At 38.0% G+C, this 144,179-nt stretch overlaps 3 protein-coding genes across 3 annotated transcripts; all 3 read right to left on the bottom strand.

Annotated features, from left to right (window-relative positions):
- Positions 1-40,999: 40,999 nt before the first annotated feature.
- On the bottom strand, positions 41,000-41,841 carry LOC150075856 (diphthine--ammonia ligase). Its single transcript, XM_090387606.1, has one exon. It carries the CDS (start codon positions 41,819-41,821, stop codon positions 41,081-41,083), a length of 741 nt encoding a protein of 246 aa, XP_090243732.1. The 5' UTR covers positions 41,822-41,841; the 3' UTR covers positions 41,000-41,080.
- Positions 41,842-53,587: 11,746 nt separating this feature from the next.
- Positions 53,588-54,533, bottom strand: LOC150075855 (zinc finger MYM-type protein 1-like). Its single transcript, XM_090387907.1, has 3 exons — positions 54,389-54,533; positions 54,042-54,289; positions 53,588-53,656 (listed from the first exon to the last, which is right to left on the bottom strand). Exons 1-3 carry the CDS (start codon positions 54,531-54,533, stop codon positions 53,588-53,590), a joined length of 462 nt encoding a protein of 153 aa, XP_090244033.1.
- A 27,508-nt stretch (positions 54,534-82,041) lies between these two features.
- On the bottom strand, positions 82,042-143,708 carry LOC150075854 (mitogen-activated protein kinase kinase kinase 12-like). The gene is made up of 9 exons (XM_090387906.1): positions 143,683-143,708; positions 143,266-143,546; positions 133,339-133,522; positions 126,717-126,905; positions 123,190-123,348; positions 117,116-117,274; positions 103,931-104,039; positions 92,313-92,533; positions 82,042-82,054 (listed from the first exon to the last, which is right to left on the bottom strand). Exons 1-9 carry the CDS (start codon positions 143,706-143,708, stop codon positions 82,042-82,044), a joined length of 1,341 nt encoding a protein of 446 aa, XP_090244032.1.
- Between the last annotated feature and the right edge of the window lie 471 nt (positions 143,709-144,179).

The following is a 144,179-nucleotide window of genomic DNA, read 5'->3' as shown; positions in this document are numbered from 1 at the left end:
CGAGATGGCCGTAGACGTCCACGTTCATCCACCATCTGTACCATCTCCGCGATAGAGTCTGCGCGGGTAGCACAGTGGTATCGTCACCGTCCTCCCCACACCGGGTGGAAAAGGCCTGGGTTCGAATCCCGTCGATGACGCGAGGAACTTTAATGGGCTTTTTTCACTCCGTGGCTGAGTTAGTTGGTCTCAGGCGTAGATAGCAAGGTTTTTCTCCCCAGTAACTGGGGTTTTTTCGTCCAGCAAAACAGGCAAATCAACCATAGAACATACGCAATTTACAGACACAAAATACGGGTTAATGTATTTAATTACGGGCAACCCTAAAATAATAATAATAATAATAATCACCGCGATAGAGTGGTCCGTGCATCAGGTACTACTATCATCCCTCTATCAAAGTCGGTTAACTGACGTCGTTTATCCATATTGAGATCGAATTACCGTCTACGCGAAGGCAATGTATCTATATACCTGCCAAGAGGTAGGTTTGTCCACTATAGAGAGAGGGGTGACAGCGTTGCGTTGCTCAGGGACTAGGTGTCCCATGAATTCTGTCCTTTCAGTGTAATATTATCTAATTGAACTTTCATTCGCGTGAATGATGTCTTGTGAATTTAGTTGCTTTGGTGCAGAGTAGTTCACCCAGAGTTTCTTACTCAAGGAATCACATACCTAAATGCTAAGGACCAAGATATAAGAAACCTGGCGAAATACATGCCAATCACCTGTCTTCCAGCGATGTACATGATCCTGACCAGCTGTATAACGAAAAAGATATCAGACCACTTGTGTGAACCAGAACATCATGGCTGAACAGCAGAAGGGATGCAAATGGATGAATAAAGGATGCAAGGAGCAATTAACCATGGATAACATAGTTATAAAGCAAGCCTACAAGAAGCACCGTGTGGTGCTTCTGCTAGGGATTACTGCAAGGCCTTCGACTTCGTGCTTCATAGCTGGCTAACAGAGACGCTGATGATCGCCAATCCGGTAGTGACAAACTTCTTAGAAGAAATCATGGCGAAATGGAGTCATTATCAAGGTCGAGAATATCACAAATAGACCCGACTCCATCAAGGGAGGAATCTTTTAGGAAGACAACTTGAGCCCACTGTGGTTCTGTCTAGCACTCAACCCACTATCCACTGCGCTCAGCAACGGCAAGTATGGATATACAGTACCCTCAAAGGAGGAATGAGAAACCTGTAGACCTCTTTCACCTGATGTATATGGATGATATCAAGCTCTACGCGGCAGCCGAGAAGCAATTGGAGTTGCTTCACGATATCATTGCTGTTCAACAATGATATCAGAATGGAATTTGGTCCACACAAATGCAATACCCACGGATTTCATCAGGGGGATATTAATCAGCTGAAACTACCAGCTACAGACTGGTAAAGAGGTCGAAACTATAATAGGGGAAGAGACCTACAAATACATACTTGGGGATGTGCGGGATCAGCAGTTAGAGCACAAGGAGATCAAGGCCTGCCTTACCGAAAAATCACATTAGTGACTCATGAGCCTGTTCAAAGCAAAGCTGAATGGGGAGCACAGTTAAAGCCATAAACGCCTCAGTGCTAACATACTCCTTCAGGATCATAGATTGGACTAACACCGAGCTTGATGAAATCATGATAAAATCAAGGACAATGATGACCAAGAGCCGTTAACACCAACCGAATTCGGCTATGGAGCGACTGATTTTTTTTTTTTTTTTTTTTTTTTTTTGTTAGTTGTTGGTGCATCAGCTTCTAAGGCCATATTGCACCTCCCAAAGTTTTTGCATTTTACTGTGATCCAAGCCCGAGGCGGTAATCGAACCCGCGACCTTTGGGTTGCCAGGCAGGCACTTTACCTACCTGGCTAGTCCGGTCGGCCGGACTAGCTCCCCTCTTCCTCCATCTTCCTCGGAAAGATGGAGGAAGAGGCCCAATAAACCTAATCGAGCAACAGAAGACAGCCATAGCTAACCTGAAGGAATACTTCCAGAAAACACAGTAGCACTCTACCAGGCCATAAGGAAGATAGACAAGCGGCATACCCACTCAACCTAAGAAAGGAGACCCCTCCTACCCAGACGGAACAAACGAAGCTAGAAAGATGGGCAAAGAAGATACTGCATGGTAGACACTACTGTGACCTCCATCAAGACCACATAGAGAAAATGGCTTCCAATGCATGGTCATGGTTCACGAATGGGACGCTCTTCCCTGAGACTGAAGGATTCATGCTTGCCATCTATGATCAAGTAATCAACCTTAGAAACTATAGAATATACATCGCCAAGGAGCCCGGAGTGACAACACACGTGAACGATGCCACCTGGCCTCAAAAACGCACGCTCCAACATAGCGTGATCACCCATCACCAGCGTAGGGTGCTGGGTAGCCAGGATAATACATCAGATGCTAGCGAGGTACCCGTCAAAGAAAGTGTACCATACTACAACACACATGCTGTACTGGGACCGCGTCATAATAATGGACAAGACAATTCCGCAGAACAGACTGGACAACTCGTTGACAAGAATGAAACAGAAACAACTGAAGAAACAAGAAACAGAAACAACTCGTTGACATGAATAAAAAGGCTACCTGTCTGATCGACATAGCGGTCCCTGGCACTGGCAACCTGCAGAAAACCCACATGAAAAATATCAGGAAGTAAACAGACCTAAGACAGGAGATCAAAGATATGTAGCGTATACAAGTAACGACCATCCTGATTATCGTGTCAACCATAGGTATGGTGCCAAAGACTCTATACAAGAGCTTAGCAGCAATAGACCTCTGTGAACACCTGTAAATAACTCCAGAAAGTCGCAATCCTGAAAATCTGTAGGACAGTCAGAGAGTTCCTCGATCAACAGTAACACTGGACATTATAACCACCCTGTGCACTTAATACCAGTGCCCTTTACGGGGTGGAATCCCCCATCAGGTAGAAATAATATAATAATAGATATTTTAAAATTAAAGAAAGAACAGTTTTCATAACTTAAATCTGCTCCTTATAACGGCCACGTTATAATGAAATGTCTCGATTTGGACTTCGGAAGATCTATCCGGTGATTTAAAATAAAATATATAAAAATGTACATAAATCTATAAAAACCAGGTGGCGTGCTGATGGTTACTTCTGTGATCAGAATAATGAAGCTTTTAATTTTCTGTTTTCTATGTATAAATATAGTGCAAATGCATCAGGAATACATAGCTATATCTGAATAAATCAGATTATTAATAAAACGGCATCGTTTTAAGTTATATCTCATATTGTGAATACCTTCACAACGAGTTGCCATGATATTGCACTACTTCGAATAAGTAACGCTTCACCTAAGGAGAAGACTAATGTTACTTATTCTCAGATGGATACCACCACCCAGACGGCACCGTTTCAGGGCTATTTGGCCCTTCTTCGGTGGGTGGGTAGGTACCCGAGTGATGCAATGATGGCAAAACAGTTATGAAGTATAACTCCACAATATGAGAGATGCCTGATGGTGTATCATGTATTGTGAATACCTTCACATGTATTGTGAAGGTATTCACAATATGAGATATAACTTAAAACGATGCCGTTTTATTAATAATCTGATTTATTCAGATATAGCTATGTATTCCTGATGCATTTGCACTATATTTATACATAGTCTAGACTCCTTCATAGCTTGAGGCTTATGCCCTAAACGCTTGAGTCTTTTCTGTTTTCTTTAAATTTTAATATAAAATTATTATCGTATTATTTCCTTATTATTCACAAGTGAAGTGGATGCAGGTCACATTCCAACTGAAACAAGTAATTGATTATTCATGAAATTTTAAAAATTCTTTTAGGATATTGGATTTTAATTACATATGCATATATTCTATATACCACCCATATTGTAGTTGTTAATTATACCACTGATAATAAAAATAAATTGGTAAAAATTTAGTAAAAAATTTAGCTTTGGTAAAAATAAATAAATTTTTAAATAAATAAATATTTATATTATAAATACCATACAGATTTATATATGAAATAACGCCTTTTGCTTCTTTTTTTAGCTTAATTTCAGCGATTTCATTTTTAATATGAGCATATCTCGGGTATAATGACATTTACTTAACTGCCACTAGATGGCGCTACTGGATTAGTCCATTATTTCTATAATGCAGCGTGTTTGTGATAAATGCAAACATTTCGTGCCATAATTTCAAAAGCATTAGAATGTTGTAAAATGTTTGAAGATGCATTTGGTTTGCGCAATTAATAAAAATTGTCCTTTTTTTTTTTCTTTAATTGCCCTTTTTTTTTTTCTTTAAGGATCGAACGTTCCATGTCAGTTTTACAATTATTTTTATACACAGGAAATAATCTTTAACGAAAGTTAATTATTATAAGTCATAATACTTATACAATAAATTATAATTAAAAAAGACAGCAAAAGAAATATCTTAGAGCCCTCGTGGGTAGGACAGTTGGTAGGGTCGCCGTCCTCCCCACACCGGATGGAAAAGACCTGAGCTGTAATCCTTTTGATGACGTGAGGAATTTATTTTTATGAGCCTTTTTCGCAACTTGACTGAGTTAGTCGGTCTCAGGCTTGGGTTTCATGGTTCCCCCCCTCCCCCGGAAACTCAGGTTTTTCATCCAGTTAACAGAAACCCACCAGAGAACACACGCAATTTTTACAGACAATATAGACGGAGCAATATGGCCTTAGTTGATAACGACCCAACAAAAACAATCTTAGATTCATTAAATAATCCCAAATTATTAATAAGAAGTGTTAAACACATAATGGATAATTTTAATTTATTCTATATTGCATTATGGGTGTACAAGACTTGTTGCTGCTATCATTACTTGTTTTGTGGAAATTTTGGTGTATAGGTTACTCAGGCCATACAGCGCCATTTCAGATGGTAAGTTATATGAAAAAAAAAATAATAATAAATAACAGTTAGTAGTGGCAAGCGAGCAAAAGAAGCAAGCTTATAAACATTAGGTAAAATAAAAAGTAAAATAAATTTTGTTTTTGTTTTTCGCATATCTATCCTGCAACCATCCTTTTTCAGTTTACCACGTATAAGTGGACTCCACGCATAGTGCGCCCCTGATTTATTGAAAAAAAAAACCAAAAAAACCTGATTTTTTAATGTAGCTTGTGTATAATTGAGCATTACTGACAGGCTTGCTGTAGTGGGGCATTTCAGTATTGGATATGATCTTAGACATATTTTGTAGCAAATACGTAAGAGCTTGTAAGAGGATTCCCCCATTTCTGGACAAAGCCACTCAAAAATACTTGTAGTGAGGAGCAAATATATATAAAAAAAAAAATATATATATATATATACACACACATTACTCATAATGTCCAATGTACTTTAGCTGCATTGGACATTATGAAGACATTTGACTCTGTCTTCCACCCAGCGGTTGTTGAAGCATTGCAAAGGCACCATTTACCAGAGCACTATTCTAGCTAGCACTACTATGAGGTTCCTTGGGAAAAGTTGCTGCCTTCGTCCTACTAGAGGAGTACGGCAGGGAAACCCACTGTCTCTGCTTTTATTCAACCTAATTGTTGATATGCTCCTAAAAAGCTTACCAAACCATGTGATTCCCTTATTAGTGTCTAAGATAAACGCAGTAGCATTTGCTGATGCCCTCGTTCTAGCGGCCAACACTACAACGTGTTTGCAATGTCTGCTTGAGAGAGTAAATTGCTTTCTGTTGAAGAGAGGTCTCTTAATCAATTTAGAAAAATCGTGGACGATATCTCTGGTCCCTTCGGGGCGGAGAAGAAGGTAAAGGTACAGCCTGGTAGGTTTCTTTTTGGTGAGAATGTGTTAACTTCACTTAAAGTATTAGATAGATGGGAATGCATTGGGGTTGAATTTTCCACAACTGGGAAAATGTCTTTGGGGCTGACCTTGCTCTGTTGCTTGCAAGGCTAACTAAAGCCCCCCCCCCTCTTAAGTCGCAGCAAAGACTCTTTATTTTAAAGCACTATTTGATACCCGGATTTTATCGTCTTGTACTGGAAACAGTCACAGCTGGTCGGTGTAATTCTTTAGATCTTCAGATCAGGTTGCCGATTAAAAGATTGTTAAGATTACCCAAGGATCTTATCACTCCCTATATGTATGCTGATGTCTCTGCTGGAGTATTGGGAATTCCCTCCCTTAGGTAGGCTGTCCCAGTCCTAAAGCAGCGACGTCCAGAGAAGCTTCAATATTCCTCCTCCCCTTTGGTTAGGGCCATTGTTTCTTCTTCCCCTCTGAAGAAGGAAAGTAATAATACCAGACGACTGAGTCTGCGCGTGTAGCACAGCGGTATTGTCACCGTCCTCCCGGGTTCGAATCCCGTCGATGACGCGAGGAACTTTAATGGGCCTTTTTCACATTCCTGAGAGAGTTAGTCAGGAATGAGACTGAGTTAGTCGGTCTCAGGAATGGACAGCAAGGTTTCCCCCCCCCAGAATCTGGGTTTTTCGTCCAGCAAAACAAACAAATCTACCATAGAACACACGCAATTAATAGACATCAGACACAGAGCACAGCAGATGAATTTAATTATTTGGGTGGCCTGAAAATAATAGCTTGGTTTTTTTGCCAGACGACTGCAGGTCGATGGGCGTTCCTTGATAGACTCCAAGAGTAAGATGAAAGTTAGGTGGCAAACCCTTCTTCACAAGACCTTTGATGGTTATTCTCTGGAGGAGTCAACCAAAGTTCCTGCCTAGCATCAGTGGGTTGGAGATGGGATTGGCTCTTGGTTGGTCATTTCTATATTGACTTGGTCAAGACCCATGTAAATGCCCTCCCTACCCTCTCCAGGGCATCTAGAGGGCGGTCTTCGGATCGACCGTGTATGGCAGGGCGTGATGCTGTAGAAACTCTTTACCACATGGCCCTCCGATGTCATAGTTCCAATGGCATCAGGATTAAAAGGCATGATGATGTGGAGAACAAGAAAAAATAAATGCCCTGGTCACGATAATATTGAGGCCGAGGTCATCAAGAAAGGAGCTATAAATCTTCCGAACCACCTATTCAACAAATGCCTTGCCAAAGGGATTATCCCTGATTCTTGGAAACAGGCGGTGCTTCGACTCATACTAAAAGGTCCAGACAAAGATCCTACTCTCCCCAAATTTTACCACCCCATTGCTCTTCTCCCAGTCTTGGGCAAGGTAATGGAGCGGCTGCTTCAATCCAGATTGTCTACCTACTACCAGACAGCCAACTTAGACTCTCCAAAGCAGTATGGCTTTAAACAAGGATGCTCCACTGAAGATGCTATGAACAATCTTCTCAACACAGCAAACTCAACCACAGAAAAATATCTACTGGCTATCTCCATTGACTTTGCTGGTGCCTTCGATTCCATCTGGGTCCAGCATTTTCAGGAGATTACGTCAACTCAATATTCCACTCAACCTCTACCACTGTCTCCAGAACTACCTCTTCAATTGCTTTGTAATTGTTCAAATAAATTTTCAGAAAACTTCCCGACCAGTTGTTAGAGGTTGTCTACAGGGCTCAGTTCTTGGACCCTACTTTTGGAACTTAATACTAGATGAATTTCTTCTTATGGATCTAGTCCCTGTGGACTGCATGGCCTATGCAGATGACCTCATCCTCCTTATCAAACCTGATTCTAGAACTCAGTTTGAGCAAATTGCCTCCCCTGCCTTAACGATCGTCCAAAATTGGGCAAACAACCACAAGTTAGTCATCTCTGGAGAAAAAAATGAAGACTATCGTCCACAAAGGATCCTTGGACATAAGAAAACTGCCCCAAATTAAAATCTCTGGGCAGATGGTGCAACTCAAAATGGAACTCAAATATCTAGGAATAACCTTTGACTTCTGGTTAACATTCTTACCTCATCTTAATTACCCATCCAACAAAATACGTCGTTATACCGCCATGATCGTAAGAATTAGCAGGGCAGACGGGTTTGAAGAGGAGAACTCTCATTCTACTTTACAAAACCATCTTCTTACCAGCTGTGTGCTATGGTGCAGACATATGGTTCCCTCGTGCCATCATTGCACATAATAAAGCAAAGCTATATACAATTCAACTCAATATCCTACTCACTGTGACAGCAGCTTGCTGCACAGTCAGTAATCCTACCCTGCAGGTCGTAGCAGGTACTCTTCCTCTGGACCTGCAGGTTATTCGTCTCGGCTTTGCATACCGTATAAAGAGAGGAATTCTCACCACCATTCTGTATATAACACTCGATCTAGCTAATGATCCAAAAAACGAAATGAAAGAGATTTCCTCTAAGCTCTTTCACCATTGGCAACGATCTTGGCAGCAAACAGCCAAAGGTGAAACAACTAAAAGATTTCTTCCACAAGTTATGATTACTGCACCAAAACTTACCCCGTCTTCACGTCTCGTTCTTCCTCACTGGTCATGGATCGTTTCGGGCCAAGCTGCATGCCCTGGGTTTCACCGATTCTACTCTCTGCCCTTGCAGTGACAAGGAAGACTGGATTTACCTCATGTATAATTGCCCTCTTTATGATTTACCCAGAAGTCTCCTAATTACCAAAACTGGAAATATACCCCACAGGCAGGAACATCTCTAAATAATTGACGAAACCAACTACAAAGCCTTCACTACTTTTGCCCAGACTGTATTTGAAATGCATCAAATCCACCTACGGCAAACTGTTCAGCGCTCCCCATCATAAGATGACCCAAATGGACCCAAAACTCAATTCACAGAACATCCGAATGGAATCAAAGAAAACACCAACAGGATATTGATCTTTATCCTGACATATCAGGAATCTCTCGACGTTCACAAAGGAAATTCTCTTACAAAGCCACCAACCGAAAAGGACTTTTCTACAATACACACAAGAACTCTAAGCAATCCTTGAGCTTCATGAATCCCTGTGCCTCCTCTCATCCCCTAACTTGAGAAGATGATCCCCTGCCCAGTGTAGGACATTGGTTCAAGTTGCCCATGGCCAAAGATTTAATTTCTGACACTGGGCCCTTGCCCAGTGTGGAACCTACTCACTTGCTGGCACCTCTTCTCTTCAAACTGTAGGACAATATCTGATTTTCCTACTTGAGTAGGAACTCACATAAATACTCCTCCGGAAGTGGGACTGGCATTTGACTTGTCAAATGCAGGGTCATGCCATTAGGCAACCTGACTTTATGGGTCAATTGACCTCACAATCTTTTCTCCTTTTCCGGAGGTAGGGGAGATGTAGAGTTAGGTGGGCTCTCCCCAAAGGGGGGAGCCCAAAGAAGGTAAGCAGAGGGAGGGGGAGAGGTGGTATGGGCTCCCCCAAAGGGCGAACCAACCCTGCCTCGCCCTCTTTTTTCTGCTTACCTTCTGTCTTCTCGTCAGTCTCTCGCCCCTTCTCCTATTTCAAAAATTTTATTTATTTTTCTTTTTGGGCCCTGCCTGGGAAGCTCAGGCTAACCCTGGGGTTGACAAGGCCAACGTTCTCTTCCTACTTACCTGGTCCGGCTCCCAGTGCCAGTAACTAGCGGTCTGTGGTGCACAACAGACTCTAAGTTAAGCGACCAGACGAACAACATAACCCACACTAAGCAAACATGAACATTCACTAATATATGCTATCTTGCCTTGACAGTACTGTCTTACTTCACAAGAGATCCAAATGCGGAGTTATACGAAAGCACCGGTGCCGCTTATCAAAAAACACTATGTGGTGAACTTGGCGGTCTGCGCAGGTAGCACAGTGGTATCGTCACCATCATCCCCACACCAGGTGGAAAGGCCTCGGTTCGAATCCCGTCGATGACGCGAAGAACTTTAATTGGATTTTTTCACTCCGTGGCTGAGTTAGTCGGTTTCAGGCGTAGATAGCAAGGTTTCACCCCCAGAAACTGGGTTTTTTTCCTATAGCAAAACAAGCAAATCGACCAGAGAACAACGCAATTTACAGTCATAATACATATATGGGTAAATGAAAGAGATTACGGGTGGTTCTAATATAATAATTTCAATTGTGGTGAACTTGGCAGATAAGTTTAAGCGTTTTACGGCGAATGTAGTAAGACTGACAAGATCTGATTGGGGTTTAAAGTCAAAACCCCTGGCTTTATACTATAAGGCGGTATTTCTGCCTATTTTGTTCTATGCGGCCGGAGTGTGGTTTTTGAGGGTTACCAATATTAAAGTTAGAGCCAAGCTGCTGTCATTGCAACGAGCGATACTATTAGCCACACATTGTTGTTGTCGTACTACCTCGACGAATGCTCTACAAGTAATCTCGGGGATGATTCCACTAGAATTTATAAATAGCATACACAGGTATGCTCTATCATCTCAAGAAAGGAGTAGCTGCCAAAATTATGGACATTGAGAGTAATTCTGTTATGGAACTGAAGAAAGAAAGGTTAAATCTTTGGGAAAAGTTTAATGAGGTTTGGCAGGCCAAATGGCTGGAAAGTGAGACTGGAAAATCTACAAAGAAATTTATTGGAAATGCTATGTTTGCACAAGACAAGAAGAGAATGGCATGGTTCTATCATTCAATGACTACCTCCTTCATTATAACTGGTCATGGGTCCCTAATTGAAAACCTTTTCAACTTTGGATTGGTGGCCAGTCCCTTCTGCTTCTGTGGAGAAAGAGGAGATTGGCGGCACATGCTGTCCAGCCTATCATGAAGAAAGGGCTGATTTAATTAGTTCCTTCCTGAGGGTCAATGAAGACAATGCTTTTGTTTTTGTTGAGAATGCCGAAAACTTTGAAGCTCTGCAGAGATTTTCTGATAGAGTGTTTAAGAAAGAGATTGACTTTTGTGGGTACCTGTCGTTTGTTTGTGCCTGACACACAAACTGCCTTAGATGACCTAAACTGTAGCAACGTTTACTGGTTATTGTGGCCGAGTATATGTATTGTCACGGCCTTTTACCAGCCTTTACTCGCTGAGTTGAATGATTTAATTTCCATTAATCCATTTTATATTTGCTGAATTATATGGTGGTACTAATTTTCTCAATTTTAAAGTATTTATTGTCAGTTCTAACTGTATATAGTTATATATTGACCAGTGATAACATCTTGGCTTGGCTGTTGTGCTGGCTCTAGTTGGGGATGTTCCTGCTAAAGACATACTTTCTTTTGCTCTGTGCTAATTTCTTTGTCTATAAGCATAGACAGAGTATTTCTGAATATTTTAATTATGCCTTCAAGCGGGAACTTTAGGAACTACAGAAATTCAATTCTGAGAGTTATATTACTCCTTTAACAAAGTCCCAACTCTGCTAAGTCTGCCACAGGTTCTAAATTCTATGTGCAATTAGAAATGATTCCAGAGCCTTCAACTACTCATCTGAGGTAGAAAATTGATGACAGTCATGCTGTGCAGTTAGAAATAATGATTCCAGGGCCTTCAACTACCTGTCTGAAGCTAGAAAATTGACGATAGTCATATTGTTGATATTTCAGGCCTCGATAGGCGCTTGTATGTACAAGCTTCTATGAAAGCGTGGGAATACGTTCTAGGTAAAAACCTTGAAAGTGAATACAAGTTTGATAAAACACTAATCTCAGACCTTTTATATCAAAAATTGATTGGTTTTGTTTCTGTTTTTAGCAGGGATCTCGAGAGCCGACAAACTTGTTGAATTTAAATAGGTTTTTATTAATCCTGGTGCATATTATTATTATTTTTGATTCTGCAGCCTGTAGAAATAATTGCATCCATTGGTATTGCACTATCTCCAATGGATGCATCCACTTGTGCACTTGATAGTAAAATCAGGCCCAGGTCCACGGCTTAGTGACAGGCGCCAGGAAGCGACTGCTCAGGAGGCAGTCGCTCCCTGGTAGCGTAGAGGCCTGAAACAACAAGCTAAACAAATACAGAACATAATCAGGCCTTTTGACAGAATACTGTTTTCACCACAGATTTGCAAGGTGGAGTATGACTTACGTCTTAGGGACCACCCAAACCAAGAAATTTATACACACATACAGTTTTATTTACATATTTCTGCATTGTATTATGTGAGTTTTGTCACACAAAGGGGGTAAAAAACTGTAATATGTGATGTTAATTAAACAAATTAATAATGTAAATATAAATTTTAAAAAGTATGCTAAATATCTAATTTGTTATTTAGGTATTCTGATTAAGGTATTCATATCTATATAAATTTTTATGTATCTGAATAGCATAATGCAAATGTGAACTTGTTAATCCCCAATATGTATGTCAGTTCCTATGTATATCTCAACGTATTTAATATCTTTAATATTTCCTATATCTTGAGAATGTATAAAATTGCATGTTTAAATAAATAATGAAATGTAGTGAGAACTTAGTTGTCTCAGGTGGGCACTGTGCTGAGGGTGGTGACGTATTCTCGGATTGTGAAAATAAAGATCAACCTTTGTTTTATGTGAATTGTAAAAGAAGGTGGAGAGCCTTTGATCATTCAGTGCGAGATGTAAATTATAGGAAGGCATTAGATTTATCAAGGGCACAGGAGTATGATGAATAATTTTAATATATAGAATAATGCTAGAGATATACTTGCTCTTGTCTGAAAATATTGCAACTGAATGGTCAAAGGTCTCACTCTGTTATGGATAAATTAAGGGTGGTTGCTCAGGAGGAGAAATTTGATATTTTGTGCCTAGAGGAGCCTTACTCAATGATGATATCAGATCATCATAGGGTTGTGGGGTTTCCTGTGGAGAGCTGGATGATACATAACGAGCAAAATAAGCCAAAATCTGCAATTATAGTTTTAAACAATAGTTTAAATGTTACCATTGTGTCAAGCTTAAGCACACAGACTGCTACTTGTATACTCGTTTCTATTCTGTCATTTTCTTTTTATATAGTTTCTGTTTATTGTTCTCCCTATGAAGATATTGATGTATCTTTGGAATATTTGGAGTCCTTAATGTCATTCATAGGATCTGAAAATATTATAACCATGGACACCAGTGCTAGGTGTAACTTATTGCATTCTGGCACTAATGACGCTGGGGGGGGGGGGGTTAACTCTTGAGAATTTTATACTTGCACAAGATTTAGTAGTGCTTAATTCAGGTGGTGAATTACATACTTTTGACAATACTTATGGATAATCAAATATAGATGTGACCTTGACTTCATTTATATTAGCACGAAATGTGTAATCTTGGAAAGTAGTTTCAGATTAAATAACAAGTGATCATAGATCAATTGTCTTTAAATTAATGTTAAACATGGACAAGAATATTGTTTCAGTTTTTGTTAGAAAATGTTAGATTCAGTTATAAATCTATTAATTGGATTAAGTTTTTGGATTCTATTAATACTGACTTTAATGTAAAAATTATGAATGGCCTGAATTGGGAAGAATATATTTTTTACATCCAAAATGTTTTGTACAGAGCTCTTTTTTACGTTGCTAAAAAAAGAAGGAAGTTATCAAAAATAGTACCATGGTGGAATGGGCCACCTTGAGAAGGGATGTTTTTAATGCAAGGAAGCAATATCAGAGACACAGAACTTGGGGAACAAATTAATCTATATATTACAGGGAAGTGTATAGAAATAAAAAGAATTTGTATAATAAAGCAATAAGTAAATTAAATTCATGGAAAGACTTAGTTCAAGGGATTGGGAATACTAAAACCTGGGCCGTCTATAAACTGGTAACGAACAAATTGCAATTCAGTCCCTTACTGCATACGATAAAGCAGGGGGGAGATGAAACAAAAGACTATTACTCAACTGTTGAGCTGATAACTGAGTTGTTCCCCCAGGATGAAATAGGTGCCGATAATGCAGAACAGAGAAATAAGGTACTTGAATAGTACATACGAAGGTCCTCATGTTCAGGATTTATTTAATGAGCAGGAATTGAAACGAGTTTGCCAAAATATTTATAGCAACCAAACTCCTGGTTTAGACTTAAATCGAAAATAACATTTATTAAAATGTTAGACGTCTTTCCACATTTATTGGTAAATGCTTTTAATAAATGTTACCTGGAAGGTGTCTTTTCAGGATTCTGGAGAATGGCATTGATTAAGCCAGGTAAAGACGTCACTGATCCTAGAGGATATAGGCATATCTCTCTGCTCCCTAACCTCGCTAAGTTATACGAGTGGTTGTTCTGCTTAGGTTAACAGATTGGTTAAACAAAAGGGGAGTTCAGCTGAAATGTCAATATGGGTTTGTGAAAGAACACTCGGCTGAGGATACTCTCCAAGATCTGGTTGATTATATTACACAGTCTGTTAGCGAGTATGTTCTCGTGCTATTCGTTGAGCTGATAACTGAGAGCATACTCTGCTCCCTTAGGAAGATCCAGTGCCCAGATCTTTTGTTTAAGGCCATAGCTAGCTATTTAAACGGAAGGAAAGTTATTGTCAGGTCACAGCATCGTTTTTTTTAAGAATGTTACTCGTGGGTGTCCTCAGGGCTGCTCCATGTTTTGGAATTAGTGTTAAATATGTGGCTAGGGTTTCCTAACCATAAAGGACCTTACTGTTAATGTTAACCTACCATACGTGTAGTATAGCTCATGTTCACCGATAATGCCATGAAGAATAGCATGAATTATAAACTTTCGAAAATATTACTAATGTATAGTGCCACCTACTTTTATCGTAAAAATTCGCACTATACACGAGTACCTACGGTACGTCTCCTAATGGGTTTTCCGAGATGTTATTAGCATTTAGTTTACCCAGTCCATTTAAAAGCTTCAATTAGATTTCCTTACAGGTAGCAAATTTTCATGCATTGCAATCTACAGAACTAGTTTTTCATGTCTACTGCCCTTCTCTGCACTCGTTCCAAGAATCCCACATCCTTCTTAATGTGAGGCTATCAGCGATGTATGCAGTACCCAAATTGTGGCTATCCATTGCCTTATAAAACAGGACAATAAGCACCTTGATCCTGCTGGCAAAATTCCTGTATAATCACTCACGTAGTGGAGAACGAAACAGACCTGAGGTAATGTCATGTAGCCAGACATGAGGTTCTCTGAACAGTGCCAACAGACTGTTAGGACAACTTATGGGGGCTTTGTCAATAATATATGGGGAATTTTGGTAGTAGGGAAAAGGTGATCATCCCTTTGTATAAGGCAATGGTCAGGATACGCCTTGAGTATTGCGTACAGGTTTGGATGCCTCATTTTAGGAAGGATGTAGAGTTGCTTGAGCAAGTACAGAGGACTACAAGATTGGTGAGAGGAACGAAGGGGTCCTCTTACCAAGAAAGGCTTAAGTTCTGCAAATTGCAGCATCTGAAAACTAGGCACCTGCAACATGATCTGATTAAGGTATTTAAGCTTTGAATGGATTGAGCAAGCTCAACGCCGATTGGGATTCTTCCTCTTACTCAAATTGAGAAAGGATAGTTGTAGAACAGATGTTTTTTTTTTTTTTTTTTTTATGTGAACCCCAAACACGAGAGGTATTAGAACCTATAGTACTTAGTACCGTGCATGGGTTGGAGGTTGAGAAGACGAAAGAAGATATTTGTTGACATTGGACTTGAACTTCTGTAGATTGTAATTTTCAGGAAATACGTATGAAGGAAGGTTGTTCCAGAAAACGGCAGTTGAATGAATAAATGAGGAAGATGAAAAGTTGGTTCTGTGGGTTTGAAGTTGGACAGTAAATGGATGTTGGCTGGTGGCGGCACGTGTTCGGACTGTTTTGAAAGAGAGAGCGGGAATTATAGAAGCCAATTCAGAAGAACAGTGCCCATGGAAATATCTGTAGAAGAGGCATGCAGCAGAAACAGTACGTCTATGAGAAAGCGAGTGGAGAGACTCTGTTAGAGATGAATCATTAATTAACCTAACTGCCCTCTTCTGAATGGAATCAAGAAGCCTGAGAGAGGTTTTGGGGGCACCACCCCAAATGTGGGAACAATATTCCATGGCAGGGCGGATTTGCGATTTATACAGAGTGAGCAGCTGTTTGGAAGAAAAGTAACGCCGAGAGCGAAAGAGAAAACCAAGTTTTTTAGATGCAGAGGAAGCAATATTTGTAATGTGCTTGTGCCAAGAGAGATTAGAAGTCAGGGTAATCCCCAAAAGAGATATATCCTTTTGCCTAGAAATTGGAGTGTCACTAAAGATAAGCATAGGAGCAGAAGAATCCTTTTTGCGAGATATAAGACAAGACTGAGTTTTAGAAGGGTTGAAATCAACTAAGTTGTCTTTGCCCCACTGGAGAATTACCTGAAGATCGGCATTTAAGGAATTGGTAGCAGATTTTCGAGAAGTTGAAGCTGATTGAGCAGGGCAAGGTTTCTCAAAATGGAAAGTTGAATGCAATGTGCTATCATCGGCAAAACTATGGATAGGATTTCCAGTCAATGGAAGAAGGTCATTGATATACAAGAGGAAAAGAGTGGGGGAAAGAACTGAACCTTGGGGGACACCGGCATTAGTGGAGAAGTTAGAAGACAGAGAGCCATCTACCATCACCCTCAGTGAGCGATCAGAGAGAAAACTGGATAACCAATTACTAAAAACAGTTGGCAAACCATAAGATGGAAGCTTGTTTAGAAGACCTTTATGCCAAACACGATCGAAAGCCTTTGAGATGTCAAGAGCAACTGCTTGTGTTTCACCGAACCTTTCCATTGAAGTAGTCCATAAGCCAGAATATCACCAGTGGATCGACACCGACGGAATCCATACTGGCGATCGTTGATCAGACGGAAGGTTTCTAGGTAGTTTAAGAGTTGGCGGTTAATTGATTTCTCCATTACTTTAGAAAGAGTAGAAGTAATTGCAATGGGACGATAATTGGATGGGAGGGATTTGTCACCCTTTTTAGGAACTGGCTGGATATGAGCAAATTTCCAAGCAGAAGGAAAAACACCTTTGGAATAAGAAAGTGAAAAAAGGCGGCAAAGAATAGGAGTAAGTTCAGGAGCACAGATTTTGAGAACAAGTGGAGAAATACCATCAGGACCTGGAGCTTTCTTAGCATCAAGATTCATCAAAATCCTTCTGATATCCTTTTGACGGAAGACCACAGGAGGCATTGAATGGACCGTGTTGGGAATGGTGGGAGGTGTTTTACCAAGTTCATTAATACATGAGCTGGAAGAAAAATGGGATGCTAGCAGGTCAGCTTTATCCTTGGCTGAAGTGACAACAGAACCATCTGGTTTGGACAGAGGTGGGAGCAGAGATGGGCAAAAGTTGCGGCCAATAGCTTTGGCAAGAGACCAGAATGCTCGGCTACCATTAGGGCAAGAAGCAAGTTTTCTACTCTTAGCCTGTTCAAACTCTAGTTTGGACTGATTAATAACTGCTTTACAATTGTTGCGAGCTTTGGTGTAGGCAGAAAATGAAACTGAAGAATTAGAAACAAGCCAATTACGATAGGCAACATTCTTCTCTTGAACAGCCTTAGCACATTTATTGGAAAACCAAGGTTTAGATAAAGGACGAGATTTTAAAGTGGAGTGTGGGATAAAGGATTCCATTCCTGCAAGAATAATTTCACTGACACGATCTGAGCAAACGTTGACATCAGGAGTTTTGAAACAGTAATCCGACCAAGGAAAAGAAGTCTCGCAGGTCATCCCATTTTGCATTCTTGTAATGCCAAACAACACGAGGTTGGGAATAGCCATGAGATAAAGGTTCCATTGGAGAAGAGACAATCACCAAGTTGTGATCTGAAGTGCCTAAAGGACCTCTCACTTCGACCGTGTACTTAGAAGGGTTGTTTGTGAGAAAAAGATCAAGCGTATTGGCTGTATGATTCGGATTGTCCGGTATTCTTGTAGGTAAATGAACAATCTGTGCTAGGTCATTAGTAATTGCAAAAGCCTCAGCATCTCGACCTGCTGGGTCGGTGTGACTAGAAAACGGAAGCCAGCTGGAGTTGTGAACATTAAAATCACCAAGGAAAATTACCTCACTGTTAGGAAAGTTGGACTGGAGAAAGTCAAGTTGCAACGAGAGGAAGTCAAAGAGCTCCAAGTGATTAGTGGAGTTGGGAGAACGGTAGAGACAACAGATGAATTTGACACAATGAGGTAGAGAGATTTTAAGCCAGAGAAGATCAAAGAGAGGAGATTCCAAATTGCCAAGTCTCTGACAGGGAATATCAGAACGGACATATGCACAAGTACCACCTTTGAGGCGAAAGGAATCATACAGCGAATAATTTGGGCATCTGAGATGAACAGTAGTTGAATCAACCGATAACTGAGATTCTGTCAGAAAAAGTACATGGGGTTTGGCAGACTGCAAGTGGAAATGGACATCGTTGAGATTAGAATTGAGACCACGTATATTTGTGAAATGAATTAGGAAATCCTTGGGAGGTTTAGATCTTTTCGCAGATAAGCTTGTTCTATTAGTTTGACAATTCATGGTGTATTCAATAGTAAGAAAAAGTGGGTGGGACATGCTGTATGAAGTAATGAAATTTTTGGATATGGCGTACATGTGGGAAGAATATACCCAGATCCTTGACATAACGTGGCCTCGACAATGCTCCCCGCATACACACTACTCGGACTCCCTCCAGTCACTATCTGGCAGAGTAGAGGTAGCAAGATTATACACTAGCTGATCCGGAAGCCTCCTAGAGAGTTACCAATAGGTTCGGTCCGGTGTACTAACTAGCGGCCGGCCTGCGAAAACCGTTTTAGAGCTGTACCCTCGAAATGTAAGGAATATTGGATCTCGCCACAACGTTCATCATAACCTCAAAAGTCATCAATCATACTGCATGATGGAAGAGATAGGGAAGGGTTGACCGGAACTTAGCTCTAGAGACTAAACATGGGTTCCACCACTTCAAGCCTCCAATAAGCAAAGTGGTGGTATTTCACCGGTTGATGAGAGTCATCTACCACCTAGTACTGCCTGGTAACATAGAGGGGCGGCATTCCTCCATGTGGTGTGGGCGCCACACCTCGACCCCTGCTTACGTTGGTTCACACCTGGGTGGTCACCCACCATGTGCTTGTGCATGGAGGTTATACCCAGGATTACTAACAGTCCCACCATCGTGAAGGTGCAAGCAGAGGATTTGGTTGTCACAGACCGTCCGGACTTCGCCGAAATTGGGTCCACTTGACTTGAGTGTCACCCGAATATCAGTTCCATCAGCGTTTTAGACTCCCAGGTAGCAAGTACAGCTTGTCTGGCATATCTGAGAGAATGTCTGTGACAACCTCAAGGACCATAAAGGCAGAAGTTTGCCTTTAGCCAGTGGGTGGTTGATTACTGGAACAAAATTCCATCTGCTGTGAAAGTTGATAGCTTAAATAAATTCAAGGAAGAACTAGAGAAACTGCTGGAGGGAACAGATAGGTGAAATGGGAAGTGTTTTTGTTTTCTGATGCTTCTTGCATGATATGCTTCTGTAATGCCAATATCAGGGTTACCCCCTTCTTGCTCTGTTCAACCAAATAAAGTTCTCTTAAATGCTAGTAGTGTGTCTTTATAAAATGTAATACTAGTAAAGATGTTATCATCCTTGCATTCAATCTGTTCAAATGGATGAATATTTCCACTAGATAAGCTAGCCTCACAAACCACAGCACATTTAGATATTCTTAAAAAAATTGTTTTCTTCTGAATAAAAGAAACTCATTTCGTCTTTTGGTTAGATGCAAAACAATACGATTGCCCCTAGATAGCCCTTTTACTTCTGTATGTAATACTAAACATTTATGTGCAGTATCCATGGCACCAGAAAGATGATTAAAGAGACGGGTTTTAGTGGTCTTGATTTAATGTAATTGACCATCAATACATTTTGCTCTAACACTGATTTCAACTCATTATCTGGTGTGCTTCCAACCAGGGCCTCTGTACAAAAAAAAAAAAAAAAAAAAAAAAAATCAATAAGTAAACATCACATTCAGGTTTTCTGTCCCTACAAATGAAATAAAACCTATAATCGATCCTATCATTGATGAAGCACCATTGATAGACACCCATGCATTACTTCCATGAGTCACTTTTTCTAAGTAGACAGTCTAAGTATAAAAAATATCGTTATCTCTGGTAGTGACAACATTGAGTTATAATTTGTTCCATAAATAAAACAGGCTATTACATTGAAAGGACAATTCAGTGGATATCTGGTTCCTGTGCAATGTGATGCTGTCACCCCTTTTGCTAGTGGACAAATTCACCACTTGGCAGGTATATAGGTACACTGCACCCATGTAGATGGTAATTCAATGTCAGTATGGATAAATGTTGTCAGTTAATAGATTTTGAAAGAGGGGCAATAGTGGGTGTGCAAAGCATGGGTCACTCTATTGCAATGGTGGTACAGAAATTGCACTATCCCCATTTGACAGTATCAAGAGTATCAGGAATACACCATTTCCAGAATAACATCTCATTGTGGACAGTGCTGTGGGTGGAGAAAGGTGGTGGATGAACGTGGCTATCAACATGTATCATTGTTTCAGCCATAGAGAGAGCGACAGTGGCACAAATCACTGCCAACTTCAACAAGGGAGGCGCCAGAAACATCTCTAAGACCATCAGGCAATCATTAGCCACAATAAGTTATGGGAGCCACTGACCCACCAGTCCCATTGCTAACACCATGATACAGGATTCTGCCTCAACCGGGTGAAAGAACATCAGCACTGGATCTTGGATGATTGGAGTCTGGTCCGATGAGTCCTGTTTCCAGTTATTGAGTGGATGAGAGGGTGTGTATATGGCAGAAACTGTGCAAAGCTTTGCACCCACCATGTCAACAATGGATGTTCAGGAAGGTGGACAGTCAGTAATGGTCTGGGGCATGTTCAACTGGCACATATTGGGACCTCTGGTATGTCTAGACATCTCTGAACAGTCCAGGTTGTCCATCCATGCAGACTCTCTGCATCTCTTCATGGTCATGCACCCAAAAGGCAATAGACTTTTTCAGCAGGACAATGTGCCTCCCCAGAGCCTTGGTGACTAGAACATGGTTCTAAGAGCATTCTGCAGATTTTACCACCATGGAGTGACCTCCTCATTCACTGGACTTGAACCATGTGGAGCATCTTTGGGATGCTGTGGAAAGGTCTGTTCAAGCTTTGACTTCTCCACCCAAGAATGCAATGGAATTATGGACAGTGGTGCAGCACACATGGATACCTGTGGAATTCTTTTGTGAACTAGTGGACTCAATACCTGGCTGTGTGACTGCACTTATCTGGACTAATGGCACACCTACCCATTACTAGGTAGGTATCCCATGATTTGTCAACTCAGTGTACTAAGGTCCAGGTTGAAATGATCCTGCCATGCCATATTCTATATGTAGAAAGTTGCTCTACTGAAAACATCAGATCCTCTTTTACCTTTTGGTTAGCATGTGGCTGGCCTGCATAAAATATCACTGGTTGGTCCGATCTTGATACACAAGAAGTCTTCGTGGAAACACTGGATGAAGACTGCTATGTCAGATCTCTTCATTTTTCACTGAAAGATCTCTCATCTACATATTGTTTACAGGGAACATGTCTGCTTTCTACCCCTTATATGAAGACTGCTTTGTAGAGGAAGATGTACATGACACAATGAGATGTTTGAAATGCAAAGCTATCTCAACATTTATGGTTTGAAATTAATTTTTGGACACTGGTGTAGTTCACTGAGGAAGGAAGACTTATTACATAATTCTCTTTTAAACAGAAAAATGGGATTGTACAGTGGAAATTCTCTTTTCAATTGCGGCATTTTTTCCCCTTTTCAAATAAATGGAACTGTGCAATAGGAATTTGTCCCACATGAGCAACTGAGAATTCGTTTCAATAAAGATGTATCCAATATCTACTAAAGTTGTTCAGAAATGTGCCAAGGAAAGCATGCAAGAGATATACCATTTGGATTCCTCAGCAAGAACTCCATTACTATTGCTGACAATGTTTGCTTTCATTGCTGTAGCATCTTATAACTTAAGTTTTTCTCCCTCACAAGCCCTATTATCTTATTATTACCTTGTAAGTGGGTGGGGTTTTCTCTTGATACCATGGTATGGGATTTTATTTTACCTCCCCCATTATGTTACTAGCCCTGTTTTGCTGGTCTCTTCCCTCTTTAGGGGGAGACAGAAGAATCTTTTGCTTATACCATTGGCTGGGCCAACGATTCAGGATTGTTGACACCCACAAACTTGCACTATTCCCTATGGGGGCAGAATTTAGTCCACTACATGTATAGTGTTGACCCACCTCATGGAATGGATGGGTACCAAGAAGCAGCCTTCCCGGTAGCCACTTAGACTAAAAGCAACTTAACAGTGCACAAACATGTTCCTACACATTTCTTTTACAGAGTTATATATCATCATCAGCTACAATCAAGGCAGAATTCTAAACATTTATCAGGGGTACATCTTTAAAAGTTGCAGCTGCAAAAAGCAGAGAATACAAAGAAAACGTACAATCTGGAAAGTGTTTATCACATACATACTAAAAAAAAAAAAAAACTTAAGTGCAATAATTGAATATTTAAATTGTGGAATCTAGGATTAAGTACTTTTTAAAAGGAACAGTTTCCTTGAGCAGAAACAGGAAGCTCTTTCATGTTTATTTAGATACATAATGAAAGATCCATGTTTTCTAAAAATTACACTGGGTCAGATATTTTAATAACCTTTATTTAAATTGAACATATACAAAGTTAATAATAAAAAAAAAAAAGTACATTATGCTTATTTCCATTTTAAAGACACTACTTTACAGTACCTAAGACCTTCACACATTTGGTTTTAGAGCACCTTTTAACATTCAAAATTACATATCAATTCGTGTTTATTTTTACAAGTGCACTTAGGAACTCTCCAAGTATTCAGGCTCGTACACATCCATTTAACAGATAACTTACAGAATCTTATAAAACCAAAAAATTGGCGCACAAGTTGCATTAATAGGCATGAAAAGATTTTAAACCATAATGTCCTTTTCTTTAAAACCTTTTTCAAAACATGATTAATATAAGAGATCATATAATTTTTTTTAATCAACAGGGCATTTCAAAATTATGTATACACACTTTAATTTATATTTAATGAACAATATGCACCAATTTAATTTTCTTAACTCATTTTGTAGCTTAAAAATAGACAATTTTTTTTACAATAATTTCATTTTGTTTTTATTTTATTATCATACAGCTGTGTGCAATTATCTTTACAATGAATTTCATGATCAATAGATATGTTGTTGAGGGGATGCTTTTGAATATCCTCCAAGGTTTCCAGATCTCACCCCTTTTGCTGGGGGATATTTAAAATCTGGTTTACAGTCACAAACCACAAACATTTGAGGAATTGTATATGAAATTCAACAAGCAGAAAACATTTCACCTTATTTGTACATTTCAATATGTAGATCTGTTGAAGATAGATGCACATCATGCATTATAGAGGACATTAGCATTAATAAAGGCACATGATGCAAGAAAGCAAGCTTATATAGCAACAGCCAAATTAAAAAACCCTTCTCATTTTGCCCATCCACTTGCTTCAAATGTTTGTAGTTCTTCCTTGAATCTATTTAAGCTATCAACTTCTATGACAGATGGAAGTTTGTTCCATCAAGCTGGCTAAAGGCAAACTTCCACACATCTATCCTACAACTGTCTTTCCTCAATTTATGCCCTCATGCGATTCTGAGCAAGAGGAAGAATCCCATCAGCATTGAGTATGCTCAAATCATTCAAGGATTTATACACCTTGATCAGATCACTTCACAGGTGCCTAGTCTCCAGATGCTGGAATTGAGCATGCTCAATGCTGATGGGATTCTTTCCATTCACTAATCTTGTTGCCTTTCTCTGTACTCTTTCCAGCAGCTCTACATCCTTCTTAAAATGAGGCCTCCAGACCAGTATACAAGATCAAGGCGTGGCCTGACCATTGCCTTATACAAGTGGATAATCACCTTATCCCTGCTAGAAAAATTCCTGTATATCAGTGACAACACACCATAACTACTCTTGCAGACTGTCTGCACTGCTCATAAAACTTCATATCTGCCTGCACAATTACCCCCAGGTCCTTTTCATTCTCTACCACTGTCAGTGTAGTACCACACAGTTGATACATTACTTTGGGTTACATTTGTCAATGTTAAACTTCAGTTGCCACCAGTGGCAGATTCAGAGTAGAGTATCATATCCTCACTGTCATTTTTCTGAGATTATACACCAATTGTTTAAATTCCCTTTGGCTACAAAATTTTTGCCATTGTTAACATAGGATTTTACCTATTTTGCATTGTTGCTCAGCTATTTTCAACTGACTACAGTTGGCAATACTGATGTGATCGCCACTCTAGTTAAGAGGCATCACGCAGCTTGGTTGTGTGTAATGTTCACTTCAAAGTAATTGAGACTTTAGCTGTGTGCCCGTGTCCGTTAGTCACATTATGTTTGAGTGTCACTTTTGTGCATAAACAAGGAACAAAATGGCACCACCATCACAAATGGTGCCCCTCCCAGCCCATCTGCTCAACTTTTCTAGATCCTGTTGCAGCAGCATAGTGTCATTAACAACCCTGCAGACCTTTGTATCATCTGCAAACTTGGACATTAAGCCTGATATACCATCATCAATATCATTTATAAATACAGAAAACAACAATGGACCTAACACTGAACCTTCGACTGCACTAATAACATTAGTCCATTGATTATCAATCTGTCTTCTCCCACTCAACCGTCCATTTGCAGCCATTTGCCTCCAATGCCGCACTGCTTCAATTTGTGCAGCAGTCTTCCACGTTCAAGAGTATCAAAAGCCTTCCTAAGATCCAAATATATTATATCAAAATTATTCTTTGCATCCAGTTCCTTTGTGACCACATCATAGTAACCAATCAAATTGGTCAGACTAGACTTCTCCTTAACAAACCCATGCTGTGTTTGAGCTACAACTGAAGTCTTGTCTAGATGATCCTGCAGTGCTTCTTTAACCAGTGCCTCTACTAATTTCCCTAGAACAGAAGTTAAACAGGTCTGTAATTAGTTGTGCTGCCTTTTGATCCTCTTTTGTGAATTGGGATCACATTTGCACATCTCCAGTCCAAGGGTACCTTGCCTGAATCAAAGGAAGCTCTCATAATTGTGGCTAAGGCTACTACCATGGCTGCCTGATTTAATATAACTGGATAGATCCCATCCAACCCAGGTGCCTTATGTTTATCTTCAACGATTTTTCCTCCACTTTGCTCTGAGTTATTACAAAATCATCTAGCTCACTACCAGTTTAATTCACCTCTGGCATTCCCATCCTCAATAACTGTTCATGTGTGAAAGTAGATGCAAAATAATCAGTTTGTTAGCTACCTGAGCAGGATCATCAACACCTGCATTATTTCCCAGACAGAGTTACAGCAACAAAATGCCAGGACCATTATATACCCCCTCTACTTTATGCAGCTGAAATCTGCACATCAGAAGCACCAATGATCAGAAAACCCATTTGGGCAGCTGAATATTGGCTCCACAAATGGGTAACCTACAAGCACAGGTTACCACCCCACATTCGTACAACTGAAATGGCCCAGGCCCTGGGAATTCTCAGGCTGCCCTCTCACTGATGGGAAAAAAAAAAAAAAAAAAAGACAATCACAGTAAAGATGTTGACTGGTCTGATCACATCATTCTGGGATCTGTGGCTGGAGGATTCCACCTGCCCAGCTCAGAGCCACCCCAACTATTTGGGCTCTTCATTCATGCTTCCACCTATGAGATTGTTTCCTACCATACCAGATGCACGGATGAATTCAGGACATCAGCGCCGACCTTAAATTTGCCATCAACTGACAATATACACATGGGATACTCGGCCCAACACTCCACAGACCACAAATTGTCAGCTGCATCTGCCAATTGCCTTAACTAATACAGGGAATGACAACCACAGGGGGCATAGCACCACCGTCTCTTGACAAAGCATTGCAACCCATCACAACCATCCAAAGCGAAGTGAAACTGCCCCAGTTGGAGACCCTTGTGAATTAATTAGTGAGCATAATGAGAAACAAGCGTGACAGTGCTCTTGCTGCTCTCTCTCCCCCACAAACTGTGAGGACAATAGTCACTACTGTAAGTTGTATATGTCAGTTCGTTAATGTAATCTTGTTTTTGAATGTCTTATGGTATTTAATGTTTTTGTAACAACCTTATCTGTAAAGCACTGGCCTTTTGGCCATGAAGGGAAAGTTGCAATACTTTCTTGTAACCAGTTATAATCAAATGTTGCAATAAAGATTCTCTCAACAGTTGAACCATCAATATCAAGTGGACCAATCTGATTCATCCCCTTCCTTCTAGAGTTCACATAAGTAAAGAACTCTGCTGTCTTTCTTTGCATGCTTTGCCAAAGATTTCTCATAATCTGCCTTTCCCTGCCTAACCTCCTTTGTAATTTGGTTACAGACTAGCTTATATCTATCATAGGCTTCCGTGTCACCCGTTAATTTATATGTATCCCATGCATTTTTCTTCTGTCACATTAGTTCATCTGACATCCATTTAGGCCTAAACCTTGAACAATATTTCTTAGTTGGTATGAAAAGCCTAATAGCTTCCAAGATTAATTCTTTGAATGCTTTTAATTCTTTTCCATTTTGAATTTGCTGTTGGTAACAGTTGGTCCCACCATATAGAATTTAAATACTGTCTCAGACTGCCGTAGTCACCTTTACGAAAGCAAAACCCTTCCCTTTACCCCCGATGGTAGTTACCTCTTTGAGTAAATCCACTTCAGCACACTGATCACTGCCACCTAGTGGTTCCTTTATCTGCAGATTCTTAATGCATGAAGAATCACTACTGATAATCAGATCAAGAGAATTACTCTCTCTAGTTGCCTCCCAAACATGCTGCTGTAGAAAACAATCATCCAATAAATCCACAAAAGCTTTGCTAGTGTTGAGTGACCAACCACAATCCAGTCAATATCTGGGAACATATACTGTCAATATGGAGGTTTAATTTGTGTATCCAACTGTTTAAGAGAAATTTAGTTTAGTCATTCGCATCCTTCAATAAAGTGAAAGCTCACATGTACAATGGGAAATACTGTTGCCTCTTCAGCAATATGCATTGACAAATTGTTTCAGTTATCAACAACTGATGGTCAAAAATAAATCTTATTACCAACTAAGTTCACCTATACCTCTGAACGTAGCAAAAAACACTTTTTGCTATATTCAAAATCAAACTTTTTTTTTCCAGAAAAAAAAAAAAAGAAAGAAAAGAAAATGCTTTATTGTTCTAATGTTATATTGATGTTCTGGGTAAGTTTTACGATGTAGACAAACTGCAAAGATGTGAACATGATAAAGCATGTGCCCAAAGTGGCCTTAAATGCAAAGTATATCCCCAAAGGAACCTTAAATGTGTACTTGGGTTTTCAATAAAATTGCTTTTTGTAAATTATATCAGTGCTAACAATATTTTCTGTGGTACTAGCAAGTTTAATTTGAAATAATGGTCAAAAGAGTTTTTGTTTACAAAGTTTTTTTTTTTTTTTGTTGGTAGTTGTTGGCGCATAGGCTTCTGTGACCATAATGCACCTCCCAAGGTTTTTGCAGTACCCTGATCCAAGCCCGAGGCGGGAATCGAACCCGTGACCTTTGGGTTGCCAGGCAGGCACTTTACCCACCCGGCTTGTTTACAAAGTAGTTAAGGAGTTACCTTTTGATGTTCCAACACCTTTTCCTGTTCTAATCCCCACTTCCTGCGATCACTTTTAGTGGCCTCATGTCCTTAAACTACTTAAGTGGTTTTGAAGTTAATTTAAAACTTTTCAAATAAATTGTAGAAAATAATATCATTGTCTTTAAGCCGACACTAAAAAAAAAAAAAAAAAAAGTGGTTTTATGGGTTGAATAGTCACTACTAATGAAAAATCAAAATAGGCATATTTCAGACATCTGTGAAATAACATGTTGTTAGCTTTTAGTATACATATATGTTTGATACTAAATGAGTCTTTTATAAACATCAGAATGGATAAGCAGTACAAACACGCTTTAGCTATCTCTGGTAGTTTGATCAAAAGTTAGCATGTGAAGCTAGTTTCCTTAATACCATTGACAGGATGTGGCAGCTTTCTTACAAGTTAAAGATATCTAGGGAGAGTTATCAATCCCAAATACTATACATGTAATCTGAATAGAAGTTGAAAATTACTAGTCTAAACAGTTCTAGAGCTCTCATTGGCTGAAATTTGCCATTCCTAACAATACAATTGGTGTAGCCACTGAAGTTTGAATCAGTAGTTGCAATTAAAGTAAAATTTTGGTTGTAGTTTCAAATGCTCTCTTCACGTATCTATTACTGCTGTTAATATTACTCCAGTCTTTCTTTAATTTAGCATGTTTGTGGGGCAATATGTCTGAATCTGAGTGTGACACTAATTAGATTTCAGCCAGCAATATAGACCTTTGGGAAATTGCCAAATAACACTATATGAATTTCAGTAGTGATTTTTGGAATCTGATTGTGGTGGTATGGATGTAGAGTTTAGAGAACTCACTGATCAAGTGGAGTTAAATTTCAGTAGTTCATACTGGGATACACCGATATGTTTCTCACCAACCAGTGATGTCTGTGGGTACGATGGCAATGCATCCTCCAGCACTGATCATGAGATCCTGGCACCTTCACCTGACATTGTTGATGCTGTATTTGAAGAACAGTCAGATGAGTCTCTGGGGAATGCAAGTATTAGATCGCAGGAATCTAATGATAGTGCCTTTTCAACATCAGGTGCCTTGACTGTACCCATCAATTGGAGTCTGGGCCGGATTTAGGTATTGCAGGGCCCCTAAGCACAATTTTTTTGGTGCCCTCCCCTGCAAAAAAGTTTAATTTTTTTTTAAAACCAGAAAGGCAACTGGTTTCTGTCCATGAAGATGCTCCAAAACATTCAGGAGATGAATGTTGACTTCAAGAAGCTCATAGAGGACAAATCCTACAAAAGATGTATCGTCAGGGAACAGCTGGTCCCTGACAATACATCTGGTCTTCAGCTGAGTGACTGCATTGTACTCTTTTGTGCTATGTGTTATCTTTACTGTGAGATTAAAAAAAAAAAGTAATTTCTTTTCTGATCCTGAATTTTTATCCTGTTTTGGTACTGTATTAGGTTAAACCCCTAGCATTTTTGCTGTTATGGTATTGCATCAGGCATCCATGTAAAACAATTCACTGATTGCAATAAAGATATTTATAGTAATAATCAGTTATATATAATCATTAAATCCAGTGGGGATAACATCTCTCACGATAAGGTTAAGTCAACATGGTATGAAAGATGATGATAGTGATCAAATACTGTTTGTCTTTGAGCAGGATAAAAAGAACCATACAATTCACTATGGCACTTGGGAGAGCTGTACAAAATATTACAAGTGCCAACAGCATTTGATGCAGGTCACTGTCAAGATTTGCAATGCTATGAGTACTGTAATATCTCAAACATCAGCCAGATCCTTGACAAGAATTTAAAGTTCAGTAAATGTACCAACAAACTATGTATGACATGCTCATGCAATGGCTAATGAGGCAACAGAAATGAAATTTAGATTATGTTCTGTTTTGCAAAGTAGAAAATGCAATATACTTATTAACATGTAAAATATGCAAGGCACAATACATATGACAAATGCAAAATCCAATACATAAGAATGAATGGACACAGATCAGACAGAAACAACCCCAGAAAAACTGAATTGGATGTGGAGCTTATGCACTTCAACAGGCACAGATTTAATAATTCAAGCGTCAGATTTTAGCCATTATTGAATCATAGGATAAAACAGCCAACGCAACCAGTATCACTTATCAAAAAACCTAACAATGACTGGGCAAAAAGTGACTCAGAAAAAGCCAACACTTGCTGAACACATGGCAAAAGTTTTCCAACCATATCCCTCTGAATCTATAGCAGAAGAGGAAGAAATCCATCATTATCTTGAAGCTTCTTATCAACTGTCTCCACCTGTAAAAGCCTACTTACCAGCTGAAGTAAGGAGTATCATACAAAGAGAACTGAATTCTAAAAAAGCTCCTGGGTATAATTTGATTACTGGTAAAATATTTAAGGAACTACCTCCAAAAGGACTAATGCTTCTAATGCACATATACAATGTGCATTAGAAGCATTAATGCCATAATACAAGTGGCTATTTCCCAGCAGCATGGAAAGTTGCCCAGATAATGATACTAAAGCCTGGGAAACCCCCCAATGAAGTAACATCATACTGGCCCATCAGTCTACTACTAATATTATCAAAAATAATAGAAAAGCAAATACTGAAATGGCTGAAACCAACCCTAAACCCTAGTTGGTTTATTCCACCACATCAATTCAGACAGCAACATGACACTACTGAACAACTGCATAGAGATCAATTTTATCAACAATTGTCTCGAAACAAAATATTGCTCGGCTGTGTTCCTAGATATCAGTCAAGCATTTGACAAAGTTTGGCATGCTAGATTACTATACAAACTGAAGCAGGTACTACCTCACCAATTATTAAATCATACCTCATGGAAAGATATTACCAAATGAAACTGAAAGAAGAACAAACCCAATTATACCCAATACTCTCTGGAGTGCCACAGGAGAGTGTCTTTGGGCCAGTATTGTATACCCTGTACACCACTGATCTCCCAGTTAACAATAACACCCCAGTAGCAACATTTGCTGATGACACAGCAGAACTTGTAACCGATGAAAATCCAATAATTACAACAAGGGTTACAAGAACAGCTTAACCAGACAAGCTTGGCAAAAAAAAAAAAAAAAAAGGCACGTGAAAACCAATGAGACTAAATCTACTCATGTTACATTCACAACGATACAGGAAACATGCCCACCAGTGAAATTAAATGGCCACACCATACCGCAAGCAGACAATGCTAAGTACCTCGGCATCCATCTAGACTGATGCTTAAATTGGAGAAAGCACATTTGGACAAAGAGGAAACAACTTGGGCTAAAAGCTAGCAAGTTGTATTGGCTACTTGGGAACAATTCCAAGTTAACATTGGCAAACAAGCTACTTATATATAAAGTCATACTGAAACCCATGTGGACCTATAGCATCCAGCTTTGGGGTACCACCAACACCTCAAACAGAGATACTAGAGTGCTTTCAACCAAGGATGCTGAGATTCATTACCAATTCACCCTGGTATGTCACCAATAAAATGATACATAGAGACCTGAACATACAATGGTAAAAGAAGAAATATGCAATCACAGTGAGAAATACCAACAATGACTAGAAGTGCATCCAAATTACCTGGCGATGAACCTTTTGGATAACAGCAAAGTTCCCAGAAGACTAAAACGCCAATGTCCGCTGGACTTAGTGTAGTGCTTAATGTTTTAATTAAACTAATCTATTAAATGTGAATGCAGTCACCAGTGATTAAGTAAACTCAATAGAAATGTCGTTGCTGGATGTCTCCTTCATTCAAGACAATCCTACTAACATTTGTCATACATCAGATTTACTTAATGTTCATTAACTGGAACATATTGTCAATGAGGATTATAGTAAAAAAAAATTGAATCAGCCAAGCACAGAAATATTAGAAGAAATTGATGTTAATGCATAAATCCCATTCCATAAGGGCTGAACAACTGGTTCCAAAGTATACATTGTATGCAAACTGCAAAATTACCACATCCAGGTGCATAGTAAAGATCTTCAACAGTGTGAAGATGTTAAGAAATGGACAGAAGAATAGGTTGCAAAGAAAACCGGGCAGTGGAAAAAGAAAAAAAACAGAACCACATTTACAGATTTTTAGCTAAATGCTTTTGGACTGGGATCAGGAAATTATTCATACCAGATCAATTAAAACACTTATTTAGCCTTAAAACAGTGTAAAACCCTAATAAGATTTACAAACATTTAAAATTTAAGAATGGACATCTACTAAACCTTATAGACATTGGAAAATACAGACTCAAAAACAAATTTAATACAGAATATTGAATGACTTAAGTTTCTTGATAAAAAAAGGGTTGATCAAGTTAGATGGAAAGATATTTCAAAATATCCTATCACCATATCTTATCACCACCTAATAAAACCAAAATTGCCATTATAAAGTGACATTACAAAATGACAGCTACAGATTTAGTAACGACAACTGTTACTGCAGCAAAACTGATAAGGTTAATGAATAAAAACCACAGACATGTTATTGCAGGAGGTCTAGAAGGCAAAGAACTGAGAAACCTTATGAAAGGTTTTAAATTTAGGCCTCACTATAAAAATAATTTTAAAAAAGTTAGAAAACAGATATACTGTGACTTAGTGCAATTTAGTTACAAATTATCCCTGAAATATGACATCAAAGATTTTAACAGCTGATAAGCATACTGGGATAATAGTACAAATCTGATTAAAGGCATAATACATGAACAATCCACAATATTTAAAAACACAAGCATAAAAAGGCAAATTAAAGAATTACCAAATAAGTTTGTAATTATAAGTGTAGAAGAGGGGGGGGGAAACACTTTGGCATCATCTATATATATAAAAAAAAAAAAAAAAAAAAAAAAAAATTGTGGAAACGCTTAAAAATGAAATAACAAAAACTGACACAAGCAGGTCAGAACCAATAAAACAAGCATGATTAACAAGATACTTTGTTTAGTCTTTACAATCTGGTAATCCCTTCCAATTGATTGTTGCAAGAACAGTGATTGATGTGCCTAGGGTGTTTATCCCCTTGTTCCTGTTTTGAAATTGGAATTTTCTGATTTTAAAGAGAATACCAGTATTGCTAATACAAAAACAGAACTTTGCCAAACTATTCATGTCCATTCCACTGTATAAGCTTAAAAAGTATTGGACACATACTTTGAAGAGAATGAGGAAAAATTAAAAATGGAAAAAAGTATATACCACAGAGTAGTAAGATATTCTGTGGTACATACAGAGTAATGCCTAATTAACAATTACACATACAAAGGCAGATATATATAAACAGGTCACAGGGGTCTCAATGGGCTCCAATACTCAGTATTAGCAGTAAACCTCATGAAAATGAATACATTAAAAATAGCAAGCAGATTAAAACATACAGATACAAAGACATGATTTCTTTCAATGGCAACCTAGAAGAGATTAAACATGATATCTACCCCAACGATCTTACTGTCCCCAAAAACAATCTGTCAACACTTGCCAAGCTGCTGACTTACCAGATTGATGCCCCATCAATAGAAGATATTATCGCACTCAAAAGCAATAGAAACCACCAGAGCTAGCATCCCTCACTAAGGATGACGCTATCTAACCTGGACTCCTTAAAAGGAACGTTCCCATGTAACACCAAACACTTCAATCCTTTCTCCATTTATCCAATAAAGTTCAAAGGCAATAAAATATACAGAAGCCAAATTATGGACTAAATCACCAGGACTACTGAAAATTGAGCTAATTTTTTTTTATTGGAAATTTATGATATAAATAATTAAATGCAATAATATAATGAAAAATAAGTCAATTTGTTATGACGATTACTGAAGAAAAAATATATAGGTCACCCTGTATATTTAAACTCTAATTTTTAAGATTAATTTTATTTTAAAGTGAATTATAACTTGCTATTAAGTAAATATGATTATCTATTTAATACCATTATTGTAAATATCTCGAAAATTTATGATGTAATAGAAGTAGTAGTGGCAGCGTCATGTGATGCAAGAAAGCATGTGTATGAGCTTATGCAGCATCAGCCAAAAAAAAAAAAAAAAAAAAAAAAAATCACACCTTCCCTCCAAATGACTGTCCAGTTCCTCCTTAAATTTATTCAACCTATCAACTTCCACGACAGATGGAAGTTTGTTCCAGCAATTAACCACCCGCTGGCTAAAGGCAAATTTCCGCACATCTATTCTACATCTGTCTTTTCTTAATTTGAATTTATGCCCCCTTAGGTTCGTAATCTGAACAAGTGGAAGGATCCCATCAGAATTCAGCATGCTCAACCCATTCAAGGCCTTATATACCTCAATCAGATCACCGCGCAGGTGCCTAGTCTCCAGCCACTGCAATTTGCAGAACTTAAGCCTCCCCTGGCAAGAGGATCCCTTCATTCCCCTCACCAATCTTGTTGCCCTTCTCTGTACACGCTCAAGTAAATCTACATCCTTCCTAAAATGAGGCCTCCAGACCTGTACGCAGTACTCAAGGCGTGGCCTGACCATTGCCTTATACAGAGGGATAATCACCTTTTCCCTGCTAGCAAAATTCCTATATATCATTGACAAAACCCCATGACCTGCCCTGGCAGCCTGTCTGCATTGCTCAGAAAACTTCATATCTGCCTGCACAATTACTCTCAGGTCTTTTTCATTTTCTACCACCTTAAGTGTAGTACGACACAGTTGGCACATTTCTCTGGGGTTACTTCTATCCATATGCCGTACTTTGCATTTGTCAAGGTTAAAAACTTCAGTTGCCACTTCTTAGCCCATCTGCCCAAATTATCTAGATCCTGTTGCAATAGTGCACTGCAATTACTGTCATTAACAACCCTGCCAACCTTTGTATCATCTACAAACTTCGACATTAAGCCCGATATACCTTCATCAATATCATTGATAAATATACAAAACAACAGTGGTCCGAACACCGAACTCTGTGGGACTCCACTAATAACATTAGTCCACGAAGAGCAGCACCCATTGATTACCCTTCCTCTGTCTTCTCCCACTTAACCATCCTTTTATCCATTGTAGCAACTTACCCTTAATACCATTCTGCTCCAATTTGTACAATAATCTTCCATGTGCAACAGTGTCAATATCATTGATAAAATTTTTCCTGAAATCCAAATATATGATATCAAAATTATTTTTTGCATCCAGTTCCTTTGTAACCACATCATAATATCCTATCAAATTTGTCAGACAAGACTTTCCCTTAACAAACCCATGCTGTGTCTGAATTATTGCAGCAGCCTTGTCTAGATGATCCTGCAATGCATCTTTAGCCAGTGACTCCATTATTTTACCTGGGACAGAAGTTAAACTAACTGGTCTTTATGTATATTTCAAAATATCTGTACACCCTCCTAGCTGTACAGGGGTTGAATCTTGAGTAAATAAGCTGATAATGATAATAATATTAACAAAAAACAAATGTAAGCAATGCAGAAGTAGCATTTTTTTAGGCCTTAAAATAAAAATTAATCAGAATAGCTATGTAGAAACCAGACTATATGACAAATGAGAACCACAACTTTTAAATAATATACCTAAGCAATTGAAGTTCCAATATACCAGTTAAGATACAGAGGAATATCACTTCACAAGTAATAAAAATTGATAATTATATTAGTTTTAAACACAATTTTGATTCTTTTATAGATGACCTAGGAAAAAGTCTAGGGCACAACTAATAGTTTAACTTCTAATTCTTTTCACCTTATATGAATTCACTTCCTTAATTCTATGGATTAAGAGGCAAGTATTGCAATTATTAGATCTCACTAAGAAATTTAATGAATAATAAGAATATGCAATAATAACAAAAACAGATCTGAGGCTCTGAATATATTAAAAGATAAACTGTTTAAGAACAGAATTCAACAGATTTAAATATTACTTAAGTAATGTAACCCATAATGGAATAATAAAAAAAAAAATAGGCCCATACACATTAATAACCAAACTGAAAATATCAAGACATTGCCATTACTTATGTAGAGTTTTGTAAAAACATTTCAGCCTTCATAGGCTAGTCTAAGTGCTGGAGCATATAAACAGAACATCTGCCATGAGGAGAAGAGCTGTTTTGTGAAGGCAATAGGTTAGTAGTTTGTTTTTTTTGCATGTATATTACTGTATATTTTCCAAAATTATATCATGTTAATCCTGGTCTGTAACAGAATGCCCCTTAAGCCCACAACAGAGTGAAGCAATCTTGAAATGTATCTCTGAAAAGTAATTCAATCATTTTTTGATTCAACCAGCAATGTGCAGCATGGTAACTCCTTGCCACGGCTTTGTTTTTTTGTTGATTTATTTTTTTAAATTATTAAATTGCTCTGCTGCCATCACTTATTCATTGCCTTTTTTATTTGTTATTCCATGTTCAACCCCAATAAAGCAAGTGGCTGCAAAAATGTTGCATGGTTTGGAAAAGGACTAATGTAAGGCTGCAATTGAATAGAGTAAGAATTTGTTAGTTCTAGCATAACAAGTGTTATCACTGAGGATGTTTGATTATCCCTGAATGGAGATGGTTTTGAGTGGATCTATACACAGAAAGCGGCCAATTCTCGTTGTGTTAAAAAGGTCTGTGTGAAAGGGATCATGATTTTCCAAAAGTAAATCAAGTGTGATTGAGGTGCTTCTTCTCACCTATTTTTGGATTGTGAAGATGCTGCGTGAATTTGTTATAAATGAGATGAGTCAAACTACTGTGAGTGACTGGAGGAGTTTGTCAGGAAGTATGTGTAGTAGATCTGTGTATGAAAGAAACTTGCAGGATTGGTAGTGTTGGTGTTATTGTCGAAATTGATGAGAGTAGGTTTGGTAATAAAAGGAAGTATAATAGAACCTGAAATGGTCAGAGAGTCTAAGGATATGCTCGTCTGGATGCTACAGTCTTAATAGGGATAAGGGCTGTCGTATTCATCCACTCTTTGAAGCCCTTATCCTAGGGAGAGACGAACATTTTGGACTGGTACATTCCAGTGCCATTTCCAACACACAGGAAGTGGACCAAATACAAGTGCCATAGCTCGTGTTGCACACCTGCTGGCGATGTATAGGTGTACATATGGATTGTTGGATAACCTGTAACCATTATTGCTGATGAAGGCAGCCACTGCTGCCAAAAGCTACAGTTTTAGTAATTTTAAACATCTTTTTGGCATTTTTATTATAACATCTTATTTTAATATACAGTCAGTATATTTATTTAATAAAGGTATTTTGATTTGAGTCAGTGTTTTAGTAGCATTATAGATGAATCATAGCCTGACTCCAGAGGCCTCTTCAATGAATTATAATATTAGTAAAATAATAAGAGGAGTTTACCTCAATTTTTCAGGGTTGTTGAAAATTGGAGTAAAGTCCTTCTAGACATTAAGACTTCCATTTTGCCTGGTACTACTATAGTATTGGACTGTTGGAAGTCTCTGACTGACTATGTGACAAATGGTTTAAGCACATTGCTGTAAACCACATGCTTCATCTCACCAATCCTGAAACTGATGCAAACAAACAGTATAGAGGGTTCATGGAGTAATTAAATGGCAACTGCCATTGAGAACAGTCAACGGTCAGTTACTCTTACCTCACAGAATGTGGCAGTGTACACACTTTGGCAGCAAAGACCTAATGATAGCTTTCCTGAATGGAGTTCAGGAAGTGTACCAGCCAGCTGCCAGGACTGATAAAGGTCAGTTTTTTTTTATATTCAAGTTGTTTTTTTTGACGATTTGATTGTTTTCAGTTATTGTATTAGTATCAGGTTATCTTGATAGTAGGGGGTGCAGGGTCAGCAGCTCCCACAAAAGCAGGGTGTTCTAGGGGGAAAAAATTTCTGTTGACATGCATGAGCAAATTGTTAATGCATCCAAAGTAGTCTAGTAATATACAGGTTATGTATATTACTAGACCATAGTAATATATGTTAATTGTTTAAAAAAAAAAAAAAAAAAAAAATTTGCTATTCTATTTTTTGCTCCATGTGCTATTTTTTTCTTCATTTCAATTACAACATATTGTGATGTCACATGACATCCACCTGTAATATGTGGGCAAGGAGAGAGGGAAAGCAGTGAGTGGGCAGTACCTTCCCTGGCCAATCACTGCCTTTGTTTCTTGCCGAAGTACAGAGGTGCCCCCATGTTCTGAAGGATCCTAATTATAAACCAGTCCTGATTACTAAACAGGATTTTTCATGTGTATACATTTGGTTGGGACCTCACAAAAGTGGCAACATTATGCAAGTGATACCATTATCCATGATCACAGCAGTATGCACTGATTTTCTTCCCTATCATGAAATAAGAAAGGGTAGGGGTATACAAACATTTTTTGAACCCACTGCCATATATTAAATTAATAAGATAAAAATTTAAAAAGATAAATTTAAAAATTTTTAAAGGCTGCTAACTATCTTTGAAAATAATTTAATATTTGATTCAACCACATAATTGTAAAGTTTAATTTACATACACAAACTTTCTTTAAATCCTTCAATAAATCTTGTATTTCTAGTAGTCCTTATCAAAATGTTCTTTCCTCACCCCTTCCAAATTATGATGCAATGTTTTAGTCTTATTTTTAATTATATTATCCAGGAATACCTAATTACAATATCCTATATTGTTATGCATTTACCAATGATGTGCAGATGCAGCATTTGGTGGGAGCGGTTTACAGAGACAACAGAAGCAGAACAAGTGACTGTTCTTTCACACAAGCTGCTTGGCTGCTTTTTGCTGGACATCTATGCATCTTTGTTTGTGTTACTGTGTATAATTAGGACTAATATTCAGAATTTGTGAATTGTTCCATGTTATAGGCACCAAGGCAACTGCTACAAATGGACGAGGAAACAGGGTGGCACCATGACTACAGAAATTAGTACCATTACTGTAATGCCTAACTGCACATGGAGATTTGGCCGATTTCACTGCTTTCAGACAAGTTAAGGCTAGGTTTTTTTGAATGGTAGCTATAATTAACATTTGGTGGCAAAATGTCTGCCAAGTGGATTTTACAATTAATTTACTTAACCCCCAACAGGTTACCTATGAGAGAACCATTAGTGCATGGACAGACATACTAGCTTTGTCATCCCAAAGTGTCAGACTAGTCTTTTCATTTCCCTGGGTCAACTACACCAAGTTCAGAAGGATCAGTTCACAATGAAAATTGATGGATGCAAGATTGTCACATGAAGTACCAATACACAGGGACTGTATGGTTATGGAGCAGTAAATCCTGGGGATCATGGTCTGAGAAACTTCTGGGTTGCAACTAGAAGTGCACCCCAATAATCAGTGACACTGCAACACCTTACTTATTGACCTTGATTAAGAAGAAAATTGAACCCAGGATCACTGTCTACATAACCGCTACTATGGATATGCCAGGCTACAAAATTAACTTACAACTTATGGCCACTTTACAGTGGATTGTTCCCGTGTTGTCAACCCAGTTACAGGAGTCAAAGTGAGTGGTGGTTCCTTCAGATGTCTCAGAGAAGCCTTCAGTCTAAACACTGCCCTCTATTTCTGTGGAGGAAAGATTGCTGTAGACTAGGAAGCTCTTTTGGTGCCCTCAGAAATAATAAGCACTGTTTACCTGGAAGGATCATTTATTCAGACAGTTTCACCAACAGCAATAGTCCATCCAATTAGAAAACAGTTAGTATCATCCTATCTTGTCATAATAGTTAGAAATCCCACTGTTTCCATTTTTTCGCTCTTAGAATTTTTCATAGCATAACTACAAAAAGTAACTAAAGTTTTGGCCTTTTGTTTTTCTACATAGTCTGCAAAATGAAGGCATGTAGTCCATTTCTTTGGAAATGGATTTTACTCTTGTATTAAAGTTATCACTCCAAGCTGCACTTAATTTGCAAAACATGTGTAGGCACTTCACTTTTTTAGTCCCTAGGGACATTACTGTAAAATTCAATTTGAAGGAATTCCTGAACATGCTTACAGATAATCATATGGAGGTAATTTGCTAATTATCCCAACCCCAATTATACTTTTGTTTGTTACTTGCTGCTTGTTAAATTCTCTTTTCATTTCATTTCTTGAATAATAGAAATACCCTCAATATTACATTGAAGTAACTGAAGCTTTGTTTTGGTATACAGTTCTGTAGCATTAGGGCCAACAGAATGATACATAGATGTCTAACTCATCCTTGTTGGGCGGTTTTAAATGAGCCAAAGCCATGATTTCATGGTATTGGCTACACTTTGTACCATGTTTTACTACTACTGTGGCTGTAACAAATTAACAGCCCAAGTAATACTATTACTTGGGCCATTCATTATTCAGAACATCTGTGCAATTCTGAATATAATGGTATGCATATTATCTTTGGAAACTGGAGAAGTCAAAAAGTCAGATGACTGAAAAGCAATTAATCCAAGTTATATTAGGACTTGGCATAGATAAATTTCATGCAAAAAAGAAAGATCACACTATTACATCTAAAAATTTTAACTGACATTCTCAAACAAAAGAACTAAACATTTCAGTTCTTTTGTTAGTACTAATCATGCTTATTTAATAATTGTTAAAACTATTCATTCTGTTTACATTTTACTCTTTTCATCTGTTTGCCATACCCACCAATGTTGTGCAATTTCACACAACTGCATGCAATTCTTCATCCTTAAATCACAAGATTGGCCTGCAAGACGAATTAAAACAACCAAAATCTTCACCTAAGTTGGTGTTTCCTAAAATGTTTCTGCTATGTCCCTTTGGTCTTGGAAAACATTCAAGACTTTCCATTTCTCTTAAAATAGAATTCTGAAAAAAATATTAAATTTGACGGAGGAAGGTTCCACTGAGCTGGGCCTCACTGAACAGTTTGAGAAACTGAACTAAATGAACTCAAAAATGATAATAAAATAGGTAACTCTTCAAGCTCTACAATAAATTGTAGAGTACATGAAGGAATTGGTAACATGAATACATTAAAAGAATAACAATAACATACTTAATTTTACATGTAAGAGATGGAAATAGTTCAGTTACTTAATTTCCCAGTCTTATTTTCTTAATCCTCTTGGTTAATATAAAAATTTCAATATTTTAGAGGACACATTTGACTTAAAGGTGTCCTCTAAAATAATCCGAATATGGAACTTTCCTATCTTTCTTTTAAAAAAAAAAAGAATTACCACAAGATTATTTTGTGTACCAACAACAATTTTTTTCACATTACTCAAAGTACAACACATGTTCTATTCCCTACTAGTTCCTCACTCTTCCATTCATTTGTGTCGATTATAACTATTTGTATTAGTTACTATAATAATAACCCTTCAGACAAGTCCTATTTGTCTTTCAGATAAACCTTTTGCAGCTTTAAATATCCAACAGGTGCAAAAGCATCACTAGAATGTATCACAACTGCAGAGTCTTCAACAACTATTTCTTTTTTAAAAAGTGGGCAATCCAAAGTAAAAGTTTCATACTCACCCCCTTCACCACAGACATTTAATCCGTATTTCTTTTTCATTTCAATCATGTGAGGATATATGTCGCCAAGGGTTTTCCCAAGATGTTTGTGAGGGTCCAATCCAAGAGAAGCAACTTTAATAATGATTGCCTTGATTTGGGATATAATCATTTCCTGAAGTAATTCTTCCTGATTGCGATGCCACAAATAGGCTAACATAGTGAGTCCCAACCTGTTGCACACGTTCAGTACTCGTACCCTCTGATAATCAGAAAATATAGCTCCAACAGAAACACCTTCAATAGGTAAGCTGCTTTTCACCTTAGAAAGCAAATGATAGAGATCTTCAACTTCATCTCCTTCCGTAGGTTTATATTCCATTTCTTGAATAATAGCAGTACCTTCGATATTATGTTGAAATAATGGAAGCTCCATTGCTTCAGCATATAGTTCTATAGCATTATGCCCAACAGATTGATACATATAGCTGTCCACTTCATCCTTGTCAGTAGGTTTTAAATGAGCCAAAGCAACGATTTCATGGCCGTTGGCTACACATTGTACCATGTTGTAACAACTATCTTTTCCCCCACTAATTAGAGCAACAACTCTCATTTTAAAAATTGCTTATAACAATTCAACACGAGGTAAGGATATTAGTACACAACGCCACCTCTTCATTCACTTAAAAAAAAAAAAAAGCAGAAACCAAACACGTGGTTTAGAAGTGTAGTACCATAGCGCCACCTATTTTTAATTTTCATCAGCGAACAACAGGTATCTTTTCATGTGTACAGTACTCTATTCAGAATTGATTTTAAATTTAATAACTTTTCAGCGTCACTTCTCAAATTTATAGAAAGGTCGTAAAAAAAAAAAATTCTAAAATACTACATGCCGTTCAATCGATAAAAAGACTGAAGACTTTCAAAAAAAAAATTTACAGAATATTTTAATCATATACAGTATAGCTTAACCATTAATATCAGGATACCCCACATGTGAACAGGTGATTGCTTCCTACCAAGCGTGTGCCAGTCAACTTATTATTATTAGCCATATGGTTCAAGGAAGCCTAAGGCGTAGGCTGCACCAGCCAAAAAGACAGCAGTACAATTGTTAATAGAAGACACCACGATCGACAGATTAACTTCCAGGGTACAGAATGATAAGTTTCATAAGCAATCCGTCTGTACATGACATTCCAATACAACTGAAGATCCCAAAAGACGATGTGAAATGCAAATAGCAGCAGACTTGTGCTGAAATGGTCACGAACAGATTCAGAAAATGATAGGAGCCATATAAAGAATCATCCAATAGGAAGGCAGATCAACGTATTTACAGAATACGCAGGTCCTCAGTGAAACGTTTGGGACATGTATCACAAGACGCTGAATGGTATGGGTTAGCATGATCAAACATCCATTCACAAGCCACTGATCACCTCGAAAAATACCACATTCATTGTCCAGATTGATGGAAGCCCACCATTCTTGGACCAGAGACAAATGGAAATTGTGCTTTGGAGTGACGAGTCAGGTAAATAGTCCATCAGTTTGACAATTGTGCCCAAATGTGACTATGCCCTAGAGAAATTTGTGCCTTTATATCATTATCATTTCATTTTCGATTATATCATTCCAAAAATGAAGTTTGGCAAAGACAAACTTCAATGTTGAAATTGACAGTGATGGTCTGGGACGCTTTCCACTTTAGCGAGGGTTTTGTTTTGAACAAAGCAATAAACAGTGAGGCCTATCTAGACCTCATTACCGTATAGATATATATCCTTATTACCTACATTGTGGTAGTAAAGAAAATTACTATGCTTGTATCAGCAGGGCAACGCTCCACATCATACTGTTCGCGTTGCGACGAACTGGATTGAGGACATGAACCTCAAAGTTGGAACATCCAGCCCTGATCTCAATCTTAATTAGAACTTCTGGGATCAATTGGATCGTAGCATGTACATCAGGAGATGACCGCCAAAGAAAGATGAACTGGTCGCGACTTTGAAGGTCGAATAAAGAAAGATATCAGAGGAAATTTACAAAAACGGTGGAGCGTTCCACATAGAACAGATTGTCTTAAAGGTTTAAGCACACTTATTAGTTTTCATCTAATTAAAACTGTAAATAGAGAATTTGTAGATATGCGCGTGTCTGGATATCAATGGTAGGACACTATACATCACATATACAGGGTGTCTCAAAAATATTGATACAAACGTTTAGGGGAGGTAGGTAATATCTAAAGGAATGTGAATCGCATAGCAACCCAGAACTGGAAACGTCACGGGAAAGTAGTAGCAGAGGCACAAGAAGCAGAAATGACACAAGACAGTAATTAGTGGCAAACATTTGACATAATATTAACAATGGAGTACGAGATGGATGCATTTCATGATGTTACAACAGATGCTCGAAGGTTCCACCATGAGACGCGATGCATGCGTGACACCGACGCAGCATGGATTGGCGAACACGGTCGAACACACCTGGAGTTTCTTTGACAGTAGCAACAGCGCAGACGAGTCTCGCCCCGAGATCCATTTCCGTCTCCACAGGCGATTCATACACGATAAATTTGAGGTCCCCCCCACAGAAAGAAATCAAGGCTCGATAAATCAGGTAAGCATGGGGGCCAGGTAACGGGTCCCCCAAGGCCAATCCATCGACGCCCAAAACGCCTGTTCAAATGGTCACGAACACACCTTGAATAATGGGCAGGCGCCCCGTCATGTTGAAACCAAACGTTGCGTCTCACATTTGCTGGAACATCAAGTAACCCTGGTAGAACTTGATCCGATATTTAGCGGAGTTCGTGCGTGATGGTAACAGGTATGGGCCGACTAAGCAGTCACGACAATACCTGCCCACACATTTATTGAGAAGCGATGTTGTTCCGCATGGGGCGCACACCGTGTGGTTTGTCGTGAGCCCACACATGAGCATTGTTCTGATTGAATAAGCCTTCCCGAGTGAAAAAACCCTCATCCGTGACCAAAACATAGGCTGGAAAATTCAAGTCTTGAACACGTTCTTGGGAGAAACCACTGCGCAAAAGCCACACGTGAAGGACGATCTTGGGGGAGCAGTAACTGAACCCTTTGGAGATGAAAGGGGTTTAAGGAATCGTCGTGCCAGACACGGTGTTCACTGCAACGAGACATTCCTAAGGCAGAGGCAATGGCATGTGTGCTGATAGGATTATTCTGGATGGCATTCAACACACTTTCTTCCCTTGGCGGGAGTTCGCGTCGAACGTGGTCTGCCCGCACTACTCCTGTTACCTCTAAGTGACCCATAATCGCACAAATTTTGATGCACACGGGCAAACAAACGGTGGTCCGGTACATGTCTGTCTGGGAAGCGTTCTCCATAAATTCGTTGAGCGGCTCGTCCATTGCCCTCTGCTAATCCATACACTAGGTGTATGTCTGCCAGCTCACAGTTCGTATATCGATGCATACTCTTCGTGCGGCGACTACTGCTTGAATGAGTAAACCAGAAATTTTTCCTCTCGCGAACTGATGAACAACGCCGTGTACCACCTTACGGTGACATTTCCGGTTATAGATTCCTATGCGATTCACATTCCTTTGGATGTTACCTACTTTCCCTAAACGTTTGTACCAATATTTTTGAGACACCCTGTATATAAATTAAAACAAATGCCAGTAGCATAGCAAACGAATAGAGTAAAAGCAAAAAATCATAGCTAAAACAACAGGGGGAAAAGGGTATTACAGAAGGAGTTCCCCTAACATAAATTAGAAAGGCCAAAATATATAATACCAAATAACATAAGTAATTTATAATGTACCAATTAATTAATTTAGCTGTGCACAAGTCCTAATTATGTGAGATAGCACTAAAGGCAGAACCAAAGTTAACTACAACACTGGACCAACAAAACTATAAATAAAATAGACTGACCATTATCCCCCATTTTGACAGAGAACCACAAGGCAAATAATGGTCAGGCAATCACTGCATTTTTAATATTAGACAAATCCATGCGTAGACGAACCAAAGCACTAATCGTTCCACCAATGCAATGGATTTGAATAATGGTGGCCTCTATAACCCAATAAGAAATATTGGGTTATAGAGGGCAGCATGAGCGCTCATTTAGCATATCGCCTCACTGCTACCATGTAAAATAGATTGAAAACTAAATAATTATAATAGAATGAAAAGAAAATTAAAATTAGTATCGCAAGCATCAATGGCCGCATTAATGCATAAACCAGCACATGTTGCTTATAATAAAGTAAAAAAAAAACAAAATGCCAGTAACATGGCAAACCAGTAGAGTGAGAGTAAAAATAAAGCATACATAACAAAACAAAAGGGAGCGGGGAGATATATACACACACTCAGTGTTCACTGCATTCTGACCACCCCATTCGTAATGAACTAGTCCGCATAGCTCGCATTATAAAAAGCTGTAGAGCTTCCTATTTGCCTGAGTGATAAATTAGCATTTATGGGATGTAATGAAGGTGTCACGGAACTTCATTGTGGAATGTGTTCGTGCATGGGTTGTTTCCATATCAGAAAGGGTAAGTGTAAGTGTGTGTTGTTGTCTTACGGCACCAGGGGTTTCCCCCATCTCCGCGTTGCTTTCATTGTGGTGAACCAGTTCACTGGGAAATGCCAGAGATTTAAAAGTGTGTGGGAATTGTTCATGTGTTGTGTTCTGTACCGTTGTTCATCTGGTCATTTAGCCGTTGGACCCCAATTGAGGCCCAACGTTGTCCCACTTACGCCCCGTGGAGGCAGACCAGGAACCCAGTAGCTGTAGATTCACTCTGGCAGGTCCTGCCGCTTAATTTCCTGGGATTTCGGCGGCTAGGACCTTAAAAAAAAAATAAATAAATAAAATAAAAAAAAAAATAAATAAAATAAAAAAAAAAAAATAAAAATAAATAAATAAAAAAAAATAATAATAAAAATAAATATATAAGTAAATAAAAAATCTGCGCTGGGGTAATGTCGCTTTGGTTTGCTAGGCCGAGTTTTGGGCGTAAGGTAATTTTATCATATTTAGTTTTTGACGTGTGGGGCTTTCGCTATGATGAAGGTAGAGAGGGGAGGGAGACCGAAGATTGGGGGGAAAAGACAGAAATATGGGGCCAATAGAGTAGATAGCCCCAGTTTTCAGTGGGGCATGCCCATGCCCCACCAGAGTAGAAGTTTGGGGGTGGAGGAGAAGGAACAAAAAATGTCCCCTCCCCCCAAGGAAGTGGGAATAATAGGTGAAGAGGGCGAGGGTGTCCTCTTCAGATCGCCATCAAGCTGTTTGCAACTGTGCTGCGTTTAGTCTGTTCTCTACTGTCTGTGCTGCATTCCCCCGTCCTTGCTTTTCTCTTCCGTGTGATCAGCACTCTTCTTTTCCAAGTACTGGTCCTCTGCAAGGTTTCAGTTTTTTTGTCACATTTGGCGCCGATTTTTGTCAATCTCTGTGTACGTTGCTGTAGATAGCTATTAGTGTTTTTCTCCTGGTGAATAAGTCTTGCGCATACTGGGAGAGTGCCCTATATTCATCCTCAGTGTCCAGGAAGTGGTGCTCCAGTCCTTTTGGGAAGTATCTTAACCTTGTTATTAGTAGCCCTCTGAGGTCTTCATAGTGTTGACAATCATAGACTATGTGGCTCCAGCTTTCACTTTCTCCACATATGCAGTTGGGGTCCTCAACAAGTCGGAAGCCAAACAGCTTCTCCTTGTAGGGTCCGTGTCCGGTTAATAGTGTTGTCATATGGTACCCTGGGAAGTACCACGGTGGCTGCTTTGGGTATATTTTCTGGAGGTCTGGTAGAAATCTTTTTGTTACTTCGCCTTTTGTAGTCTCTGTCCATCTTCTCTGCCAAAGATCTAGGAGGTGGGTCTGTAGCCTATTTTTTTCGTGTTTTAGGTTGCCCGCCGGGTCAGTCGTGTATCCTTGGTGGGTAGCGGCCACTCCCCTGGCCAGCAAAAACAGTAGCCCGGCCTGAACTGCCTCCAGGTCCAGAGGGAGCGCTCCAGCAAGTACCTGCAATGCTGGGGTACTTACCGTGCTGCAGGCGCGCGTTGTTGATAGCAGTATGGTCCTTTGGGTCATTTCTAGTGTTCTTTTGTTGACTACCAGTGTCGTTTTTGGATACCAAACCGCTGCTGCATAGGTGATTGCAGGCAGGAAGGTTGTTTTATAGTAAAGCATCAGTGCTTTTTTCTTGAGTCCCCAATCTTTCCTTGTGATTCTGGTTACCAGTCCAGAGTATCCTCTGATTTTTCTTCTGATGTATTTCAGATGCGGCTGGAACGTCATGTTTTTATCTAGGATAACGCCCAGATACTTCAGTTGGCTCACAAATTTGATTGTTACATTGTTGATTTTAATTTGCGGGGGTCGTCGAAGTTGCAGAGTCCCCTTTAGCAGGATCGATGAGGTCTTGTCTGACGATATTTTCAGCTGGTTCTTTGATGCCCATTGCTGCAGCCGCTGCAGTGCCTGATTTGCCAGCGTCTCCAATTGGGCCCTGGAGTCCGCCTCTACCGTCAATGTCAAGTCGTCCGCGAAGGCGTGTACTGCCACAGAACCCAGGTCCGTAGTCAGGAATTCATCGAGGACCATTGTCCACAGAAGCGGCCCAAGCACCGATCCCTGCGGACATCCTCTGTGCACCTCTCTTGTTATTTTTTGATAGTGTACATTGATTTCCACTCTTCTTTGTGTTAAATAGCTTTCGATTACTTTGTAGAGGTTAAGAGGCACCTCAGCCTCCCTCAACCTTGCCAGGACGCTTGGCCACCAAAGTGAATCAAACGCCCCAGCAAAGTCAACAGAGATGAGCAGCAGATACTTTCGTCTACAATCCTGGAAAATCCTTAGCAAGTTTCCCAGTGCGTCCACGGTTGAGGATCCTGGTCTGAAGCCATACTGATTTCTGGCATGTAGGCCTGCCGCTTCATAGTGTTTTATAACTCTCACATGGAGTAATCTTTCAAACAATTTGCTTGCCACTGGGAGCAGTGCGATGGGTCGATATGAATCCGGAAATTCTGGATTTTTGGTAGGATTTTTCAGTATTAGTTTTAAATTTGCTGTTTTCCATGCAGTTGGGAAATGTCCTGTTTCCAAGCATCTATTGTATAGTGTTAGGAGAGGTGCGGATTGTATTCCACGGTTTTCTTCAGTATTTCAGGCTCAATAAGATCGAGGCCCGGGCATTTTCTATTTCTGACCCTACTAGCGGCCACGCTGAGTTCATCCAGGGTGAAGGGAGGCTCAATCGCCTGGTTTCTGTAGTTATCGTTTCTGTAGCATGTCTGTTTCTGACCTGGCATAGTTAACATATTTGGTTTTTGATATATTCTGTCGAGTATGTTATTCATCGACTGCTCCCAGGTTGTGGTGAGATCTCCCTGCCGAGTCCTAGTGGTAGAAATCACCTCCCCCCTAGGCAGTCTATTGGTTGTTACTTTGTAGACAATGCCCCAGGGGTCATTGTTCCCTGCTGTGGAGACCAAGGACTCCCAAGAGCGTCTTTTACTTGTCTTTATGGCGTCAGTGTACCGGTTTCTTATTTGTCTATATATTTGCCTCAGGGCTTCAACCTCATTTGCTGGCCATGTTCTTCGGGCCCTCTGGAAGTCCTTCCTACTCTTGTTCATTTGTCGCCGGAGCATGGCAATGTCCCGGGTCCACCAGGGGACTGCGCCCAGTCGGGGTTGTTTCTTCCTGATAGTTTGGTTGCTGATATCTATCATCAATTTAGTAATTGCCTTCTGCAGTTCGTTCGGATTATTCTGTGGATCTAGGGACGGAGGTTTGTTGTTAACCGCTGTAGTTAGTAGCTCTTTGTATTGGGGCCAATCTGCCTTGGCAACTGCGTATCTGTGGGGTGTTTGTATATTTGCTGTTGTTCTTGGCAGCGTTCTTGTTACTTTGCAGGTGATGACTCGATGGTCCGAGGTGGTCCAAGCGTCTTCCACCCTCCAGTCGGTCACGTGGTTCGCCAGGTTCCTAGTTGCTAGAGTGATATCGATGGTGGCCTCCCAGAGGGTGTTGCAGAATGTTGGCAGATGGTGCGGTTGGTTCAGTACAACAAATTGTGATCCTATCAGATAGTTTTCGAGTTGCTGCCCATTTGTTGTTCCTCTTCTGTCGGCAGTAACGCTGTGCCATAGTGGAGAGCGACAGTTTACATCCGCTCCTATAATTATTTTTTCATTCGGCAGAGTGTTTTGGAGACGGCGCAGGTAGTTGATTGTGGTCTCAATTTCCTGTCCTGGCCTGCTGTAAAGGGCCACTACATATAGGGAGCCTAGTGCTGTAATGAGCTGGGCACAGGCAGCCCAGGTCGTGCACAGTTGAGTTACTTTTGTTGCAGTGATTTTGGTGTTCCTGACTAGGACCGCTGCCCATGGGGTGTCCTCCTCCGTGTGGACGGCCTTATATTGCAGTGGATACCCCACCACCCGCTTTGCGTGAACGTATGGCTCCTGCAATATGATTATGTCGGTGTCTTCCTCATCGGCCCTGACCCGGATTTGGTCTGCCACTGTTTTGGCTCGTTGCGCGTTAGTCTGGATTATCTTAATCATTGCTATATTATACTTTTTATTTCTTGTCCCCATAATCGATTCTATTTTGGTATATGCTTTTGGCTTTAAGGTAGACTGGGCACTTCGGGTCCTTGATTGAATGCGCGTGTTCTATTTTCATTGCCTTACAGTTTGCGCAGGTGGCTTCCTTGTCTTTGTGTGGACAGTCTTTAAAGGCGTGTCCCTTCTCTGTGCAGTGTCCACAAGTTGGAACTGTCTGGGTGCAGACATGCGTAGTGTGTCCGAACTTGCAGCATCTAAAGCATTTCGGAACCACCACTCGCTCCCGGAATCGGTAGCTGCCCCACTCAATATATACCCTTGTTCTGTCCTTTAAGACTTGCCATGCTTCCGGTATAAGCTCCACACTCCAGTTGTTGTTTATTCCTCCTCTCGCCTTTATATGAAACTTTGTGGTTATTACTTCGTGTGTTTCTTTGTCTGGTATTTCCTTTTGCAGATTCCTGAGGTAGAGCTCTTCGGCCAGCTGGGCTGCTGTGACTTCTGGATTGACGTCATAGATTATTATTGACGGTCCCTTCCTTTTGGGCGGCTGGGCCGTTAATCCGAGAGCGTCTATTTTGGGGTTTTCTATGATACTTTGTATTTCTTGTCTAGTTTCGGTTTCAATTACTAGTCCTACGTCTCTCATTTTCCGTATTCCTTTTATTCTTGTATTTTTAAGGTCCTCCCTCATATTACTAATTACTTTTGTTTTTAATTCCTCACTAGAGGGGATCTTGCCAGTCTCCTTTGGTCGGAGTATCACCAGGTTTGGTGTTGGCAACAGTGTTTTCCTCTTCTGGTGCGTCTCTGCGGTTGGTTGGGTTTCCGTTGCTATTGGGATCCTCAGCGCTTCCGAGTATGTCGGGACGCGCTGTGGCGTTTGTTTTGCCCCGCATTCTTTATATGCTTGTAGCCGTGGTGTAGGAAGATTCGGTAGAGTGTCCAGCACCTTCTCAAGGATGGAGGTTCTTGTCTTAAGTTCCTCGTTAGTGGTTTTTAGTTTCTCGCTGTCGATAAGGAGGGCAGTGGTAATAGATTCAAGGGTGGCCCAGAGTTCTTGAACATAACTTGCCGCTTGTCTGTTGAATCGACTATTATCTTGATTAAGAAAGGTCACAAGATTCCTATGTAAAGCAGATATTATTTGATGGGTTGGAGAGTCTTCATCTATAGGTTTGTGAGTTGTAGGGTATGCAGAAGGTGTAGTTACTGTGACGGTTAGTTTTCTAGATTGGGGGAGGCCTTCTGTCCTCAGTCTGATCCAATGCTCTGCGTGGTCTCTCTGGTTGTTTGGCAGAGGAGGTCTTAGGAGTCCCTGATGGGGTAGGAATATTGGTTGATAGTTTGGCTGCAGATAATGTTCCAGGACTCTCTGCTAGATTAGGGGAGGGCCCTAGAGCTGCCTGGGAGGCAGGAGCACTTATAGCTGTTGGAGAGAGAGTGGTCTGTAATTTCCCAGTGTAGGGAGAGCTTGCCTGTGAAGGTTGCAGAGTAGGAGGGACAGGGGCTAGGCGAACTACTACTGGCGTTGAAGTGTTAAATTGAAACTTAGATGAGATCACAGGGTCAGATTCATCAAGAGGCACTTTGTTGAGAAATTCTAGTATGGTTTGAGGAGACCAGGGTGTTCTGGTTTTTGCTCTCCTCTTACTTTTCTGTTTCTTTTTCTTGGACTTGTTCACTTTGGGAGGCTGGAGGCCAACTTGGTCTGAATCGTCTGCTACAGCATTCTCGTCAGCCGACGATGAGGATGTTTCTCTTGAGCTCATGTCTAAGGGTTGTATGGTTTGGGTCAAAGACCAATAAAGCTATAATAAAGCAATTGTAAGGGGTTGCTCCTGAGTAATTTGATTTCTTCTGAAAGGTCTACCGGAGGTTTAACGGGGTTGAAATTTTTTACGCCTCAAGAGGACTGAAAAAGCCGCCGAACGAAAGCGTCAGGCCCGTGTGATGATCTGAAGCCGCACATCAACGCCTCGAAAATCCCCGAGTTATCCCCAGAACACAAGTGGGGGGAAGAAGTAGCCAGCGGTGAGCGTGGCCCTAGAGAGAGGAACCGACGGCGTAGCCAACTGCTTTTGTTCTATAGTCGGGAATTGGAAGTACTGTATTGATAAAATCAGCCAAGAAATAAATAAAACATTACCTGAGGAAGATGCAGGCGATTTGGCATTATTACCGGACAGATCATCTTTAGAACATCTTTCTCGAAAATCAAAACAGTATAACCGCACAAATTATTAATTTTAATCGGAGCTCATTCGTAGGCTGCCACACACTATACGCGCACGAATTTGCTCCAAATCAAAACTACGTACATATCGTATTCTCAGCAATATCCACTAGGCCTAACTGTCAACAATACGTGTTTGACTACAGCAAAGCGTTAGCAGAATGCTAAGCCTAAAGGGATTAGGTCTATGACGAGAGAGTACAGTCCAGATAACCCTCGTAATAACAAAAATTTTTCACTCACTTAATCCAATTGCGAAGTTCTTTTAGCTGGTACATTTTTCCAGTGGAAGAAAACACTTTAAACACATTAAAATAACTCAACATTCAGGAGCTCCAGAACACGTGGCTACACTGAATGACGGCCATTTGCAAACTCTCTATCAGAAAGGGTATGTCTTATCGGTTGCCCACTGTGATCAGCGTGTACAAAGAATGGTTTCAAACCACATCCCACCTACAGAACAAATGATGATGCGCTGCATACCCAGATGGGGCTCTACAGCAAAGACACGAGACAGTCTGATCGTCAATGACAAATGCTGTGGTATCAACATGCTGGTTGAACACTGGAACCCAGTGTTCTGACCGGATGAGTCCAAATACTTGGTGCACCACACAGACTGGATTCCGTGTGTGACATAAGTCCATTATACGTGGTGTCCACTATCTGGGCTGGTAGCAGTGATTGCTTAATATAGAACATATTTTCTTGGTAAGATCATTGGTTGGTGCATATGGACCGATGTTTCACTGGTGATACCCAAAATAAATATATGGGTAGATGTAATCATTTACAGGAGACCCTAATATCATAATTTGGTGAGATCTACAGCAGCACCGTAACGAAGGCTGCTTTTAATTGTCTTAGACAAGGTTGACATGGAGGTCATCGCCACTTCTTTATTATAGAGAATGAACGGTTGAATGTAAGTTAGAAGAAATACAGTTATGTACAAATTTATTTGATGTCATAGTTAAGGGGCAGCCGTTCCCAATTGGGGCATGGAGCAGCTACTTACATATGTGGATAAGGTGAAAGGTTCCAGGCTTATGAAGATGAAGCTAGTGTTAGAATGCCAAGGTATTGGGAGAAATATCCTGATTATGATAGGAAGGAAGGGGAGGCATTACAAAGAACAGGCAAATAAAGTTATTTTGAGGGGCTGCAGAAGGCATACAAGTTAACTCTAGGCAGGAGGTGAAGGAAATAGTTGTTGACAGGACTTTACTGATATTAAAATTAGGAATTTAAGGGAGAAATTGTAAAGACTGAAAGGTCTCAAGATTTAAAGAAATTATAACTTCTGAATCTTTAGTTAACAAAGGGATTAAGCATGCTAAGCCAAAGTTAAATAATCCCTCATTTTTTTTTTATTTGATAAGGATCTGTCAAGGGAAGGTTTTTTTTTTTTTTTTTAAGGACATGTATAATAAAAACTTTCAAGAACGTGCTATTGATGAAGTCGAGGTTCAGCAAGGTGTTATGTTCGTTTTAGTACAGGTAAGCAATCACGGTTATCTAATTGGGTAGTAGGTGTGACACCTAAGTTGTTTCATATTTTGATGAACTATTAACAGAATATTTCACCGGTTGATGAAAGTCATCTACCACCTAAAATGCAAAGCATCACGAGAAATTTAAAACTCAAGTTCTCTTGCCAGGGAAAGAGCTTCTGTTCCGCATTTGAAATCGACAGTTGTTTCGGAAACATCAATTAGTGCGTCATAAATGTCGCCTGTTTGGAATCTAAGAGCTTTGACACTTTCAACCCTGCATTCCCATCTTGTTTCCGATAGTTCCTTGATTGTAAGATGTTTTACATGTACCTTTAAAGGATTCCAGCTTTGTGTAGATGCGGAAAATAATACGTAGATTTGTTGTATAACACCAAGTACTGACTTCGCAGAATTTGATGATCCAGCCATGTCAATAAAACAAAATTCAAATTGTGGCATCCACAAGAAACATAAAATGCCCTCCGATTGATTTTTCTTACTCTTGCTTGTACCCCTTTGTTACAACCTTTCATATTAGAACCATTATCATAAGCTTGACCGCGGAAATTGGTAATCCTAGTTTTTTTCAACTTTTCCAAGAAAACTTCTGTTAAGACAGATCCCGTTGTCTCACTAACAGGTAAAAATCCTACAAAGCGTTCAACGATTTCTACAGATTTCCCAATTATTTCAACGAAACCTATTACTACAGCCATCTGCTCTTGATGGCTAGCATCTGGAGTGCAGTCTAAAATCACGGAGTAATATTTTGATTTGTACTAGCTCTTATTTTTTTCTAAGACGTTCTTGCTAATTAGATGAATAAACTCATTTTGCATTCTTTTACCTAAGTAATGATCATGAATTTCAGAATTGTTGATTCTCCGAATGTGTTCACCTAAAACAGGATCAAGCTTCGTAACTAATTCCACCAGTCTCAAATTCCGGTTGTTACGAGCATGTAGCTTTTCCTCGCTACCACGGAAAGCCATGTTTTTTCTGTGCCAGAAACTGTACGATAGCTAAAATACGTTCTAGTACACCGCGCCAATGTAATTTTTCTTTCGCGATCGATTTTTGCAATTCCTTATCAAGTGTTTGATTTGTTTAAACGATTTTCAAACTCAATCCTTTGACTATGTTTCGTTGAAAATTCATGTTCTCTTATCAGTGTACAAAGGTTCTTCCAGTCTTTAAATCCAATACTTGAAAATTTGTTTTTTGAATCAGAAAACAACTTGCAACAGCAGTCAAGATTTTTAGAATAAATCAGCCAAACGACGGTCGATTAATTCAACATTTAAAAGTTTCCGAGTGTAGTATGATAGAAAAGTGCCTATTATTCTCATCCAGAGGAAAATCAAAGTTAACAACCCTATTTGAACCTTTATCAATCACAAAGACTAGTTGACTATTATTCAGAAGTACTGGCCACACTCCAAGTGCATATGATTCTGATTTTTCAAACTGAGTTTCTGTTAAGGATGTAGATAGAACTAATATCATTACTGGTGGTTTTGTAAGTGGAGTTGTGTTCAAGCGTTCTTCAAATCGTGAAGCTTCAATGGTGTGTTTTTTTCGGATCCAATATCTTCTGTTGTTGCGGGCAAATACTTCAAAATAGCGCATTTTTGTCTTGAAATCAATGCTTCCTGCAACTTTTTTTTTTCTCTTTCGTTTCTGTGTACCTGATTCAAACTTTCTTCCTCCCATGTAAGACATTTAATGGTGTGTCAAATCAATTAAAGGAATCCTGCAAAGAAAGCATGTTTAATCTAATAAAATTAAAATCCACTTAATTTTTATATAATAAAAATATTTCCTCGAATACCAATGTTTACTTGCAAGAAATCTTGTTTATAATTATTTTAACCCCATTTTTTATTAAATATTATTGAAATATTTCTTTACTTTTCCTTGCTAATAAACTTAATTCATTTCAAAATCCAGTAAAATTGTTTTAAAACAGGATATTATACGAATATGTTGAATTCCTAACCTTTTTCCGTAGTTGATTTTATAAGAATATAAATGGTAAATATTCACGTCCAAAAAAATGCTATTACAATTTTTTTAAAGAAATGAGTTATTTCTAGGTAATAATAAACTTGGGAGAAATTTCATTATTAATTTGTTGTTATTTTTATTTAAAATAACATTACGAGGAATTTTATAAGTTTAGTTTCTTCAAACTGTTCATTGACACCTAGGTAGGTGTTCCTTTCTCCTGAAGGACTTTATTATTAATAAGGAAATTAAATTGATATTTGGGCCTTCCCTTAAACTACAAATTGATCTTTCGAGGAGTATCTCGCCACTAATGAATGCGGATTTGCGATTGAAATATAATTCGATTTATTAAAAAAAATTGTCTCAAAAAGAAGACTGAATCATTAATTTTATTTTAACCATACGAATAACTCGTCATTCCTAGATTGTATCATCTCGAATTACCAACAGCCACCTTTACCGTAAGGCGCAAGCCGAGGTCTTCACTCTCGACGGGGCCTCACTTTAAAGCGCTCAATAACATCTTTATGAAAAACAGTCTAGTTACCAATGGCGTAACTATCGTTGTGCAGGGGTGCAGTGTACCCGGGCCCATGAACGGTCACCATTTTTGTGACTTTAGAAAGGAGGCAGTAAAACAAACGAGGGAACGTGAGAGAAAACAAACATTACGATTTTTGCGAAAAGAAAGTGTGGCAGAGTTAATAGTAATTCCATTCATCCGAACACTTATTACTCGGTCATCATTATTTAACCCAAGAACTTGCATTTGCCTCTGTGAAGGGGGGGGGCCCTTGAATTGGAGGCTCTAGCTGGCCTATGACTAAGGCCGAGCCTGCGCAGAATGTTTTGTTTAGAGCACAATATGCGGCTAAGTGTAGGAAAAAAAATTCAAAGGGTGGCATGGTGTAATTCTGATTTGGCTCTAATAAGAAGGGAGGTATTTCTTGCTAGGAGACATCAATCATATCAAAGATATAGGTCACTGGGGTCATTAGATTCTGAATATTTTAGGGACGTGTACAGTAATAAAAAGAGATTATATCACAGAACGATAGTGATTAGAGTAGTTAATAAACTTGAGTCATGGAAACCTTTGGTCCAGGGGATGGAAATGCTAACCTCTGGGGCTTTTTTTACAAATTAGTGGTAAACAAGTTGCAATCGAACCCCTTACTATCAACAATAAGACCGGAGATTGCCTTACAACTGTGCAGTTGATAGCTGACAATCATTTTTCCTAATGATTGTCAGCTACAGAGGAACAAACAGGGGTAAGTAGGTTGAATTCTGATTATTCTGGCCCTAATGACCAAACTTTATTTACTGAGCTAGGAGTTAAACGTGTCAACATAAATGTCAATAAAACACCAGCGCTAGATCTTATAGAAAATAGCGTGATTATGAAGATGTTGGAAGTTCATCCCCACTTGGTAAACACATTTAATAAACGTTATCTTGCAGGACTTTCCTGGGTTTTGGAAAAGAAGTGATCCAAAGAGTTGGGCAACAAAGATATTGACTTAACATAGCAAAAATTTGAGGTTGTTGTTAAGAATGACTGATTAGTTGAATGAAATTGGGTTTCAGCTGTAATATCAGTATGGCTTTAAGAAGCAATGTTCATCTGAGGATGCTGTCAAAGATCTGGTGGATTACATAAATCAGTCAGCGGACTGATATATAGACTTCGAGGGTGCCTTCGATGGCATAAGCGCATGCTCTGCAGCAGCTTTTATGTCCTTATCTTCTGTATAGTTATGGCCACTTATTTCAAAAGCAGGAAAGTGGTTATTAGATCTCAGCATATGGCAAGTCGTGAGTTCCCCAATGGCTCAGCCCTGACCCATCTTCTGGAATGTAGTGTTAATTTTGTGGATACAGGAGGATATTAGTAACTGTCATCGGGGCCAGATTTCCCATTAGCCACAGTGCATAGGCCTATGAAATGTTTAGGGCCTAGGAAGGAAAAAACGACAGTTCACTCTTTCTCGTTCTCTAACGAAAAACGAGCTGAGAAAACGTGGGCAATTAACTCTAGGAGCTTCAATTCAATAAGCATACGCTATCTAACGACTCTTCTCAAAACTAGAAGAATCATGATGGTCGCTCTGTCAACTAAGGTAGTTTATCATTTATGGTTGAAACTTGAGACACGTAATAGCAGTCTGTTAAAATAGAAGAAACATTTTATCCCCACCCTTTTAGCACATTTCGGAATAAAAGTGCCTAGGGCCTATGAACACCAAAATCCAGATCCGACTGTCATTGTGTTGCTTAGTGGTTTGGGTACCTGGAAGGTCCAGACGGGATATGCAGGAGACTGCGATGTGGGCCAAAAAAAGCACTAACTTTAAATATCTACTACAAAAAGTCATGATACTGTTCAAAGGTAAATTAGATAGAGGCCTCCAGTAGTTTTTCTAGATGCGAAACATATACCAATGGTTGCTCATACAAAACATTTGGGTATAGTAGTTGAGAAGAACTTGTCATTTAAGCTACATCTAGAACATTTAAATCAAAATTAATTTTTCTTCAGCTGTTATCTGGATACCTAGAACTGATTGGGGGTTGGAGGGCCTTTGTGTTATATTACAAGACTCTTTCTGCCATATTGTAACATATGGTTCTAATGTTAAATTTAAACAAATTTCTTTCAATTCAGAGACAAATGATCCTTTCGTTTAAAATTTTTAGAACAGTGTCCAACGCTATGCAGGTTCTGTTGGGCTTTCTGCCACTTGACTTCTGTGTGGCTTATAGAGCCTTTACTTATAATCTAAGGAAGGTATGTCGTTAGAATTCATAGGATTAAAAGATATAACAATGGAATATGGAAAGGCAAAAAAATTGAGTCAACTGCTGGAAGTATGGCAGCAAATATGGGAGGAGAGTGATATTGGATATGTCACCAAACTCTTCATGCCTAGGGTATCTTTAGATAAGTCAATGTATGGTCTTTCCCTAAAATGAAAACTTACTTTCTGATTGGTCATGGAGCTTCTAATTTTAAATTAGAAGGTAGTTAGCATTAGATAGTTAGTCAAAATTCATTAATCGCTGGGTGTATGTCTGTAAATTGAATGTTCTTTGGTTTAGTTGTTTTCTGGATGAAAAACAGTTTGAGGAGGAGAAAAAAACAATGCCCCCCCCCCCCCCCCCGAGACTAACTGAGCCACTTGTTAGAAGATACTCATAAAAAATCTTTTGTATCACTGACTGTTTGGTGTGGCTGTATAATCTGCCCACAGAATACAAAGAGGGAGATATTTAAAAGAAATCTAAATCAAAAATGATGTTATTAGTACTCGCATGGCACCAGTCACACTCATCACAAAGTTACACAGCACCACTTTTCTTCAAAGCCTTTTTAAAATTTTATTTGGAGCCTACAGCCTTTTCTCCATTGACTAATGAATTGTTTTTATATTCATTATTTCAACTAAACATTTATGTTGAATAAAAAAGCATCAATACAGAATTATGCATTATCAAGATGATAAAACTATTTAATATTTGTTCAGCAAAAATTAATTTTAAGTATTCAACAAAATTTACTCGTTTTCTTTTTTAGTGTTATTGACTTGGCAATGATTTTATTGCCTGTTCAAATTTGTTTTCTTTCCACTCACATCACAGGGAATACTGATCATTCATAGGATCAAGTATTACTGTTCTTCAATTTGTTGGAAATAAACAATGTGCACTTATCCGATGCATTTACTCATAGATTTAAAAACCGCCAAAGGTTAACAGGACACCACAGCCTGCTGACCAGCAACTGCCATTTTTATTAGAAAAAATTTAAACGCATTCTTAGGCAAGCGCCTCAAAGCTACGTAGGCGTTTACTGATGTATGGGTTAGTGCAATCGCTTCATTTTTGAAGTGAAACTTCTTTAGGCATGCTCCAGGCCGTTTTCAGATGGGAGTGGCTTGCATTCGTTGATTGACAAAAAACGCAAAGAAAATGTGGCCGTTGCCATAAGTAAACGCATTACAGGCATTCTGAACAGCCAATTATCGTACTAGGATAAATGTCCCTGTTTTCCTATGATTACTGAAGTTGAGCAGCGTTAGGCCTGGATTGGAAAGGTAACCACCTGCAAATACTCGGTGTAGATTATTTGCCTTCCTTTTTTTCTTTTGCTAACCTACGGAAAATATTATTCCGATTTTCACGTATCATTTAATTTTGTTAATTCGTAGGGTAACAAAGTAAATCTGTGCTTTCTTTACTTTTAGAGCCAATGGATAATATTTCTCAAATTTCAGTTAATTTGAATCAGTTAATCGAATTAAAATTCAATTCGAAAACGTGATCACAATGATCGGTGCTTACTACATATTGTATAGTGAACGGTATTTTGTTATGGGATGTCCCTCGTAGTCACTTGATCGTACCGTGAACCAATCGTAAAGCAGGCCCCGCTGTAGTGAGCATTATATAAGGCTTATAGAACAAGTGCAATCAATCTGTGGATTGACAAAAATTGAAGAAAATACGACACGAAATGATTCATATCCCACCATCATTGTACCAGGCACGAGAGACGCATGACCTAAGCAGTACCCCTGCTGCTTGCGTCATGCTATTTCTTTCATCATTCTCCACTTTATTTAATAAAAAATTTCGGCAAGAAAAAAATTTCTAGCATGTCGAAGACTAATAATGAGCGTTGTAAGGCATATAGAGCACGTGTACGTTCAATCCGACCACCTCCATTCAGTACGAAGGAGATATCATCTAAGCTATTTCGAGATATCATCTAAGCTAATTACAGCATGCGATGGAGTTGAACAGAGAAGATCCATCCACGTCTTCAGTCATCCATCTCCCCAGAAACAGAAGTAAATTTGGAAGGAGCCATAGCAGTTGATACTGCAAATGAAAACAATGTCTTCGAAGCCCAGTCAGTCGTAAAAGAAAAGCGAAGCCAAAACCAACAGCTAGAAGTACTCCAAATCGTTCAGCACGTAATACAGTCAAAACAGGATTTTAAGAAACACCAAAGCATCCATCAGCAGTTTAAACGTGCATTCCTGGATAATGATTTCGGTTCAGGCTGTGCCATTTGATTGTTCCACTTTGGTTCAAGAACTATGAAGATTGTAGCAGTCCAAGATCACACTCTTCTTTAAACAGCATTTCCAAACGAGGATGTAAGACAAAAGTTGGCCTGTAACAGCTGTCGTGGCTCTCTCAAGAACACAGTGATTCTGGCTCTATAAAAGTAAAATGGCTTTAAACATTATCCCATGCCGAAACTAATTTGGTAATGGAACGTCTCATATTTTAGAATTATTATCCGATTATTAATAACAAGAAACTGTGGGGTCACCCCGGGATGGCAGTGTGCTACGAGTGTGTGAAATTTACATACTGAGGTGCGTGGAACCACATGTACATGCGTGCTCGACCCGAGATATTAACAGAATTGAACTTGTAGCATGAAATCTCTCTTCACCTCCTGGCCAGCAGCTGCAACCGGGTGTCTCCTAGGAGAAATAATGATAATATGTCTGAAGCTCCCATTCATGCAGATTCGTCGCATTCAGCATTGATTTTATGGGTAGCAAATTACAAAGTAGTAAAATTGGCATAGTTTTATACATCTCACATTGTGGAAACTATTCAAAATGCAAAATTTACCTACTTGGTCGTGTTTTTTTTTTTTTTTTTTTTCATGTATAAAAATGAATAGATTACAACCCATAAGTCAGTAAGCTGCAACACAGCTTGAGGCTCTTGCCCAAGAATGCTTTTAAGTTTTTTTGCAATCGTACACCGTCGGGCATCTCTCATATTGTGGCGTTAACTTCACAATTGGGTTGTCACTATTCCAACACACCAGGGTACCTGATGAAAGGACAATAAGCCTTGAAACGGTGCCGTCATCTGCCAAGAATAAGTAAAGTCTTCTCCATTGGTGGGTGGGGCGTTACTTGAGATAGTGCAATATCCTGGCAACTTGTTGAAGATTCTCATAATGAGATGTATTTAAAATGATGCAACTGTACTAACCAATCCATTAGAGGAAAATTTATGAAGCGATTATCATTGGTTAGTTTGGCCTGTGCCAATTTAAAGTCTGTCTTTCTACCATACTACTTCAATTACATTAGCCAACAAAAATTGTCATACCTCTGCAATGAAAATATGTGATTCTAGAGGAAATAAGCACAGCGTGCTTATTTTCCTATCTCGAAGTCTATCTCATCAACATCAAAAGATGAGCAACCTTTAATGTTAAAATAAAGGGATATATACATATAATTCAATTTTGTAATGTCTCAGCGACCTTGATACTACTTTTCCATCATGGAAATATCTTGATGAAACCGCTCCTTTTGTTCATAACTCATCTCCCAAATTTTTGGATAAAATTAGGTGGGAATGAGTTAAAATGAATGAACTACATTCGACAGCCCATATTTTTGTAGAATTCGAGTAAATTGGACACCGATATTTGTTTTCTTTCCTATTATCCAAAAAAAACCTGTACTACTGCTTAAATGTTCGCCAAGCTGACAATTCAACCTCCTTTAACTGAGTTTCAAACACTTCGTCTTTCAGGAGTTTCCTAATTTGGAGCCCTACGAAAATTCCTTAAGTTTCCATATGTTAAATTAGGAAACACTTAAAGTATATTTATCAATTTATAAATTGATATGCTTACAAAAGTGATAAATCTACCGTTTTGCAGTGAAACAGACTTTTTCGAGTGTGTTAATGAAAGAAAGTGACTTTATTGTGGACAAGATCTTTCTAACCCCTACAAAAATATGGCTACAAATAACAAGAGAAATGTGAAAATATCAAAGAAGGTGATGACATTAGCGAATAAAATTAAGTTATTACATAAAATTTCTAATGGTGAAAGTGTCTCCTCAGTGGCAAAACATAAAATCAATGAGTCAACGGTACGATCAATCAAGAAATCGGAAGAAAAAATCCGCCGTAGTGTCCGTGAAAACGCGCTAATTGCTTCAAAAATTTGCTCTGTAACTCGTGATGTTAAATTAGAAAAAAATGGAAAAAGCTTTAAATCTGTGGATAGAAGACCGAACTCAAAATAAAACTCCATTCTTGAAAAGACAAAACTCCTTTATCAACACTTTAGCGAAACTGGTGATAGCACTGGGGGATAAGTTTTTTGCTAGCAAAGGCGCTGGTTTGAAAGATTTGTTCGAAATTTCTAATAAATATTAAATTGATTTTTATTTTCATTTCAATGCCATATGCTTGCATTTCACTATGTACATGTGTAAAGTGCTTGCGATGGCATTGTGGTCACGAAATGAGATAAGGACAGTTTTGCGGTATAATTTCGTGCGTGGTTTAACCATAGACCAGTGCTTAGAAGAAATGACTCTTGCACTAGATGATGATTGTCCACATCGTACAACGATATTCAGGTGGTATAGAGAATTCCAAAGGGGAAATTTCACTCTGGAGGATTCTGAGAGGCCGGGAAGGCCACGAACGTCAGTTACGGAGGAAAACGTTACTGCTGTGAGGAAAATGCTTGACGAAAACAGGCGAGTGACCTACCAACAGATAGAGGATACTTTGGGCCTAAATGCACCAGCAATTCGTTCGATTGTGCAAGATCATTTGCACGTGAAGAAACTTTGTTCTCTCTGGGTGCCGCATCAACTGACTGAAGAGCAGATGACACGACGTGTGACTTGGTGCCGGGAGATGTTAAAAAAGTTTGATAAGGGACAATCTCGGTATGTGAACAACATCGTGACAGGTGACGAGACTTGGCTGTACTATTACGATCTGCCGACCAAGGCTCAAAACAAAGTTTGGGTCTTTGATGATGACGACACACCCGTAATTGTCAGAAAATCCCGATCTGTAAAGAAGAAAATGATAGCTGTATTTTTCAAATCGAGTGGAATTGTGGAACGTGTCGTTTTGGACACGCAGAAGACAGTCACAGCTAAGTGGTATACTGAACAATGCCTGCCTAAAGTCATTGGATCTATGAAGAACCTGCGGCCAAAGTCAAGAATGGACACCTGGTACCTCCATCACGATAATGCTCCAGCTCACCGCGCCAAAGCCTGCACCGAATATTTGACCACGACAGGACTGAAACTTCTGGAGCACCCTCCCTACAGTCCAGACCTTGCTCCCTGCGACTTTGCACTGTTCCCGCATGTGAAAATGAAGCTAAAAGGGAGGTGGTTTTCCAGTGATGAGGACCTTCTACGGGCTTGGGACAACGAGTGTGCTTTACTCCCTAGTGAAACTTGGCAGAACTGGTTTAAAGATTGGTTTCGGAGGATGGTTAGTTAGTTAGTTAGTTATTTGGTTTTTAGGAGCATTAGCAACTAAGGCCATATTGCTCCGGGATATGCGGTGGTCATTCCCTGACCTTTCCACATCCTCCGTATTTGGTGGCGACGGGCTCGAACCCCGGTCTAATCAAGAAGCCTGTGCTATGCACCGCTGCTCCTTCCCACCTGGCTACGGAGGCGCCTTCGGAGGATGGAGAGGTGTATTGAATGTAGAGGAAATTACTTTGAAAAAATTAAATAAACAAAGCTGTATTGCAAAACTTTCCTAGTACCCTTTGTACATACATAGACAAAATTTTAGACTAGTTTTTCTTATATATTTCATACTTTGGAAAGGAACCCATTTATTACTATGGGTGCCATAACTCGGTATTCGCGACATTTCTCAGGAACGTGGTTTACTGTAGTATGCAGAACCTTAGACATGCTTTCTTTAAGTCAAACTGAATGAAACACAGGAACTGATGAGAATTAGTTTTTTTTTTTTTAAGGAATCTATGAAAAAACGCCATTCATCTGAGTGGCGAATTCATCAAAGTCCAATGTCTTTGCAAAAACTGTCCTTTGTAGCAAAATATTTCGAAAACTTCATGCCTTTTTCGAAACACTGAAATCTTTGTTCTGTTGTGAGTATACCCAATTGCTGTAACCTAGAACCCATCAGTTCAGCTTGTTCTTTCAGCAAATTTGTCTATAACTAAATCATTCAACTCGTATTGTTTGATTCAATGTACCGCACTACCTGAACTTACTGGTTGATAGTCGATACCTTGAAGTGGGAGGAGGGGCTGTTTGTTTGGAGGATAGATTTACAACCCTGAGAACATGTCAGGATCAGTTAATATTTGGAAAACCTATCAATCCTCAGAAAAAATGCTAAGTGTGCTCTCTTCAAATTGTTGTATTGGAATTTGAACCTAAGAACCATAGGCAGAAGTTTGAATATTTTTATTACAAAAAAAAAAAAAACACCAAGGCCATCAGCTGCTAAAATTAAGATAATTATTAAAATAAATCAGTATGTCATACATTACTGGCTAGATTATGTGAAATTGGCATATTTTGATGAAATGCAACTCCATCTATATTTAATAACTGTGACGTTATGTGAAAGTATCATGATTTTTGAAATCTGTGCATAAAAATTGGTTGAAAACAGCATTTAAGTTCGTGGTGGTAAAAATCGTGTTGGCTAGTTTATTTTTGCATGTGCATTGCTGTCCCAAATATACAGGGTGTTTCAGTTAAACGTTTCAGAACTTCTAAGAGGGGTAGGGTACATCCTGACAACTCGAAATCATATAGCAATGTGGGGTCGGAAATGCTTTCCTGAAGCGGTGTTGTACACAGAAGTCGTCGTGCAGCACAGATTCGATTTTCGGTCAATGTATGGGCCGGTATTATGGGAGATCACCTCATCGGACCTTACCTGTTACCGTGTCGTCTAACCGGACCTATCTACTTGATCTTTCTGCAGCAAGTATTGCCACAACTTTTGAGAGATGAACAGATTTCTGCATCGACGCAACAGACAATGTGGTTCCAACACGATGGAGCCCCTGCCCATTATAGCGGAGATGTTCGTAACTACCTGGATGTCACATTTGGTCAACAGTGGATCGGACGTGGTGGTCCCGTGCGTTGGCCTGCTCGGTCACCCGACCTATCATGTCTTGATTTTTATTTCTGGGGTCATATGAAATCGCTAGTTTATGACACCCCTGTTGACAATGCTGAGGAGCTGGTTGCAAGAATTGCAGTAGCTGCCGAAGAAATTCGAAATTCGCCTGGAGTATTCCAGAATTTCGGATGTCCATGCGTCGGAGATGTGAGGCGTGCATTGTAGCCCGTGGAAGAAACTTCGAACACTTACTTTAATCCATGTACCTTTTGCTTCTTTTCATGTATTATTAAAACGATTTCTCACTTACAGTCTCTTTTCTTTATGGTGCTTCTGTGTACAACACCGCTTCAGGAAAGCATTTCCGACCCCACATTGCTATATGATTTCGAGTTGTCAGGATGTACCCTACCCCTCTTAGAAGTTCTGAAACACCCTGTATAGGTAGAAGCATATGCTTGGCAGGGCAGAGCATATAAACAGTTGCCAACCAAATTGCACTTGTACAATATGACAGAAGCAGCAAAGGGTTCTTCTAATGTCTTCATTAAAAAAAAAAAAATTGTGCCGAGCACGCATAGCGGAAGTTAAGTGAAACGTCTTTAGACAAACACTTGACCAAGGATCCCGCATCGAACGTATGAATGCAGCAGGCGACAAATCTTCATGAATGGGAGCCTCGGAGATTTGAGACGTTCCGTTACCAAATCTAGTTTCGGCAAATGCTGTGGCATCACATCTTTAAAACCATGTGACGTGACTTCGATACAGCCAAAATCTTTTTTTTGAAAAAGAGATCCCAAGCTGCTACAATCTTCACATTGTAGACTGCACGGAAATCATTATCCAGGAATGTACATTTAAAGTGTACGCAGATGCTTCTTAAAATTCTGCTGTTTATGCCTGCTACGTGTTGAACGATTTGATGGAGTACTTCTGGCAGTCTATTTTGGCTTTGCTTTTCGTTTATGACTGGGCTTTGAAGACTCTTCGTTTTCATTTGCATTATCAAATTTCACAACTCCTAAAATTTCTGTGGATGGACTTCCAACTTTGTTCTCCATCGCACGTGGTAATTTCCGAGAGAATCAGGGGTGCTGATTGGGTCATGCGTCGCTCGTGCCTGGTAGGGATTGACAAAACAACAAGAAAATGCGATATTTAATGTCGCGGATGCATTAAGCACTATATGCCTTACAACACTCACTACAGTGGACCCCCGCTTTACGATTGGTTCCCTGTATGATCAAATCACTTTACGATGGACACTCCATAACATTCACTATATATGTAGTAAGTGCCGGTTATTGTGATCACAATTTAAGAATTCAATTTTGATTCTGTTAATGGCAATTCTAATAAGCAAAAATAGAATAGTATTATCCACAGGCTATGAAAGCTGCATAAACTCAAATATTTGGGATTAATCTTACAAAGTGATGGATCATTACAAACAGATCAATGAGAATTGCAGAAATTATCAGATTTTAAATTCTCTCTCTGGAGCAGAAATTTTCTAAATAAAAAATCCTATATTTCAAACAATTGTAGTCTTTTATTGTATGGAGTGGAAACCTGGATGTTGAATAGGTGAGCAGAAAACAAACTGCTCTCCACAGAAATGGATTTTTGGAGATGCCCAGCAAGAACTTCTAGAAGAGATATGAGAGAAAATGGAAGTGAAAAAAGAATACTACCAAAGAAAAGCATTTATGGTATGGACATGTAAAATGGATGCAAGAAACCAGATATTCAAAGCCTTATCCTGGAATGGATATCTCGAAAAAGACATGGATGGAGTACATGACAGCCAGAGGTTTAACTGACTAAGACCCCTCGAACTGCACTTTATGGCAGGAAAAAAATTACTAAAATGATTTGTAGGCTGAGGAAACTCACGTTGCATATTCCCGGGTGGTCACCCGGGAATATGCAACAAAGCATTAGGCACGGTTAATAAATTATTACTAACCGTGCCTAATGCTGCTTAACTTTGGTGATTACATAAGAACGAGGACATTTAGCCTAGTATGGTACTTGGCTGATCAAAGTGCCTGTAATGCATTTACTTGTGACAATGGTCGCATTTTATCAACTCATGAATGCAAGTTGCCCACATCTGAAAACTGCCTAAAGCTTCAATTCAAAAGATTTGTGCCGAGCACAGTGAAGTGAAACTTTAGGTGAACCTTTATATCGCTTGAGAGGATCCCATATTGACTATGAATGGGGGAACCTGAAATCTGATGCATTCCATTGCCAAATCTAGTTTCAGCCAGCCGTGGCATCTGATATTCGACTTCACCAGAGCAGAATTGCTGTTCTTGGGAGAGCCACGACAGCTGTTACAACAGACCTTTGACTTACATCCTCATTTGGAAATGTTTGAAGACAGTATCTCAAGCTTTTACAAATCATCATTCTTGAACCAAAGCCAATCATGCATGGAACAGACTGAACCAAAATCAATATCCAGGAACATACCATTTAAACTGTGTGGATGCTTGTCAGTTTCTTAAAATCCTGTTGCTGCTCTGTCTGTGTATTATGCCCGCTACAAATTGAATGATTTGGAGTACTTCTGGCAGCTAGTTTTTGCTCTGCACTTTTTGTTTACAACTAAGATCCAAGGACTGTTCATTTGCAGTATTAACTCCTTCCAAATTCATTTCTAACATTTGTGAGGATGTAAGGCTCTGGGGATGGGCCTTCTCCAGCTTTGTTCAACTCCATTGTACTCAACAGAGGTGGTTGCATTGCATGTATGTGCTCTATATGTCTCACTATTAGTCTGACATGTTGAATTATAAATTAAATTTTCTTGCCAATTTTTTTTATTAAATACAGTGGAGAAGGACCCAATCAGTAGGGATACTGATTGGGTCATGCATCACTCATACCTGGTACAGGGATCTGATTTAATGTCTCATTTTCCTTGATTTTTGTCAATCCATGGACATGCTGTTGCATCAGATTATTTAAAACTATTGCATGTATATGTGCTATATATACATTTACAACTCTCACTAAAGTGGATTGGTGCACTGTACGATCAAATCACTTTACAGTAAAAACTCCATAACAAAATACGGTTCACTATATGATGTCATTATGGATCACTTTTACAAATCAAAGTTTTAACGGAGATTCCAATAAGTGAATACAGCAGAGATGCAATCTATGGGCTATATAAGTAAAGATATAACTTAAAAAGAAAGGAACCAAAAAGTTGACTACACCAGATATTCACCCCCCCCCCCCCAGTTACAAACTAGGCCTACCATTGCTTAACTTGGTATCAGATGAGAACTGGCACATTCAGCATAAAACGATAGCTATCCAGAGTGCCTCTTAAAGCATTTACTTATCGCTTACGTTTGTCTTGTTGCATTGTCAATTCACAAATGCAAGCTACTTTCATCTGAAAACTGCCTAGAGAGCACCTAAAGAAGTTTCACTTATTTTGTACAGCCAAGCAAGAGCAGTATGCACTGTAGCCAAATACCGTGAAAATGAGATAATCAGCAGAATTTAAGCATTAACTGTTCATACCAGAGTGAACAGTATACATCAGGGATGGGCAATGTAAGTAGTGGGCCAAATAAAATGCCCGAACTACACGCGGGCCAATTTTAGCATTGGCTGAGGCATGATGCAAGAAAGCAAGCTTGTATAGAATCAGCCAAAAAAAAACCCCCAGTGCCTACATTAATTTCCCTGAACAGAAGTCAAGCTAATAGGTCTAATTACTGCTCCCTTTAATCCCCCTCTGGGAACTGGAAAGATGTTTTCATATCTTCAATCCATAGGGCCACCCCTAAATAAATGCATGCTCTCTTTATGGCTAAAGAGTTTCATACATGCCTCTTCCAATATAATTGGATAGATGTGGTCTGCAAGAGATGCCTTATTTACTCTTAGCTTCAACAGTTTCTTCCACTGTTATTAAAAAACTCATTTAGCTCCTGGTTAGAACTTGATATCCCCATGCCTAAGTTTGTTCAGATTAGCATTAGTAGATGCATATGATGCAAGAAATAGAGTATACAGCATCAGCCAAAAAAAAAAAACACCCCCATTTCACCCATTCATTTGCTCCAATGTTTGTCCAAGTTAACTTCCATGACAGATGGAAGTTTGTTCCAGCAATCAACTACCCTCTGGCTAACTTCCACACATCTATTCAACAACTCTTTCCTCAATTTCAGTTTATGCCCCTCAGATTCATAATCTGAACAAGAGGAAAAATCCCATCAGCAATGAGCCTGCTCAATCCATTCAAGACGTTATACACCTCAATCAGATCACCTCACAGGTGCCTAGTCTCCAGATGCTGCAATTTGCAAGCTTTTGCTCCCCTCACATCGTGTTGCCCTTCTCTGTACTCGTTCTAACAACTCTATACCCTTCCTAAAATGAGCCATCTAGAGCTGTACGCAGTGCTCAATGTGTGGCCCGACCACTGTCTTATGCAAGGAGATAATCGGATCCCATGATCTGGCAGCCTGTCTGCACTTTCAGAAAACTTCATATCTGACTGCACAATTACCCTCAGGTCTCTTTCATTCTCCATTACCGAGTGTAACACCACACACTTACAATGTGCCACTGTTAATCAGATCAAGATTATTGCTTTCTGTTGTTGCCTCTTAGTGATTTCTACACCACCCCAATAAATCTAGACATTTTGAAGATTTATTGATCTTCATAAAATGCTCTTCTAAATCAAAGGAATCTCAAAATTTACTGCCATCTGGTAACCATTATCAACTTATGATAGAGAGTATGAATCCTGCTACAAGAGATCACATCTCTGAAAAGGGCTCTTTCATACACATTCATAAATCTTTTTTCAATCTTTGGATACTTTTATTCCTTCACATGAAAAGACCCAAAACTACTTTATAGTAGCAGTTTTGGTTCTTTGCATCAGCTCCTTCCTCAATCTCATATGTAACTATCACTGAAATTTTATTTTCCTCAGTGTGGTTTCTCAGTTCTTTTGATTATTTAAGATTTTCACTAACTTAAACAGTGCAAATCATTTATACTGATTACACTGAACAGCAAATTTTGGGTCATATCTTGTTACAGGCATGAAAGCAAGTTACGATTTTGCAGAGGTAAGCACGGAAATAGTACTTAAAATGGCTGATTGGGTTGTTTTCAAGAAAAGTTTTTTTTTTTAATAATTATATGGCAATAAGATGTAGCTACAAATTTACCTGTATCATACACAGGACCTTTTTTTGCCTTTTGCTTGTATTCAGCTTTCGGAGTAAACCCTCTTCACCATCCAACAACAATCAGCTAACATGGCAGACTTAATTTGCTTTTGTATCTTTTTTTTATGTAAACCCCAAACACAAGAAGTATTAGAACCTATAGTACTTAGTACCGTGCTTGGGTTGGAGGTTGAGAAGATGAAAGAAGATATTTGTTGACATTGGACTTGAACTTCTGTAGATTGTAATTTTCAGGAAATACGTATGAAGGAAGGTTGTTCCAAAAAACAGCAGTTGAAAGAATAAATGAGGAAGATGAAAAGTTGGTTCTGTGGGTTTGAAGTTGGACAGTAAATGGATGTTGGCTTGTGGCGGCATGTGTTTGGACTCTTCTGCAAGAGAGAGAGGGAATTATAGAAGCCAATTCAGAAGACCAGTGTCCATGGAAGTATCTGTAGAGGAGGCATGCAGCAGAAACAGTGTCTATGAGAGAGCGAGTGGAGAGACTGTTAGATGAATCATTAATTAACCTAACTGCTCTTCTGAATTGAATCAAGAAGCCTGAGAGGTTTTGGGGGCACCACCCCAGATGTGGGAAAAATATTCTATGGCAGGGTGGATTTGTGATTTATACAGAGAGAACAGCTGTTTAGAAGAAAAGTAATGCAGAGAGCGAAAACCAACTTTTTTAGATGCAGAGGAAGCAATATTTGTAATGTGCTTGTGCCAAGAGAGAGAGAGATTAGAAGTCAGGGTAATCCCCAAAAGAGATATCCCATTTTGCCTGGAAATCGGAGTGTCACTAAAGACAAGCATAGGAGCAGAAGAATCCTTTCTGCGAGATATAAGACAAGACTGAGTTTTAGAAGGGCTGAAATCAACTAAGTTGTCCTTGCCCCACTGGAGATCGGCATTTAAGGAATTGGTAGCAGATTTTCAACAAGTTAAAGCTGATTGAGCAGGACAAGGTTTCTCAAAATGGAAAGTGGAATGCAATGTGCTATCATCAGCAAAACTACGGATAGCATTTCCAGTCAATGGAAGGTCATTAATATACAAGAGGAAAAGACTGGGGGGAATGAACTGAACCTTGGGGGACACCGGAATTAGTGGAGAAGTTAGAAGACAGAGAGCCATCTACCATCACCCTCAGTGAGCGATCGGAGAGAAAACTGGATAACCAATTACTAAAAACAGTTGGCAAACCATAAGATGGAAGCTTGTTTAGACCTTTATGCCAAACACGAACGAAAGCCTTTGAGATGTCAAGAGCAACTACTCGTGTTTCACCGAACCTTTCCATTGAATTAGTCCATAAATGGGTAACATAACCCAATATATTGCCAGTGGATCGACACTGGCAATCGTTGATCAGATGGAAGGTTTCTAGGTGGTTTAAGAGATGGCGGTTAATCGATTTCTCCATTACTTTAGAAAGAGTAGAAGTAATTGCAATGGGACAATAATTGGATGGGAGGGATTTGTCACCCTTTTTAGGAACTGGCTGGATATGAGCAAATTTCCAAGCAGAAGGAAAAACACCTTTTGGAATAAGAAAGTGAAAAAAGGCGGCAAAGAATAGTAAGTTCAGGAGCACAGGTTTTGAGAAAAAGTGGAGAAATACCATCAGGACCTGGAGCTTTCTTAGCATCAAGATTCTTCAAAATCCTTTTGACGGAAGACCACAGGGGGGCATTGAATGGAGTGTTGGGAATGGTGGGAGTTGTTTTACCTAGATCATTAATACAAGAGTTGGAAAGAAAAATGGGATGCTAGCAGGTCAGCTTTATCCTTGGCTGAAGTGACAACAGAACTATCTGGTTTGGACACAGGTGGGAGCAGAGCTAGACAAAAGTTGCAGCCAATAGCTTTGGCAAGAGACCAGAATGCTTGGCTACCATTAGGGCAAGAAGCATTTTCTACTCTTAGCCTGTTCAAACTCTAGTTTGGATTGATTAATAACTGTTTTACAATTGTTGCAACTTTGGTGTACGCAGAAAATGAAACTAGAGAATTAGAAACAAGCCAATTACAATATGCAACATTCTTCTCTTGAACAGCCTTAGCACATTTATTGGAAAATCAAGGTTTAGATAAAGGACGAGATTTTAAAGTGGAGTGTGGGATAAAGGATTTCATTCCTGCAAGAATAATTTCACTGACACGATCTGAGCAAACACTGACATCAGAAGTTTTGAAACAGTAATCCGACCAAGGAAAAGAAGTCTTGCAGGTCATCTCATTTTGCATTCCTGTAATGCCAAACAACACGAGGTTGGGAATAGCCATGAGACAATCACCAAGTTGTGATCTGAAGTGCCTAAAGGACCTTTCACTTTGACAGTGTATGAAGGGTTGTTTGTGAGAAAAAGATCAAGCGTATTGGCTGTATGATTGTCTGGTATTCTTGTAGGTAAATGAACAATCTGTGCAAGGTCATTAGTAACTGCAAAAGTCTCAGCATCTTGGCCAGCTGGAGTTGTGAACATTAAAATCACCAAGGAAAATTACCTCACTGTTAGGAAAGTTGGACTGGAGAAAGTCAAGTTGCAAAGAGAGGAAGTCAAAGACTTTCAAGTGATTAGTGGAATTGGGAGAACAGTAGAGACAACGGATGAATTTGACACAATGAGGTAGAGAGATCTTAAGCCAGAGAAGATTCCAAATTACCAAGTCTCTGACAGGGAATATCAGAACGGACATATGCACAAGTACCACCTTTGAGGCGAAAGGAATCATACAGCAAATAATTTGGGCATCTGAGATGAGCAGTAGTTGAATCAACCAATAACTGAGATTCTGTCAGAAAAAGTACATGGGATTTGGCAGACTGCAAGTGGAAATGGACATCGTTGAGATTAGAATTGAGACCACGTATATTTGTGAAATGAATTAGGAAGTGCTTGGGAGGTTTAGATCTTTTTGCAGATAAGCTTGCTCTATTAGTTTGACAATTCATGGTGTATTCAATAGTAAGAAAAAGTGGGTGGGATATGCTGTATGAAGTAATGAAATTTTCGGATATGGTGTACACATGGTAAGAATATACCCAGATCCTTGACATAATGTGGCCTCGACGATGCTCCCCGCATACACACTACTCGAACTTCCTCCAGTCACTATCTGGCAGAGCAGAGGTAGCCAGATTATACACTAGCTGATCCGGAAGCCTCCTAGAGTTACCAATAGGTTCGGTCCGGTGTACTAACTAGCGACCAGCCTGCGAACACTGTTTTAGAGCTGTACCCTCGAAATGTAAGGAATATTGGATCTCGCCATGATGTTCATCATAACCTCAAAAGTCATCAATCATACTGCATGATGGAAGAGGTAAGGAAGGGTTGACCGGAGCTTAGCTCTAGAGACTAAACACAGGTTCCACCACTTCAAGCCTCCAATAAGCAAAGTGGTGGTGTATTGCACCGGTTGATGAGTCATCTACCACCTATTGCTGCAATGTCTTGATGGAAACACTCACAATGTTTGTTGCTGACAGCACCAGTCTGGCAGGAAGAAATCCAGATGACAGTGCAAGAAATGCATCTTCAGTGACATGTCGCACCCGTTTTTTGTAATAAGCAATAACACCTTCCACAACTACCTGCTTTAACATAAACATTTTGAAAGGCTTTCCACACTGACTTCACTAAGGATACACTCGACCCATTCATGTTTGTAAAAGCTGCCTTAGTTGTGGAACAATAAACATCTGCCTTAATCTTCTCTGTAGAAGTCTTGGGAATTTCTCTTGCATGTGAATGCAGGACCATTCACTTCTAAAGTCTTCGTGAGCCCCAGTTTGATGTGGCAGTAAAACTTTATTTGGATCAGTGGTTCAAATATTCTTCATTCCAGGTGTTAATGATTTTTACCAAGGCCAACTTTTCTCATAGTGCATATCCTTGGCACAACTATCTCACTCACAGAAAGCAACAATACTTAGTGTAACCCTTCTTTTATTCCTAATAAACTAGAAATGTTGCACAGAGATATGCAGGAAAGGTTCAGAAATCTCCTTAATTTGAAAATTCCAGATTGAGTTATAAATCCTTCTTTTAAATAATAACAATGGTGAAAGTTTTGTAGAATTGATAGTTACAAATTCAAGTTGAACTGAAGTCAAAATTCATATCAGGAATTTTGGTTACAAAAGAAAATCCCTGACCATTATCCTGCATTGTGGGGATCTTTTCCAACATCATATCTAGACGAAACCAGTTTCAGTGCTGTATCTCAATTGCTGACAAAACAATTGTCTGGATGTTGTTAAACGTGGCGATTTACGACTTCTACTTACAGATATTAAGCCTAATATTGATAAGCTAATAAGTCTCCACCAAGCTCATCCATCATATTAAAATATAATTATTCCATTAATATCAAGACTTAACTTTAATTTTTGACTTAATTTATGTAGTTGTAATTATTTACGAAGAAGGAATAAAGTGCGGTAAATATAGCTTTCTTTATAATTCACACACATACATGCAGGGCTGCATTTAAGTTTTTGGAGGCAAACAGACAAATATTGGTTTATTCATTGGTGGGCTAAAAAAAAAAGCCCTGGTGAGGGCTTTTTTTTTGGGGGGGGGGGAGAAAGCAATTCAAAAAAGTTTGAGAAGCACTGATCTAGAAGATTCCACTATTGAAGCTGAGGCCAAAAGCTTTGTCATATTCTTTGGCAGTTTGAGATCCCTGATGAGGTTAAGCTCACTTTCTATAATCTTATGTGGTTCAGGATAGATGTTTGAACTAAATGGTGGATCCCTAGGTGTAGACTGCTGCTGCTGTATATCAAGTTGATGTTCATCAATGCTGTAGTTGATAATGTAGAGTAACTTGCTAATATGAGACCCCAACTGTAATTTGAAAACAAGAGCAAATCAACAAATTTTAATGTAATTAACAAATTAATGTTAAGCAGCATGAAATTAGTCAAGGTTGGATATGTTCATAACATTTTACACGTTGACCAGTGTTATCAGAGAAACATTCACAATACTGCATAGGTGCCAACCTTTGAAAGGCTGGCCACTTGACCAGCCTTTCAAAGGCTAGTCAAGTAGAAGGAGGAAAACAAGAGATATTTGGACCAAAACAGGCAAAAAAAAAAAAAAAAAAAAACAGAACTCTCAAAGCACACAGTTCAAAAACTCACACTGCACTAAATTACATTTGACTAACAAAATACACTTTTTATATTAAAATATCTGTTCATGTAACTATGCTATTTTTTTTTTTTTTTTTGTTTTCCACGATTTTTAGGATTATTAAAATGGTATATAATGAAAAAAATTGACAAAACAGGTGTTTATTCATGTACATTCATTTTTTAAGAAGAAAAAAATACAATTATAGTAACAAAACACAAATGCAATTCCAGTAACAAAAATTGCAATATCTTTTTACATTTAATGAGGTTTGTGATACTTTTTTTTTTTTTTATCAGTAACTATTTGTAGCAATATGCAGAGTATTTCTTTCAAAATTAAAGGAATTTAATTTTGAATTAAACTCCTTTTTAATTCAAAAATATATATATTTTGAAAATGGCCAGGGGTTGCCCACCCCTGGTTTTGATGAACTAAAGAAATTAGGTGCATTGTGTGAACATCATGTTTTCATCCAAGTTCCAAAAGTGATATTGATCACATTTTGATAAATGAGTAATACATTCATCAATAGTTCTATGCTGTAAAAAAAACACTTCTTACAAAAATTCTCAGAAAACTAAATGAAGATATAAAATTGAGTGTCACAATGAATAATTTCATATCCAAATGGCAGCAAACCATTTAGAGGGCAGCTTATGTATAGTCAGAATGTGATTACATAACACTCATGCAGTTACAAAACATGGCAAGAAAATGCAAGTGGAACCCACTGAACAGTGATAAAATTTGTTAGCTCCAAAAAGAAAGTCCTTATCTTGCCCATGCTGGAGGGGATAAGAGTTTAAACAATTAACACAAGGAAACTGAATTGGCCAAAATTTGTTATCCAGCATTATATGCCATGTTTGCAAAAAAAAAAAAATCTACCATCTGATTAGACTATGCTGGAAGATGAATTATACAATAAAATCAAACAAACTATCTACTAAAATATTAGAAACATGACTTCTGTAGTCCTGACCCACCCATTTCTGAATCCAACTGAGTTAATGAGACAAATTAAGCAGTATATTGCATTTCAGGAGGGCAAAAGTGTTTCAAACATGATATTGAAAAGAAATTAAGTCTTATTGGTGAAAGGACAGAATTCTGTTATACGCTTAGGAATAAGTGAAGACTTTTCACTTGATGAAGAAAGATCAAGTGAGGGTGAAACTTATTTCCTAGCATTAATAAATTCTGATTATTTGGTTAAAAAAAACTTAAAGGGCTAGATTTTATTTTATTGAATTTTCAGGTCTTGAAATTATAAAGTTTTTCAGAGTGCATTTTTAAATTTACAAGTATGTGTATAAAATTCTAGGATGGGCTCAATTACAAAGTGTTGACAGCTTAAGTTCAGCTCCTTAAATTAAACATATGGACTTGGCCCTGCAGCCATGTGTGATGTAAAGTTGAAGAAACACCATGCCACTACACTCACAAACCTAATTTCCAGTGTAGTATGGTGTTCCTGCACAAAGGCAAAAATTTATGCCATATCTGGTTTGTTTGGCATATACTGTTTAAAGCTCAAGTTCTTCAGCTGCTCTTACTCCAATGATGAAAACTTCTGGGAGTTTACTCAAGAAAATAGCTAAATACAGAAGTCTCAGCAGCACTTTCACTATGAGCAGTTCTCTAGCTTCCCTGCCTGCATATGTTTAGCATATCCTTACTAACCTACACTACTTGTACAATGTGCTACACTACTTGTACAATGCATGAGCAACAGCCCACCCGCACTTAAATCTTTAATTTCATTCTTATTTGATCCTTTACCGTGCCCTCCCCTTTTCTAATTCTTTCATAATTTTTTTCCTTTTCATTTTTTCCCTTTCCTTTCTTTTACAAACTGTAGACTCAACAGTTAACGCAGTGCAAAAATAACTGATAAAAGTAGTTCAAAATATAAATGAAATAGCTAAAAAATGTAAATAAAACTATTTACATTATTTACCCTATATAAAATCCATTAATTTCTCAATCCTTATTTCATTAATTCCCTTAGCATAATCCAAAAAAGCTTCATACCAAATCTTATTCTTAAATAAGTCACTGCAGGTGTATGAGTCAGAGCCCATCTTAGAGAAAGACCTGTTCTGTGTACCTTGCACAATTTTCCAACACATGATCTGTATCTTCAATGTGTCCACATACACACCTTGGATTTTCTATTCCCAGCTCCACCAACCTTTTCATTCCATGCCCATCATTGTAGTCATAAGACCGAAGCCTGGCCACCTATCCATTTCTTTCTACCTTCACTCCAAGGAACTGTTCTGACAAGGGCACATGTGCCCTTGTCAGAACAGTTCCACCTTTCTTGCCAAATATTATTTCTTGTTGCAGTTTTCTCTCTAGATCCTGCTTCCTATATACCCCATTTTCCTCAATACAAGATTTAATCTCCAATATTTCTATCCTCTTATTTTTCTTGATTGCATACTCCATTACTCGTTTAATCACAACCAAATCAATTGGTTCTTTTCCCGATACCATTTGTTATGCATCATTTGAAACTTTTCTACACGAAAGCATCTCAGCCAAAAGGGCATATCTTTGAGCAGAAATTACTCCTTTTAATGTGACTATTAGTCACCCTGTACTCCCATGCCCCACACCCTTAAGTCACAATGTGCACAAAGATACACCTATAGAGGAGATCCAGGGATTTCCTTTTCACTCACATTCTACTCTACCAATCTTCCTTATTTTAGAGTATATAACCCACACTTTTTTTTTTCTTTCAACTTCTGCATGTGAGGCAAAACGGACATTTTCTCATCCACATACTCCAAGGTATTTAACTATGTGGGCCATATGCCACAGATGTTCCTTAATGTTTAGAACAGAGTTTCTGAAACTATTTTTTTTAGTCATGGAACACTTCATCTCACAACATATTCATGGAACACTTACGAAACAAGTTTAGTGGGAGCCAAAGAACTGTTGCTAATAATATTACATAAAACATACTGTACATCAAGGGCATCTATTTCCAACACTTGTAAAGCTGAAATTCAAATAACTGTCATACTTCTGTTTTGGTCTTTTATTAGTTGGTCCCTGTTTTTGTAGTTCGGATTTTTGGGGAACAAAAGGCTGCAATTGTTCACCCTCATTTTGAAGTGTGAAAACATTGTGTTCGTTTTTGTCAACCACAGTTGCATACTACAAGTACTTTGCTTCTTGTTTTAAAGTTCCTTTTTTCAACCACAAATCCATGGTCACAATTTAATATTTTGAAATAATACTAATAATTATCAAACATTTTATACAAGGAAGTGAGTTTAGTTATGATATCCGTTTTGCTTCCTCCTCTCCTTCAAACCAGTGTACTCCAGGCTAAACTGCATACAAATGGCATACTGATCACCACATTGCTACTTTTTTGTAGATGTCTGCAGTCTATATGATTATTAGTCTATGCCAGTATATCAATAACTGAAAATTATGTTAAATGTTATGATACAAAAGTGGTGTACACTAAAAATTTGAAAATTTTATTTTTTTTTAATTGTTAATTACAATTTTTTGTGGAATGCTTGTTCATGGAAGTTTGAGAAATGCTGGTTTTTTACAAGATTGCTCAAGATATTGGTCATCTTGAGGGATTTGACTAGTACAGGAACTTCCTGACTTACGTAAGGATTGCATTCCGTGGAACTCTATGCAAGCTGGATTTTAAGTCGTAATTTCCCCCATGCTTGTGCAGCACTCTCAACTGTGCTTGCTGAATTAGAATCAAAAGAAATGTTTAATAAAAGGTAAATAGAATTATTTATCTCATGTGCAATTTAAAAAAATAAGTCAAGTTCTTCATTAGACTATGTATAAGTATAGTGCGAAATCATCAATAACACATAGCCAAAGCTGAATGAACAGAATATTAGCAAAGCGGCATAGTTTTAAGTTATCTCATATTGTGAATACTTTCACGAGTTGCCATGATATTGCACTACTTGGAATAAGTAACACTTCACCTGAGGAGAAGAATAATGTTACTTATTCTCAGATAGATACCACCCCAGACGGCAGTTTCAGGGCTGTTTTGCCATCATTGCATCACTCGGGTACCTACCCACCCACCGAAGAAGGGCCAAATAGCCCTGAAACGGTGCCGTCTGGGTGGTGGTATCCATCTGAGAATAAGTAACATTAGTCTTCTCCTCAGGTGAAGCATTACTTATTTGAAGTAGTGCAATATCATGGCAACTCGTGAAAGTATTCACGATATGGGAACTTAAAATGATGCTGCTTTGCTAATATTCTCTTCATTCAGATTTGGCTATGTATTATTGATGCTTTCGCACTATACTTGGTCTAGACTTTTCCATAGCTTGAGGCTTATGCCCTTAATGCTTTATAATTCTTGATTAGATAATTCCTTCTCTTCTTCCTCTATTAACTCCTCCATCTTTGTCATCAACCTCCAACTGAAGTAGCTCTGAAACCTTCACAATCTTATCTGTAACCTTTTCAAATCCTTAGAAGCCTTTTATGCGCCGTGGGCATATTTTCTTTCATGCACCATTTAAACAACTTAGTAATTTCTGCCCAGGTCTTATTAATGTTTAAGATGACGTGGTAAATATCGTAAGATTTCCAAGTCTCTTAGCGTAAAATTTTCCTCATTGTCTACTGCAGACAATGCCTGAGCAAATTTTGTGCATAAATAGTAATGGCTTTAAATTCGAAATAACACCCTGATCCATAGGTTGGACAAGTGAAGTTGTTTGGAGGTAGAAATATGACTCCCACATCCGAATTGAAATCATCTAGATTCAAATTGGATGTCCAGGAGCATTATTTAATAGAAGAAAAATCTTGAAAGAAACATGGGTCTTTACAATATTTTTCAACCTCTGGAATGAAGCAGCATTTAAACCAATCCTCGAAGAGATATTGTTATCCATGCTCTCTGGTTCAATTGGAAATGCACAGGTAGGGTGGCTTTATTGATGCCAGAATTTCCAGAATGGTACACAAGCAGTGCTTTTAATCTAATCTCCAGCTGCATTAACCCCAAGCAAGAGCATGGCCCTATCTTTTGACACCTTGAAACCTGGCATTGTATTTTCCTCTTTGGCAATATAAGTTCGATCCAACATTTTTTTTCCCAATACACAGCAGTTTCGCCAACATTAAAAATTTGCTGAGTTGAATAGCCACCTTCATCAATAATTTTTTTCCAACACATCAATTTGTGCTGCAGCTGCAGAATTGGCACTGGCAACTTCACTGCATACTTTAACATAGTGGAAACCAGCGCGACACTTGAACCTATTAAACCACCTGTTGCTTGCCACAAACTTGGGTTGGGATTTGCCACACTTATCCTTAATACAAATAAATAATTTATAAATACTTGTTGCTTTTGCTTGAATGGTCATTAGACTCGGGGGCATTTGCTCCTGAGTCTGATTTTCCATCCACGTTATTAACAGCTGTTCCATCTTCGATATAACACCCGAATGCTGTTTTGTGATCATTGTTGATCCTTTGATTTGTACTTTTATACGTGCACTGTCCTCTAAAATAGTATTCAATGTTGAAGCAGCGAGACCTAATCCCCTTGCAATAGATGACAAACTGTGTCCTGCTTTGTACTTAATCATTTTCATCTTCATTTCTAAATCAATTTTGTTAAAATTGATTCTTATAATGGAACATATGATAACAACGAAAGGATAGTGCAATTTCCATTATAAAAATGACCTTTTAGAGAGATAAATAGCTTAATAATATATAGTGAAATTTAACTTCAAGGACTTGGAACAATTACAAAAAGTTTTTGGGTTTACATTACGATATTTTCACGATACCTCCATTTATTCCTACAGGATGAAAAATAAGTTTCCACGATTTTAAAGCTTGCACTGGCCGGCAAAAACTTGCGCATAAAATCTAATTTTCGTAAGTCGGAGTTCCTGTATCTTCATTTTAAAAAAAATTGCAGCAATCTACTGAAGTTTTTTGCTTTGGCAAGTTTCTTAGTTCCGGAGGTGTATTCTTATTTTTTTCCATAAAATAAGGACCTTGAGAGGAATTTTGGCTGCACTATAGCTGTCACCTTCATTGCTTTCTTACTGGACATCAGGTATTTGTTCCTCCAGAATGTCTACGTCATTTTCCAATCTTTTTGCAATAGCTTCAGCAACCTGGTCTGCTCTTTAAATACTTTTCCTAAAAAAAAACAAAATAATACGTTATGTAATTATTACTATATCCTTACACATACAAATCCAAATTAGTTGTGCATAAAAACTGTATATGGAATAATCATAGTATACTTGCTGACAGAATTTTTAGAGAAGTACAAGGGATAAATGAAGAAAAGTTGAATTTCAGGGTTGGGCAGTGAATGAATGATTTGCAGATAGTTCACACTGATTTTGAAAGAGTGCTGTTTTTTTTTTGGAGGGGGGGGGTTATAGATGCCCAACATTATACCCTTGGTACAAGGTTGTGGAAATAAGCAGGATGTCGCAGTATTTAAAACCCACATTTGCAGGCACACCTCATGGAAGAATGAGGAATGTGCAGGGTCACACCTTTTGCCCATCTTTTTTCCTTTTATAACAGCATGTACCTTTTGAGGAGTTTGGAATAATCTCACCATCACAATACAGCTCTTTTGATGGTAGTCTGTTGGAATCAGCATTATACAATGCTGATTCCAAAAAACCAACAGCATCACCTTGTCAGCACTTAGTTGTGCTTTTACCATTTTTTTTTGGAGGGTGGTGATTCTGTATGCTTCCATTGTTTTGACATTTGTTTAGTTTCAGGATCATAGTGATGGATCCAAGTTGCATCCATGGTGACTACCCATGAAAATAACTTCTTGCTTGCCCTGGCACATTAACATTTCATGTGCACGTTGTGCCCTTTCCTTCTGATAAGAGGTCAGGCACCTGGGAACCTATCTAGCAGACACTTTACTCATATGCAATTGTTGATGGGTGATGTTTTCCACAGACCCTACACTAATTTGGAGCTTTGCAGCTAGTTATTTGACAATAATAAGCAATTTTCCAAAATTAAGGCCTCAATTTTTGCAGCAACCCTATTCTGTTAAAACTGTCAGCAAACTCATTAATGGAAAACTATTGAGCTGAGTGCTTGCATTTGTGTTACTACAATTAATAGTGCCATCTCTACTTGAACTTAGTGGAAAGGTGTGATTCTGTCATTCCTTATTTTATTTTGCCACATAATAGCTGTGATTATTTGGAAAGATTGCAAATGGAATGCAATGAAGTCATTTATGCTATTACTTTATTATTCATGTTTCAGGGTCTGAATCTTCAAGAAGTCAGTGTTCCAGAAACTCAGTAATTTCTTCTTGCATACACTTTCCTTATTAGAATTGATGGCCTAGACCAGCACTATTTAAGATGTTGCAACATTTATATTTCTTTCATTCTCTTAAAGTTGCATTAGCAGTTACTTCTGATTCTAGTTTTAGCTGAGCCACAGCTACTGGCTAGCCCATTGAGAGCTGCATTCTTTTCTAGGCTTCCAAAAGTAAATTAAGAAAAGAAAATAACATCACTTTCTTCTAAAAGTAATTTATATCTAAATTTGAGTATGTGTATACATACATTTATTTACAAAAAAGAAAAAAATTTGGCATATGTGAAAATTCTTTCCTTTACCTCTGCTCAGTTTCCTCTTCAACTATTCACATAACATCAGGATCTAACATTATGTATTGCAGTTAGTCTTCCACAAGATTTTTTTCTTTTCTGAAGGAAGACAAAAAAAAATTAACTCAAAACAAATTATATTGTTCACACTTAGATTTTATATCTTAAATTTATTCAGGTAATCAACAAGAGGGGAAAAATTTGTGATACGGAATGTCACACTGAAAATATACATTAAATCTTTTTAATTAACATTTGAATAATATGGAAACTATTCAAATACAACTAATTCCCAACATTGAGAGTTAATTCTTTCCTAGCACGTGCTTGTAAAGCAGCAATTTATTTCCTACAGATGTAATGTTTAAAAAAGGGTTAACATTCTTAAATGAAATTTGTAGTAATGTTAAAGGTCAACAAAACAATTTATGCTTAAACAATAATTTTATTTATCCAAAAAAATTAACTTTTGAAATGAAGCAAATTATAAAAATTATCTGTCATACAAATGTTGAAGAATGTTGTATTCATCATAGACTGAGTGGCACACTCGTTGGAAGCAAGAGTAGTCTTCTTCCAAAATGCTTAGTCTTGTTTCCAAGATAGGTGTTTCTTTAAGTTTTGTGACAGCATGTATAAGCATTTTTTAAAATCTATATAAACTTTTCTAGTGTGCTAGAAATTTGAATCTTGTGACTCAAATTAATTGCTTTCTGTGTTAAAGCTTCGTCAATCCCCTCAAGAGTGAAGGAATGAACAAGTTTCAGCTGTCGAACCTTCCTCAGCTCCTTCACATTGTCATTTCAATGAAGTCTTCATTGTGTACTTTAAGCAGATCTGTGACATAGGTTGTAGAAACCTCAAGCTGCAATTGGTTAGCAACATTATGATAACTTCTGTTTCATTTTGTAAGATTTCTGTTGGTCCTTGAAATCCTTCAAAGTTAGTTAGTTAGTTATTTGGTTTTTAGGAGCATTAGCAACTAAGGCCATATTGCTCCGGGATATGCGGTGGTCATTCCCTGACCTTTCCACATCCTCCGTATTTGGTGGTGACGGGCTCGAACCCCGGTCTAATCAAGAAGCGTGTGCTATGCACTGCTGCTCCTTCCCACCTGGCTACGGAGGCGCCTTTCAAAGTTAGTAAAGTGATGGCAGTTTATTCTAAACACATTTCCTGTTCTGCATAATTTTGTCCTGCTCATTTTGTTATTTTGACTCCATTTAAAATACGGAATTCTTTAGGAGTTGGACTTATCTCTGCCTAAATGCATATGGTTTTGAAATGCTGTATTTATGAATGTTTAGCATTTATTTATTGCAATTAATGTTCATATTTGATTTTGTTGATACTTGGGGAAAAAACTCTTAAGGCAGGAACTGCCTGTATACTATAAACAAAGCAAATGTGCAGCGAATTAATCATTGCAGTTTTACTGCAGGAGCAGCAAAAAAAAAAAAAAAAAAAAAAAATCCAAACTAATTAACAGGCCTTTGTTGAAACCATATAAATTTAGGAGGGCTACCTGGTCATTTTATCTGTTTTTGTGGCCAGCAGGGTTTGTGGGATTTATTGGTGCAAGGGTTACTAAAGCCATAATGAACCTATTACTCTTTGATATGTTAAACAAGATGTTCAGATTAGATGATATATTTGTTCATTTTCAGGAAATTGAAGTTTAATATCTGGTTGGTCTCCAAGGATCTGCTGTAAAGTAAGTTTATTAGAGGAATATAAATATGAAGAGAAAGCTGTTAGTTCTCTCCAGTATATCAAGGCCATTCAAGGATTAAGTATTTTACTGGGAGTTTGACAATTGCTACATAGTGGAGGCTCACCACATGTGAATAGGTAATTATGGATTAGATGGGTATGTCAAATCCACAATCTGGCAAGTAAAACTTCTTTCCTATTCTCTTAGGCTTGATAGCCACTGCTTGTGATAATTTAATCTGGAAGAGCTTATTGCATTTTTTCTCCCGTCAAATGGATAGCAAATTTTCCTACCAGTGCAGTGTATGCGCTTGAAATCTAAGGTGTCTGGTGTTCCTGGCAACAAAATCTGCTTGTTAGTTTCTTGTGATTCCAGAATGTCCAGGAATCCAAGTGAAGATTATTTTTTGCCTGTTTGCAAGGAGCTGCACTAACTTTATTCGAATTTGTTGTAATAATGGATGACTGGAAGGAAGCTCACACTGAAAAGCAGATACAGCACTTAAGAAATCAGTGTAGATAATGATTTGAGGATATAAAGACTAATTTACCTCTCTAAAGCTATCAGGATGGCATACAGTTCTGCAGTGTAAGTGCTGCACTCCAAAAGGAGCTGCTGAAATATTGTAATATTTGGAAGAAATACAGCTGCGCCAACTTTACTGCCTGTCCTGGAACAATCTGTAATTTGGGTAAAACTAGAGAACTGAAAGGTGAGATGCATGGATTTGCTTAATACTGAAATTTAGGAGTAAATTTTTTGCCAATGTTTGAAATGTTTATCAGCGTGTGCCAAAGGTATTTGTCATAGTGGTGAACTGTGCTAACATCTGGAATTACACTATTCATATTTAGATTGGGATGTAAATTTTGTTTTTGGCAGACATGAATTGCTGCTGTTTTTGCTTTGAAAGTCTATATCAGGGATGACCAACTGAATTTGCAATGCAATCTAATTAAGAATTTGCAGATAAAGGAACCACTAGGTGGCAGTGATCAGTGTACTGATGTGGGATTTACTTAAAGATTTAATTACCATCAGGGGTAAAGGAAAGGGTTTTTGCTTCCGTAAAGGTGAGTACAGTGGTCTCCGACAGTTTTTAAATTCTGTACAGTGGGATCGACTGACGATGTTACCAACAGTAAATTCTAAGTGGGAAGCATTCAAGGAATTAATCGTGGAAGCTACTAAAAGTTTCATGCCTACTAAGAAATATTATTCAAGGTTTAGGCCTAAATGGTTATCTAATGAGACTCGTAACAGAGAAGAAAAATGCATGGGATGCAATATAAATTATCAAGCGACTCAGAAGCCTATGGCAGATTACGAGAAATCCTTGGCAAAAGATGCTAAGAAAAACAGCAAGGATTTCTTTACTTATATAAACTCTAAAAGGAAGGGGATGAATCTGATCGGTCCACTTGACATCGATGGTTCGACTGTTGATGATCCTGCTCAGATAGCAAACAAACTGAATGAGTATTTTGCATCTACATTCACACATGAGGAATTAAGGTTTGAAAATGGTAGAAGGTTATCAAATTGTAGCAGGATACTTAATGATTTTGTAATAACTGAAAGCAAAGTGGAGGAGAAATTGTTGAAGTTAAACATGGGGTGGATGGGATCTATCCAGTTATACTAAAGGAGGCAGCAAAGCAACTAAGCAAACCCTTAGCCATAATTATGAGAGCGTCCTTGGACTCAGGGGAGGTTCCCACGGACTGGAGATGTGCAAATGTATCCCCAATTCACAAAGGGGGATCGAAGGGTGACACGAATAATTACAGACCAGTTAGTTTAACTTCTGTTCCGGGTAAAATAATGGAGTCACTGGTTAAAGATGCATTGCAGGATCATCTAGACAAGACTGCAGCAATAATTCAGACACAGCATGGGTTTGTTAAGGGAAGGTCTTGTCTGACAAATTTGATAGGATATTATGATGCGGTTACAAAGGAACTGGATGCAAAAAATAATTTTGATATCATATATTTGGATTTCAGGAAAAATTTTATCAATGATATTGACACTGTTGCGCATGGAAGATTATTGTACAAATTGGAGCAGAATGGTATTAAGGGTAAGTTGCTACAATGGATAAAAGGATGGTTAAGTGGGAGAAGACAGAGGGTGGTAATCAATGGGTGCTGCTCTTCTTGGACTAATGTTATTAGTGGAGTCCCACAGGGTTCGGTGTTAGGTCCACTGTTGTTTTGTATATTTATCAATGATATTGATGAAGGTATATCAGGCCTAGTGTCGAAGTTTGCAGATGATGCAAAGGTTGGCAGGGTTGTTAATGACAGTAATGGCAGTGTACTACTGCAACAGGATCTGGATAATTTGGGCAGATGGGCTAAGAAGTGGCAACTGAAGTTTAACCTTGGAAAATGCAAAGTACTGCATATGGGTAGAAGTAACCCCAGAGAAACGTACCAACTGTGTGGTACTACACTTAAGGTGGTAGAAAATGAAAAAGACCTGGGAGTAATTGTGCAATCAGATATGTAGTTTTCTGAGCAATGCAGACAGGCTGTCAGGGCAGGTCATGGGGTTTTGTCAATGATATATAGGAATTTTGCTAGCAGGGAAAAGGAGGTGATTATCCCTCTGTATAAGGCAATGGTCAGGCCACGCCTTGAGTACTGCGTACAGGTCTGGAGGCCTCATTTTAGAAGGATGTAGATTTACTTGAGCATGTACAGAGAAGGGCAACAAGATTGGTGAGGGGAATGAAGGGATCCTCTTACCAAGAGAGGTTTAAGGTCTGCAAATTGCAGTGGCTGGAGACTAGGCACCTGCGCAGTGATCTGATTGAAGTGTATAAGGCCTTGAATGGGTTGAGAATGCTGAATTCTAATGGGATCCTTCCACTTGTTCAGATTACTAACCTAAGGGGGCATTAAATTCAAATTAAGAAAAGACAGATGTACGGAAATTTGCCTTTACCAGCAGGTGGTTAATTGCTGGAACAAACTTCCATCTGTCGTTGTGGAAGTTGATAGGTTGAATAAATTTAAGGAGGAACTGGACAGGCATTTGGAGGGAATGGTGTTTTTTTTTTTTTGGCTGATGCTGCATAAGCTCATACACTTGCTTTCTTGCATCACATGCCACTACTACTACTTTTTTCTTCAAAATGTGCAGCAATCAAACTTCTCAACAATTTCATGGCATATGGTTAAAAAAGTTAATCAACACATTGTTTTATAAAGTTTAAATACAATTCAGAATTATTTTAAATTAAGATATCTTTAAATTTATATGAAATTTGTATCTTCATGTCATCTGCCGAGCTTTCAAAATTGGGGATATACTGTGATAAGGCCAACAGTAAAGAATATTCTGTGTGCAAGTCCCGTAAGAGTACGGAGATTCTTCGTCCATTTCAAATATGGAGGACAATTCACATGATTTGTGGAACCAAAACAGGAATTTAAAAGTTCACTGCATTTTTTTACATTTGGATACTTCTCTTGGCAAACACATTTAAGTCTTTCCGTTGATGACAATCTTTTAGGAAGATATTGTTTCGCAATGTAAATTTAATTTAAGTAATATTTTCTGTGTGAAAAATCTCGGCAGACTTTTTCTGCAATTTGTTTCATGTCTAAGTCGACACCGAATGGATAAGAAATATATTGAACAATGTCTTCAACTGTTTTAAAATCAAATTTGGATTCAAAATCATCCACAACTTTCAATTTCAGAAACAGGATATTGCATCTGGTGAGTATGGGCTTGGCACACACACACACCCAAGGTCCTGAACTGGATATCTTTCTTTGGTGATTTCTCTCTCTCAGGGTAACTCAACTTTTTTGGCTGGTGTAGCATAAGCCTCAAGCTTCCTTGTACCATATGGCTAATAAAAATATTAATAAAAAATATATTTTTGCAAATGATCTTACATTAAAAACAAATCAGCTCTCCACTCTCTTCTTTGGTGATTCTCTCTCTCTCTCTCTCTCTCTCTCTCTCTCTCTCTCTCTCTCTCTCTCTCTCTCTCTCTCTCTCTCAGGGTAACTCAACTTTTTTGGCTGGTGTAGCATAAGCCTCAAGCTTCCTTGTACCATATGGCTAATAAAAATATTAATAAAAAATATATTTTTGCAAATGATCTTACATTAAAAACAAATCAGCTCTCCACTAAACTCTCAGGGAACTCACTTTGAAAATTCAGTTGCATCTTAGAATCCCCTAACTTGTCACAAAAAAATGACATGGTAGCAACAGAGAATGGAAAACTGAAATTATGACAGATTAATCACATATTACATAAGAATCAATGCAAGAGATTGAAAACAGTATTTGACAAGCAAAAATTAGTATTCTGCTGAATAAACTCCTAAGCTACACCAGAAGGCTCCTTGCTTTTTCAGTAAGTTACAAGCATTAAGTTGGTGACAGCATCACATCACCTGACAGGCCCATGTCAAAATATTTAATCCTGGTAATTCACAGGTTGGAAACTAGCAGTTGTTGTTGTTGTTTGTTATTTGGTTTTTAGGAGCATTAGCAACTAAGGCCATATTGCTCCGGGAATATGCGGTGGTCATTCCCTGACCTTTCTGCATCCTCCGTATTTGGTGGTGACGGGCTCGAACCCCGGTCTAATCAAGAAGCGTGTGCTGAAACTAGCAGTTGCATTTTGTAACTTCCAAATGATGTCATTTGTATGAGTTTGTTTATACTTTCACTTTGTAAGCTTTGCATTGGACTGCAAGGCTATGTGATATTGTTTATATTACTCCATTGTTTCTGTCCAAGTAGATTACAGTGTAGTGAAACACTGCTTTTCATCACAATAGCATGTTTTCCCTATCTAAAAGCTCAAAAAGTTCACCACTTGCCTACGTGGGTATTATCAGGAAAAAAAAAAAAAAATTCAGGTAGTGTGGCTATGAATGGTAAATCAGCTAATTCTTGAATTTTTATGTTTACCATATTTGCTTCATATACAGGAAATAAAAAATTAATTTTTTTTTCCCACACTGAAATATGTTGATTTCTTGGTGCTTTTTATACATATGGGCTTGAATAATGCAATGTATCATGCAATTAATGTCTGCACAAACTATCAGAGATATTCTTCCTATTTTATGTTACCAATATTTTTTCTGAAAATAATTAAGTTTTTAAAAATGGGTCAATTAAGTTTTTTTAATACTTTTTATTAAATATTAAAATTAATTTGGAGTCATCAGGTTACATGATACTAGTATTACAAAAGTGGGTAATACTACTATTGGGTTAAAGACTGGAACAGGCACAAATTTAATTTATATATATATATATATATATATTAATTAAATATTTATTTATATTTAAATATAAATCAGTGGTAGTAGTGGGTTGATATGCTAAATAAGCAGTGCCTGTGCCGCCATCGGTTCCATTCTTTTCTTTATATAAGCTGGTTAAACTTACATTATGTCAGTGGTGTGGCTCTGATCTAGAGTGCTGTTTGTTCTATAAATTATTTCTCTCTGCATAAGGACCACCGCCATGCAAATCCTCTGCATTGGTGGATCGATCGGAGGAGGAATGGGTGATTAGGTTCTTCGATCTTTTCGCCTTTGTGACGATTTGTATGGTGACTGAAATGCAGATATTCCATGACCATTATTGGCCTCGTGGTCCTCTGTCGATATGGGGCATAATGGTTAGTCTATTATTTTGATATTTTGTTTTGCTTTCAGTAGTTCTTTTAACCCTTTTTTGGTGATATTTCACATTTTTCGGAACTGGTACCTTCGAGGGGGGTACCGCTAAATCATATTATAATTGGCATTATTTTAAATTTGACATTTGTTTTATTAATTGGATTTAAATTGCTAAATTATATAGGGTACAATCGGCTACTGTTTGTCTTATTACCTTTACTTTCCTGTTTGGTTTATTTTATTTTACGTTATTTTATGTTAATATTTCGCTCTACATGTTTGCCATACTACTGGCTTATGTTTTAATTTCGTTTTATTTTGAATTATCGTATATATATATATATATACACACACACACACACAGTCGATTCCGGTTATTTGGGACACATCGGGACTAGTGCATTTTGGCCCGATTAAGTGGCTGCCCCAATTATCCGAAGTTTCACGTAAATAGTTAAAAACACAATGTATCCCCCCCCCATTTTACAATTGGTTCGCTGTACAATCAAATCACATTACGACGAACTTGCCATAGTAAAGTACCGTTCACTAACGATGTGTAGTAAGCGCCAGCCATTGTGATCACGTTTGTGAATTGAATTTTAATTCTATTAAACAGCGTTTCTAATTAGAGAAAATAGGAGGAATATTATACAGGCTATAAAAGCAAAGATATATTAAGCACAAATTTACCCTTTATTACCTTACCAATTAAATGATACATGAAAATTGGAATAATTAATACGTACTGTAATATGTACATACAAACTAGTTGACATTTCTGTTCACTGACATTTGTGGGTGGGGGAGGTTAAAATTTAAAACAGTAAAAAGATAAGCAATCAATAACAAAGAACACGGCACACACAAATTGCAAGTAACAAAATACGTGCAAGTGAGAACCGAGTAACAAGCTACAAAGCTTTAAAAATAGGAATGAAGAGAAGATTCTGAAAATTAATTTTTTTTATATGATTGAAGATTTCATGGAAGTGTAAACACATTTCACCATAATAACCCACACAATTCCAGCTGTCTGTATTATCGCAAATTCAGTAAGATCGAGTTTACTGTCCGTTTATGATAGATTTCACTAACAGAAAAGCCCAATAAATAGGTGACTGCTAATTGTTTTATGGTTGCGACCTCCAGAATTTTGACCGAACCATGTAGGGTAATCTCCAGTGCTGCAGCTGCAGTCTCCTGCCCCAATTAAACGGCATGCTGTCCCAATTAAGTGAAGTAACCCCTAGCTATTTTCTCGATTGGTTTCTGTTTTTTAAGATTTGCCCCGATTAACTGGTGGCCCAAATAACCGGAATCCACTGTATTTCAAATTACTTAAAAAGGAAATACTGTGTTGATGCTTAACATCAACATAGTATTTCTATGAAGTAAAACTTACTTACTTTATTAATTCTCTTTCTCGATTTTCTAGCTGCAGTGCATAAGCAGTCAGTTTCGTATAAAAACTATTAACTCTCTCCAGTAGATTCTGATTGTGAAGTTCTCTAACATCCTTTGCATCCTGTAATTCATCCAACTTTCTAATTAAACTTTCCATAGATGGAAGATGTTCTTCCTGCTCAACATTCTTCATATGGTTTTGCACTTCTCCTTTCCATAAAGCCTACAATTATAACAAGCACATTAATAAACATTTTAGATAAAACTTATTTTGAAAAATTTAAGTGTTACCTAGAAATTAGTTCACTAGCTTAAAAAAAAAAAGACAGGTTTAATCTCCTAGTGACAGTCAAATGAGATTATTTTGAAATACAGGCCATAAAATTTGACTTGACTAAATTCATGTTCCCTTCTAATTTATAGGGTAATAAAAAAATAAACTCATAGCATATGTACTTTATCTGTGTATGCAATAATTTCCATCATGCACTTTTTTATTACATAATAAAAAAAAGCATATTTTAATTTCCATTTTCTGTTTATTAAAAATGGATTACAGCCACTCCTGACTTAAGAGTTGCATTCCACAGAACTTCCCTTCAAATTCAGCACTGTGTGCTGAATTTGATTGAAGCAAAATTTGATCGAAGAACATGCAAATAGAATTATTTATTCAAATTTTTTTTTCTCATGCACTTGAAAAATTACAAGTGTACAAAATAACAATTTCAAAAAGAGGAGACGGGCATGTCAGCAAAGTTTACTTTTCGAGCATCATTGCAAGAATTAACTCTCCAGGTGATAAGCAGTTTCTCTGCAGAATCAGCACTGGTGATTTCACTGCATACTTTAACGTTTTGGAAACCAGTGCGATGCTCGAACCTATTAAACCAGCCAGTGCTGGCCACGTATTTATCCTTAATATCTTCATAAACACTTCTTGCTTTTGCTTGACCATTACAATATTGGACTCAGGGGCACTTGATTCTGAATTTGAAATAGCTTTTCCATCTTTGATATAGCATCTGAATGCTGTTTTGTGAAGACCCAATTCTGTGCAACAGATGACAAACTTTGCCCTGCTTCTTACTTCATTTTTGTTTCATTTCCTAGCACTGCCAGCTGGTCCCTTCATCACTGTAATAAGTAAATAGGAATGAATAAGATTCTGAAAATTTGTTTTTTATATGATGGAAGATTTCAGTGAAGGAACTTATTTCATTGTAATAGCATAACGTAAAACCCACTGAATTTCAGTTATCGGTATTATCACAAATGCAATAAGATTGAGTTTAGAACTGTATTGTATACAGAAGGCACATTGCTGTATACAACTCCCTTCATGGTTACAAGCCAGGGGTTTACCTGTTTATAATATTGTGCTAACAGAAAAGCCCAATAAACCAGAAAGTGGACATTGTTTTATGGTAGTGACCTTGAGAAATATGCTTTAGAAAAATATCACAAAGGTGTTCAAAATTAATTCTTATAACGGAACATACGACAATGATGAAAGTGTAGGTCATTTTCATTATAAAAATGACCTTTTAGAGAGATAAATAGCTTAGTTATATAGCAAATTTCAACTTGAGGTCTTGGAATGAATTGCCAAAAAAACCAATGTGTTATTGTGTTCACATTACGACATTTTCACGATACCTCCATTTATTCCTATGGGATGCAAAAACTTATGTAAAGTTGACTTGAGTATTATGCAAGCCGGGGAGTGCCTGTATTATAAATTTCTTAAAAATCAATCATTAAAACAAAATAGTTTTACTTAATAAATTTACTATACTATTTATGAATATTTAATACAAATCAGAAAGTTTTAATAATATAATTGTAATAATTTATATTTGAGGTCTAATGATCTAAATAACTGCATACCTGATCAATGCATCATTTGGTTCAGTAACTAGATGCAAATTATTTTATAAATTAATGTCAAATGAGACTGATATTGAACCTGGTATATTTCATTGTAGAAAATAATTGCTCACATCTGTATGTGCTTTAAATAACAATATTAATTTTAATGTGCAAAATTTAAGTTAGACTAAAATCAACAAACCAAAAAATGAGGCATGGGATAGAACTTGTGCAAAAGTAAACAGCAAGATAGGATATGAGAGATCTGCTGTAGAGTGGAAGGTGCTGAAGAGCTTGCAACAGCTGCATAAACAAAAGGCTATTGGTCTAATAAAATTAGAAGAATGGTGTAGACAGGAAGAACTGAGTGAAAACAGGAATTTATAGACAAAGTTAACTTCCTGGACAGGAGAAGCAAGGAAAATCGAAATTGGCTTTGAGGAAATCGAAATAGAAGGGAAAAATGGAAAGGCACTTGGACCTGGAGGAATGAAAATGGAGTTACTAAAATACGGAGGAGGGAAAATTATCTCACTGCTCACAATACTTTTAACAAAATATGTAAAGGAGAAATACCACCAGAGATGACACTGGGATGCCACTTCTGTGTTTAAAGAGGGAATAGAAGTTGCTCATATTAGAGGAATTTGCTTTAAAACTAATTGGAAAGCTTTTTAGTGGGATACTGAAAACTAAACTAGAGAAAGAAATAAGGATTTTGGAAGAGAAGTGTGGATTTACAGCTGGGTGGTCCTGTATTGACCATTTATTCATAGTCAAGCAGATTCTGGAAAAACAAAGCTACTGGACAGGATATAGTATTAGTGTTCATTGACTTGGAAAAAGCTTATGAGTGTCCAAAGAAAGATGCTGTGGATTGCAATAGGAAAAATATCAATAAAACAACCACTGATTGACATAATTAGAAAAATATACAAAAATAACACTTGCTATATTAAAATTGGGTCAGAGATATCAAGGAAATTCAAAACGGCAAAAGGTTTGCTACAGTTTATCCCCCACATTATTCAAGTTGTACTTGGAAGTGACTTTGAAGGTTTGGCACAAAAAATGCAGACTAATGAGATTGTGGTTGTGAGAGCTCACAACCATAACCCCTCAATTTATGATCCCTCAGACAGTACGGATGAGGTAAATTTACGTACCTTACAACTATCCTTTCTTACTCCTAAAATGAATGCTGACACATTTAATAGACAGACCTTGTATACAAAAACTCGTTAAATATTTGTGACCAAATGCACATTACTTCAAAAATGCCTTTCATACAACGTAAATACCAAATTCGCTCGCGTATGTATTATATTTGTTTTGTAATAAATATCTGCACCTCTCATCAATTTTCTTTGGCTATTATTCAAGAAGAGTTATGTTACAAATTTCTACACCACATACATAATTTAATTTAAAAAGGAGCATGACTTCAGCTGAATGGATCAGGTTTGTAGAATTAAACAACATGCATATCAATGTGGCAATTAATTTTGTTAACCAGAAACATTCTAGGAAACGGGAATCATTTGCACAAACCCACCATAAACCATGCCCACCTTCTGTTGCTAACATTTCAATCCAGGAGTCCCCACCACACTAAACTTTCCAGCCTCAAATATGGCTTTAATTTTGCGGTCAAAAGTAACCGATACCCCATCAGGGACGGCATTATAGAATTAGATAACTTTGGAACCACCCAGAAAAAATAATTTTCATGAAACAAATGCTATCAAACTCCCACCACACATCCCAACCCAATATAACCAAACAACAAATTAATTTACGTAAGTTAAAAAATAACCCTAACATCACTGTTCAAAAAGCCGATAAAAGTGACAATCACCATTCTAGATAAACAGGTTCATGTAAATAGAACACAACAAATCCTCCCAGACACCCAAACCTATAAAATTGACAATTACACACTAGTTCAAAATTAAAAAAAATAAACTAGACATCTTACTCAGAGAGCTAAGAGCTAACCATGAAATAAATTTACATACCTTACAACAAATTGGCATCTGTAATAACATCCTTTGCAAATTAATCTTCCTTCCTGGTAAAGATTATCTCCCCTCTCATGAAGCTTTCTAAATTTAGAGTTTATAATACATGTCAAACTTTTGAATGCATAATACCCATAACAATTTCAGATAATGATTTGTTAGCCTCCTTTGATATGTTGACCTAAATTTCACCTTACAAGCCTTATGTGATCTAACTTCGGATAATACTTTAACCAGCTGCACTTAACTTAATATCGAGGCAGTGTTAGGTGGGTCGGAAAACTGCTAGCTTGGGGGGGGGAGACAAAGACCAACAGATTGACAGTAGCCACTGGCAGAGGTAAAAGAGATTCTTGCACTGCTTCTATTAGAATGAGCAGAAGCCTGAAAAACAAGATGCATGATATTTCAGAGACTGCTGGGAGCCATTGCGGTACAAGTAAACACAGGGGTGGTGTTAGGGTAGCTAAGAATAGAAACAGGTGCAGGTATACTTGCGTGTACACCAATGCTAGGAGTTTAGTAAATAAATTTGATGAATTTGAGGTATTGCTCAAAACATCAAAGGCAGATATTGTTGGGATATCAGAGACGTGGTGTCACACAGATATAAGGGATGCAGAACTGGAATTTGGGGAGTACAACGTCTACAGAAAGGATAGACAGGATAGGAAGGGGGGAGGGGTTATGCTATTAGTTAAGAAACACATAAAAACAAAGGAAGTGAAGCCAGTCGACATCGCTGGACAGTGCAGTGTTGAGTCAGTTTGGTGTGACATAAGCATTGGGAGATCAAAATTGAGAGTAGGAGTGTGCTATAGGCCTAATGACTCTGATGAGTATGATAAGAAACTGTACAGGGAAATAGAGTGGGCCAGTAAATCAGAGAGTCTTATAATGGGGGATTTTAATTTCCCAGATATTGACTGGAATTTGTGGGTTGGTCACTCACACACTAGCAAGGCTTTTGTGGATTTATTGGATGATTGTTTTCTACATCAGCATGTTCGGGAGGCAACTAGAGGGAGTAATACTCTTGATTTGATTATCAGCAGTGATTCTTCATGCATTAAGAATCTGCAGATAAATGAACCACTAGGCGGCAGTGATCACAGTGTGCTGAAGTGGGATTTACTCAAAGAGGTAACTACCATTAGGGGTAAAGGGAAGGGTTATTGCTTCCGTAAAGGCGACTACGATGGACTGAGACAGTATTTAAATTCTATACAGTGGGACCAACTGATGATGTTACCAACAGCAAATTCAAAATGGGAAGCATTCAAAGAACTTATCTTGGAAGCTACTAGGCTTTACATACCAACTAAGAAATATTGTTCAAGGTTTAGGCCAAAATGGATGTCAGATGAACTAATGAGGCATATGGCAGAGAAGAAAAATGCATGGGATACTTACAAATTAACACATGACACAGAAGCCTATGTTAGATACAAGTTGATATGCAACCAAGTTACAAAGGAGGTTAGGCAGGCGAAGGCAGATTACGAGAAATCCTTGGCAAGGGATGCAAAGAAAAACAGCAAAGAGTTCTTTACTTATGTAAACTCTAGAAGGAAGGGGATGAATCAGATTGGTCCATTTGATATTGATGGGTCAACTGTTGATGATCCTGCTCAGGCAGCTAACAAACTAAATGAATATTTTGCATCGACATTCACACATGAGGAGTTATTCAGTGAGGGGAATGCCAGGTGTATTCAACTCTAGCAGTAAGCTACAGAATCTTGAAATAACTGGGAGTAAAGTGGAGGAGAAATTGTTGAAGATAAATACAAGAAAGGCACCCGGGGTGGATGGGATCTATCCAGTTATATTAAAGGAGGCAGCAAAGGAAGTAAGCAAACCCTTAGCCATAATTATGAGAGCTTCCTTGGACTCAGGGGAGGTACCCATAGACTGGAAATGTGCAAATGTGACCCCAATTCACAAAGGAGGATCAAAGGCTGACACAAGTAATTATAGACCTGTGAGCTTAACTTCTGTTCCAGGAAAATTAATGGAGGCACTGGTTAAAGAAGCACTGCAGGATCATTTAGACAAGACTTCAGTTATAGCTCGGACACAGCATGGTTTGTTAAGGGGAAGTCTTGCCTGACCAATTTGATTGGATACTATGATGCAGTCGCAAAAGAACTGGATGCAGGGAATAGCTTTGATATTATATACTTGGATCTTAGAAAGGCTTTTGATACTGTTGCACATGGACGACTGCTACATAAATTGGAGCAGTGTGACATTGGAGGCAAATTGCTGCTATGGATAAAGGGGTGGTTGAGGGGGAGAAGACAAAGAGTGGTACTCAATGGACACTGCTCATCGTGGACAAATGTTATTAGTGGAGTCCCTCAGGGCTCAGTGTTGGGTCCATTATTGTTTTCTGTATTTATAAATGATATTGATGATGGTATATCAAGCTTAATGTCCAAGTTTGCAGACGATACAAAGGTTGGCAGGGTTGTCAAGGACACTAGTGACACTATGCTACTGCAACAGGATCTGGAAAGGTTGAGCAGATGGGCTGAGAGGTGGCAAATGAAGTTTAACATTGACAAATGTAAAGTACTACACATGGGAAACAGCAACCCCAGAGCAACGTATCAACTCTGCGGTACTACACTGACAGTGGTAGAGAATGAAAGGGACTTGGGGGTGGTTGTGCAGGCAGATATGAAGTTCTCTGAGCAGTGCAGACGGGCTGCAAGAGTTGCTCATGGAGTATTGTCAATGATATACAGGAATTTTTCCAGCAGGGATAAGGAAGTGATTATTCCCTTGTATAAGGCAATGGTCAGGCCACACCTACAGTACTGTATACAGGGTCTGGAGGCCTCATTTCAAGAAGGATATAGAGCTGCTGGAACGAGTACAGAGAAGGGCAACAAGATTAGTGAATGGAACAAAGGGGTGCTCTTACGAAGAAAGGCTTAAGTTTTGCAAATTACAGTGTCTGGAGACTAGGCACCAGCAAGGTGATCTGATAGAGGTGTATAAAGCCTTGAATGGTTTGAGCATGCTCAATGCTGATGGGATTCTTCCTCTAGCTCAGATAAATCACCTGAGAGGGCATAAATTCAAATTGAGGAAAGACAGATGTAGGATAGACGTGTGGAAATTTGCCTTTAGCCAGCGGGTGGTTGGTTGGTGGAACAGACTTCCATCCCTTGTAGTGGAGGTTGATAGCCTAAATAAGTTTAAGGCTCAGCTGGACAGGTATTTTGAACGAACAGAGGGGTGAAGTGGAAGTGGTGTTTTTTTTTTTTTTTTTTGGCTGATGCTGCATAAGCTTGCTTTCTTGCATCAAATGCCTCTACTAATGCTAATGCTAATATCAGTTAAGCATTTTAGATCTTGTTACTGTGTTGATCAAAGCTAGACATTTCCATGATCAGGTGTATGAACAAACATTCAGACTCCTTATGGGACTCATAATATCAGCCCATCTATCTGAAATATCTCGCCACAGTAGAACGTCACTCTCCAACCATTTCCAGCAAGTATTAAACTCTACATCCATTATGCTGATGACGTTCTATTAATTGGAGACAAATTACCATCAACAATCTTTATGAAGTTTAATTCAATACATCACAGATTAAAATATACCCTGGAATTAGAAACGAATAACACAATTAACTTGCTCAACTTAACCATATATAAAATGGGCAATAGACTAGATACAAAAATCTGCAGGAAAAAAACAAACACAGGCAAATACCTACACTTTCATTCACATCACACCCTTTGTATATATAAAAAAAGTTCTTTATGATCAAGTCTTTAATGCCTTAAAATATTGCCATTCACAAGATTTGAGTTAAAATACCTCACAGAAAAATTTACAGCTAGGAAATATCCAATCAAATTAATTCAAACTATTCTAGCAGTCCAAGATAAAATTCATAACCTTAACAATCAAAAGCCTAACATTTCAAATACTTGTGCTGTCCTCCCTTACCATTGTCAAATCGCCAGACGCTTGTCAAGTCTTCGCTACCACAGAGATTTCCTTAATTTTCTCCACTTATAACAAATTAGGAATTACCTTTTTAACAAATACAAAGAAACCCACATATACAACATGGGAAATATTAATATAGTTTATCTAGTAAATTTCCAGTCAGATTGCAACGCATGTTACATTGGGAGCACTACCACATTAATAGTTTCCAAACATGTCAAGGAAACAGCTCTCTCAACATGTGCATACTCATAACCACAACGATAATTGATGCTGCAATTACCATTATCAAATTAAATTCAAGCTACAAGCTCCTTCAATATGAAATTCATAATAGAATGGTGCCAGCTTAACACAAACCTTGAAGTCCTAAACACCAAACTTCCGGCTTCCCTTTCCTCAATTTGGAATCTTGTGCACATTAAAATACATGTTCAGCAAAACATTTTGGGTACTTAAAGTTCATGTTGATTCTATATCCCTCATTTCCTTAGTGCCAACAATGTTTTTAATGAAAGTTCGTTGTTCACAACTATTGGCTTTATTCTCATATAAACTTGTCAGTTTTAGTTTTAAAACTGAAAACTAGAGGATGATGCGGTGCACTCCTTCTCCCTCTGAGCTTAATTTTATTTTTAACCCAAGGTTTTAGTTTTTAATCTGAGACTGTCTCATACCCCCTTTTTTATATAATTCATGCAACTAAATTGATCATGAGGTGAGTGCCAGTTTTATTTAAGCTTTGACTAAAGTGTAGTTTAAATATCTAAGAGCTATTGTGCAGATGGGTGGTTCATCTGAAAATGAGGGCGCCTCCGTAGCCAGGTGAGCAGGAGCAGCAGTGCGGAGCACACGCTTCTTGATTAGACCAGGGTTCGAGCCTGTGACCACCAAATACGGAGGATGCGGAAAGGTCAGGGAATGACCACCGCATATCCCTGGAGCAACATGGCCTTAGTTGCTAATGCTCTTAAAAACCAAATGACAACATCATCTGAAAATGAGATTAAGAGAAAATTAATGAGGGAAGAAAGGTCTTGGAAATGCTGAATCCAATATTATGGAGCAATAATATTCAATACATTATTTCAGAGTATCTTATTGTATGGATCTGAGATTTAGACTATCAAAGAAAGGCAAAGGAAGAAATTGCTAGTTGATGAATTTTTGGAGAAGATTAACACAAAGATCTGAGTTAGGAATGAAGACATGAGAAAAACAATGGATGTTCAAATGAACATTGAAAAAATAGAACAAAAAAGATTAGGATGGAATGGACATGTTATGAGAATGGGGGAAGAGACTACATAAAAAAGCAATGGAATGGATATCCCCTAGAAGGAAAAGGAGAGGAGACTAGGAGGACAGAAAAGAGTGGAGGAACAAAATTAAAATATAAATAAAAGTTAGGTCAAGGATAACTGTTGGTACAATGGAGAAATCCAAAGAGAAGAATAAGAAAATTAAGTTAGAAAACTTTTAATAGCATATTAATAAATTTCATATGAAGAAACCATTAAATCTTACCTTATGGTCCAGACATTCTTTTATATCTTAGTATATTAGTGGGATAATTATATTGAAAAGGCCCAAAATTCTTAGGAACCTTTTCAATATAATTAATATAGATGGGGTGATGAAAACACAACAAATATAATACAGTCAGTCCTCGTATATAACACGTGTTTACACTACACAAATTTGATCATACACGATTTATAAATAGGGGAACAATATCTTATATAACATGAACCGAATTCGCTTATGCACGATTTGCCCTTGTGTTTACAAGAAATGGCAGTCGAACACAGAATCACCCCAACTGAACGCAACACGATAGGAATGAAGAGAAGATTCTGAAAATGTATTTGTTTTATCAGTGAAGGGGAAACGCATTTCATCATAATAACATAAAAACCAACACAATTCCAGCTATCGGTATAATCGCAAATGCAATTAGATAGTTTACCAGTTTATAACAGATTCCACTAGCAGAAATTGTTTTATGGTAGTAACCCCTAGAAATGTGCTTTAGTAAAATGTGAGGTGTTAATAGTGTATCTCTGCCTTTACGGTGTTGTTTATTCAGTTGCTACACGTGCACAGCTTTGTTTATGTGTATCAAGCATGCCTCCTCATTTTGTAATTGTGCTTTATTCCCTAAAAATGAGTAAAATACTTAAAAGGTGTGAAAAGGAAGCGTCCTGGTGAAGACACTGCAGATTCAGAGAGAAAAAGAAAAGCAATATCAATAAACAGAGGCGGACTGGGTCAAATTCTTACTGGGAAAATTTGTAGTGGCCTCATACTAGCGTTTATGGCAAAAATCCCTCCGGCCCACCGGGGTTTCCCCGGTAAGGCTTATGGCCAGTACACCTCTGTCGATAGAGAAAAAATATGAAATTTTGAAACGTTTTGAGAGAAATGAAAGACCATGTGATATTGCACGTGCTACAGACCTAAATGTGGCAATGCAGAGAAAATAAAAACAACTTTCATAGCAACTCAAAGTCTAATTAAAATCCATTAGATTAAGACACAAAGAATTGGAAGAGATGGAACAGCTGTCATCTGTTTGGATAGAAAATCAAACAAAAAACAAGTTTGCTTATGATAGAAGCAAAAGCATTAGCAATATTTTATTACGTAAGTCGTAATAAAATACATATTTTATTACGATTATTTATTGTTTGGTAATATTTTGGTTACAAATGGGTAACCATTCAATCTTGGGTGGTCGGCACCTAACCCTATTTTTCCCATAGGGCCTGTTTATATTGCACGATTTTGAATTGCACGAGGGTTTCTAGGAACACAACTATCATGCTATAAGAGGACTGACTGTATTCCTTTTCTTCAAAATTTTCAAATCTGCTGTTGAATTTGCAATACAATCTTTTAAAATTTTTGTATAATTTCCAAGTGTTGGCAAATTATACAAATTTCCCTTTATCAGCTGAGCCTGCGATGTGATTAATTTTTGAAATCTTTAAAATAAAACATCAGTTTCAATAAAAAAAACTTAAGGAGTAAAAACTTAAATTATTAGAATAACATTTTTATAATTACATTTCCCATCTCTTCAATGCTCAGCCATTTGTGTAAATCAAGCTGGTTACCAGTTTGTGCAATTGATCTGACTAGTCTACAAAGCTGTAAATTTGCAAGACCAGTTCATGCTAAAAGAGGAATGTCACCTTTTTGCATAGATTACAAGTAGTAAACACCAAATATGGTTAGTCTCTCCCTCTATAATTATATGCGATAAAGAAACTAAACTGTTTTTAAGATACAGCTTATATACATCAAGTTGCATGATTATGAGAGCTGAAAAGAAATTCAGTGATCTTTATGTGCAATAAAGTGATATTTCACAAGTAGATGTATTTTGAACTATCCATAATAAAATAAGTATATAAATATATCATTAGTCAGGAAATTGTGGCAACTTCAAAATACATCACATTTTGAATAATCCAATATTGAATTAGTGTAAAATATTTTATTTTTTGTAGTGCTCATAGTATCAGTGATCAGGAAAAAAAAATTAAGTATTGTAAATACATACAGTATGCTTCAGTTTCGGAGATTATGCAGTTCTTCCCTGTGTGCTAAATAAAAAAATATTTCGCAAATTAAAATATTACAGTAATCACTTCATTATCTTGTTCCTGATCATTCTGAAATCTCACAATGCAGTAAATATTTGTAATTTTCTTTTAAATTTTTCTCAGAAATATTCTTTACATACCTGACTTTTAAAGTATTCTTCCTCTGTTGTACTAAGAATCTCAATAGCAGCTATATCTAAATGAAGCAAAATATGTTGAAAAGATGGTCTGTTTCTTGGTTTGGGACTCCTTTAAATAAAACAAATCAATAAAAATAAGGATTTAAATTATTAGCATAACAATTTCACATAAATTATCTATCTAGATAAAAAAATATTACTGTGGAAGCTGAGATTAGTACTGTAGCCAAATTTACATTTAATTTTTTTGACAATTTTATTCTCTTATAGTCATCCATTATAATTATTGAAAAAGCTATATAAAAAAAATTAGCACTATGGTTATGCTTAATTAAATTACCGCTGTACTGATGGTGAGAGGTGGACTGACTGGGGTAGACTGAAATAAGCATTTTCTTTTAATTTATTAAATTTAATTAAACTTTAGATAAGTCAGACTTATCTGATATATGGTGTATATGAGGTCTTTAGTGGATATTTAAAATTCTGTTAATGATCTGGAGATAGCCACAAGTTCAGGAGTTTACAAGGTAGTGCATAAATATACAGGGTCATTATAAAGTCCTGGTGAAGTTTTTTAAATTTTCACAACTTCTGTTCTATACATGATGAAATAAGTTTGTAAAAAAGGGTAAGGGAAAGAATTGTTTTACATAAATTTATTCTTGGGATTGTTAATTCTCAACATGTCCACTGTCATTACATATACAAACAGACAATTCTGAAGTACTACAAAAACATTTTGCAGTTGATTTTCAGTAATACCCTGAATCACATTAGTTATCCTAGTCCAAAGATTGTCTAAAGACAGTTTTGTTGAATAAACAATAGTCTTAACACGTCCCCATTAAAAAAAAAAAAAACTTTTGGGCTCAAATCTGGTGAATGTGGTGGCCAAGAGTTTGATCCACCTCTTCCAATCCATCTGTTATGAAAATTTTCATTCAGAAACTGCCCAACACAGAGCAAAGTGACAAATGGCACCATCTTGCTGAAGCACTGTATCAACTATAAGTCCTAAATGTGTTAAGCTCAGGAATAAAGTAATTCTGCAGCATTTCCAAATAACTCTCACTGTTAAACGAGGCCCATCCATGGCCTTCCAGATTGTGGTTAATCATCAATGGAACCTGTTTCTAAAAACTTTTTCATCCAGTTATTTTTGGAATTCCTGTGTTGCACATCTTTAATGGATTCTAATTTTTTTTTTTTTTTTTTGTACTGCAATTACAGCGTAACTTGGCCAACCAAAGCGCACAATTTACTTTCTCTTCTATTGAAGCTTTTGGTCAAGCCTAATTCTGCAAAACAGATTTTGGCAAACTACAATAAAATAAATGAATCATTTTTAGTATATACTAAACTTCACTAAATTACATTTCTAATATTTCTTACAGATTGATTTTTATCATGTATAGAATGGAAGTTATGAAAATTTTAAACTGCACAAGGACTTTATAATGGCACTGTATTTACCAAATCCTGTGGTATCACATGAATTCAGTTAAGCTATATTAAGTAAATCAGTATTTGAAAGCACTCTGATAGTCAGACATTTTGCAATTCTTTAATAAACATAGAAAAACAGAAACCTCGGGGTCCTCCACATTTGATCACTTTTTTTTTTTGTTCTGGTCAAAGATCTGGGTTAACATTTCTGGATTTAAAATAATACCTATAATTTATATATAAAATCATAGTTCCCTCAAATTGCAGCAGGATACTTAATGATTTTGTAATAACTGAAAGCAAAGTGGAGGAGATTGTTGAAGTTAAACATAAGAAAAGCACCTGTGGTGGATGGGATCTATCCAGTTATATTAAAGGAGGCGGCAAAGCAACTAAGCAAACCCTTAGCCATAATTATGAGAGCGTCCTTGGACTCAGGGGAGGTTCCCACAGACTGGAGATGTGCAAATGTATCCCCAATTCACAAAGGGGGATCGAAAGGTGACAGAAGTAATTACAGACCAGTTAGTTTAACTTCTGTTCCGGGTAAAATAATGGAGTCACTGGTTAAAGATGCATTGCATTAGCATTAGCATTAGTAGAGGCATTTGATGCAAGAAAGCAAGCTTATGCAGCATCAGCCAAAAAAAAAAAAAAAAAAAAAAAGTAACATAAATAAATAAAAATAACCACTTCCACTTCACCCCTCTGTTCGTTCGAAATACCTGTCCAGCTGAGCCTTAAACTTATTTAGGCTATCAACTTCCACGACAAGGGATGGAAGTCTGTTCCACCCACCAACCACCCGCTGGCTAAAGGCAAATTTCCGCACATCTATCCTACATCTGTCTTTCCTCAATTTGAATTTATGCCCTCTCAGGTGATTTTTCTGAGCTAGAGGAAGAATCCCATCAGCATTGAGCATGCTCAAACCATTCAAGGCTTTGTACACCTCTATCAGATCACCCCGCTGGTGCCTAGTTTCCAGACACTGTAATTTGCAAAACTTAAGCCTTTCTTCGTAAGAGAACCCCTTTGTCCCATTCACCAATCTAGTTGCCCTTCTCTGTACTCGTTCCAGCAGCTCTACATCCTTCCTGAAATGAGGCCTCCAGGCCTGTATACAGTACTCTAGGTGTGGCCTGACCATTGCCTTATACAAGGGAATAATCACCTCCTTATCCCTGCTAGAAAAATTCCTATATATCATTGACAATACACCATGAGCTACTCTTGCAGCTCGTCTGCACTGCTCAGAGAACTTCATATTGCAGGATCATCTAGACAAGACTGCAGCAATAATTCAGACATAGCATGTGTTTGTTAAGGGAAAGTCTTGTCTGACAAATTTGATAGGATATTATGATGTGGTTACAAAGGAACTGGATGCAAAAAATAATTTTGATATCATATATTTGGATTTCAGGAAAGCTTTTGACACTGTTGCACATGGAAGACTATTGTACAAATTGGAGCAGAATGGTATTAAGGGTAAGTTGCTACAATGGATAAAAGGATGGTTAAGTGGGAGAAGACAGAGGGTGGTAATCAATGGGTGCTGCTCTTCTTGGACTAATATCATTAGTGGAGTCCCACAGGGTTCAGTGTTAGGTCCACTGTTGTTTTGTATATTTATCAATGATATTGATGAAGGTATATCAGGCTTAATGTCGAAGTTTGCAGATGATACAAAGGTTGGCAGGGTTGGTAATGGCAGTTTGCTACTGCAACAGGATCTAGATAATTTGGGCAGATGGGCTAAGAAGTGGCAACTGAAGTTTAACCTTGACAAATGCAAAGTACTGCATATGGGTAGAAGTAACCCCAGAGAAACGTATCAACTGTGTGGTACTATACTTAAGGTGGTAGAAAACGAAAAAGACCTGGGAGTAATCATGCAGTCAGATATGAAGTTTTCTGAGCAATGCAGACAGGCTGCCAGGGCAGGTCATGGGGTTTTGTCAATGATATATAGGAATTTTGCTAGCAGGGAAAAGGAGGTGATTATCCCTCTGTATAAGGCAATGGTCAGGCCACACCTTGAGTACTGCGTACAGGTCTGGAGGCCTCATTTTAGGAAGGATGTAGATTTACTTGAGCGTGTACAGAGAAGGGCAACAAGATTGGTGAGGGGGAATGAAGGGATCCTCTTGCCAAGAGAGGCTTAAGTTCTGCAAATTGCAGTGGCTGGGGACTAGGCACCTGCGCGGTGATCTGATTGAGGTATATAAGGCCTTGAATGGGTTGAGAATGCTGAATTCTGATGGGATCCTTCCACTTGTTCAGATTACGAACCTAAGGGGGCATAAATTCAAATTAAGAAAGGACAGATGTAGAATAGATGTGCGGAAATTTGCCTCTAGCCAGCGGGTGGTTAATTGCTGGAACAAACTTCCATCTGTCGTTGTGGAATTTCATAGGTTGAATAAATTTGAGGAACTGGGCAGGCATTTGGAGGGAATGGTGTGATTTGTTTTTTTTTGGCTGATGCTGCATAAGCTCATACACTTGCTTTCTTGCATCACATGCCACTACTACCATACTGCTCCAATTTGTACAGTAGTCTTCATGAGCAACAGTGTCAAAAGCTTTCCTGAAATCAAAGTATATGATATCGAAATTATTATCTGCATCCAGTTCCTTTGTAAACCATAGTATCCAATCAAATGTCAGACAAGACTTTCCCTTAACAAACCCATGCTGTGTCTGAATTATTACTGCAGCCTCATCTAGATGATCCTGCAATACATCTTTAACTAATGTCTCCATTATTTTCCCCAGAACAGAAGTTAACTAACTTGTCTGTAATTACTTGCGTCACCCTTAGATCTCCTTTGTGAATTGGAGATACATTTGCATAACTCCAGTCTGTGCAGGAGCTGTTTAAGGTCAGTTGAGGCCCCCAGGCACAGAAGAAAATATTGGGCCCCTTAAAAAAAGAGAGACAGGGAAAAGAAAAACACATGTTAACCATTTTTTTTAAAATAAATAAAAAATATTATGTACTATTAATGTTTTATTTCCGATAAAATTTGAATATAATATATGTATAATATAATTAATAATAGCATAATAATAATCACAAAGTTTTCAACTAATAATTGAACTAATTTGTTGGCGTTTTGCGTGGGCCCTTCAGAAGTCGGGCCTAGGGCGTCCCCCCCCCTCCCCCGTTAAATCCGCCTCTGAGTCCATGGGTACTTCCCCTGAGTCCAAGGATCTCCCATAATTATGGCTAAGGGTTTGCCTACTTTCTTTATAACCTGCTTCAATATAACTGGATAGATCTCATCGAAAAGGGGTGCCTTTATTATGTTTAACTTCAACAACTTCTCTGCTTTGATCTCAGTTATTACAAAATCCTTTAGCTCCCTGTTACAGTCTGATAAACTTCTGGCATTTTCCTCCCTTGGGTGAATGTAGATGCAAAATACTCATTCAGATTGTTAGCTAACCAGGATCAACAGTCAAACCACAGATATGAAGTCGACCAATCTGATTCATCCCCTTCCTTCTAGAGTTTATATAACTAAAAAAGTTCTGGTTCTTTTTCTTAGCATCTTAATCTGCCTACCCTCCTTTGTCACTTGATTACAGACTAGCTTATATCTACCAAAGGCTTCTGTGTCACCTGATAATTTATATGCATATAAATTCTGAAAAATACATCCTATGCATTTTTCTTTGCCATGAGTCTCATTAATTCATCTTACATCCAATTAGGCCTAAAACTTGAACAGTATTTCTTAATTGGTATGAAAAGGCCAGCATTTTTCCACGATTACTTTCTTGAATGCTTCCCATTTAGTATTTGCTGTTGGTAACATAATCAGTTGATACCACTGTATAGAATTTAAAAACTGTCTGAGACCACTGTAGTCACTTTTATGAAAGCAAAAACCCTTCCCTTTACCCCTTATAGTAGTTTCATCTTTGAGTAAATCCCACATCAGTACACTGTGATCACTGCCACTTTGTGGTTCCTTTATCTGCAAATTCTTAATGCACGAATAATCACTGCTGATAACCAGATAATATTACTCTGTTTGCCTCTCTAACATGTTGCTGTAGAAAATTTGATTTGATTTGATTTAGATTTTATCGGTGCATTAGCATCTAAGGCTATAATGCGCCAAAACCAGGTAATATATAAAAATATATTCTCTCAGTGACCTAAGTAGTTAGGCCACCATGTCCAGATATATAATAAAAGACATAACAATAACGTAAAAATTTTAAATACGAGTAAAACCCTTTATTGATTTAAAAAAGCTAAAAACAGCAGACACATTGTCATTGTCAGATAAAATCTGACTGAGTGTATACAGCTCAGTCAGATGGTTAAAAGCGGTAAAACGGATATTGCTAAAATCTGGACAGTCAATTAAAAGGTGTCTAATCGTTAAAATTGTGCCACAGGACACACACATAGGAGGGTCATCAGCCCTCAGCAAAAACGAATGAGTTAAATGACTGTGTCCTATGAGGGGTCCGGGCAAGAACAACTTCCTCCTTACGATTCCTGCGCAGACTAGACTGCCACGGTTCAATAACAGGCTTTATACGATATAATTTATTCGCAGTCTGTCTATTCCGTGAATCTTGCCATTGGGAATATATCTTTTGATGTATTATTTGCCTGTAGTCTGTATAGGGGACTGACAGGCAGCGGCTATTATTGGGAATTGCTGGTTTGGCTGCGGCGTCAGCCAAATCATTTCCCCTAATCCCAATGTGGCTGGGAATCCAGCAGAAGCGGATATCATATTCACGTCCGAGGAGGAAGTGAATCTTCTGCTGAATACTAGACAGAACTGGATGAGGATTATATCTCACAGATATTAAAGCCTGTAACACGCTGAGAGAATCAGAATATAAAATGAACCGTTGGTATTGGCATTCACTAATGTGATCCAAGGCTAACTCTATAGCATGCAGCTCTGCAGTAAATATACTGCATTCAGAGGGAATCTGCTCCGATGTAGTGCTGTCTGTAAAGACAGCAGCAGATCCCACATATGATTCCGACTTCGAACCGTCTGTGTAAACTGGCGCGAAGTCAGAATGTTCAGCTCGGTGTGCTGAATAAAGCTGCAGGTAGACAGACGGTGGAGTGTCCGACTTTCCCCAATTTCTAAGGGACAAGTCACATGTTGGAACATGAGCATGCCAGAGTGGAAGGGGTTGCTTTGGTGTTTGGGCAACCTTGTCTACCTTAATATTAAGTTCTTTGAGTAGCTCTTGGAGACGAATACCAAAAGGACGATTGGCAGTCTTACGGGTGTTGTACAAATTTTCCCATCGTGGCTCAAAAACGAATGGCCATGTAGGATGGTCTGGCAGGGATTTCAGTTTTAAGACGTACTTTAGAGACAACTGCTTACATCGAAGTGAGAACGGTGGTTCGTTTGCTTCGACGTATAAGCCCTGGACAGGAGATGTTCGAAATGCTCCAATAGCGATACGGAGAGCCTGATGATGGACAGGATCCAGCCATCGAAGTACACTGTCTCTGGCCGAATTGTATACCAGGGACCCGTAATCTAGTCTGGATCGTACAAGTGCACGATAGATGCGTAGTAGGGTGCATCGATCCGCACCCCAAGATGTTGAGGAAAGAGAGCGCGATGTGATGATGATGATTTTGGTAGTTGTTGGCGCATTGGCTTCTGTGGCCATATTGCACCTCCCAAGGTTTTTGCAGTACTTTGATCCAAGCCCGAGGCGGGAATCGAACCCGCGACCTTTGGGTTGCCGGGCAGGTACTTTACCCGCTCGGCTAGCCCGGTCGGCGAAAGAAAGAGAGCGCAGAATATTCAGCCCTCTTGTGCACTTTGTGTGGAGTTGACGGATGTGATCCAGAAAAGTCAGCCTTTTATCGAATAAGAGTCCCAAGAATTTTGTGTCCGCTGCTACTGGAATTGCATTTTGTCCGAGCTTTAATTCAGGTTCAGGATGAAGATTACGCTTACGACAAAAATGTATGCAAACTGTCTTCTCCGGCGAGAACCTGAAGCCATTAGCAAGAGCCCAGGAGTTGAGGCGATCAATAGCTTTCTGCAGTTGTCTTTCAATAACCCTCATGTTGCATGACTGACAAAATATGCTAAAGTCATCAACATAGAGGGCACTGTTTACAGTTGGAGGAAGTTGTTCTGTGATGGAATTTACTTTGATGGCAAAAAGCGTGACACTTAATACTGATCCTTGTGGTACTCCCTCCTCTTGACTGAAGGAACGAGAGAGTGAGGATCCCACACGAACTTGGAAAGATTGATTGGCTAAAAAGTTTTTAATAAAAATGGGGAGTTGCCCCCTAAGGCCAAGGCTATGCAAATCTTTTAAGATGCCAAATCTCCAAGTTGTGTTGTGTCATACGCTTTCTCCATGTCAAAGAACACAGACACCAAGTGTTCACGTTTTAGGAAAGCATCCCGGATGGATGTTTCCAGTCTAATAAGATGGTCCAAAGTGGACCGGTTCCTTCGGAAGCCACACTGGATTTTGGAGAGAAGGTCGTTTGATTCTAAGTACCATATTAAACGGAATTAACCATTCTCTCCAGGATTTTGCACAGACATTTTGCACAGGATTTTGTCAGAGCAATAGGACGATAATTGGTGGTGACTTTTGGATCCTTTCCTGGCTTATGAAAGGCAAGAACGATTGCCTTTCGCCAGGAGTCTGGAAACTGCCCTTCAGTAAAGATTCTGTTATACAGAAGGAGAAGATAATCCATAGATTTTGATGAAAGATGTTTAATCATTTCATAATGGATGCCATCTGGTCCAACGGCACTTGCTTTGGAAAGAGCGAGGGCTCTTTTCAGTTCCAGAATAGTGAAATCCCTGTTGTAGGGATAAATGCTCTTAGATTTAAAGTTAAGTGCCTGTTTTTCAATTTTATATTTCAGGACCAGGAACTCTGGGGAATACGAAGATGTTGCAGAGATGTTAGAGAATGTTTCCCCAAGAGAATTGGCTATTGCAGTTGGATCTGCAATAGCGCATCCATTATAATCTAGGATTGCAGAAGGGTGGGATGTATATTTTCCCAGACTACCTTAGAATTGGTAGCCTGGTTAATAGATGAGGTAAAACGGATCCATGATTCCTTTTGACTCTGACGACGGATATATCGTGCTTTGGCTCGTGCACGTTTAAAGGCTATAAGGTTGGTTGTGGTAGGATATCGGTGGAATATCCCCGCTTTGTTTTGAGCTTTTTTGCTGCTGTGCATTGTGAATTCCACCAAGGTTTGGGAAATGGTGGAAACCGGGCAGATGTTTTTGGAACAGCATTCGCAGCTGCTTGGACAATATTTTCTGTGATGTACTTAACTGCATCATTGATAGGCTCTTGACTGACCGTGCTAAGATCAAAATTTGCCTGATGTTGGAAGGCAGTCCAGTCAGCCTGATCAATCTTCCACCGTGGTAACCTGAAGGGAAGACATGGTCTCCCACTGTATAACGAGGTTATCACAGGGAAGTGATCACTTCCGTATGGATTCTCCTCCACTTCCCAAGTGAGTGAAGGGAGTAGAGAAGGGGAGCAGATAGAGAGATCAATGGCAGAAAAAGTACGGGTAGGCATGTGGAAGAAGGTGTTTGTTCCAGTATTTAGAAGGGAAAGGTCATTGTCAATGAGCATACGCTCTATGACTTGTCCCCTTCCGTTGATGTTAGCACTACCCCACAGGGTGTTATGTCCATTAAAATCCGCGAGAAGTAAGAAAGGGGGAGGCAGTTGCGTTAGAAGATCATCAAGGTCTGCCTGGGAGATGTCAGTCCCAGGTGGCAAATAAATGGAGCACACAGTTAATAAAAATCCCACTGAAAGGCGAATTGCAACAGCCTCTAATGCTGGTTGTAATTAGCAAGGGCTGCACTGGGGTCTGGCTACCCACAAGGATAGCCACTCCCCCATGTACAGAGCCATTCGCAATTCTATCCTTTCGAAAAACTGTGATGTTGTGCATGGTGGGATCATCATTTGCCTTTAGATATGTCTCCTGTAAACAAAAGCAAACTGGCTCGTGCTTTTGCAGGAGGGCCTTGATGTCATCAATATTTTGCCGGAATCCACGACAATTCCATTGTAGGAATTTAGCCATTATTTTGGTTTGGTGGGTCCATCAGGCGGCTTCCGAGGTGCTGAGGGCTTACTTTTATCAGTCTTGGATTTGTCTTTTTTGGGGAAGAATGGACGCTGTCCCGTGTCCATTTCCTCCTCCGCAAAGAGATCCAAGACTGAATCTTTGGGTACCTCCTTCTGCTCGACATCCATCTTTTCTTGGGTACTAGGGGGGACTTCCCCTTTCTTATTCTTTTCTTTCATAATTATCTTTGTTACTTGTGGAGCATTAGGAGGTACCGATATAGGAGTGGCAGCTGATTGGTCCTTTTGTGCAAGTTTTTGAGAACTTAAGAGATACCGCGCAATGGGAGTGAAAGACTCCTTTGGAGGAATGGTCATGTCCGTCTGAGTTCCGACGGAACATCTCCCTGCTACCTTCTGGGCGTAGGTAGGTTTGTTGATATTCAGGGGTTTGACCGATTTCCTTGCCTCCTGGTATGATATATTTAGCTCTGCCTTCAGCCGTTGAATTTTTTTCTTCTTTCCACCTCTGGCATGCTCGTGAGTAGGCCGGGTGTTCGCCTTCACAGTTAATACAGGTGGGTTTTGCGGCTGAACATGCTGTTGTTTCGTGGCCCTTTGCACCGCATCGAGCGCATGCATGGACTCCACGGCAGGCCATTTGAGAATGTCCATACTTCTGGCATTTAAAACACCGTAAAGGGTTCGGAACGTATGGACGCACTGAACAGTTGATGTATCCAGCTTTAATCTCATCAGGAGGTTTAGGAGAGTTAAAAGTCAGGATAACGCTCCTGGTTTTAACAATTTTTCCATCCCTTCGCGCAGTAATTCTCTTGACGGCAATAACTCCCTGGGGTTTTAATTCGGAGCAGATTTCCTCCTCAGTTACGTCGAGAAGGTCCCACTCCGAAATGACACCTCTCGATGAATTGAGTGTTCTGTGTGGTGTCACTGTTATAGGGATTCCTCCGATTGATGTTACTCGGAGTAGATGTTCAGATTGCCTGTCATTTTTAGTTTCAATTAAGAGGTCTCCAGAACGGAGCCTCTTCACTGATTTGGGAGAACCTGCTAACCCATCTAACCCTTTTTGAATAAAAAAGGGCGACATTTTACCAATTGGTTTTTCACCGGTGGAGTGTATAATTAGGAACCTTGGAATAGGCCCTGATGGTACTTCAGTTCGTTGCCTCTTTGTACTAATAATACTATCTGTGTCTTCGTCTATGTTTGCAGATAGGGACCGGGTTGGGGCCCCTGAAGAAATATGTTTATCAGGATTCATATAGTTTAAATTGTTCAGTGCCCGGGCTCCCCACCCACCACGGAGCCCAAAGGGACGCCCACTACCCGGCATGCAATAAATGGGCTCAGGAGTGGAACGGCAGGGCTACCCAAACACTATACCCGCACCGCCGCCAGCCTGAATCCTGTCCCTCGGACCATGAGGGTAGGGGCGTGACACGGTTGACCCTCGCAGGCGAGCCTACTAGCCGATTGATCCTAGCCGGGCCTTCCAGGTCCACCCTTCTTGTCGAAGCAGGGGCCAAAGTGGTGTATTGAAGCTGGGCCCCTCAACCACCAGGATCCCCTTTCCGAATTTCCACGGGTCGCAGCGCACGGCAAACACGCCGGATTCCATTGATGTAAGCCTGGAACCTGGGCTGTGGGCGTTGGATCCCAGTGATGCTAGTCTGGAAGTCCAGCAGCGTCACTGGGAGGTCCCCTCACCACGTACAGGTGCCCACGTCGAGGGGTGCTGTAGAAAACAATCATCCAGTAAATCCACAAGTTTTGCTGGTATGCAAGTGACCAACCCACAAGTTCCAGTCAATATCTGAAAATCCCACGTTATGACAATCTGATTTATTAGCCCACTATTTCTCTTACAGATCATTTTACTCAAGATTAGGCCTATTACACACCCCTCATTTTTGCTTTCCTAGTGCTTATGTCAACTGGATGCACTTCCTTAGATTTAGTTTCTTAACTAATAGCATAACCCCTCCTCCCTTGCTGTCTATCCTTTCTGTACACATTGTACTCCCCAAATACCAATCCTGCACTGCTTATCTATGTGACACCATGTCTCTGATATCCCGACAATATCTGCCTTTGATGTCTTGACCAACACATCAAGTTTATTACTATACTCCTAGCATTGCTGTACATTCAAGTATACATGCACCTATTCTTAATCTTAGTTACCCTAACACAGCCCATGTATTTATTTGTTCCGTGATGACACGCACTAGTCCCTGAAAACCCCAGCATCCCACCCTCCATTCTAATAGAAGCAGTGCAAGAATCACTTTTACCTCTGCCTGTGGTGACTGTTAATCTTTTAGTCTGTGTATCCCCAAAGCTAGCAGTTTTCTGATCCACCTAGCACTGCCTTGATAGCATCAGCAACTATTCTTGCACTCCTTCTATTTAAGTGTATCCCATCCCTGTAGAAGCAGTCTCTCCTCTTAACAAGCACAGACCACGCAGAGAAAAAAAATATTTTTACCACTTAATTTATTTCCTACATTTTACTGCTTTTATCTATTGAGATTTTATTTTTTTAGTTTTGTCAGTCACAGTGAGATTTTAATATTTCATATACAGTCTATTCCGGTTACTTGGGACACATCAGAAATAGTGCATTTTGGCCCAATTAAGAGGCTGCTCCAATTATCCAAAGTTTCATGTAAATAGTTAAAAATACAATGGACTCCCACTTTACAATTGGTTCACTGTATAATCAAATCATGTTATGATGGACTCTCCATAGTAAAGTACCCTTCACTATACAATGTGTAGTAAGCGCCGATCATTGTGATGACATTTGTGAATAGAATTTTAATTCTATTAAACAGCAATTCTAGTTAGTGAAAATAGGAATATTATCCACAGGCTATAAAAGTAAAGATATATTAAGCACAAATTTACCCTTTATTACCTTGCTAATTAAAAAATTAAATGATACGTGAAAATTTGAAGAATATACACAACAATCGGAATAATTAATGTACTGTAATATGTACATACTAACTAGTTGACATTTCTGTTCACTGATGTTTGTGGGTGAAGGTTAATTTAAAACAGTAAAAAGATAAGCAATCAATAACAAAGAACATGGCACACACAAATTGCAAGTAATGTAATACGTGCAAGTGAGAACGGAGTAATAAAGTTACAAAGCTTTAAAAATAGGAATGAAGAGAATATTCTGAAAACTAATTTTTTTTTTATGATTGAAGATTTCATGGAAGTGTAAACACATCTCACCATAATAACCCACAGATTTCCAGCTGTCGGTACTATCGCAAATTTAATAAGATCGAGTTTACTATCCATTTATAATAGATTGCACTAACAGAAAAACCCAATAAACAGGTGATTGGTTTATGGTTGTGACCTCCAGAAATCCAACTGAACCACATGGTATGGTCTGAGACATTCGTAGGGTAATCTCCAGTGCTCCTAATTAAACAGCATGTTGTCCCAATTAAGCAAAGTAAACCCTGGCCATTTTCTCAATTGGGATCTGTTTTTTTAAGATTTGTCCCGATTAACCAGTGGCCCAAATAACCGGAATCCACTGTATTTCAATAAAGTGCAATTTTATACTTTGCATATTGTAACTTACCAGCACTGCCTCATCAATAGTTTGAAGCCCTCAGGACAGGTGGAAGGAACTGGAAGATGAAGGCTCTTGTTTCCCACACCCCAAATTATAGTAGAATATTCAACATCTTTATAAGGAATTTCACAAGTCAGTAATTCCCACAATACTACTCCAAAGGACCTATGATGTAATGAATGCAAGTTATACATACATAAAAAGACAAATACACAATCATTTTCAGAAAAGTACTTTAAGAAATCAAAACTATAACAATTCATTACCCGATTTTCAAAATCTATTTTTAAAATAAATGACATTAACCTATTGTAATAAATGTTGATGAAAAAATCTCAGGACTGCAATTAGCTACTCCTCAGTTTCAGAAAAACAGCAACTCCCGGACTTACATAAGGGTTGCGTTCCGCAGAACACTATGTAAGTTGGATTTTACATAAGTTGGAATTACTATGATTTTTTAGTGTTTCTCACCAACCATTGAAGTAAAAACGAAAGACGAAAAACCAAATTCTTAAAATTTTAATATTTACAATAAATTTATTTACAAACAAAACAAAATACCATATTACTGATGATAGCAATTTTAAAATAAGACAACTGTGATATACAGTATACAAGGCGATAATACAAATACCGAATTTAAAATACAATAAAATATACTAGGTTAAAAGCGCTAAAATACTAACTGAAGCTTTCAAAGGCTTCTGCCTTCTTTCTCAACAGTGTACTTCTATTCTGCGGTGCATCATTAAATACCAGCAGATTCGCGGTGCGTCTCACGTAAACATATACTGTTCCCATCAGAACCGGAAGTGGCTCGGGAGCGTTTCAGGCAAAAACATTCATCCCTTCCAAGGATTACCGCCTCAAAGAGGGGATGAATACGTGTGCCCCTATCTCTATTTATATTATTCTCAATAGAACTAATTCGTAAGCTCTCGAGCCACTTGCGGTCCCAAAATCTATGCGCCCGATCAGCGATGACAGCTTCGTCTGGGGAGATTTGATGTTGCTTCTCCCAGAAATGTTCAGCTACGGTGGATTTACCATAGTCTGCATTTCTTATCGCATTTGTGTGCTCCCCCAGACGATCTTTGAGACGCCGTTTTGTTTCTCCCACAACATTCCCCACACTCCGGGCATTTAATACTATATACGACCCCACTTATATTTTCATTTAAGACAGGGTCCTTGACCTGTGACACAATTATGTGCAGCTTCCTGCCTGGGAGCTGCACACAACGTCTCTGGTAATTCCTTAATATACGAGCTAAACGTTCGGATAAACCCGGATAGTAGGGGATGTATGCGGTGGCTATTGGCGTGAAGGACTCACTTCTACTCTGCCCTCCACTAATGTATTTCTCTGTGATCCTCCGGGGTGCAGCTCCCAGGCAGGAAGCTGCACACAATTGTGTCACAGGTCAAGGACCCTGTCTTAAATGAAAATAAGTGGGGTCGTATATAGTATTAAATGCCCGGAGTGTGGGGAATGTTATGTGGGAGAAACAAAACGGCGTCTCAAAGATCGTCTGGGGGAGCACACAAATGCGATAAGAAATGCAGACTATGGTAAATCCACCGTAGCTGAACATTTCTGGGAGAAGCAACATCAAATCTCCCCAGACGAAGCTGTCATCGCTGATCGGGCGCATAGATTTTGAGACCGCAAGTGGCTCGAGAGCTTACGAATTAGTTCTACTGAGAATAATATAAATAAAGATAGGGGCACACGTATTCATCCCCTCTTTGAGGCGGTAATCCTTGGAGGGGATGAACGTTTTTGCTTGAAACGCTCCCGAGCCACTTCCAGTTCAGATGGGAACAGTATACGTTTACGTGAGACACTGCGAACCTGCTGGTATTTAATTATGCAGCGCAGAATAGAAGTACACTGTTGAGAAAGAAAGCAGAAGAAGCCTTTGAAAGCTTCAGTTAGTATTTTAGCGCTTTTAACCTAGTATATTTTATTGTATTTTAAATTCGGTATTTGTATTATCGCCTTGTATACTGTATATCACAGTTGTCTTATTTTAAAATTGCTATCATCAGTAATATGGTATTTTGTTTTGTTTGTAAATAAATTTATTGTAAATATTAAAATTTTAAGAATTTGGTTTTTCGTCTTTCGTTTTTACTTCAATGGTTGGTGAGAAACACTAAAAAATCATAGTATGAATATACCCAACCCCAGAGGCCTATTTGAAGAATAAGTTGGAATTTCCCACATTCTTGTGCAGCACTCACATCTGTGTTCGCTGAATTGACTGAATCAAAAAAAATGTTTGACAAACATGTAAATAGAATTATTTATTCACTTTATCTCATGCACAGGAAAAATTACAAAGCATGCAATTTAAAAAAAATACAAAAAAGAGGAGACGGGCATAACAAGTTTTACCCCTCGAGCATTGTTGCCAGAATCTACATCTTCAACTGATAGGTACACCGCTGAAGAGGTTGAGGGCTGTGGAGATTTAGAAGGGGTTGGCTGCTCAACCCTACAAAAGAATGGATTAATGGACGGCTGGACGTTGGCTTTTTTCTTTTCATAGTAGATTTCTTTGTAGCAAACAAGCATATCATTCACCCCTCTTAACTTTTAAGAATCTTTCGGTGGCAGGATCCATCTTCTCAAACCTTGCCAATGCAATTTCACGAAATGCCATTGCCACCTCTCTGGTGATGAAGCATCTCGGCTCCTCATTTGGTTCATCTTGAGCTTCTTCACAATTTTCTTCTTTTACTATCACTGCCTGCAAGTCAAGTCGTTCATTAGATAATTCCTTCTCTTCTTCCTCTAACTCCTCCACATCTGTGACATCAACCTCCGACTGAAGTAGCTCTGCAACCTTTACAATCTTATCTGTAACCTCTTCATACAATTTGTCTCTTTCAAATCCTTCGAAGCCTTTTGGTAATTTTTGCCCAGGCTTTATTAATGTTTAAGATGGTGTGGTAAATATTGTAAGATTTCCAAGTCTCTTAACATATTTTTCTCATCATCTATTGCATATGATGCCTGAGCAAATGTGAGTAAATAGTATGCTTTTAAATTTGAAATAACATCTTGATCCATAGGTTTGATGAGTGAAGTTGTTTGGCGTTAATTAAAATCATCTAGATGCGTAGGACGTCCAGGAGCATTATCTAATAGAAGCAAAATCTTGAAAGGAATGTTGTTGTCTTTAATATTTTACAACCTCAGGAATGAAGCATTTAAACCAATCCTCAGAGATATTGTTATCCACGCTCTCTGGTTCGATCGGAAATGCATAGGTAGGGTGGTTTTGATGCCTTTAAATGCACGAGGATTTCCAGAATGGTACACAAGCAGTGGTCTTAATCTGTAATCTCCCACTGCATTAGCCCAACGCAAGAGCATGGCCCTATCTTTTGAAACCTGGCATTGTATGTTCGATCCGGCATTTTTTACCAATACAGAGCAGTCTCGTCAATGTTAAAAATTTGCTGCGTTGAATAGTTGCCCTCATCAATTTTTTTTTAACACATCACAATTTCTCTGCAGCACTGGTGACTTCACCGCATACCTTAACGTTGTGGAAACCAGTGCAATGTTTGAACCTATTAAACTACCCACTGCTTGTCATAGAACTTGGATTGTCATTTGCCGTACTTAACCTTAATATCTTTATAAATTCTTGTTGCTTTTGCTTGAATGGTCATTAGACTCAGAGGCACTTGCTTCTGAATCTGATTTTCCATCCATATTATTAACAGCTGTTCCTTCTTTGATATACCACCTGAATGCTGTTTTGTAATCACTGTTGATCTTAAGTGTATTGATGCTTTGACATGTTCTTTTTATATGCGCACTGTCTTTTAAAATAGTATTCACTGCTGAAGCAGCGAAACCTAATTCCCTTGCAATAGATGACAAACTGTCCTCCTTCGTACTTCTCAATCATTTTCATCTTCATTTCTAAATCAAATTTGTTTAATTTTTTGTTACTACCACCACTTGCACTTTTTGTTGGTCGCTTTCCCTTCATCATTGTAATACATAAATAGGAATGAAAAGTTTCTGAAAATTTGTTTTTATATGATTGAAGATTTCAGAGAAGGGGAACATATTTCACCATAACAGCATAAAAACAAACAAACACAACTGCAGTTATTTGTATTATCACAAATGCAATAAGATAGTTTACTACCCGTGCACCAACAGAAAAGCCCAATAAACTGGAAAGTGCAAATTGTTTTATGGTTGTAACCTCCAGAAATGTGCATTAGAAAAATATCACAAAGGCATTCAAAATTGATTCTTATAATGGGACATATGATAACGATGAAAGTGTAGTGCAATTTTTCAATTATAAAAATGATGTTTTAGAGAGATAAATAGCTTAGTTATATAGCGAAAAGTACCAAAGAATTCCAAAAAAAAAAAAAAAAAAAAAAAAAAGTCTTATTGGGTTCAACATTATATTTTCACAATACAGTCAGTCCTCATATAACACGTGTTTACACTACACGAATTCGATCATACACGATTTATAAATAGGGGAACGATATCTTATATAACACTAACCGAATTTGTTTATGCATGATTCGCCTTTGTGTTTACAAGAAATGGCAGTCGAATGCAGAATCACCCCAACCGAACGCAACACGATAGGAATGAAGAGAAGATTCTGAAAATGTATTTATGTTTTTTATATCAGTGAAGGGGAAACACATTTTGCCATAATAACGTAAAAACCAACACAATTCCAGCTATCAGTATAATCGCAAATGCAATTAGATAGTTTACTACCAGTTTATAACAGATTTCACTAGCAGAAATGCAACTGGAAATTGTTTTATGGTAGTAACCCTTAGAAATGTGCTTTAATAAAATGTGACGTGTAAATAGTGTATCTCTGCCTTTACGGTGCTACACGTGTGCAGCTTTGTTTATGTGTATCAAGCGTGCCTCCTTGTTTTGTAATTGTGATTTATTCCCTAAAAATGAGTAAAATACATAAAAGATGTGAAAAGGAAGCGTCCTGGTGAAGACACTGCAGATTCAGGGAGAAAAACAAAAGCAATATCCATAAACAGAGGCAGACTGGGTCAAAAATTCTTACCCGGGAAAATTTGTAGTGGCCTCATACTATGGTTTATGGCCAAAATCACACCTGCCTCCGGGGTTTCCCCGATAAGGCTTATGGCCAGTCCGCCTCTGTCGATGGAGAAAAAAAAATGCGAAACGCTTTGAGTGAAATGAAAGACCATGTGATATTGCACGTGCTACAGACCTAAATGAGGCAACGCCGAGAATTAGAAAGAATGCAGAGAAAATAAAAACAACCTTCATATCAGGAACTCAAAGTGTAATTAAAATCCATTAGATTAAGACACCAAGAATTGGAAGAGATGGAACGGCTGTCATCTGTTTGGATAGAAAATCAAACAAAAAACAAGTTTGCTTATGATAGAAGCAAAAGCATTAGCAATATTTTATTACGTAAGTCGTAATAAAATACGTATTTTATTACAATTATTTATTGTGTTTGGTAATGTTTTGGTTACAAATGTGTGTTCAATCTTGGGTGGTCGGCCCTTAACCCTATTTTTCCCATAGGGCCTGTTTATATTGCACGAGGGTTTCTAGGAACACAACTATCGTGCTATACGGGGACTGACTGTACCTCCATTTATTCCTACGGGATACAAAATACAACATTTCTAAGATTAAGTTTGCACTGGCCGGCAAAAACTTATATAAAGTCTAATTTCCGCAAGTAGAGTATTACTTAAGTTGGGGAGTTCCTGTACACATAATTAAACCAACATAAGTTTGAGTCCTTCATTATCTTCAAATCTCATTATGTGCCAATTCATTTTAATTGGCATATGTCTGCTTGTTTTTATGTCATTTTGTCTTTTTTACTATTCAAAACTTCACAGCCATTTTTTAAAAATTAAAATATCATAGCACCATAATCATTCAGAATCTCATGGCTTCTTATTTTGGACACTAAGGATAAGTCCCGGAATTTTTTTGCACATACTTTTGAAACACCCTATATATATATCTCTCAATAAAAAAAATACATATTCTCAATACATACCAGACATCAACTTTTTCTGAGCATGGTTCATTTCGAATAACTTCAGGTGCCATCCAAGCAACAGTACCAGCAAAAGACATTTTAGTACTGTGCTCATTCCATTCTCGAGAAGTACCGAAGTCAGATATTTTCAAAACATAGTTGTCACAAACCAGAACACTAAAAATATAAGATATAAACAAAATAAAATACTTGTAATTAGAGAGATATAAGATGCAAATTCACACTTAATTTTTTACATGGCATGAAACAGTTGTACTATCCAAATTCTGGAACTTTTAAATTTGATGTGTGAAAGTTCTTGGGTGGTCAAGTGCATTCAATTTTTATTTCTTTAATTAAATTTTTTCTTTTTCTGTGATAAGAAATTAATAATTTTCTTACCAATTAATTACTATATGATTAACTAATAATATATAGAAGTAATAGTTTACTTCACTACACTTCCTCACAACGTAATATTCACCCAGCATTTTGTATACTTTGTAATCACAAAGCATGAAGTGTAACTGTACCTCAGACCATAGTAGTGTCACTACTTTCAAAACATCTGCCATACTGCCCATTCAATATTGGATTTGTTATACAGTGCATAACAAATATCCAATGCTTCAGCTATAATATATGGCAGGAGTCCCCACAACCTTTTGCTTTCAATGGGCTGCATTTACAATCTGAATATTCACGGGGGCCACTATGAAAACCACCTCTAGCATTTATTTGCAGATCTTAAAAACAACTATGTATTTGTTTCCTAAGCTTTAGAGTAAAATGCAGGGCAGCCATTAAAAATTATTCAAAAAGAATAATGTTAACCTATTGCGTTAACCTAATGTGAACAAATTGTGTCCATCTATAATTAAGTGTGAAGAATGCTAGATTATTTGAAAGATGTATAAAAATTAGTCAATGACACACAAAATAAATTCATGATATACAGTAGTTCCCCCCCTTACCTGTGGTTTTGCTTTCCACGGTCTGAAAATATTAAATGGAAAATTCCAGCAATAAACAATTCATAAGTTTTAAATTGTGCTCTGTTCTGAGTAGTGTGATGAAATCTCGCACCGTCCCACCCAGCACGTGAATTATCCCTTTGTCCAATGTATCCATGCTGTACAAGCCATCTGCCCATTAGTCACTTAGTAGCTGTCTCTGTTATCATATTGGCTGTCGTGGTATCACAGTGCTTTTGTTCGAGTAACCCTTACTTTACTTAATAATTGTCCCAAAGTGCAAGAGTATAAAAATTAGTCAATGACACACAAAATAAATTCATGATATACAGTAGTTCCCCATTTACCTGTGGTTTTGCTTTCCACAGTCTGAAAATATTAAATGGAAAATTCCAGCAATAAACAATTCATAAGTTTTAAATTGTGCTCTGTTCTGAGTAGTATGATGAAATCTCGCACCGTCCCACCCAGCACGTGAATCATCCCTTTGTCCAATGTATCCATGCCGTACAAGCTACCTGCCCATTAGTCACTTAGTAGCTGTCTCTGTTATCATATCGGCTGTCGTGGTATCACAGTGCTTTTGTTCAAGTAACCCTTACTTTACTTAATAATTGTCCAAAAGTGCAAGAGTAGTGATGCTGGCAATTTGGGTATACCAAAGAAAAGCTGTAAAGTGCTTCCTTTTAAGTGAAAGGGTGAAAGTTCTCGATAAGTAATAAGGAAAGAAAAAAATATGCTGTGGTTGCTAAGATCTATGGTAAGAACGAATCTTCTATCCATGAAATTGTGAAGGAAAAAGAAATTGTTAGTTTTGCTGCTGCATCTCAAACTGCAAAAGTTACGGCCACAGTAAGTGATAAGTGCTTAGTTAAGATGGAAAAGGCATTAAATTTTTGGGTGGAAGATGAACAGAAAAAGTGTTCCAATTGATGGTAACATGTTGTTGCACCAGAAAGCATTGAGCCTATACAAAGACTTCAACAAGGGATCCCTTGAAACGAGTGACACCAAGCCATTTACTATAAGTAAGGGATGGTTACACAATTGAGGAATAAGTTTGGACTAAAAAATATAAAAATTACTGGAGAGGCTGCATCTGCTGATGAAGCTGCTGCCACATTTCCGGCAGAGTTGAAGTTGATTAAGGAGAAAAAGATACCATCCAAAACAAGTCTTCAATTGCAATGAAACTAGGCATCTTCTGGAAGATGCCCAATAGAACCTACATTCATAGAAGTGCAAAGGAGGCACCAGGGCATAAAACATGGAAAGGCAGATTAACTCTGGTACTATGTGGTAACACTACAGGGCATATGGTAAAGTCATGTGTAGTGTACAGAGCAAAGAATCCACGTGCTCTCAAAAACAAAAATTATCTGCAGTGTTCTGGCAACATAATCAGAAAGAGTGGGTGACAGCCATCTTGTTTATGGAATGGTTCCACCAATGCTTCATCCCAGAAGTGAAGAAATACTTGGAAGAGGAAGGGTTGGAATTTAAAGTCCTATTAATAATAGACAATGCACCTGGCCATCCTGAATCTGTTTGCTACGAAAATGTCGAGGCTGTATTTTTACCTCCAAATGCAACCTCATTGCAAAACAGTAGAGCGAAAATATCAAATTAATCTAATAAAAAACCAGGAAGGGGTAACAAGACAAAAGGTAAAGGTAAAATAAATAATTAAAAACCAATTTAACACAATTAAAAAGAATCTAACGAAAGGAAGGAAAATCATTTTGAATATTTTCGTTAGATTCTTTTTAACTGCATTAAATTGATTTAAATTGGTTTTTAATTAGTTATTTTTTACTCTAATGTAAGTTTTTGATTTTTTCGTTTTAATTTCTGGAGAGTGTCATATGGAAGTGTTCTACATAAGAGGTAAACTCCTCTTATTTTACAAATAATATCGTCCCAGAAGTGAAGAAATACTTGGAAGAGGAAGGGTTGGATTTGTGCAGAACCATATCAAATATTTTACAAGGTAGAGGTCTAGGCTGTTTTTTGCATTAGTTTCATGATTCCATAATTATTAATCAGATCTAAGCAAAACTTCCTCTTCAGAAAAACATGTTATCCATTAAGAATACCATTCTTATCAAAATGGTTCTACATTATATCCTTATGACAGATCCGTTCATCTTACCCACCTACTGAAGCTCATTTGGTCAGGCACCATCATCTCTTTTGTTCTTTGCTGGAGCAAGGAGATATTAGTGCTTCTTTAATTTGAGATCTGCCTAGAATCCAATGATGATCTCATTAACATTGTCTGGCATAAGAGAGAATTTACCATTAAAAACTCAAAGTATTAAGGGAGAGGTTTGCACTGTACTGAATTTATTTCAAAAATTTATTTAATTGAGTCAGCCTTAATTTAAAAAGAAATCTCTGATTTCTATTAAAATTGCAGATTCCAATATTTTTCTTTTGAGCAAAACCTTTACACTGAAGGGCACTTTGAGCAAAACCTTTACACAATAAACCTATTCAAACTGGCCATAATTAATGACACATAGCAATTTTCTTTTATAAGATATACTAAAAGTATCAAAAGTAGCATACTTTGGTGATTTAAGGTCCCGATGAATAATCTTATGTATGTGAAGATAATGAATGCCTGAAGCAATCTGTTTGGCCCAACTAACAACAGTGGCTGGAGAAACCTTGTGTCCTTCCTTGAGAAGATCATAGAGTGGACCAAGTGAGCAATACTCCATCACTATACAATATGGACATTGAGTGCAAACTCCCCTAAAAAATAAAACATATTAAAAGAAAACATTCACTAATTATCTGTAAATAACAATAACTGCAAGTTATTCTTTATATATACAGTAGAGAGTCAGTTACCTGGGTTAATTAAGGTCAGACCTCTTCCAGACAGCTAAATTTTCTGGATAATCGAACGTAATGTAAAACAATAGCATGAAAAAAATATATTTATTCAATTAAAAATAATAATAACTGAAAAATTTGAACATTTACATATGTATGTATATTTGGATAGGTATTGTACTGCACATTATGCGGGGGGAAAAATGTAAAGTAATTTTTTAAAAGTGCTTGTTGTGACTTTTTTTTTTTTGCTGCGAAATCTCAAGTTCCTTAATAATATTAATTTGATCATATTGCATTCTTCCTGGTTTTCTATCCATTTCAGTGCTATTTCTTTTCGTTGACATTTTACCATAAAAAAATTTGAGAAAAATAATAAATTGCAGTTTTGGGCCCATATTATTCTCACCAAATTTGGAGCTAAACTAAACATGGTAATTGTGGCATGTGATGCAAGTGTATGAGCTTATGTAGCATCAGCCAAAAAAAAAAAAAAAAAAAAAATCACACAACCATTCCCTCTTTATTTAACCTATCAACTTCCACAACAACAGATGGAAGTTTGTTTCAGCAATTAACAACCCGCTGGCTAAAGGCAAATTTCCACACATCTATTCTACAGCTGTCTTTCCTCAATTTGAATTTATGCCCCTTAGGTTCGTAATCTGAACAAGTGGAAGAATCCCATCAGAATTCAGTGTACTCAACCTATTCAAGGCCTCAAACACCTCAATCAGATCACCTCGCAAGTGCCTAGTCTCCAGCAGCTGCAATTTGCAGAACTTAAGCCTGTCTTGGTAAGAGTATCCCTTCATTCCCCTCACCAATCTTGTTGCCCTTCTCTGTACATGCTCAAATAAATATACATCCTTCCTAAAATGAGGCCTCCAGACCTGTATGCAGTACTCAAGGCGTGGCCTGACCATTGCCTTATACAGAGAGACAATCACCTCCTTTTCCCTGCTAGCAAAATTCCTGTATATCATTGACAAAACCCTGCTCTTGCAGCCTGTCTGCATTGTTCAGAAAACTTCATATCTGACTACACAATTACTCTCAGGTCTTCATTTTCTACCACCCCCAAATGTAGTACCATACAGTTGGTACGTTCCTCTGGGGTTACTTTATCCATATGCAGTACTTTGCATTTGTCAATGTTAAACTTCAATTGCCACTTCTCAGCACACTGCCATTACTGTCATTAACAACCCTGCCAACCTTTGTATCATCTGAAAACTTCGATACTAAGCCAGATATACCTTCATCAATATCATTGATAAATATACAAAACAATGCGTCCAACACCGAATCCTGGGGATCTCCACTAATAAAATAATATGAAATGAAGAGAACAAATTATGTAATGAAAAATTGGGTACATGGAAGCGAATGACTAAACTATCGGTCATGGTTTCTGAGAAAATCCTAATCCAACATTTCTCCTGATATACGACGTAAAAAACACAGAAATAGTCTCATAGCATAATAAACATTTATCTCAAATACCACCATTAATAAAAAAAAAAAAGAAAAGAAAAAAAGAAAAATCAGCCTTTCAAATTATTCCAAATAACTGACATTCTATTGTATATTGTAAAATTTATTATACATGTTGATACAAGTTAAAATCTACTGCAATACAAAATAAAAAAAATTCAGTAAGCCCAAATACAGTATTCTTTCAGTTTCTTGACTAGAATTTTAAAGACTTTTTTTTTTTTTTTGTTAGTGCATCGGCTTCTGTGGCCCCTCCCAAAGTTTTTGCATTTACTCTGATCCAAGCCAGAGGCGGGACTGAGACCCACAACCTTTGGGTTTGCTAGGCAGGCACTTTACCTACCTGGCTAGCTCGGTCAGCTTAAAGACTACTCTAGGCTCCTATGAAAAACAGCTAAAGCAATTTTATTTACAGTTTTAGTTCCTTTGTTAGTGGATATATGAAAGCCGATACATCTAAAATTCTGATTATGAAAAATGCCTAATGCTAAGTTCAAATCAATGGCATCTTGTATTAGTTTAAAGTAAAGCTTGGAAGGAAAAAGAACATAATTTATTTCTCTGAGGTGAATTGTAAGCAGGAACATGTTCACATCTTTACAAAGGAATCATTTTGGAACTAAGTTCTTTTTCCCATGAAAGTAAATAGCTGTTCTTCAGCTTTCACATTCCACTGCAGATTATCTTTTGGAAAATTGTTAACTTCATTCAATATTAGTTATACAGTACAAGGAAGCACAAGCTTAAAAAAAAGCAACAATATCCAATGTGTTTTCCCTCTGTCCATCAGTATTGATCCAGCAAACCTTTGAATTTTTAAATTAATGGCCTGAACTATTTTCATGGGGAGGGGGGGGGGAAGTGATTTGGTTATTATCTAACATATATTGGATAGGCCATTGATTTTGGGAAAATTCAAAGTATGTCTTCCATTTCTCACATTATAAGTAATTGTACCTTTTTAAATAAAATAGAACTTGTCAATCTCCTTTTTAGCTAAACTAGAACACAAAATAGTTTATATAACAAGCACTGGAGTGGAAATGGAACTAGTCCGCTATTTTGGAAATTTTCCAAGCATTGGTTTATTAATAAGTAATTAATAGAAGCATAAAAAAAAGATTTTTTTTTCAAATTTTTCACTGACTGAATTCTTTGAAATTACAGTTTGCAAATTTTGAAAGAAAGGGAATACCAACTGGTATTCAGCAGCTTTTCCCAATTGTGCCAATATATTATACAGTAACCTCTTGATTTTTGAACACCACACATTCTTGAACAAATGTTTGTCTAGTGAAAGTTCATAAAGAGGGAACAATTTTCCCATACATATGATGGCATAACAAGAGAATATGTTCCAAAAAATAAAATATTTATTCCCAAAGTCACATGACAATTCAGTTAGCCATAAGATTTGCTCTTACAATATTTACCGTTTTTGTTTTTTAATGATAAGATTTTAAAATATCTTTATTGCTATATATATATGTGTGTGTGTAGTGAAGAGTAATTTCATCCAAGAAGTCAATGAATTAATGAGTACACAATAAACAGAACAATATAAACGGAAATCATTTGTTTATTTAACAGGGACTTGACGTGGCTATCACATAACCACAGCTGTGGGTAGGAAAACAATTCTGCTTCCTTTTGTTCCCCCCCAATATTCAGTTACTAATTCTAATAGAAGCCATGTAGCTTTAGCTATACATATATCCATGGGCTGATCTGCATATTGTGTGGACAGAAAACGAAAACCTCGGAATAACTTGAGGGGGGGGTAGGATCCTGCTCCCTTTGGCCAACACATTTTCTATCATGTTCAATGCATTTTGGGCATCTTTTTTTAGAAGGCAGTGTGCGCACTTCTTTCTTTTGCTGTCACAGGTAACAAAAACATCATTTTGTTTGGTGCTCAGCAGCCCTTCTGGTGTTGACATTGCAGTGGTAGCAACTTCATCTACACAAACTCTTCAAATTCCTCAATGTTGCTATCACATTCGTCTGCTGGACCATGTTTTTCGATAATATTTTCTCCAAAGTCACTCTTTCTGAAGCAGTTGATTATTACACTTATGCAATACTGTCCCAAGCAATAACAAGATTACGGATAGCATCCAAGACATTCCAATTTGGCTGCAAATTGTTCCCTCCTATGTTGCAGATCAAGGTACTTGATCTGCAACATAGGAGGGAACAGCAGACTCTGTATGCTCTCTTGAGGTTATAAATAATGTCTTAATCCAGTGGTTGCATTAAACTGGTGGTATTGTGGGGTAAAAACGACAGCCATATATTTGTCAACTTAAGCGTCTCAGCAGAATGTGCTGTACAATGATCTAGACTCATTGAAATGTGGTTTTTTTTTTTTTTTTTTTTTTTTTGAAGCCATTCTTCTGTCCAGTTTTGATAACCAAGACTGTAAGCCAAGCACTTCTATTGGCCTCATAATCACAGGGAAGGTGGTTAACTTCCAACATCTTGGCTTGGAAAAGTTACCAATTACAAGTGGGCATAGCTTTGTACTGCCATCTGAACAGTGAGTCTTTGTTTACTTAATTTTCCATCATGACAAGACTCTCCTCGAACAGCAAATAATAAAATAAACCTGTCTCATCAAGATTAAAAATTATCTTTTCTTCATATTTTTCAAGAATGGAACCATACAGAACACAACCAGTCTGTAGCCTTTTCTTTGTCAACTAATCCAAACTCACTGTAAACATTTCACAAAACCAAGTTATTCCTGTCTCTAAACTTTGGAGCCAACCACTGCTACATTTGAAGTTGCTAAGTCCATGTTGCTGAGCTAGATAATTTTCCCCTTCTTGCAAAATCGGACCTGATGTTGGCAAATTAGATGAACACATTTGTTGGTACCACTTAAAAAGTTTGTTTCAAGCTCCTCGTGTTTTGCACCACAAATTTGTTTCCTGTTTTTCATCACTGCTCCAGTATCACATACTTCTTTTTCGGTTTTTCAGTATTGTAGATAAAGTAGGTAAAGGGATGTATTCCTTTGTAATGTCCATTTTGCTTCTTTCCATCCTATCAGCCTCTTGTATAATTTTTAGTTTAATTTCCAGGCTTAATTCCATCCATTTATGTTTTGTCGCCATGACACTGCTAGATAAGATTTAATATAAACAAATTTTAAATTAATTTAAATTTAAAAACAAGTTCCAAAAAATACATCAGCTCAGATAAAATGGCACAAAAAATAGATTGCTATATATGGTAGCAAGATTCTTTGAACTGGGATAACAACTGCAACTGACCTCCCCATGGAGAGCAAGGGAGGAGTGCATGTAAAGAACTTAGAAAACTTTATTCTTTTCTTAATTTAACAAATTCTTCAGAAAGATGTTTTTCAGAGTGCACTTGATGTTGTAGCTACCATAAACTGCTTTTGTTTACACAAAACTAATGTCTATCAAGTCAGTGCCATTCTTTGGGAAGTAGGGAGCCGGGTGGCCAGAGGCAATAATCAGAGTCTGCCAAGATTTGTATTAAACATACAAAATGACAATATTTATTTCTCAAGGGGTGAAAAAGAACTTTGTAATACATATTAACCAAATTTTATAATAAACAAATATATTTACATAGAAAAGCCTATACTTTTGCAGGGGAATGGTATGTGCTTCATATAAATGAGTACTTTGTATAAAACGAGTTTTGTATTAATAAGATTTTACTGTAATACTTAAAAGCATTATGTACATTATCCCTATCAAAAACTGACTATAGTGAGCCACATGTTTGGGTGATTCACTTGTGAAAGAATTAAGCACCAAACTGCTTTTCTACTTGATTTGTAATGCAGATTGTTATTTTATTATTCAAGAAAGTTAACCGATGCAACTAAAATGTAACAAACAATGCTAAAACAGATATCAGTAATTTTTGAAAGAAAACAAATATGTAATGATGACAATACTAATGTGGGTGCCTAAGGTAAGCAACCAACAAACTAGATTTTCCTCCTTCCCCATGTGAAAGAGAAAATAGTACATCTTTTTTTTTTTTTTTGGCAAAATTAAAACGATTAAGCAAGCACTACTATTCAAAATTGTTTTTTCATTTTCACTACAATGGTGGAAACTTGAGCACCGTCAATTTCAAGGATTAATGAATAAACAAATTCAAGACAGATGCTGTGGAATTTTCACAAGAGGAAAGAAAAAAAAATGAAAAACTTAAAAAAATATTGTAAATATTTTGAAAATTTACAATGGAAATAAAATGACCATCTCAAATTTATCCACAACCTTAACTGATTTTTATATCTATACTTTTTTCAACATTAAATAAAGAGCACAAATTCAACACATTAAATAAAGAGCTTAAAGGAAAAAACAGATTAGTCATGCCAAATATAGTACAAATAGTAAAAATCATTCAAATTTGGAAAATAAACTTGAGAAATATGGCACAACATATTTTTCCAGAGTTAATGTTGGATTTCACTAGTAAGAGGAGGGAAAAAAAATAATAAAAAATGTGCTGATAAGATGAAAATGTCAGCCAATTATGAAGAACTACCAGAGCCTGTCAAATGTATATGAAATACATATTTATTTAAAGTTGACACAAGCATAAGTACTTATACAATTCATATATATACCCATTATTTTTTCCTATTTTTGTAAACTTCACTTGTTGACTTTGTTACCACAAAATTTTACTTGGCCCTCTAGAGGGAATGACACAAATTAGCTGATTCTCATCACTTCCACAAAAAAATAACATAATGAGAAGTTTATACTCCCATCACAGTGAAATATTAGCAGTGAAGTACAGTAAAATAACTGAAAATATTAATTTTACTACATAAATTAATAATACATACTTGAACTGAACAATATTTGGATGACTTAGTTTCCTTAGGTGTTTGATATCAGTTTCTGATTTTTCTCTCACTCTTTTCACAGCAACTAGCTCATTGTTGAATCTTCCATAAAAAACAACACCTTGAGCCCCACTCCCTAGCCACTTGAGATCTTGAATATTTTCAAAAGGAATCTCCCAGTCAGCTAAATATCAACAACTAGCATTATAAAGAATTCTAATAATGCATATATTTTATATAGTCATAAATCCTGACAGTTTACCTAAATACAAATTTTTCTAAAGCCCAGCATTCGGATAAAGTAAACAAGAAGAATAAAATGTAATAATCACATTTGTAAAAAAAATAAAGGAAACAACCTTTTTACATATCCATGAAGAATCCATGCCGTGGGCAATTTATACATGGCAGAAGGGAATCTGAAGTCCTAAAATATCAGATAATACAATCAATATCAAAATTGTTTATCTGCCCAGAACTGAAATGCTGGTCAAATATAAATATCCATCTTTATTCTACTTGGAGTTGACACTAATAAAAACAAAAGCCATTGGGAATACATAAAAATACAACTTAAATAAATGAAGAGAATCAGTTACTTTATGTGAACATAGTGGTTTTTATTAACCATCTAGCAGTGAAACACAGATAAAATAAAAGCGTTAAAATATACAGTAGCTTTCAAGACAAAGTGTTTCCTTCGTCAGCTTAGTCAGTGTTTATATTTTGGTTACAACAGCAAAACTCAGCTAAGTATGGTCATGTATGACGAGTCTGGCATTGGTAGAACACAATTAAGCACACATGATGATCGCCAGTCTCATCACACTGCACAATAGTACATTCCATAATGGGATTCAAGTGCACTCCCCTAATGTGATTCATGGTACTATTATTGCTAGCTATGTGCAGTGCCTCAAGCCATGAGCACTGGCAACAATCACGTGAATAGCTGACGATTTAAACATCCTGACGGGGATCAAGATTGTGCTGCTCAACCCAATAATGCTCGGCAACTGTGGAGTTTTCAATATTAGCGTTTCGAAGAGCCACCTCATTCAGAAACCTGATCTTTCAATCTTCTGCCAGATTCACCTACATTACACACCCCCACAATCTGGACATGTAATGTGGTATATGGAACCACTCTGTAGCAGAAGAGGAATTCACCTTCGAAATTAGACCAATTTCCTCCTGGGAAGTTGCACATATCATATATGGAGATGCAAAATCCAAACAAGAAATTCCAATACACCTGGTTTGTTTGTTTGTTTATTGGTTTTTTTAGGAGCACTAGCAACTAAGGCCATATTGCTCCGGGATATGCGGTGGTCATTCCTTGACCTTTCCGCATTCCCCGTATTTGGTGGTGACGGGCTCGAACCCCGGTCTAATCAAGAAGCGTGTGCTACGCACTGCTGCTCCTTCCCACCTGGCTACGGAGGCGCCTAATACACCTGGATAATAGGGGATGTAGGCAATAAAGATAAGTTCATTGATGCGAGGGTTCAATTGCACAACAAATTCGTGGGCCCGAAGCCCACATCTATCTAGAACCTGCAGTAGATAACTGCAATTTTAAAGCTCCGCCCTAATTTTGGAAATCTTCAATTGCCTGTCACCAACTGAACTAGAGTGCATCCAAGCATGGGAGAATAAAGTGCGAGCAGTGCTACACAAATGACCAGGGATGTGCACAGACCCATAATCAGTAAATTGCCCTGTGCACATTAGCTTCCAAAAAACGAAAGCTACAAAACGTGAATGAAAGTTACGAAACGTGCATTGGACTAAAACATCCAAAACAAGAAGAGTATTATTAGCATTAGTAGAGCTGTACGATGCAAGAAAGCAAGCTTATGCAGCATCAGCAAAAAAAAAAAAAAAAAACCCTCCCATTTCACCCCTCCATTCTTTATCAACCTCTAGGTCAATTGCAAACTGAATGACAGGTGATAGGGAACTGAGATATTGCAGAAGTAGAGTTTCCGATCCCCTAGGGACAATGGTGAAGATATCATCAACATAACACCAGAAAGTTATAGGAACAGGTAAGTTCAAGAAAATCTGACTCTCAAGTTTTTCCATGGTGATATTGGCCACAATATGACTAACAGTGGCACCCATAGCTGTGCCCTGTATTTGGCAAAACAGTCATTGAACATGATCATGCCTCCTATTAAACACAGATTGAGAGCGGTACAAATATCATCTGTAGAGAGTGAGGTTCTATCTCCCAATGTGGTATCCCTGATCAAATGATGTCTCGCACAGGCAATAGCCTGTTGTACAGGAACAGAAAAACCACATCGAAGGATACCATAACCTCGCCCTCAGAAATAGTAAAATCTTTAATAATACACAAAAAATGTGTACTGTTGGAAAAAAAAATTTTCCTAATGGGGGGGGGGGTTAATAACTTAGCAACATATTTAGAAAGTTCATACGTAGGTGTATTACAACAAGAAACAATGGGCCACAAAGGAATATCAGGTTTATGGATTTTTGAAAGCCCATAAAATTGTGGGAGTTGACAACCTGTTGCATGAAGCTTCCAGCAAATGTTCCTGGTAATCTTGTTAGCTAAAAACCAAGAATGCACAAGTTTATTAACTTTAGATGTCAACACTTTCATAGGGGAGTCTTGCAGTTTCATAAACCTCTCGATCTTGCAATAAAGCGAGGGCTTTACAAATATACTCGGACTTGTTCAGGACAACACAATGCACCATCCCTTATCTGCAGGCAAGACTACAATAGTGTTGTCTTTGCACAAAGAAGAAAGCTTCCCGTTGACGTTGTTAGTAATGGGCCGGATGTGTTGCAAAATAGAAGCTGTTTTAAAGCAAATTACGTTAGCAGTCTCTTTAGGTAGTTTGTCAAGAGATGCTTCAACACCCATAGCCAAATGTGTGATGGGAGGTTTACAGGGAAGGACCGCAAACCTTGCTGAGGGCTAAGAGATCACTTTGCTCCTTAGATAATTGTTTGCTACTCAAATCCAAAACAAACTGAGTTATTTCTCATGTGTGTTCCTAGCAGGATATGCTTCTTCATAATAAAACATTAAATTTATTCTGCTGACCACCAAAGAAAATACAGGAGAGACCAAACCTCTTAATTCCTACATGAGCCTGGATTTATTCATGATGATCCTTTCAATTCTCGATGTACACTATTGTCCAGATGCCCAGTTTTCAAACCAAAGCCAAAACAGGCGTGCCTCATATAGTCACAGGAGAATGGCTATTCACGTGATTACAGCCAGCACTCATGGCTTGAGGCACTGCACATAGCTAGCAGTAATAGTACCATGAATCGCAGTAGAGGAGTGCACTTGCACCCCATTATGGAATGTACTATTTTGCAGTGCAATGAGCACTGGCAATCATCATGTGTTCTGTTCTACCGATGCCAGATTCGTGATACCTGACCATGCTGGGCTGACTTTTGCTACTGTAACCAACAATATAAACTGGAGGACACCATTCACTGACTAAGCTGATGAAGAGGCACTCGTCTCGAAAGCTACTGTATATTTTACCGCTTTTATCTTATTGTATTTTAATGCTTTTATTTTATCTCTGTTTTAGTATTTTATGTAAATATTATTTATTTATTTCAATAAATTTATTTTAACTCAGTCGATTGTCACTAGAAAATTGTATGATATGTAACCTGAAGCTCAAGGCTTGTTTTTCAAAACCAATAAACATTAAAAAGTGATCATTATATTAAAAAAATAATAATAAAAAAATCCCCAACTACTATATCACCAAAAATTAGTGAAGGGGTGTAAAAGGAAACAAAATATGTTATGGTAGCTTTCTACAGAAAGCTACCATAACAACAGATGTTTTTAGACATACACAATGGTTCTACCAAGAACTAGTTAAAAAATGCCTTTATCCTGACCCAAGGATCCACATCTGTGATCATATTAAATTATAATAATTCCATTTATATAACTAAATATTTATAATACAAAATGTATTAGTATTAAAATGAGAGAGAGTAATGCAAGGAAGCAAAACTTATAAATCATTTTCTGTAAAAAAAAAGAAAAGAAAAAAAAAAAAAACTTTTATATTTTGCTTTTTCCAAATATTATCAAATTGTTCTTTAAATCAACCAAACTTCCAATAGTTGATTATTTTGACTAAATGCCAATTTCCTTATATCAGAAAATGTGCTGCATCAAGTCTGCTCAACACTTAAAAGCCTTGATATCAATCATACACCGTTTCCAAACTTTGTAATGTGCTCCTCCTGTAAGACTTTCCATCCATAAAGAAAGGCAACAACTATTTTTACTGCCCTTTTTTGTACCCTCTCAGAAAAGCAAATTTCCTCCTGAAATGAGATTTCCAAACCAGTATACAGTTCTTTGTACAAGTGTGGAAATATCACTTTGTATGATGTTCCCACATTTCTGTATTGAATTTGTTCCATCAGAAGTGTAGAAACTGCAATATTGAATTAGTTTCCAAAGCATTTGCCCTACATAATATTTCCTGCAACTACAAGTCAAGCCTGTAGTAGACCACATCTCTCATCTATTCAGGGGAGAAGTGTAAAATATTTGTTTTTAGGTTCTGTTCCCTTTAAACCAAACTAACACTTTTGCTGCCAATTTCCCTATCAAAGGATGGAAGAAGGCAACTGAAATCAAATAACAAATCAACAATGCAGTAGTTAAAGATGGCTAGCACTATTCACAGCAACATCTTTTGGACTTAGGTACACCAAATTTTTACTTGTTACACACTAGTCTAGTGGAAATCTGTTTTGAGTGAACCCATTTGAGATAAACATTAAATTTTCCTTTAAACTTGGAAATTCAGCCATGAAAACACACAAAACACTCATTACTGTTTAACAAAAAATGATATGTAAAAAAAAAAAAAAAAAAAAAGGGAAAATCAACATTGTTGATTTTCCAAAAAGGGGCATTAGTCATTTTGCCAAAAAAGGGCATTAGTCAAAAGAAAAAAAAAAGAAAGAAAACTTGAGTCATGCATGCACTTTTTTTTTCTTTTTTTTTTTTTTAACAAGGGGATGGTGTTATCAGAATTTGTTTTGCAAGGGTATCATTGCTAATGCAGCCTACTATCACATTTTAAAACAATTCAGGAATGCAATCCATTGTAAATTACAAAAATTTATATGCCCATATGGTAAAAAGTTTGAATGGATTTCAATTAAAACTCCAGTTGTTCCTTCGACATTTATTGATTAACAAGGTAGACCATTTTCCAACCATGAAGTTGCTGAAGATTCCAGAAAATAAATTTGAAAAATATTGTGAAATTATCAACGCTTTGAATGACGACTTCCGAAAAATTGAGACAAGTTTGGAAATAGTGCGCGACCCATTTGCAATAGAAATTTATAGTGCACCGAGTGAACTACAACTTCAGATTATAGATCTGCAGTGTGATACCAATTTAAGGGAATTGCACCGTCGTCAGGAAATCTGTAAATTTTACAATACTCTTAATTCGGACAAATTCGACGAACTTAAAGATTTTGCCCGAAAAATGTTGGTTATTTTTGGATCAACCTATGTGTGAACAAACATTTTCCATCATGAATCTAAATAAAAATTCTTTACGATCAAACATCACCAATGAACATTTACAAGCAGTTTTAAGAATCTCAACTACAAAATTAACACCCGAAATTAAAAAAATGTTAAAAGATGTAAAACAGTTCCATTCATCTCGTTAAATTCTTGGTTGTTAGAGAATAATTTTTTTTATGTTATATATTTCTTCTTCATGATAACAAATAATATATATCTAAAAACAGTATTTTACATGCGACACACCTTTTTGAATTCCTAATGTGGCCCTTCAGCCAAAAAGTTTGCCCAGGCCTGCTCTAAAAGGTCATTTTTATAATGAAAATTGCACTACACTTTCATCGTTATCATATGTTCCATTATAAGAATCAATTTTGAATACCTTTGTGTTATTTTTCTAAAACACATTTCTGGAGGTCCCTGCCATAAAACAAACATTTCTGTTAGCACAATCTATTATAAATGGGTAGTAAACTCGATCTTATTGCATTTGCGATAATAACTGGAATTCGGTGGGTTTTTACATTACGGTATCATGGTGAAATTATTGCACGGAATTAGGTCTTGCTGCTTCAACAGTGAATACTATTTTAAGAAACAGTGCATGTATAAAAGAACATGTTAAAGGATCAACGCATTTAAGATCAACAGTGATCACAAAACAGCATTCTGGTGCTATATCAAAGATGGAAAAGCTATAATAATATGGATGGAAAATCAGATTCAGAAGCAAGTGTCCCTGAGTCCAATAGCCATTCAAGCAAAAGCAAGAAGTATTTATGAAGATATTAAGGATAAGTATGGCAAACCCCAAGCCAAGTTCGTGGTGGTTTAATAGGTTCAAGCATCGTGCTGGTTTCCAAAACGTTGAAGTATGCAGTGGAGTCACCAGTGCTGATTCTGTAGCTGCAGAGAAATTTTGTGATGTGTTGGAAAAAACCCCTTCCAATCTCCACAGCCCTCAACTTCCGCAGCAGCGTGCTTATCAACTGGAGAATTGTGACAAATGGGCCTGGAGTACTGGGGTCCATAGTTTAATAATTTTCAAATAGATATTTACAGTATACCCAGTATAAAATAAAATATAAGTACAAATTCAGTAGCTTTCGGAACACGTGTCCCTTTATCAACTGACAAATTTGAATACATTACAAGCAAAGTGTGGCACGTTACTCATGCGTCATTGTTGTAGCACGGACGTGTGCTGCCTTACGCCAGTGATCATCCATCAATAAAACGGTTGTCTCTAGGATGGGATGTATACGACGAGCAGCTGAGTGTTTTATCAAACGGTATGAAATTCGCCGTTATACCATCGAAACCTCCCATCACACAGCTCGCTATGGGTATAGAAGCCAGTATTACCAACCTTCCCGAAGAAACTGCCAACGAGATCCGATTCAAGACTGCCGCAGTCCTCCGCAACACTCGAAAAACGTGCTCAAACCTCAACCACCGCCAACGTGCCGCCCTGTCATCTATAAGAAAAGACAACTCCATCGCTGTACTTCCTGCGGATAAAGGGCGCCGGACTGTTGTGCTGGACCGATCAGTCTACCGAGAGAAAGCCTTGGCCCTATTACTCGATCCTAACGTATATGAACCTCTACCTGATCCTCCCGTTAAAGTCTTGAAACGTCTGGAAGCAAATGTTAATAAACTTGTCCACGCATGGCTTAAAGATAAGAAGATCCCGACCGCGACTCACCATCTTCTACGTGCTACTGGCTGCCAACTACCGCAATTCTACGGATTACCAAAGATCCATAAACAGGGTATTCCTCTCAAACCTATAGTGTCTTGCTGCAGTGCCCCAACGTATGAACTGTCCAAACACATCGCGAGCCTCCTCTCGCCTCTTATAGGTAATACATCTCACACCGTTAAAAACAGCAGTGAATTCATTAACATCATTAAGGACATTTCAATCCCTGATAACTCTGTCATGGCATCATTTGACGTGGTTTCTTTATTCACCTCGATTCCCGTCCAACAGGCCGTGCACTGCGCCAGAAGGCTCCTTGAGAGCGACTTAAGCCTCCAATCCAGGACGTCACTATCCACTGATGACATCTGTACCGCCCTCAACCTATGCCTCTCTAGCAGCATCTTCACCTTTGAAGACTCACTCTACAAACAAGTACATGGCACTGCTATGGGTGCCCCTGTCAGTTCCGTAGTAGCTAACATCGCCATGGAAGATCTGGAGAAGCAGATACACCAGAACCCACCTACACCTATTACAACGTGGTGTAGATACGTCGACGATATTTTTACCATAATACCACGTGGTTCTGAAATGGTACTACTAGAATACCTCAACTCTCTATCCAATTTCATCAAGTTTACCGTAGAATCAGAGGTGGACGGTTCGCTCCCGTTTCTGGACGTGCTAGTGCATCGCGTAGGCCCACATCTAGAGACCTCAGTATACCGCAAACCCATGTGGTGCGGTCAATTCACCAACTACGGGTCCGGCCACGCTCCAAGCCATCTCAATAGCACTGCCCGCACCCTGTTCTCCAGGGCCTGGAGCCATTCCAGCACCGACACAATTAGACGTAACGAGATCTCCCGTGTGAAGGCGGACCTAACCAGATGCGGTTATCCATCCCATGTACTAAACAGATGCTTGTTACAGGCACAAGAACTTACTTCCAACCCAAGACCTCCGAAGCAAGTCGGCATATCATCCGCCTACATTCCGTACTATCCAGGAGTGTCAGGACGTATCTCGAAGATCTTGAGAAGTTACAACATCAAATGTGTGCAATTACCAGGTAGGAACCTACGTTCACTTGTCTCCAGTGTGAAGACCCCTGTCACACCTGTCTTACGCAGCAATGTAGTGTACCGTATCACCTGTAGGGCCTGTAACAGTTGCTACGTAGGTGAGACATCGAGACGTCTCCAGGATCGCCTCACGGAACACGACAGAGCAATCCGGCTTGCCGAAACTGACCAGTCCGCGCTTGCAGAACATTTTTGGGCTACCAACCACGATCTTGACCCCAAGCGCGACTTTGAGATAGTGGACCACGCGCGACACTTTCGCCACCGCCTATGGCTAGAGTCACTAAACATAATAAACAACCCTAAGGCATTAAATCGCCAGAAAGGCATGCGTATACATCCCATCCTAGAGACAACCGTTTTATTGATGGATGATCACTGGCGTAAGGCCGCACACGTCCGTGCTACAACAATGACGCATGAGTAACGTGCCACACTTTGCTTGTAATGTATTCAAATTTGTCAGTTGATAAAAGGACACGTGTTCCGAAAGCTACTGAATTTGTACTTATATTTTATTTTATACTGGGTATACTGTAAATATCTATTTGAAAATTATTAAACTGGAGAATTATTTTGGCAACAATGCTCGAAAGTTAAAACTTGCTGATGCTATGCCTGTCTCCTTTCTCTTTTTGTAATTTTGAAATATTTGTAATTTTTCCTGCTCATGAGATAAAAAATTAAATAATTCTATTTACATGTTCGCTGAACATTTCTTTTTTGCTTCAGTCAAATTCAGCACACATAGCTGCGAGTGCTGCATAAGCATTTAGGGAAATTCTGACTTACGTAGAGTTCTGCCTAACGCATCCCTTATGTAAGTCGGGGAGTGGCTGTATTGTCTTTTTATACATTTATCAGGTGGCGCTGGCATCGCATGCCACTTGATTTGTCACTGTGAATACCACTTAATACAGTTTCTTCCAACAACACTTCTTTTGGCTTTTGTCTGTCTATTTGATGAACTTCTTTTATCACTCCCCACATCGAATTTTAAAGAAAATATCTTTATAGATTCTTTGTTTTTTAATATCTGACACAGCCTGTTTGCCAATACCAAATTCTTCAGCAGTTTTTTCCCCAGGTACACCAATTTCTAGTTCTATCACTTTGAACTTGTTAATGATAGTTAAAGTGTTTTCTTTTTATTTCACTTTTTAATTCTTTAAAACCCATAATTATATAAAATGTTAACTTATGTAAATACGTATAAAGTATGCAAATGAAGCAATAACATCCGTCCGACTCAGAGTCAACAACAATACTGAACAACATGCAAGACAATGTAACGTATGTTCCGTCCCTCTCTACACAGGGTTAACCATCTGCCTTCCTAAATCCCGTGTCTTTCAAAGTACTCAACTGCGAACAGAATTTTTCATATTTCGATCCAGATTATCCAACATACAGATTAACTGTAACCAGATTAGCGAGAGTTTACTGTATCTCTAAAATATGGCACCTCTTGATTTCCTATAAGGTAATCTTTTGTTGTATTATTAATAATCAAAAATTTTCAGACAGCTGCTACAATAAATAGGTCTCACCTTTTCCTTTTAATTCATGAGTAGCTGCTTTGCCTGGCATACTCCAAACAGACCTAAGGCATCCAAGACCATCATACCAACAAGTAGGGTACTGACTTTCATCTTGAACATCAGTTTCTGTGCCTTTAGGATGTGGTTGCGTATAGTCAATTATGGTTGTTAAACTCTGGCTACTAGGAGTTCTGCTAGGAGGCTTGCTAATAACCATGTTAATAGCTTGAGAACTAGAATTCTGAAGCTCCAAACCAAGCTGACTGAGTTCTTCTTGGATGCGAGGCAACCTAGAGAGAATATTCAATGCAATATTATTTAAAAATAAGAAAATTTAAAACTCTCGTTAAAATCACAATAAAAAATAAACTTGTGGTTTCAACTAATAAGGTTTATTTTTGAATCTTTACTAATTATATAGCTCACCCAGATGAAATAGGCTCCTGGTTCATTTTATCAAGTTCTTTAGTTCCAAATAAGTTAGGGCTAATAGAGCTTGGAAAATCGAGAACTCAGCTGGATCACCACCTACAAGACCAAAAAACTTCAGGGAAACATTTTCATAATTAAAAATATTTAAAAAATACTCATCACTTTAACCCTCCCCTGAATCCACAGCTCTCTCATAGTTATGGCCACAAGTTTACTTACATCTTTTTTTCTGCTTCTTTTAATATAATTTTGATAATTATAATATAATTTGATATAATTCTCATAGTTCTTCTATAATTCTTATAGTTCTTTTAATATAATTTGATTTATTTTATTAGCCTCAGTTTCCTTATTCACTTTTAGCTTTGATAATTTCTCTTCATCCTCCTTTGTTATTAACCCCGGGGGCTCACACCTGGTGAGTATGGGCTTGGCAAACACAGGGTCCTGAGCTGGATATCATCATTCTTCTCTTTCTTGGTGATACCTTT

Source organism: Mastigoproctus giganteus, chromosome 13, assembly GCF_048544385.1.
Source record: "Mastigoproctus giganteus isolate SK-2022 chromosome 13, ASM4854438v1, whole genome shotgun sequence".
NCBI classification, from domain to species: Eukaryota; Metazoa; Arthropoda; class Arachnida; order Uropygi; family Thelyphonidae; genus Mastigoproctus; species Mastigoproctus giganteus.
The sequence above is the reverse complement of the archived record's forward strand: the minus strand, read 5'-3'. Positions and strand labels throughout refer to the sequence as shown.

What these genes read in the sequence shown, in the direction of transcription:
- LOC150075856 (XM_090387606.1), bottom strand. Translation starts at nt 41,821, where the DNA reads ATGAGAGTTGTTGCTCTAATTAGTGGGGGAAAAGATAGTTGTTACAAC.
- LOC150075855 (XM_090387907.1), bottom strand. Translation starts at nt 54,533, where the DNA reads ATGGCTTTCCGTGGTAGCGAGGAAAAGCTACATGCTCGTAACAACCGG. An exon ending in AATTCATGATCATTACTTAG is followed by an intron (nt 54,290 to 54,388) that starts GTAAAAGAATGC and finishes CCGTGATTTTAG; the next exon opens with ACTGCACTCCAGATGCTAGC. An exon ending in ACAAAGGGGTACAAGCAAGA is followed by an intron (nt 53,657 to 54,041) that starts GTAAGAAAAATC and finishes TTTGCATTTTAG; the next exon opens with GTGGTAGATGACTTTCATCA.
- LOC150075854 (XM_090387906.1), bottom strand. Translation starts at nt 143,708, where the DNA reads ATGAACCAGGAGCCTATTTCATCTGG. An exon ending in TCATGAATTAAAAGGAAAAG is followed by an intron (nt 133,523 to 143,265) that starts GTGAGACCTATT and finishes GTTGATATTTAG; the next exon opens with CTGACTGGGAGATTCCTTTT. An exon ending in CTATTGATGAGGCAGTGCTG is followed by an intron (nt 104,040 to 117,115) that starts GTAAGTTACAAT and finishes TTTTATTTAAAG; the next exon opens with GAGTCCCAAACCAAGAAACA.